We start from the raw sequence: 144179 nt of genomic DNA, 5'->3' as shown, positions 1-144179 counted from the left end.
TCAACAGTGTGGTGACACATGCCTTTAATCCCAGCACTTGGGAGGCAGAGGCAGGCAGATTTCTGAATTTGAGCTCAGACTGGTCTATAGAGTGAGTTCCAGAACAGCCAGGGCTACACAGAGAAACCCTGTCTCAAAAAACCAAAAACAAACAAACAAACAAGCAAACAAAGAATAAAATAAACAACAAGCAAGCAAACAAATGAATACAACCATATCCACACATGTAGCTGCCACCTCTCAACCCACAGATTTCTGTTCCTGGCTCAGGTTGCTCCAAAGAGGACCACTCCACTACCCTCTGGGTGTATTTGGGCTATTAGTCAGTAAGTCATTCATTCATTTGTTCATTCATTCATTCAGCCACTCTACAAATACTTGTTGTCCCAATAAGCAGGTATGTTTCAATGAAATTTATTAGTGGAAGTAATCTAGGTTTCATTTTAAAATAAAGACATTACAGACAGATCATTCAGCGCTGCTAAAGGTACCTACCTCCAAGTCTCAAGACTGACTCTCAGTCACTGAGACACAAACAGTGGAATGAGAGAACAAGTTCTTGACCTTTGGCACTGTCCTCCACGAGATCCATGGCGTGTAACCCCCAGACCCATCCCTTGGACACACAAAAATAAACACGCTGGTAAACAACAAAAAAAAGTCTTCAAAAATAAAGATATTAAAAGAAAGAAGGACTTGCAAGATGGTTCATAGAGCAAGGGTTCTCAAAGAGGAAGCTTGATGGCCTCAATTCAACTCCCAGAGCCCAGGTAAAGATGAGAAGAGAGAAGTTCACTTGATAAAGCTGCCCTCTGATCTCACCATCTTCAGCCCCACAACAATGATGAAAATAAACTTAAAAGAAGAAGTAGGTGCGGCAGGATATGCACCTGAAATCTTTGCACTGAGATGGGAGGACTCAAAAGTCTAAGGCTAACCTGAGCTACTCCATGAGATTCTGCCCCGCCTCTCCCCAAAAGAAGCCCAATAAATGAAAAGAAACAAGATTAGACTAGAGATATGCACCTGTAGTCACAGCACTCAGGATGAGGAGGTGATTTTTTTTTCTATATTTTTATTTTCTATATTCTTCGTTTACATTCCAAATGATTTCCCCTTTCCCGGATTCCCCCTCCCCATATGTCCCATAAACCTTCTTCTCTCCATCCCTTCTCCAATCACCTCCCTCCTTTTTCTTTGTCTTTATATTCCCTTCCAATGCTAGATCAATCCTTTCCAGGATCAGGACCCTCTCCATACTTCTTCATGGGTGTCATTTGTTATGCAATTTGTGCCTTGGGTATTCAGGGCTTCTGAATATAATTAATATCCACTTATCAGAGATTGCATTCCATGTGTATTCTTTTGTGATTGGGTTACCTCACTTAGGATGATATTTTCCAGATCAAACCATTTGCCTAAAAATTTTGTGAATTCATTGTTTCTAATTGCTGAGTAGTATTCCATTGTGTAAATAAACCACATTTTTTGTATCCATTCCTCCTTTGAGGGGCATCTGGGTTCTTTCCAGCTTCTGGCTATTATAAATAAGGCTGCTATGAACATAATGGAGCATGTGTCTTTATTGCATGCCGAGGAATCCTTTGGGTATATGCCCAGGAGAGGTATAGCAGGGTCCTCCGGAAGTGTCATGTCCAGTTTTCTGAGGAACCTCCAGACTGATTTCCAAAGTGGTTGTACCATCTTACAGCCCCACCAGCAGTGGAGGAGTGTTCCTCTTTCAATGAGGTGATTTTTAAGTATGCATGGGCTGCATAGTGAGTTCCAGCTGTTGGAAATAGAAAGTCAGAGCCTGTTACAAAAACAACAATCACACCGCCCCCAGGATACGTAGAGTAAATACTTAACACTGAGAGTAAATTACAAAAGTGAATATGTCTAAACTATGGGTGTAAAATCCTGTGTTCCTCTCAGCATGTAGAGGCTTTGGAGATATTCAGAAAACCCAAACAAAATAAAACCAAAGGATTCATGATTCATATATTTCCAACTGCTTTTATATCGAGCTATCTAATAAATATGAATACACTGGAAGGCCACAGATGGGGGTGAAGAGCAGCAAGGGGGAAAAAACCCCAAAGATAATATAGACCGGATTTCTATTGTTCCAAGAACTGCAGAATTATCTTTATTTTCTTCAAGCACTAAAATGCCTCTTGCACTCTTGAGTTTTTAAATTTCCCAAAATACTTCTTCCACTTCCCGTTTCCTCTCAGCCTTTGTAATGTCAGAATTCTTGGCAAGGATCTCCCCTCTCTCCCTTCTGTCAATAGGCTAGACTAAATTCTCTGTCACTCGTAGAGAAGCCAAGTAGACAGCAGAAGCCATGGTGGTTTTGAATGGAGTTCCCCACACTCCTGCTAATGGATTCAGCCACCAAGGCAGGTGTCCTTCATGATCACTTCCTGGCAAAGAACCTGGACTTTTCCAATCGCTGTTCATCAACAGTTATTTGGTTTGAGTTCTTTTATTATCACATTAGTTTTAGCAAGCAAAGTTGTCTTCAGCTTTTGTTTACCTTGGATGTAAAGACTTGAACTGCATTAAGATGATCAAAGTCACCTAGTTGGGTAATGGGGACCTCCTTTCCCTATTGAGGCCTCTTTTTGGCATTGCCTCTGTTTTCAGTTCATTTGTGTGGTTTGAAAATGGAATGACTCCCTCAGGCTAACATTTGACTGCCTTCTCCCCAGCTGGAGACATGATTTGTGAAGAAGATTGGGGAAACTTTGGGAGGTGGGGCTTCTCTGGGAAGTCTTTGAAGTTTCTGCATGGCCGCTGGCTGTGTCTCTCCTCTGCTTCACATCAGCCAGCAGTCTCTTTCTCTGCTTGTTCCTGACACCAGAATATTCTGCTCAAGAGCATAGGGTGAGGGACTATGGCTGTAACCCTCTGAAACTGACCCAAAACAAATATGCAAATCCATATAAATTATGCTCGTGGGTATTCCCATCACAGGTGTGGAAAATCAAGTAAAACATTTTTCAAAATGCTTTTGTTTTCATAACTCCTGCCCTGAGCCCTGGGATTTGTTAACGTAACTTTACATATTTTAAAAATAGTGTTAAGTACATAGGATTTGCCTGAGGATGTTGAGATGGGAGTTGATCCTCCACTGGCATGGGTACTAAATAAAACTTCATGTTTCCTTCCAAGAAGGACACAGGGATTTCGTACACAGATAGAGGCAGGGTGCATACAACAGAGAAGGGTTTGAAGGTGCATGTCATATAAATGGAAATGATACAATCATAGCATCACTATGACGCTAGGAGTCATAGAAGCTGGAAGGATCTGGGAATGATTCTCCTCTATGGCTTCCAAGGGAAGCATGATCCTGCTGGTTTACTGAGTTGGCACTACTGGTATCCATTTTGGACCTCTGCTCTTCCTCAAACATAGAATAAATTTATGTTTCTGGGTTGGTTTTTTTTTTAAGATTTATTTTTACCTTATGTGTACGAATGTATATACATGGGTGTATGGGTACTTACTAAGTTCACGACAGGGCCCATGCAAGCCAAAAGAGTGAGTTTGAATCTCTTGGAGCTGAAGATAAAACTGCTTTGTGAGCTGCCGTATGGGAGCTGGGAACTGAGCCTGGGACTTCTGAAGGTTGTCTCTTAACCACAGAGACAACTCTCTGGACCCAAAGTTTGGTTATTTTTAAGCCACTATATTATCAGGAATTTGTTCTATCAGATTTTTTAGTTATATTTTTATTGCTGTTATAAAATGCCATGATCAAGATGACTTATAAAAGACAGTCTCTACTTTAGCTTACAACTTGGAGGGCTAGAGTCCATGATGGTGGGACAAAGAGCTGAGAGCTCACATCTCATCCATAGCCACACACACACACACACACACACACATATATATAAAGAGACAGAGAGACAGTGAGACAGACAGAGACAGAGATAGAGAGACACAGAGACAGACAGAGACAGAGAGACAGAGACAGAGAGAGACAAGGACTGAAAGACACAGAGAAAGAGACAACACATACACACACACACACACAGAGAGACTATTGGGGCACATCCTGTGAAGTTGTGTCTCTGTTCATCTTCACCTACCTAAGGCATTCTTTGAGTGATAGGAAGTTAAAGGCAGGGTTTCCTGGGAGAGAGTGAAAGGAACTCTAGGAAGAAGAAAGAGGAAGGCCCGTTCTCCGGGTGACATGAGAGGAGATAGAAATGACTATGAGCCTGGAAGTTATAGCTAGCCATGTGGCTGGACTGGACTAGGTGACTGGATTAACTTTGATGAGCTAGTTGAGGGGCTGCCCAAGCCTAAGCTTTAAAATATTAAAAGATCTCTGTGTGGTTATCCGGGAATAACTAGCTGGTTAAGGAGTAACTGCCACCATGTTAATTCCCATTATTAATTAACACATACAGAATATTAATAATTATTTTGCAAGTATATGAGTGTATACCAGTAATAACACGAGTCCTTTGGAGCTTGGAAGCCTACTCTTAGGGACACAGATCTTCCAAAAAGGTGATACCTCCTAATTCTTCCAAAACAGTTCCATTGACTGGGGACTCTTAAGTTGAAAATACGGTCAGGATGGACCTTGTCTTATTGATGGAGAAGCATGCTTCTTGTTTTATTCCCTTCAGATTTTCTGAAGGCACACTTCAGAATCATGTCACAGGTTGTAAAGAACTCTCAGATACTACCTCCATAATTGCTTTCATCATGCTACTGATACCCATGTCTCTGTATAAACAGCAGGGTTTGTTCTGAATTAACCTGAATCCACCACTAAAATGGTGCATAGTGAAAGTTTTAATATTTACTTCTTGTTTTAAAAAGTTTAATCCTAAAGCCTTTTTTTAAAAAAAAAAAAAAAGTCAGTAATGTTGTACTTTCAGGGAGAAGATCACTGTGCCTTGGTGTCTTAGTTAGGCTTTATATTGCTGTGAAGAGGCACAATGACCAAGGCAACTCTTATAAAGGAAAACATTTAACTGAGGCTGACTTACCATCTCAGAGATTTAGTCCACTATCATGGTAGGAAGCATAGCAGCATGCAGGCGGGCGTGGGTGCTGGAGGAGGAGCTGAGTTCTATAATTTGATCTGAAGGCAGCAGAAGGAGACTGTGTATCACATTGGGCATAGCTTGAGCAGAAGAGACCTCAAAGCCCACTGCCAAAAGGACACATTTCCTCCAACAAGGCACACTTGGTAATAGTGCCACTCCCTATGGACCAAACATTCAAAGTCAAGAGTCTATGGGGGCCATTTCTATTCAAACTATCCCACTTGTACATAACATAACTTCTTCCTTCTGTCTTCTAAATGCTTGTCTTGTTTGCTTCTAAGTCTTGTCACTAATGGCTGAGCTATGAATTATTTGACTTCTGTATTTTAGAAATTATCCTTTAAGGCCATTTTTAACTCATTGCATTTAAGAGGGCTTTAGATGATTGTTTTGGGTTCATCTGTCTCTTTTGTATCTGTGACCAAGATATTTATGTGTATGTATGGCAGGGTCTTGGTTTGACTGCTGAATTCTTTTTGTTCAGCATGTAGATCCTTTTCTCTGTGTGACATCATCAGGTACAGCCAGTCATGCATTGGAATGAATGAAAATTTTTGCTGACTTTTGAAAAAAAATGTTTTCTGGAGTTCACAAGTTAGGAGTGCTTTTAATACACATAGGGAAAAAATATATAGTTATAGCTGAATCTATAAGGATACCCAGTCACCTCCTTTAGTCAGAATTATGGACATGGATGGAGATCTCAATGTACTTTTTGTAACCATGACATGTCATCAAATACACTATCTGCCCATTCCCCTACCCAACCTGTGTGTAGGGTCTCATCTCGTCTTAGTCACTGTTCTATTACTCTGAGGAGACACCATGACCAAAACAACTTTTATAAAGGAAAGCATTTAATTGGGGCTGACTACAGTTTTGGGCAGATAGTCCATTATCACCATGGCAGGAAGCATGGCAGCACACATGGTGCTGGAGAAGTGGCTGAGAGCTACATCTTGATCTGCAGCAAGAAAGCAGAGAGAGTGAGCCTGGGTGTAGTGTGGGCTTTTAAAACCTCAAGGCCCAGTCACAGTGACACCCTTACTCCAGCAAAACTATACCCACTCTAACAAAGTCCACACCTCTTAATCCTTCTAATCCTTTCAAATAGTTCCACTTCCCAGTGACATTCAAATTCATTCATTCAAAAGCATGAGCCTATGGGGGCCATTCCTATTCAAAACACCACAGGCCTCAAGCTGCTAGCACTAACTCCAGGTATCACAGTCACACTTCAAAGAAAAGAGACTGGGAAGAAGGGGAAAACATGATTTTCTTAAGCATGTCTTTGCTTTAATCAGTGAACAGAAATATTTCCAGAAGTTCCCAGCAGACATCTCCTGACAAGTCCTGGGCCAGGTCGACCTATCTGTCATAACCAATCCATGATTGCTGTGAATATCAAGGAGGCTGGGGCCCAGAGACACCAGCAACACCCCCTGCAAGACAGATCAGTCTTTGGTAACTGTCTCTGCTCCACACTGGACTCTCCTCATTGGAGGTCTTATTTTGTTGGCCTGATGCAATGGCAGGCCATAAAGAGAAGAATGTTGTTGCTGTAAAAATGTGTACAACAGTCAGAGATCACTCCTGTGCTGGTCTGGTTAAAAATGGCTGCCACAGTCTCATAGATTTGAATGCTGAGTCATCAGGAAGTGGCACTATTAGGAGGTGTGTCCTTATTGGGGTAGCTGTGGCCTTATTAGAGGAAATGTATCACTAGGAGTGGGCTTTGAGTTTCCAATGTCTAAGCCAAGCCCAGTGCCTCTCTTCATGTTGCCTGCTAATCAGAATGTAGAACTCTTGACTCCTTCTCTAGAACCATGTCTTCCAGCACACTACCATGCCTCTTGCCATGATGACAATTGAACTAAACCTTTCAACCTGTAAGCTAGTCCCAATTAAATGTTTTCCTTTTTAGCAATAGCAATCTTAACAAAGACAGTCCCCCAAAGCAAGGTTCTACACACCTTCAGAAGTACTGTTCTGAAACACGCTTATCATATGTGCCTATTTCCTATCAAGGATGTACAAACTGAATAGTGACTATAACACTCTGGAGCTGGCTTGAAGGGTATTTGCAAACAGCAACTTGCCCTGAGCCTTACCCGTCATTTAAGGATAACTCAGGTACAGCAACTGCTGCTGTTAATCTCCAAAAGGTCATTTTATCTACATGTCAGAAGTCTATAAAAACAAATGTGGGCAAAGATAATTGCATTCAGGTGGAAGGAGAGCAGACTGATGTTGAACACCATCAGGCGGCCTTCCCGGCAGACCCTGTGCCAGGTGTCTTTGTGTTGCTCTTTTCAGTGCATCAGAAACACTATTGATGGTTGCTATGGATCCCAGTTCCCACGGACCATACTATGCCACCTCCAGATCTAAAAGCAGGAATTTGGCACTCTTTAGTCCATTACAGACCTTTTAATGAATGATTCTGTGATTTTGCTATAGCATGACCCAAGTAAGCCCTTGTAGACAATCCAAGCCCCAAATCACATTAATAATACTATTTCTAAAGAAAAATGCATTGTAAGACCTAACATATAAGATGAATGCATCTGCAGACACCCATGGCTGAACAGTGGATGGAACTTGGGACTCTTATAGAAGAATAGGACGAGGATTGAAGCCCCTAAGGGGATAGGAACTCCAGAGAAAGACCAACAGAGTCAACTAACCTGGACCCCTGGGGCTCTCAGAGACTGAAGCACCAACCAAAGAACATACACAGGCTGGACCTAGGCCTCCCGGCACATATGTACCAGATGTGCAACTTGGTCTTCATGTGGGTCCAGAGCAGGGGCTATCCCAAAAGCTATTGCCAGTATCTGAGATAGGTTCTACTGGCCGGGCTGCCTTGTGTGACCTCAGTGAGAGAGGGTGCACCTAGCCCCACAGAGACTGGATATGCCAAGGTGTGTGTGTGTGTGGGGGGATGTCCAAGAGGGCCACCACCTAGTCACAGATGAGGAGGAGGGATGGGGGAAGGATTGTGGGAAAGGGTGATTAGAAGGGGCCAGTTAGCAGGATTTAAAGTGAATAAGTAAAATAAAATCGTAATAAATAAATCTACTGTGCTAAACAACAACAAGATGAATGCATCTTGTATCAAATCTTGCACCCTACTGGGGTACCCTCCCCCAGAACCTGCTAGTCTGGGCTATATGTTATATTTTTGTTGGCTCTGCAATGGAGGGGATCCTCTCTGCTTGGGGCAGTCAGAGAGGTAGCACTGTAATCAAGGTAGTACAGTGCTGTTGAGCATATTAGTGACATTAGCATGTGTGTGTGTGTGTGTGTGTGTGTGTGTGTGTGTGTGGCACATGTTCATGAGGGTGAGCCTACCCATGGGTACCTACGTGGGTTGAATGAGACTGTCCCCCGGTGGATTCTGGCATTTGAATACTTGATCTCCAGTTGATGGTATTGTTTCCAGAGATTTAGGAATCTAGATCTAGGGGAAGCATATCAGTCAGTTTGGGTTTTGAGGTTTCAAAATCTTGGTTCACTCCAAGTTTGCTCGCTCTGCTTGCTGCTTATAGTTTGAGATGTGAGCTCAGAGCTGTTCCTGCCTCTATGCAGTTCCAGGGAGCCAATTCAAGACTAGTTTGAATCGTAACACTTGACCATTTCTCTCTCTCTCTCTCTCTCTCTCTCTCTCTCTGCTAGCATTGCTGAATTCCTTAATTACTTCTAAGACACTATATAGAGTGTATAGAGTGTGTATCATCAATAATAAAATTATTTTGTGCTTTTCTTTAGCATCTGAAACTCTATAATGCAGATTCTGAGAGAGCAGTAGTACAATTGGATTCATTTGTTTATGGTTAATTTCAAGGAGACGTAGAGACAGCTCAACTTGAGAATCTATGGCTAAATTACCTTTGAAGCCCAATGTGGGTTTTTGATCTTTCCATAGCCTGCATAGTATGAAGTTTTCTTTCTCCCTTCTGCAGTGAAGCAGTTCTTATCTTCTTTGCTGTAAAACCTCTTGACTCCATTTTAGTCAGTGGAGTATGGTGAGTGGAGGTTTTTTTTCTCTTGCAGAGCTGGCTAATAAAAGGCAGCTGTGTCACCAACCAAAATGCTCCGTACAGACTGCTAGGTCACACTGCACATGCTTAAGGGCAGCGTAGCTTCTCTTGTTCTTGGCACTGTAAAGTTTGCTGTTTTTTATTTATGTTTTAAGAAAATAGACCATTATCAATAGTTGAAATAAGCCATGATCCATACATATAACTTTGAACCTTCTAGAAGTTACATTTTTTTAAAAAAAAATTGAAAACAGGTGAAAGTAAATTTAGTGATAGTTTATTTAAAACAGTACATCTAAATATGATCATTTTATAAAGCAGAATCACAAAATAAGAACTTGTGTTTACTATCCATAAACTAGAGTTTACGTTGTGTCGAAATCTAGTGTGATCCATGTCAGTTTAGAATACACACTTCAAGTGCTGAGCGCTCTGCTGCATGGGCTGACAACGTTACTCTGAGAAGCCACAGGGGATCAAACAAAAACGCCCAGCAGCAGGAGTGGGTGACCTCGAAGCAAGTCATTGACCAGGGAGCCCCCCTCTCAAAACAATGCAAGAAAAGTGACACTGCTGCTGACTGCCCAACAGGCCTAAATGGTAAGACCCTCTTGCTGAAGATACCATGCACCTTCATCACAGAATGGAGGAATAAAGTGGGCGGAAGCCCCTGGCTGGTGGCTAGTGCCCTGTGCCAGATGATACCATGAAGGCTGCCAGGGGTCAGCTGTCATTAACAATCTTACCCTGCCGTTTCCCTTGGGTACACACACCTACAGGTTGTATGAGACCCTCATACAATAATGGCAGACCTGTCCTGGGAATAACCAACTGCTATCAGATTGGATTTGATGCCTGCTTTACAGGAGAGAATTTATATATGGGACTATAAATCCAATCGAAAGCCTGTTGCTAGGAAGGTCCTAAGTCCTAGGAGGAACGTTATTGCTGTTCTTCTGATAGATGGACGCGATGTACTCTCCAACTGCCTTATGAAGAACTCTGCCTGTGCCCGCAGAAGTGTGCTGCTTTGAACTTTAGCTAGACAAGCTTTCTTTTACAGCGATCAGCTGGGACCTTGAAGGCTCGAAACTGGTCAATGTACAGAGAATCATTAAGTGTTGAATGCCCTGCTATAAATGGACTATCTCTGTCAGCTCCTCAAAGGTCCAGAGAAGGTTACAGGAGACAAAATGGAGTAAGAACTGGAGACAGACAAGAAGTGGTGGGAGCCACTGATCAAGGGTGTGGCATAGGGGAGGATCAGGCAAGGGTGCTGCAGGAGACGGTAACAATCACGTAAGAGCTGGGGAAGACGGGGCCCCTCCCCTGTTGGGTTTGGGGTGACAGAGATGAAATATAGATTTTAGTAAATAATAACTCGGGAGTATCAGAGGAGAGGCGTTAGCAACATAAAAGTTTGAGCTGCTTAGGACATAAAGGCATATTAAAAATAAAGACTGTGTGTGTGTGTGTGTGTGTGTGTGTGTGTGTGTGAGTGTGTGTCTTTCATTTGAGAACCCACAACATTGTAGCAGTAGTGAGAAGCGGCCCCCCACCCACCCCCACTCCCCCCACCCCATCCCCCTGCCGCTGGCAGCTGAGAACAGTTTAACAGGTTTAACATTACTACTGCAACAGGCCCCACCATCCCTGAGGGTCTATATGCAGTTAACTTTAAATGAGGTAGAGGCGGAGACAGACATTTTCTTCAGTGGTATAGCCATGGGTAAGGTGTCCATGCTCCAGTAAATAAACATAATGAAACTCACTGGGTCATCTCACGTGCTTGCACACACACACACACACACACACACACACATGCGCGCGCGCATGCACGCACGCACGCACGCACACATGCACGCACAACACACATGCACGCACACACGCACCTCAAGAAAGTAGAAAGGGGGCTGCCTGGGAAGGCGAAGGGGCTTAGCAGGTGCGGGAGGAGGTGCATATGATCAAAATAAAAGCTTCGCCTGGGGCTCGTGGCGAATCTAAGGAACAGCCCGGCCCCAGAGCTCTGGACTGCATCTCGAGCCAGCTGGTGTTTCTGTGCTTCCGCCAAGTAGCATCTGGATCACAGATGTGTTCAGCGGAGACACTAGCCTGTCCTTCACGGAGCTGGTTTCTCTTTGTTCGAGAGTGTTGCTGAACTTGTGCATAGTTTTACACTCATGTCTACTTTAATTTTTTTTTATTTTCTTGACCTATAACATACATCTTCCCACACAAGGTCTGAGATCAATCACCCACTGTGTTTTCTGGGATTTGAACTCTGGACCTCTGGAAGAGCAGTCAGTGCTCTTAACCACAGAGCCATCTCTCCAGCCCTACCCCCAGCCCCCATGTTTTCTAATTCTTTTATTATCTGTATCAATTCACAGAAGACTTTCGACAAGTGGGAGGGATAGATACAAGGACACCTAGGGGGGAAAATCTTAATTTGAAAAAAAATGTATTATAAATTTGAAAATCCAATTCTACCATACTCAAAACTTTAACTCTGCCTTATTTAGTCCATACAACAACATTTAATCAGCTTTTCCTTATATTGATCAATTTTGGTATGATAGTATATTTACATTTACCAAGTACAGAATTATTATAGGAAAAGGAGAAAATGTCAGTAACTTAATAGCAAATCTGTACAGTAATAAATTGCAAAAAATAAAATTACATGGTATATGAAATTGATCCTCCAAAATATACATCTCAAGGAGGGTGACAAGAAGGCTCATCAGGTAAAGACATTTGACAAGCCTGGTGACCTGAGTTTGGTCCCCAGAACATATATGAAGGTGGAAAGAAAGAACGGTTCACACAAAAGAACATGACTCTCATCTCAAAAGGAATAAGAGATAGTTTAGTCTGTATGTATTTAGGCCTCCCTAAATACAGTGTTCCAGTGTGGAAGCAGCTTCACAGAGGTTTTATAGTAACAGCACAAAGAAAGGGGTAAATCGAGGCAATTTTAAAATAATTGATGAAAACATTAAGTGGACAGCTATAGCGAGCAGATGAATCTCAACGTTAGGACCCGGATGCTATCTGATAGCACTCTCAGTCTCTCCGCTGGTAGAGAATAGAGTTTTGTTAATACTTTGCAAAGGTTTTTTATCTGTTTACCGGGATGCCAGGTCTGATGCAGAGGTGAACAAGGGATGGTTTCTTATGGGGATAATGAGGGCCCAAAAGAAACTGCAGCTACGCTATTGGAGCTATTGGACCAGTAACACTGCGAGCTCTTCATGGTGCTCTGAGCTATCAGTGCATCAGCCAGGGCAGGGGAGCGAGCAACTCCACGGAGCTGCCCTCGGCCCTCTGCAAGCATTCCCCCACACAGAGCAAGAATAAAAATACTATTTAAATGCAAATCCACATGCGCCAGGCATGACAGTGAGATCCTTTAAACCCAGCACTCAGGAGGCAGAGGCAGGTTGATCTCTCTGCCTCAGTATATGAAATTAATCCTCCAAAATATACATCTCATATTCATCAGAGACCAGTGAGACTCTGTCTCAAAAGACACACACACACACACACACACACACACACACACGCGCGCGCGCGCCTAACCCTAACCCTAACCCCTAACCCTAACCCTAACCCTAACCCTAACCCTAACCCTAACCGCGCGCGCGCGTGTGTGTGTGTGTGTGTGTGTGTGTGTGTATGTCGTTGCCTACCTAGAAAACAAAAAGACAGGAAAACATAATTAAAATGCTAATTGTATCTATTCCCATGATTATGAAAGCATCTTTTGAAGTTTTATGTTGTTTATGTTTTGGTTTGGTTTAGAATATTTTCATAAAACTATATCTTTTTTGTCTGTTTTAAGACAGGGTTTCAGGTAGCCCAGCCCGGTGCCAAACACTCTTAAGTAGCTGGTGGTCTAGAACTCCTGAGACTTTAGCCTCCACTGCCCAAGTGCTGGGATCACAGGCATGTGGCATCATATGTGGCTGAAGATATTTCTCAGTATTGCACAAGAAGGGTACACGCGTCATTTAAAATTCTTCTGGAAACATGTAAATCTGTGATAATTGATAAGTTATTTCTAGGCTGGTGAAAGGAGCCAATTCAAGCCAGATTTGTGTGTGTATGTGTGTGTGTGTGTGTGTGTGTGTGTGTGACACTCACACACACATGAGCACATGTATGTAAATGCATATTTATTGGGAAGCAGCTCTGGGTGGGGGGCAAGTTCACCGGCCCCAAGGAAGGCCAGGAGAGTCACCAAGGGAAGGGGGAAAGAAGAGAGGGGGAAGAGAGAAAAAGAAAGAACATGCATGAAGAAAGAGGGGGGATGGAGGAGAGAGTGAGAGACCAAAATGTCTGACTTTTATAGGGAAGAGCCTCTGGGGGAAGGGTAACCCAGCCCATGCCTGGGAAGTACAGAATGGGGGGGGGGCAGAGTATGCCAAGTAAGGACAAGGGATGCCGGGGGCACCTGGAGCCTCATGTGCTTTGGTATGTAAAGTATGTGCCCCAGTCCCTTGTCCCAGCATCTGAACCCAAGCACTAATAGCTGTTCCTTTCCTGTGATGTGATCATAACCCTCTTCCAAATCTTGGTCCATTAAATATGTTTATGTTATTTCCAAACGAAATGTAAATGTGTCTTTTTTTCCATTGCCCCTCCTTTCCAGGTTATTACAGGAAGTTTCGTTTTGTTTTGGTTTTTAACCTAAACTTCCTCATCTTTATTACTTTCCATAAACTTTTTTGATTGCTGATTTTCTGTTTATACTGAGTGTTGTGTTAGAATCTAGGCTCGCCGGGACAGATCACACCAGGCCAGCATAGTTCCACAGGAGAAAGGTTTATTGGGGAGAAGGAGAGGGAGGGCAAAAGGGGGCAAAGAAGAAGAAGGAAAGAGAGAGAGAAGGTGGGGGGGCGGGGCTCTGCTTTTTATTTGGAACGTGATCTAACCACATGCACTGTGCAGGTAAAGGTGGGCAGGTGGACCTGGTGGATGCTGGGAATGTATGGCGATTGCTATGGCAACAGATGCACGGTCCTTGCCACCTTGGTAACGTCATCACTCTATTCAGAAGCTCGCTTCCGGTGTCAACACTGAGCTTCCTACCCCACTTTCACCCCTGACTCACCTCTCAGATCCACCTGCCTGGCTTCACATGATCCCTTTCTTCAAAGCCTGTTTTTCTCTGTGAAAGACAGGACATCAGATAAGAGCAGACTTTATCGAGCTTTTTATTAAAGATATCTCATGCCCAGATCCACAGGTAGGTAAAGCCACTGTTCTACTTTTATTAATCTGGCTTTAGTTGTTATTAATATACACAGAAGCCTTGGTAACATTAAAATGTCAATCACATTGGAGGATGGATTCTTAATGGAAATGGTAGCACTTTCTGTAAATTCTCAGTGGCTTGGAGGATGGATTCTTAATGGAAATGGTAGCACTTTCTGTAAATTCTCAGTGGCTTGCGCCCCAGGACAGATGTTATAAGCTGAATCCCTTCTGTAGCCTTAAAGTCCTGCCCAGGTGTCTTCTCTTCCCCTTCCATGCTCCATTTTCTTCAGCTTCCTTTCTGTTTTCTAAGCACTCTAGAGCCCCATCTCTGTGCTCCTTAAGTTTGCTTAAAACACATTTTCAGCCCCTTTTTACAAGGTGTAGTCACGAACACTTTATTCTCATTCTCACGCTCTGTCTCTGACTTGCTTGCTTAGAGAAGACCTTGTGACACCCTTCACTTGATCACTGCCCTACCCTGCCCCTAGCACTTTCTTTCCACTGAAAGAACCTGCGTTTTCTGGAGCCTTCTCTTCCCCTCAAGCTATTTCACATTCTCCTTCAAGCCTGATGTCTTTCTGCAGAGCTTGAATGTCAGCTCAATCAAGCAAGGACTTTGCTTTTTATCCCTGTCATCTGGGACTATGCCAGGTATATAATACACGCATAAATGACGATTAACTCTGAGAGACGCACATCGCCTTCTTGGCTCTCACAACATCAGGAAGCTTGAGAAAGACCTTCCTTGTGGTGATAGAGAAATCTCAGTTCTCAGAGTGTGTCTTTGACTCTAATCTTCACTGCTTTGTCCTTCAGGTTACCCTGATCAGGGCTCCCCTTACAGTCTCCAACATTTGATAGATTACTGGAGTGATTTCCACCAGTTCCTGTCAAAGAAAATTAACTCAATCACTAATCTTTGTGACCTTTGATTCACAGATATAAAGGGATATAAGGGGTGTTATCAGCAGAGCCTATGATTCCTTCTGCTCATCTCTTATCTAGCCAAATTCCTATCACCGCCCTTCCCACACCCAAGCTGAACCTTGAATCAGCATTCATGGAAGAGGCTGTTCAGTAGGGCCAGGGGCCTGTCATGGGCAAGGCTATTTAGTAGAGCCAAGTTTCCATCAAGCCTAGAACTGAGGAAAAGATGAGACTTTCCTGCAGAACTTCCTTAGCAACATTTAATAGCTGATTTTGCTAATTCATCTTAGCAGCTTCTACCTGCATGAAATACCTACAGAAAAATATAGATTGGCCTTCCATAAGAACACAAGGATCGTAGTGTGCTCTACTGAAGTTTTGATATAATCTAAATACAAGACAACTAAAATCACACTCAGGTAAGGACCAATCTATAGTTCCTGCTCCAGACTGCCTGCTTGCTTGCCATGTTCTCTGCAGTGATGGTCATGGAGTCACTCCCTGAAAGTCTAAGCTTCTGATAAAGTCTTTGATGAATTGCTTTGGTCATGGCATCTCTTCACAGCAATGAAACCTGTTGACTGACTGAACCGGCTTGGTCAAATAAGACACCATTATAACATGTAGTTTTTACTACCGTGATTTAAACTCTGGGTGGACTGTGCTACCAGCCCCACCAGGTTCCCTCAGATCTGAGGATGAAACAACACACACACACAATTAGCTTATTTCCACATGCTTTAGCTCAATGGATGGGCTCATCTGAGCCTTCCTCAGCTATTGTGCCTTTCTTTGCACTCCCAGCTCAGCACCCTAACTCTGCCCTCAGCTTCCTTATGTTTCCAACCCCCCACCTGCTAACACAGGCCCAGTCGGTGGGGATGAGTCACTGGTGTAGGGAGTGCTGTTTGAGTGACAGTAGGACAGTCACTGGACACTCAGTCCTACTTTATTTCTGACATTCTCATCTGTGGTGATAACTTTCTGTTCTGCACCCTTGAAGCACCAGTCTGGTGTCTGCAGCAGCCAGTGCCATCTGTGGTAAAGGCAGTTTCCTCACACAGTGCAGGGCTCAGCTGCAAGAGCAGGCAGAGGCAGTCCTGTGTGGCCAGTTTCTTGGAGGGCGGTCATGGAATGGTGGAGCTCATCCCTCTCAGGGAAGGGCAAGTTCTGACTCCAGATGCAAAACCAAAGCAAACACAGATACTTTTCCATGACAAACATTTTGGAAGATTCTGGACAATTCTGGACGTATCAAAGGAAGGAGCTTAGCGGGGCCCTGTCTTCTGTTGAAATGAGCATGACAGTGAAACTTGACTGGTCCCAAGAGACAGTGATTGCTTGCCACAGGAGAGGGAGGCTACAGACAGGCTTCTTGTCTCTTTTTCTTCTCAAAGGTTCCTCGAGGCAAGTATGAAAATAAAATAAGAATAGTTCTGAAGCAGTTTCTTTGGAAACTATTGCCAACTCAAACTTCCACTTCAAATCCCATTGAAACTTCTTGATATTTTGCTTTGCAGTTTCAAATGAGTATGTAAATATTGCTCAACTTTACAGCCTTTTTCCCCCCCTGAGACTCCTTTTTTTTTTTCCTGAACAGAAAACAAGAGTCTCACCATGTAGCCCAGGCTAGCCTAAATGAAACTTCCTCTGTAGACCAGACTGGCCACAAACTCACAGATAACCACCTGCTCTCTGCCTCTGCTGAGATTAAAAGCAACTACTACTACTATGCCCAGCTTGCAATTGCATATTTTTTGACTGTCACTTATGTAGTCTGTCTGGTCAGAGTTTACACATGGATTTAGTGTGTGTTTAGTACTATTGTATACATTCATCTGACTCTTCTACACAGTTTACTTGGGAAGTTCTTTTAAAAAAAAAAAAACAAAATAAAAACAAGCAGAAAAAAAAAAAAACCAAAGAAGCAAAACCAAACAGGATATGAAATTGTGACAGGGATAAATACTATCTTCACAAGATCTAATTTAAGGGGGAATTAAAAGAACTTACTTTCAGATTTCAAGATGATATATTTGGATTATCCTTTGCTTACACTTGTATGCTATGATTAAGAATCTAATACATCGAGAATTGAGAATCTAATACACCAAGTTGCAACACCAAGTTGCAACTAAACATGAAGTCACGTGTGGTGTCATGAGGTTTAATGTAAGATTATTTTCCCCTAAAGTGCCCATGAAAGAAACAAGATGAAGAGGGTAGGAGGTGCTCTACTGCTTTGAACTGAAGCGATTACACATAAGACTCACAGGCAGAATTCCAACAGCTGTCATTCCCCAATAAATCTCCTTCTGACCTAAAGTCCTATCATCTCTTCTGCCTCATCACAGCACAAATGGTTTCTTGCTGTTTTATAAAGCAACAAAACATTTTCATACTCCCTAATGATGATTTACACGAGGTGATTTACGTTTCGTGAAGGAATAGTCTTCATGTCCCCAAGCGAATGAAAAAAATGGGCCAGCAAGATGGCTCCAGGGAAGTCCCACTTCCATCCCTGGGACACTGAGAACCTGAGCTCTCTCCCTGAGTGCCATGTTAGTGGGGAGAGAGTCAGCTCCCACAGGTTGTCCATTAACCACTATTTGTGTGCACACACAAAAAAAATGAACCCAATGTGGACAAATACACATTAAGCTGGGTGATCTTGGTGCATGCCATTGGTCCCAGCACTTGGGAGGCAGAGGCAGGCAGATCTCTGAGTTCGAGTCCAGCCTGGTCTATAGAGTGAGTTCCAAGACAACCAGGGCTACACAGAGAAACCCTGTCTCAAGAAAAAGTGTGTGTGTGTGTGTGTGTGTGTGTGTGTGTGTGTGTGTTCTTCCCCACACATTGAGTTCTATAATCCTAATACTTAGGAAGTTGAGGAAGGAAAATCCTGAGCTTAAAGCTGTTGTGGACTATGAGGTGAGAAACCCTGTCTGCAGAGCCAAGCAAACAATAAAACCTCTCTCTTAGTTTCCTTTGTGCTTAAAGACTGGAATCCTATTGGAATAACCCAAAAGCTTGAGAACCAATGACATGATAATCACAAAGATATCCCACTGTTTGGGAATTAGTGTGTTCTGATTCTTTATGAACTCTAATTTTTAACAAAATGCTTTTCTTGAATTACTTCACTTATAAACTGGGTTTCAAAATATGAAACACTTGAGAGATGGAAGTTTTTAAGTTTTTAAAAATAAAAATCCTTAAGAAATTACATATCTGCTGTTAGTCCTTCCACACATGCAGATCAGTTTTACAAAATCATCAATATAATATTTCAGATTTCATTGCTGACTTCTCTGTGGTTTGCACACAGTTCTCAAAACAGCCAAAAGCTACTTAGATGAATGATAGTCAATAAAAATTAACTTTAATGAAGTCATTGATCCTTGCAGGCCACTTATTAAAATTCAACCCTAATATCTGATGCAAGCAATGCATCAATCAGAAAAAAAAAAAGAACAAACACTAATGTGGATTGGGAAATACAACCAACAGGAGAAATCTTCCTATGGCATAGCTGCGCTCACCAACCCTCATTCTTTTACAGTGCTAACACGAGCTGAGAAAAGAGATTACATTTATCCATCAGGCAAACGAACATCGAGAATTACATGAAAGCAGAAAATGGACTCAACAAGTGGTTTCCCCAAAATAAATGATTCCAAATATCATTACCAAAAACTTATCCCCCCCCCCAGCCCCCCGGTGGCTGAGGCTGGCCTACAACTCACTAGGTAGATCAAGATGGCCTCTGCTCCCTGAGTTCTGGCATCAAAGGTGTGTGTCACCATGCCTGGCCAAAACCCATTTTCAATGTATCAAAATAACAGCCTTCACATTTTCCACAAAACTTTCTTTCTTCTGTGCATGAAAACACTCTGACAATTAATGGGAAAACATTTTTTAAAATATTTTTTCCTATTTTTGTGATGGGAAAAATAACATCAGGCATATAGGAATTGAATGGCAAGGTCTTGGCCATTATGCCTATTTGGTCTACACATAGCTGGACAGTGGCTGACACTGACAGCTCTGAATATTGTGCTGCTGTAAAGATAAATCTCTGCTTAGATGTCACAGAATTGAAAAGTGCCACCAGGAAGTATCCAGGTTCCTCTGGTCTCCACCTCAGCAGCGGCAGCAGCGGGTTTACTAACGAGAGCTCAGATGAGACTCAGGGGTAGAGCAAGCAGTCCAGAGTTTAACTAGAGTAAGCAAAGAGGCAAGAATACATGAAGGGACTGGGGAGAAGTTGCAGTGCATAACATGTCTGCTGCCTGAGCCCGAGGATTTGAGTGGAGATTCCCAGCATCTATGGAGAAAGTCAGGCATGGTAGGCACTTGTAACCCAGTGCTAGGTGGTAGAGACAAATGGATCCAGTTTTCTGAAGCTTGGCTAGTCCAGCTAGTTGGCCAGCACCAGTTTCAGGGAACAACTGAAAATAATTAAAAAATATTAAAAAATATGGTGGTACTTGATTGAGGAAGATATTAAGTTGAATACTGACATTTACATATGCATGCACACATAGACACACACAGACACACACACATAGATACAAACATATACATACACACAGACACACACAAATGCACAGACACAGATACACACATAGACACACACAGACATACACATAGATAGACACACACACAGACACACACAAACACACACAGACACAGATACACACACAGACACACACAGACATACACACAGATACACACATACAGACACACACAAACACATACAGACACAGATACACACACAGACACACACAGATACACACAGAGACACACACAGACACAGATACACACAGAGACACACACACAGACACAGATACACAGATACACACACACAGACACAGATACACACAGAGACACACACAGACACAGATACACACACAGACACACACACACAGACACAGATACACACAGAGACACACACACAGACACAGATACACACAGATACACACAGATACACACAGAGACACACACACAGACACAGATACACACAGATACACACAGACACACACACAGAGACACAGATACACACAGAGACACACACACAGACACAGACACACACAGAGACACACAGAGACACACACACATAGACACAGATACACACACACACAGACACACACAGATACACACAGACACACACACAGACACACACAAACACACACAGACACAGATACACACACAGACACACACAGATACACACACAGACACAGACATACATACATACACACACACACACACACCAGAGAAGCACAAGAGCTCCCAGAAGAGCAAATCTCAGCAGGCACAGGCTCTGTGCCTCCTCTCCATGCTGTCATGTTTCTTGAGCTCTCCTAGAGTCCACACTTCCAGGAATGAGGCATGCTGTTTTTAGAACGCCATTTTACCCAGGATTCAGTCTGCTATAAGTAGATGCATAAGATGAAAGCTGATGAAGGCGGGGAGGGTGTTGAAAAGTTTACTAGGGGAAAGGGCGACAGCCCTCTGCACGTGCTCCCTGGCCGGGAGGTCTTGAAGCCAATTTATGTTGGCCCAGCTAGCTGACCACTACCACCTGTTTGTTATTTTTCAAATGATGTTTGGGGGAATCTGGCTGGGCCCATCTGGACTCAAACATCACCACTGTCTTTGTATTCTGACCACCCAATCAACTGCCACCCTTATCTCTACATCCTGTTTCAAGGTCCTGAGCCGACTCAGCTGGAGAGACCACCATCAGATTTTTGTTCTTGATGTCCTGATTTTGGAGGCCCTGCCTATTAGTTCTTCCCAGAGCTAACCTCCTGCCCAACAACTGGACTTTTCAAGTTTGTCAGAGTTTACCCAGAAAAGAGGGAGTGCAGTCTCCAGGTATCTATCTGCTTACATCAAGATGAGATAGTCTTTTTTAAATTCGGTTTTTAGGCTTTTGTTTGTTTGTTTGTTTTGTTTGAGACTATGCCATCAGGGCAGCACTCAAAAAGTAGCTGAGGCTAGCCTTGAACTTAAGATTCTTATGCCTCTGCCTCCCAAGTTCCCTTTAGAACAACAAAGTCATCTAATGGTCCAGAGCCTGAACTTAACATCAGCAAGCCCAGGAAGTGTGAACCTGAGCAGGAAGTGTGAGCATTCCTCAGCCTGCCCGCCAGACTTTGGGCCAGTGAGCACTTGCTAGCAGGCAGTGGCGGGTATGGCCAGTGCGTGAAATGCTGGACCCACCGAGCGTCAGTGACTCGGTCTAACTGGGATACGGCCGGAGAGTTCTGGAGGTCCGTTGGTAGGCAGGCCCACAGTGGACCTAGAACCCAACAGCAGCTCAGGCCAAGAGGGGGGGGCAGCCTGCAGGGCCACAGGTCCATAATGCACCCACCACAGAGCAGATGTGGAGAATGCCAGCTACCAGTGAAGGAAGATAGATTGTACTTTGGATAGCAAGCTAATGTGAAATTTTTATAAGAAATTGAGCAGAGACTGAGGGAAAGACCATCCAGAGACTGCCCCTCCTAGGATCCATCCCACATTCAGTTACAAAACCCAGACACTATTGTGCATGCCAACAAGTGCTTGATGACAGGAGCCTGTTATAGCTGTCACCTGGGAGGCTCTGCTAGTGCCTGAAAATACAGAGGGGGACACTCTCAGCAACCATTGAACTAAGCACAGAGTCTCCAGTGGGGGAGCTAGAGAAAGGACCCAAGGAGCTGAAGAGGTTTGCAACACCATAGGAGGAACAACCACCCAGTACCCCCCAGAGCTCCCAGGGATTAAACATGAACCAAAGAGTAGACATGGAGGACCCATGGCTCCAGATGCATATGCAGCAGAGGATGGCCTTGTTGGACATCAGTGGGAGGAAAGGCCCTTGGCCCTGAAAAGGCTAGATGCCCCAGTGTGGGGAAATGCCAGGACAAGGAAGCGGGAGTGGGTAGATTGGTGGGCAGGGGGAGGGGGGATGGGATAGGGGATTTTCCTCAGGGGTAACCAGGAAAGGTGACAACATTTGAAATGTAAATAAAGAATATATCTAATAAAAAATAAAACTAAGAAAGAAATTGCACATTGTTTACTTAAATATAGTTTGCAACACTTCTGCATGGTAGGTTAGCTCCTTTTATTTATTCTGACTTTTTTTTTTAATGAAGAAAAGGTCTCAGTATATAGACCAGGCTCTTCCCAAAGTCAGAGATTCTCCTGCCTCTGCCTCCTGAGTGCTGGGGTTACATGCCACTCTATGTGGCAAACTTTTCCTGGAGAGCTAAAACACATCTGTATTTCATAAACTGAAACTTCTGGGAGGGGGGGGCTTCTGTTTTTAAGGTTTGTTGGCACATCAAGAACTCTTTCAAACAAGTGAACAAACAACAAACCTAAAGTTTCTCTCAGTGAATGCATGTGTGTGTTCAAGTGTAGGTGTCCATGTGTGTATTCATGTGTTTGTGTGCCTGTGTGTTCATGTATGTATTCCTGTGTGTGCATGTTTGTGAGTGTGTGTGTACACACATATGCATATGTGTTTGTGTATGTGCATATATGTGTGTTCATGTGTGTCTTTGCACTTGAGCACAAGCATGCCCAGTCACACACGCTTAAACTAAACTTGGCACGCTTACCACAGAGCTGGAGAAAAACATGTTCATTTTAGGATCACATGTAAACTCAAGGATAACTAATTAACATGATGGAGCACAGTTTGGCCCTTTATAACTAAAGACTCAGATTTTTCTAGTGTTGCATTAAAATAGTATAAAAATCCTCTAGAAATAAAAATTGTTTGTATGTGAGTTTGTGTAAGAATGAGTGATTTCTAAAAGTGTGTGTGTGAGTATGTATGTAATTGTGTATGTGAGTGTATATGTGTGTATGTGAATATGTGTATATGTGAGTATATATGTGTATATATGAGTGTGTGTGTGTGTGTGTGTGTGTGTGTGGTCTTCTCAGATGACACTTTATTTCTAACTTTCCATTCATGATGTTCATTGTTCAATTTAGCTTTAAGAAGTTGTGTGTACTGTGCTATGGGTTCAGACTGTGCCTGTTAGGATTCACCAGGTGAGCACATGTTTCTCTCTCCCTTCTCTGTAGAGCACAGAGGTCACCACTCCCTCCCCCCAGCTATGATCCCATCTCTTTAACTCCTGCCTTGGCAGTTCCGGGTTTTGATGACTGCCCCTTGGAATGCATTTCTGAGTGCTGGCACTCTTGGTTGTACTGTTGGTTATGCTCCCAACCACTGCCAGTTCTGATAACGAGAAGGTGCCTAAGAAGTCCCATAAAGAACATGTCACAGTATACTTTAACAGCATGGTGGTGAAAAACTGTTTTTCCCATTGCCGTGCATTTTTACTGTTGTTGTATAGGTGTGTAAACACGGGTATACATCGGAACAGATAAATTTAACTCATAGGCTTTTATTTTCTAGCAGCTTTAAGGTCATAAAAATGTTGATGATGCTAGATGTGGTAGTGAATGCCTAGAATCCCAGCTACTCATAAGATGGAGACTGGAGGATCATAAGTTCAAGGCCTTCCACTGTTGTATAGTGAGTTTGAGGCTAGCTTGGCTTATTAAAAGCTCTGTCTTCAAATAATAATAATTAAAAGGGCGAGGGATGTACCTAGATGGTAAATGCTTGCTTAGTACACATTAAATGGCCCTGGGTTCAATCGGCAGCACATTAGGAAAGTACAAGGAGTGTCTGCTTACTCCTTATCATCCCTCCCATCTCGCTCCCTACCATCACACAGAACTGTATGGCTTACTTGTTATAAATGATGAGCTGGGATTGGTACATTATTAACTGAAGTCCAAAGTTTACATCGAGGCTTGTTTTGGCAAGAGCTCTGTTTGAATGAATGTACTGTGACATGCATAAATCACTATAGTATTAACTATCTTTCTAAAAACCCTGTGTTCCACAATTCACCCCTCCTGCCCTTCTCTTGAATTCCTGGAAACCACCAATCTTTCTACTGTCCCCATAGTTTTTCCCCCCAGTATCTTGTAATTGAAAGTACATGGTAGCCAGGCGGTGGTGGTGCACGCCTTTAATCCCAGCACTTGGGAGGCAAAGGCAGGCAAATTTCTGAGTTCAAGGCCAGCCTGGTCTACAGAGTGAGTTCCAGGACAGCCAGGGCTACACAGAGAAACCCTGTCTCGAAAAGAAGAAATAAAAAAAAAAAAAAAAAGAGTCTTATGTTCTACTGACTCTTTCTTATAAAAAAAAAAAAGTACATGGTATTTAACCTTTCTGATTACCTTACTCCCTTTCACTACACCTTAGTTCCTTTCCTATTGCTAGCACAAAGCATCAGGACCAAAGCAAGTTACAAATCAAAGCATTTAGCTTGAGGCTCACAGATCCAGACAGAGTTCATGACCGTCACAGTGGGGATCGTGCAGCAAGCAGGCATGCATGGTACTGGAGCAGCTTTACCTCTAGATCCACAAGCACAAGGTAGACAGGGCTAACTGAGAAGGGCACCTGCTTTTGAAATATCAAAGCCTGCTCCCCATTGGCACACCTCCTCCAACAAGGCCACACCTCCTATTCATTCCCTTATAGTTCCACCACTTGTTAGCCAAGTGTTCAAAGTATATGAGCGTGGGGACCATTCATTCAAACCACTACAATAGATATTTAATTAATAGAATTGTAAATGATATTACGTAAATATAAAACTTATTGCAGAACAAATCAAATGCCACTAAAGGTAGCTTTCATTGTGAGGCACACAAACCCCACACAGCTGTGCACACTCATAATTTTGAGCTTCCCTGAAGGTCCCTGTGAATTGTCACCTCCTAGGTGGCTAATGCTATGCACCTTTTCCTGAGGAAGTTACAAGGCTCAGGTAAGTATCAGAAATGTTACGTAGATGGTGGTTAGCAGATCAAATGGGAATGTGTGAGGTCTGCTCTGAGCAACATGTATTTTGTGGATTGAAATCGGGAATAAAATGTGGTGATTTGTTTAGACACACTCAGAAACTTCCAGGTACATGTTTGGTGCTCAAACAGTATTGGTTGTTTTTCTTGACAAAAGGATTTCCTTCCTTTGCCAAAGGGAAGAGAGCATGCTAAGGTCAATGAAGGAGGAGCCATTAAAGGTAGCAAGGCAGCAGCCAAAGGCTCTGGCTGCAGTCAGGCAGCTGGGTGAAGAAGCCTGAGTTACCTGTGATGATTCATTACCTGGAAGGTTACTTGAATCTTTTTCTAGGATGGACATCTTCCCAGGATAATGAGGAGCCTCTCTGGCTATCCGCCTGGTTCTTCTTGGTCACACCCCCGTGCTTGGTCTGCACTAAAGCAATGATTAATGATCAGACTCCACTCAAGTCCTCACTTTGGACACCAGCCCTTTTGGTCTCTAGAAGTGAGATGGGCATGTTATTTTCCCTCTTTCTGTAACTGGATTTCCCCTTTGCAAAATCAAATCCATACACTATGGTTTTAGTCATTAAGAAAAAACATGGAGTGACTACACAAGAAAGTATGATTTCCTGAAAATGAGGCAGACATTTTAGGTCAGAAACAGGCATTTGAGACATTTTCATATTTATATGAGCCTTTGGCTGCTGGGCAAGAGCCACTGGCATTTCTTTGGTAGTAACTGAAGGGCTCTCTGCTGTCACCGGACATGAAACCAGGCTGTGGGAGCAAACCACCCACCCTCTCCGCGTTGTCTGTTTGAAGTTAATAAATGGTATGTGCTTTACTCACATCTCCAGGACTTTGCTAGCTGATGTGCATTATGTGTGTGAACCCCATAGTGACTCAGTACCCACAAAGCACCGTGCTAGGGGATGTGGTCATTGCTCTAGTTTGTTTCTCTGTTGCTGTGCTTAAAGGCTGTCTTAGTCAGGGTTTCTATTCCTGCACAAACATCATGACCAAGAAGCAAGTTGGGGAGGAAAGGGTTTACTCAGCTTATACTTCAACACTGTTGTTCATCACCAAAGGAACTCAGGACTGGAACTCAAGCAGGTCAGGAAGCAGGAGCTGATGCAGAGGCCATGGAGGGAATGTTCCTTACTGGCTTGCTTCCCCTGATTTGCTCAGCTTGCTTTCTTATAGAACCCAAGACTACCAGCCCAGGGATGACACCACCTACAAGGGGCCCTCTCCTCTTGATCACTAATTGAGAAAATGCCTTACAGTTGGATCTCATGAAAGCATGTATTTCCTCACCTGAAGGTCCTTTCTCTGTGATAACTCCAGCTTGTATCGAGTTGACACAAAACCAGCCAGTACAGTTAGCAAACTGTAATGGCTGTCATCAGAGCATCTGCCTTAATGTTCTATTGCTGTAAAGAGACGCCATGACCAAGGCAACACTTGTAAAAGAAAGCATTTAATTGGGGGCTTGCTTACAGTTTGAGAGGCTTATAGTTCATTAGTTTCGTGGAGGGGAGCATGACAGCATGCAGGGAGATGGCTCTAAAGAAGCGGCTGAGAGTTCCACATCCTGATCCTCAGACAGGAAGGGGTTGGCTCTGGCAAGGGATCTTAAAACCTCAAAGTCCACCCCTAGTGACATACTTCCTCCAAGAGACCACACCTCCTAATCCTTCTAATCCTTTCAAACAGTTCTATTCTCTGGTGACTAAGCATTCAAATACAGGACCCTATGGGGCCATTCTTATTCAAACCACCATAGCAACAATTATACATATGTGCCACTATAGTCTGTTCTCATTCATTCCCTCCCCATATCCTCCCTCATAACCCTGCCTACCTCTGCCTGATTCTTCCTGTCCCAGATAATCTCCCCTCTGCTTTCATATCACACATGTTCCATTATCTAATCTTTCCCCTATCTCCCTTAAGATCTCATCTCCCCTCCTTTTCTGTTTTTATAACCCACGGAGATGTATATAAATATACATATGTATACTTTTAAGTCTAAGTTCTGATCGAACTTCTAATATATGTTCAGCAAGCATTGTACCATCTGAATTATATCTCCACCTCCAAGCTGTAATATCTTACGCTAAATTGCAAATAGCCCACGAGGAAAGGGCAGAGACAAACAGGGGCGAGATCTATGAAGAATGACTAAGCAAAAAACACTTTATGAAGAAATCAGCTGTGGGCACTCAGCAGATACCACAGTTTCACTTATGTAGCTGCACATGGATCAGAGACATTTGAACATGAAACATGACCTCCACTGGCAGAAGAAACCACAAACCAAAGCCAGCACAGTATCGGTGAAACCCACTTTGACAGAAATGCATCTGTGCATTAAACTCATGTGGTAATGCAATGCTATGAAAATATCTCTTACGTTCTAAGAGACTGGAGCTCTTGTTTGACCTTACAGCCTCTGATGGAGGCATTTTCTCAACTGAAGTCCCCTCTTCTCAGGTGACTCTAGCTTAAGTCAAGTTGACATGGAAACCAGCCAGAACACAACAGATGTCTGAATAATTTGGGTTTTTTGTTTTGTTTTGTTTTGAGTTCATCAAATGTTCCTCGGAGTCTTTAATTCACATGTTCTCCCAAGCTATCCCAAGATGTATTACTTTGCATCCTGCATTTGTTAAGTATTAGCTGTGTGGGTTCAGGTGAGTTACTTAAACTCCCAGACCTTGGTTTGTTATTGAAAAATGGCTGTAAAGTTGTGCTTGCCTTATAGAGTTGCTGTGGATATTAATGTTCAGTAAAATGATCAAACGAGGGCCTGATGCATAATGCATATTAAATGTTCACTCTTTCTGAAATTTATTCATTCCAATTATAGGCAAGTCCAGGTTGACAGACAGGCACACAGGGATTCTGAATTACAGAAAAATGTTTAAAATAGAGGCACAATTTTATTCTTTACAAGAACTCTTAATGTACTGCTAACCAAAAGGCAGGAGCCATTTTAATGATGGTTTCAGGGACCAAGTTTAGGACATACGTAATGACTGCTCTGGGGAATTCGAACTAAGTTATATAAAACAAGACAAAAATTAGTCTGTTTCTGTCCTACAGAATTCTGTTTCAATTTCCTTCAACACCTTTGTATGAAGCCTCCATTTCCACCTACACTATAGCTATGAGCTGAGGTAGAAAAAGCTTCTGGAGCTGTGGTATAGTTTTGGTTCCAGCTGTGGTTCCACAACCCCTGCTTCCTGCCCTCAGGGTGTCCAGATGCCACTGTAAATCCAGCTAGAAGGATGAAGTGGAGTCTGGAGTGGGTGGTGTTCTGAAGGATCCATGCAGCTGAGAGTGACTGCCCAAGGAGGACTAGCTCCTCCTAAGATCTTAATGTTACAGCGCTAATGGAGGAAGGCCTTCTCTGATGATCTTCAATGAAACAGCTCTCTGAGATGATCTTAGCTTGGGCACACAGTTTTAAAAATTTGGGGTGGGTTTGAATACATTTCATTGAATACAATTTCATTTGGGGTGAACCAGGGGTATATATGGTACCTTGAAGAATGGCGAGTTTTCAGGATAAATGAAAACCATTGGCTAGAGTTTAAAGTTCTGTGACAATCTCATTTGTATGGAAAACTATCCAGTAATCCTAGGTGTTTGGTGGGCGGGTTCTTGGAGGGGGCAGAGTTTGTAGGTCTGCCAAGGGACCTACTCAACCTTCCTGAGGAGGAAGGTGTGGAGAGTCAGGATCCCCAGACAAGGTCAGAGAAGGGGAAGGCCTGCTGGTAAAGGGAGTCCTCCACTTTGCTCCAAGCTCTGAGGGTTCCCCCTCAGGATGGGCAGCTCCTTCCATCTCTATCCTTAAAGTTGGAGGAATGAACACAGTTATTGGAGGTAGGGCAATGGGTGAGTGACACCTTAACAGAGCAGTGGCCTGTGACAAGAGGAAGGGCAGACTTCTGGTGACTCTGTGGGAGAAAGATGGATGATAAACACCCCAAATTCACCTCTGTCCACCCTCCTTCCCAGTTCTGACTGGCCAGCTTCCTGGTGCACAGAACAAGTGGAGAGTGGTACAGAGTGTGTGGAGAGCTTTGGGGTACCACTTGGCAGGAATCTGACATTGGTCAGGACAAAGAAATGGGCTTTGCCAGGAGTCTGACATTAGGGCATGACAAAAAAGTGAGTTCAGCCAGAGAGAACACATGGTGTCACACATGGCTCCAGATGCATAGGCAGCAGAGGATGGCCTTGTTGGACATCAAAGGGAGGAGAGGCCCCTGGTCCTGAAAGGCTTTATGCAGCAGGGTAGGGGAATACCAGGACAGGGAAGTGGGAGGGGGTTGACTGGGGAACAGGGGGAGGGGAGATGGCTTATGGGACTTTTGGGGAGTGGCGGGGGAACCAGGAAAGGGGAAATAATTTGAAATGTAAATAAAGAACTTATCTAATAAAAAAAAGAAAGAAAGTGAGTTCAGGCAAGAATCTAAATTTAGCTATAGTAGGGAAGTAGGTTCGGGCAGGAATCTTAATCTGAGGGTAGAACAAAAGAAGCAGGCTTCAGGCAAGAATTCTGGACTTGGACAGGGAAGTGGGCTCAGGTATTTTGGTCATTCTGACAAGCCCTTGGAAACAACTGTCACGGGAGTACTCACGGGACTTTGCTTACTGCCTGGCTTGTTCCTTGACTCTTTGTGTTTATTGTCTTGCTTGTTCCTCATTACACTACTGTTGTCCGGTAATACTTGCATGTAATTAAAATGGTTTAAAAGTGGATTGGGAAAAAATAAACCCACCTCGGTCTCAGAATTGACTGGGGTCATGCTACAAGGTTGTCTGTCTTTTTTCTTTTTAATCCTCACTCCTGCACTGAAGAACCTGTTGACTGACTGTGCAGGCTTGGTCAAGACTGGGTCAGGAAGAGCCACATGATGCCACCAAGGCCAATTCACACTCAATGACTGTCTGAAACTTTAGGACAGTCACCCAAAGACAGGCAACATTATGCAATATTCAAAGATAAATTCAGCACTGAACCTTCCCTCCTGGCCTGTGTGGACCAGCAAATATGATGAACTATATATTCATAATTTAAAATGTAATAGATACTGTTATAGTCTGAATGCAAAATATACCCTAAGTGCTCATGTATTTCAACACATGAACTTCAGCTGGTGTCACTTTTTGACGGTTGGGCTTTAAGGACCAAGAGAAATGGCTGACAGAAAAGTCTTTGGAACTAGAACATTGGGGTAATAGTCTGATCCACTTCCAGCCCCAGCTTCCTTCTTCCTGTCTGCTACCAGGAAGAGATTGCCTGCCTTTTGTCTGGCGACCAAGGATAGAAGCTAGTCCCACCACTGTCTTCCTTCCTGCCCACAATGCTTCCTCTGAACCATGAGACAAAATAAATCTTCCCTCCCTGAAGTTGCTCCTTCAAGTACAGGGTGAGAGTAACGAAGACCGTGCTGAACTCCTTTAACCCCAGAGTTATGGAATTCTAAACTCTACCATGGGGCAAGGAATACTGAGGCGTCTCAGGGAAAACAGCTTACGTGTACCTGCAGAGGGTAGGATTGATTGACTGCCATTCATAAAGAAACAGATCAAGACTGCAGGAAAGCAGGCCTTTTTATATGACTTGCTTGTCTCCCACATGTGCTGACTTAGAATTTTATTTTATTCTAAAATAAAGGTTATTTTAAAACCTTGAGATGGGATTTGAAAGATGGCCTGGATATGGAGGAAGAAAGAGTAGTGACCAGGGATCTAGTAAAATCTCATGTGAGCATCTGGGCACAGTGATCGCACAGACTACTCAGTGATCTCTCTGTCCTTCCTCTGAAGGTCTCTGAGAAGGCTTACAATGAAAGTGGGAGAAGGGGAGCATTGCAGAGATGTGGGAAAGGGTTTGTATATTCAAGGACATTGCTCAGTCACTGTGGCTGTTCTTTCTTTTCCATGGCTTTTGGGGGGCCTCCAGCATCCCAACACTCACGAAGCAGAGGCAGGTGGTTCTCTGTGACTTCAAGGTTAGCTTTAGTCTACAAGGCTAGTTCCAGGCCTGTGAGGAACAAAACAGGCCTCAAAACAAAACAAAATGCAGCCAGTACAGAGACATCTAGGGTTGATTTGGATATAGCATCCTGGAGTAGTGAGAGGAGAGGGAACCGAGCAAGGGAAGGGCTGACAGTAGATGAATAAACTTCCCTAGGAAAGCAGTAATTATGTTGGTATTTAAATATGAATAGGTGGGATTTATATGGGTGGAATTGCAGTATTTGGAGATTAGCATTTTAGTCAGAAAAACTACCACAGAGGCCAGCTCAAGGGGAGGTCCCAAGGCTACGGAGTGCTCACAAAAAGGGACCTAGCATCACCGCACTCCAGAAGACCCAACAAGCAGCTGAAAGAGTCAGATGCAGATGTTGGACAGAAGCAGCTGACCCCTATTGTTGGATTAGGAAAGGCTGAAAGAAGCTGAGGAGAAGGGCAACCCTGTAGGAGGACCAGCAGTTTCAATCAATCTGAGCCCCCGAGATCTCTCAAACACTGGACCACCAAACAGGCAGCACACACCAGCTGATATGAGGCCCCCAACACACATACGGTAGAGGACTACCAGGTCTGTGTTCATTCAGAGATGATGCACCTAACCCTCAAGAGACTGGAGGCCCCAGGGGGTTAGAGGTCAGGTGGGGTTTGGAGTGGGGACAGACACATGGAGACAAGGGGTGGGGAAGAGGTATGGGATGTGGAACCGAAGTCAGAGGGTGGACCGGGGTGGGGGGAATAAAATATGGAGTGTACAAAAATTAATTAATTAATTAATTAATTAATTAATTGGAAAAAAGAAACCTGGGGATTCAGTCAAAGCCATCACAGGCTCTGTCTCGGAGAAACAGGGGAGCAGGATGGGCGTGGTTTGGGCCATAGTTGCAACACATCAACTTCATATGGTGGGTGGTTATTTCAGTTTAAACAAGGTGTTTGGATTGTAGCACATCCATATCTAAACTGTTGTTTTTTTTTTTAATTAGACCATCTACAAAGCAGAACCTCTTCCACACTGACAGGGTGCACAGTGAGACTATTTGTACTACAAGGATACTAGCTTGTTAGATTTGCTCAACCAGATTGAGAGCAATTTTCAAAGTCTTGGGTAAAACTGTTCCATGTCTATACTGGGCACACACATGCAGGGAAAGGTTGTAAGTTTGATATTCAGCTGCAGCAAATGTCACTACCCTCTGGTTGTCTCTCGGGATTTCAGAAGAAGAGATGTCTAGACTGAGTCCTACTGTGTAGCTCAAGCTAGCTCTGGAATTTACCCTGCAGCTGAGGTCTCCCTACCAACCAAAGGCTCAAAGGAAGACTGGTGCTGTTAATGGGAGCACGAACTGCTGAGGCTAGAGAAAGCAAAGTGTCAGGAAAACAGTCTTAGCTGTCAATCAACAGCCACAGCCTTGATGGACATGATGGCTAACATACCTGTGATCCAGCACTGAAGCAGAGGCAGGAGGATCACTGTGTGTTCAAAGCCAGTCTGAGCTACAGCGTGTGAGTCTGTCTTGGGGTAAGGGGTCGGGGTGGGAAAGCTTTAAATTTTTAATTAAATTTAAATTTAATGTGTGGTCTGGGGTAGTCCCAGGAGCTAGACAAAAATACCAGATTTTCTACCAACAACTAAGATATGTGGGAGGTTCTGAGGGGAGGGGCAGTAGGGGAGAATTTAACCTTCTTTTGAGCCTGGTCTCAAAGTTTCAACTGCCTCAAACAGAAAAAAGCTAGCCTGTCAATTTGCAGGCCCCTGTTAGCCCAGCGGCTGGGTTACATTCCCAGACCCCGTGGTAGGTGGTCCTCATGTTACAAATGTGTCACCCTTTTGTATAGTATGCCAAAATATGAAACACGGCAAAACAAAACTAATTTTCAGTGTGAACAAAAAAGCCTGAGGTAGGCAGTCTTGGGCAGCTGGACAGGCCCACACACTCTGTTCCTGTGGTGTCAGCGTTTTTGGGCCTGGGTGTGGACAGTGTCCTGTATTTTCTTAGTGACCAATCTAATTAGTCTGTTAATGCTCTTTCTCCTAAAGGCTTGGTTCAGAAGATTGGAAGGCTGTCGTCATGGGCTTACATCAGAGGAACAAAGCAAGCCTTGTTAGAGCTAACTAAAAGGGGGAAAAAATTGGGAATAAAGGCTATTCGTCCTGAGTAATGAGATGACCACACGCTTTTTAACATAAACACTTTTGTATGTTCATCGAGTTACCTACTTTCATCGAAAATAAATTTTGTTGTTGTTGTTTTTACCTCTAAAGCTTTATTTTCCCCAATATGCCAGGTTATAATTGAACTAGAGAATCTCCTGTCTCAGCCTCTCAAGTACTAAAATGTGTATACCATCACAACCAGTTATAACAGTTTGCTTCCAAATAACTAAATATTCAAAGACACTGCTTGGACTGGAAAGAGGGCTCAGTGGTCAATAGTGCTGTCTCCTCTGCTGGAGGAGCTGAGTTTAGTTCCCAACACCCAAGCTCACAACTGCCAGTAACTCCAGCCACAGGGCATCCGGTGCCCTCTTTTGGCCTCTTAATGTGAGTAACTGCACAGGTGTGCATGCACACACACTCAAATACACAATTAAAAGGTTTGGTTTTTGTTTTGTTTGTTTGTTTAAAAAAACAAAAATGTTTGCTTTTTAAAGGAGTAGCTAACTATTTTGGTTTAACACTTCAAAACTGAAGTCGGATAGATTACACGGGCCTCCCACAACCTCACCTGGGTCACCCCTGGAACACTGCTCCCTTCTCTGGCGATCGCATGCCTCTCCTTCCTTCCTTGTTGTCTGTTTAAGGGACCATCCAGTATTCCCTTTTCATTCCTGAGCTCCGGATTGCCTCTCTTCCTTGCTAACTTTCTCACTGATAGTCTGTAACCGACCCACCCCGCTAGAAAGCTAGCCCCGTGGAAGACCCCACAACACAAGGTAAGGGTGGCATTTTATACCATATAGTCTCAAACGGCACTCCCTGGTTTTCTGATAAAACTGACATTTTGTTTACAGAGTTTTCTTGACATTCTTTTCTCTCGTGATTTCCCTTTTTCTTTTTGTCAGCATGTTGTTTTATAAATGTTGGGCTTACTCGCTTCGGGTGCTCTAAGGTTTGCATGGTCCATACCAGAAGTTTCCTGAAAACTTCCTCAGTGCGAAGGCAAGCAAGTCTACCTCTCTCCTCTTTTTAACTCACCGTGTCCACAGATTGCTTGCTAGCCAGACAATTCTTTGCACAACAACATATCTTTATCAGTGTTAGCACTTGCTCTAATAACATTCACAGTTCTTATCACGTGACTGTCCTAATACTGATATTTTCTGTCTTTCCAAAACATTACCAGCTGAGGTAGAAGATGATTTCAAACACATGAGCCTCGGGGACATTCCAGAGTCAAACCAGAGAGTCCTCTATTGGCAATCAATTATGGCCGATTAGTCACTAAATTGATGAATAGGAAAACTAAACATTAAGATCTTAAGTTAGGTTGAAAACACCCCATCCTGCAGGCTAGTCAAGAAAAAGTTACTGAACAAATTTAGTTTTCTCTATGATTTGATTTAACATTCTTTTTACTGAGTCAGCTTGCCTGCAGCCAAGCGAATTTGCTATTTATACAATATATATTATACATATACAATCCAGGAAAGTAAATATTTTCCTTAATATACCCTTCATCTTAGGATGCCAAAAATCTTTGAACACAACTTAAAAGTCTTATGTTCACTACTGACCACACAAAGAAAAGGGGTTTTATTTTTAAAGTATACTCTCCTGAAGTTCTTGTGTCTGAAAGAATTTGAGAGTTCAGAGATGAGGGGATAAGGGCTCGAGCTGGCATACGCTGGCATTGGTCCCACTTAGTCTCCCAGCATGCCCTTGAGTTTCATATGCATTCTTATCTCTGACCCACCCAAGGGGAAGTAGGGGTTTATGAATGGTTAAGTGACCTTTATACGAGTTAAAACCCATTCAGTTGTCTGCTTGTCTCATTCCAAACCAATGTTCTCCCTTGTGAGATTACAGTTCCGGGCTATACCCAGACAGTCCCACAAGAAAGTGCATCTTGTAGCATTACCAACATTATTATTGCTAGCACATCCTTTCATTAGACCTTACGTTTTATGTGACTGGCACATCTTTTCCATAGACAGTATTCTTAGATTATACCTTGACTGTTTCTTCAGGGTTTGGACGCTTCAGGAGCTAATGGACTGTTCCTCCCTTGGGCATTCTGTAAATGCAGGGAGGAGGAAACCACTGCTGGGCAAAACCTCAGTGCTCTCTGGCAGCTGTAAGGAACCCTTGTGTGTTAATCCCAGCAGAGAGGCTACTCCCTGTGAGTGTGAAGGGGGTGGGTGGGGGAGAGATGCTTGAGAAGGGATACCGCCTGTGGGAGGCATCTTGGACCCCATGCAGAGGGCCTTCCCCCTCTTTCCTCACTTGGTTTACTGTTACTCCTGAGCTCAGATGACAGGCCCTTGAGCAGTGATAATGGCTTGCAGCTTTAGGAGCTCATTTTTCCTTCTCAGTTTGTATCTACAACTTCCCAGGTTTCGTTCCTGAGTTCCTATTATCACCTCATGGTCAAATGACATGGGATAAAGAGGCCCTCCCCTCCCAGTGCAGAGAAGCAGTTTTGAAGTCCAAAGCTCAGTAATAAAGTAGTACTGCTATCCTCAATTCATCTTCTTAAAATTATTGCTGCTATTTAATAATAATAATAATAATAATAATAATAATAATAATAATAATTGTAGAGAGCCTTTTGGGGTGCTGCTTGGTAGGAATCTGAAGTTGGCCAAGGAAAAGGAAATGGGCTTCGGGCAGGAATCTGACCTTAGGGCATGACAAGGAAGTAGGTTCAGGCAGGAATCTTAATCTGAGGGTAGAACAAAAGAAGAAGGCTTCAGGCAAGAATTCTGGACTTGGACAAGGAAGTAAGCTCAGGTATTTTGGTCCTTCTGACAAGCCCTTGGAAACAACTGTCACGGGAGTACTCACAGGACTTTGTTTACTGCCTGGCTTGTTCCTTGACTATTTTGTGTTTATTGTCTTGCTTGTTCCTTATTGTACTTCTGTTGTCCGTAATACTTGCATGTAATTAAAATGGTATAAAAGTGGATTGGGAAGAAATTAAACCCACCGCAGTCTCAGAATTGACTGTGGTCACGCTACAATGTTGTCTGATTTTCTTTTTTCTTTTAAATACTTACTCCTACACTGGAGAACCTGTTGACTGATGGAGTGGGCTTGGTCAATCATCATCATCATCATCATTATTTTGAGAGGGGTGTCTCTCTATGTGGCTCTGGCTATCCTGGAAACTTACTATGTAGACCAGGCTCACCTCAAACTCCCAGCAATCCACCTGACATCTTGAGTGCTGGGATTAAAGGGGTGTGCTAATGCACCCTCACTCACTCAACAGTTTGTATTTGAATGAGGGCTGTTAATGGCCATGTGGTATGATGGCTGGTCTAACCAAGGGGTAGAAGTTGGTGGTTGGGGGATAGTTTTATTGAAGTCTAGACTTTGGAAAATAGGATAGAGACTCCCCCAGAGAAAAGTGGCTGCCTCCTCCTCCTAGTTATTTGTTTGTTTGTTTGTTTTTGCTGGGGAAAGATCAAGGAGGTTTTATGGGTGAAGGGAGAAAGATGTGGGCATTGAGAGAGGTATTCATCCTCCAGTACAGTCCTATCTTTGGAAAACTTTCTTTGGTGAAGATTGTTTCTATCTTTTCCTTTGAAAATCAGTTTCAGGCCGGATCCTCCCAGTCCCTATTGGTACTCCGGCTTTGTAGGTTAAAAAAAAATGTTGATAGGCAGAGGAAGGAGGAAGTTTCATAAATGTTGTTTCCTACAGTTTAAAGTACTGTGTTGTAAAGGCAAATGGTTAGTGCAGACTAGACAAGAGAAGGAGAGAGCGAGTGGGTGATGTTTGTCTGCTTGATACAGCAAAGGCCAGCGAAGGATGTGCCTGCATCTCAGAAGCCCAGGAAAGGGCGTGCTGTGTCTCAGAGCTCCAGCAAAGGGTGTCCTGTGTCTCAGAGCCCCAGCAAAGGACGTGCCCTATCTCAGTGGCTCCCTTCTGCGATCTCATTTTAATTTTCCCTCTAATTTAAACCTTCTCTGTTACATCCTCAACTCCATCTGAAACCCCATGAAGTTCAGCTTATAGTTTCTACGAAGCTGCATCTTTACACCATCCTAAATGATCACCAGAAACTAGTCCCAAACACATACAACCCAGGGCATAAGCCATAGCAACGACCCCATGTCTCTAACTCCATTTCTCCATTGCTTGGATCAAAATACCCAAGAGCAATTTTATTCTGCAGGGCTCAGGGATTGCAATGCCCTGTGTATCTGTTCTCCACGTCCTGGTGGATAGGAAACAATGAAGAATAGACCAAGAAGCATATTACCTTCAAAAGCTCACCAAGAAGTCCCCACCTCCTAAAGTTTCTGGAATATCTCAAAATGGTCCCACCATCAGGCAGAGATGGTAGAGAGAATTTCCTATTCAAATCATCATATATTTCCCACATAATTCTCTTTAAAATAAGGGTATTAGCATAGGAACTTTATAAGGCAATTGCCTCCTTTGTTTGAGCTATAATGGTATTACAAGGTCAGGGTATAAATCCTGAAGTCTACAATCGTTTATATTTTTTTCTTATATGAAAAAGCCTGTTTGGGACACAAACTTTGCTCAAGTTCTTGAAAATATAGTTAATATTGTCAAAGGACAAAATTACAATATGGTTAAAAGACCTTTACACTGGCTTCACTTCTGATTCTATAATCAGGAGAAAGTTCATTCCATAAGAAAGAATATGTATTCTAATGGGCTGAGCAGAAAAGGAACATTTTTAAAAGGTTACATAAACAACAAGGGATTTTTTAAAAATCAGAAACAAAAACCAAAAGATGAATAGTAATTTCTAGGTCATTTCCTTTTAAGGGAGGGATGGTGAGACAGAACAATAGAAATGTGGATGACTGAACACCAGGTTACTTCAGGTTATTTTGTTTTCTACAAAGATTAAACTTAGAGACCTTCATTTCCGTGCCAGTTGAAACTGTTTTTCTTGGAAACTGTTTTCAATTTCTTAAAGTTCAAATAACAAATTAGATCTGGCTTGGCACTATGGGACTTTGTGACTCTATTTTAGTTTTCAGTCTGGTCTACTGAGACCTAGCTAAGGCACTCAGCTCAAATGATGTCCTATTATAATATATAATATTGATTTGATAGCATCCACATTAACTCAACTTCAACAATAAAAGACTTAAAATGATGACAATAATAGCTATGAATGCATAAATTCTCACTTACTCAATATTGGAAATATACATATTTTATGAGATAAAATGGCATCATAAATTCAAGTTATAATATTTTCAGATTAGTATTGACTGAAGAAAATGTGAAATAAATTAATAGTTTCAACATTTACCACCATTTTTTTTAATGGATGATTATTCCCTAGGTCTCCCTGACCCTTACATGATTAAAACTGTATAGTTCTTTAGGTTTCTTCCTTTTGAAGTGACCGTAGTCTGAAGCTCTTTATAGACAGATCCTATAAGAAAGGGTAGTGATCGCTGGGTAGTGGAGGCAGCAGTGATGGAGGTACATGCTTTTAATGGGAGGCAGAGGCAGGCAGATCTCTGAGTTCAAGACCAGCCTGGTTTACAGAGTGAGTTCCGGGACAGCTACACAGAGAAATCCTGTCTTGAAAAACCAGAGAGAGAGAGAGAGAGAGAGAGAGAGAGAGAGAGAGAGAGAGAGAATAAAAACCATAGGTGACCCTATACACCATATATACTTAGTTCCTGGACAGTATCCAGTGATTGTGTTCTTTGGAAACAAGAGAATCAGTGGATGTGGGCTGGAGAGAGAGCTCAATGGGTAAGAACACCGACTACTCTTCCAAAGGTCATGAGTTCAGATCCCAGCAACCACATGGTGGCTCAAACCATCCGTAAAGAGATCTTCTGATGTATGAAGACAGCTACAGTGTACTTACATATAATAGATAAATAAATCTTTAAAAGAGAGAGAGAGAGAGAGAGAGAGAGAGAATCAGTAGAGAAAATCAGTATCTAAGGTTATCATTATGGTTTACAAAGATACTGACACTCCAATTAATATGAGTGTAACCTCTGGATATGGTGCCACACAGCTATAATTTCAGAATGTGGGAGGCTAAGTCAGGTCCCCAAGTTCAAAGCCAGTCTTAGCTATATAGCAAGTTCAAGGTCAGCATGAAAATAATGCCAAGAGCCTGCTTTAGGATGCTCAGTTTTCCCACTGTTACTACATTTAAGGCTCAAAGTCTTCACTAGAGCAATAAGACAAGAAAAAGATATTAAAAGGATGCTACACTGTTTCGTCTTCATTGCCAATTTGATTAAAATAACCACGGAAAGCACATCTGGGTATCACTATGTGGGTATTTCCAGGTTTCCCTAAGCAGAGAAGAGCTACCCAGAATTTGGGAAGCACCATACTATGGGCTGGGGCCCTGGACTAAATGTTCCTTGTTCCTGACTGTGGGTACAATGTAACTAGACACTCCATAATCCTGCCACCAGTGATAGACTGTAACCCAAAATGTGGCTAAAATAGACTCTTCCTTTTACAAGTTCCTTTTGCAGGGTATTTGGTCAGGGCAATAATAGCAAGGATAAGTAATATAGACTGACTAGCCTACTGTCTTAGTTAGGAATACTGTAGTTGCGTTGAAACACCATGACCAAAAGCAAGCTGAGGAGGAGAGCGTTTATTTGGCTTCCACTTTCATCTCTTATGCCACATAGTGAAAGCCATCTCTAAACAAAACAAACAGAAAAACAAGCAACACATGCAAATGTTTTCTCTTATATGCAGAACCTTGATTTACAATCTTATGTATCTTTGTATGTATGTCTGTGTATATGTGTATTTACATATGTGTGTTTGTAGGTCACAGAACTAGAAATAAGAAGGACAGAGATCTTAAGAAAGGGGAGCTGAATGCATGAAGTTGGAAAGTAGAGGGGTACCATCTGCAGGAAGAGTAGAGACCAGCAAATATAGGAGACCGCTGGTCCTGTTGCAATGATTCTTCTAGAGACAGTGCTCCTTAGCTTACACTCAGTCTGTCTCCACCTTAGCCTAGGTTGTATCCCACAGGAGTCCACCAGCTTTAGGAAAGGCTGCTGGTTCCAGAGGAAGTAGGAATAACTTCTAGAAGTCCCTGGGCAACCCCACTGACCTAGGTGTGGTTTTTGCTTTTTAAAAAAGGGATTCGTATAAGTTATGTACATGAGTACACTCTCGCTGTCTTCAGACACACCAGAAAGGTCCATCAGATCCCATTAGAGATGGTTATGAGCCACCATGTGGTTGCTGGGACTTGAACTCAGGACCTCTAGAAGAGGAATCAGTGCTCTTAACTGCTAAGTCATCTCCCAGCCCCTGTTTTTTGCTTTTTGATTATTTGTTTGTTTGTTATTGTGCTATTATACCATATCACTATTGTGAAATACCATGATGAAAAGTATAGGGAGGAGCTGGGAAGTGGTGGCTTATGCCTGTAATCCCAGCACTTGGGAGGCAGAGGCAGGTGGATTTCTGAGTTTGAGGCCAGCCTGGTCTACAGGACAGCCAGGGCTACACAGAGAAACCCTGTCTCGAAAAAACAAAACAAACAAACAAAAAAGTATGGGGAGGAAAGGTTTATTTGGGTTATACTTCCATACTGTGGTCCACAGCTGAAAAAAGTCAGGACAAGAACTCAGGCAGGTCAAGAGCAAGCAAGAGCTGATGCAGAGGGCACTGGGGGTTGGGGGGGAAGTGCTGCTTACTGACTCGCTCAGCTTGCTGTCCTGTAGAACTATAGAAACCAGGACTATCAGCCCAGGGATGGCACCATACACAATGGGCTGGACCCTTAAAAAATGTTCTACAGCCAGATCTTACAGAGACATTTTCTCAATTGAAATCCCCTCCTTTTAGATAACTAGCTTGTGGCAAGTTGACATAAAACTAGCCAGTACACCAGCCAAAGTCATGGGTGCTATTTTATAAGATGGCAGTACAAAGGGGTACCTTGGTGGGCTCTGCCAAGGTGTTCCCCTAAATAGCCAACCCATACAACAGGCCTAATATAAAAGGAAGTTTATTTGAGACCTGTAGGAGGAGGTAGAGGCAGAGGAGAGAGGGGAATTCAGAAGGAGGGGGGGGGGAGGAAGAGGAGGGGGAAGGAAAGGGGAGGGAAGGGGTGGGGTAGGAGAGAAGGAAGAGAAGAGAGGAAGAAGAGTCTGGCCACAGACATTTGGGAGATGTAGGGGGAGAGACAGAGACAGACAGAGAACACAGAGAGAGGAGAAAGGAGAGAGAGAGAGAGAGAGAGAGAGAGAGAGAGAGAGAGAGAGAGAGAGAGAGAGAGAGAGACTCACCTGGATGTTGCTAGGTAACTGTGGGGCGGAGCCTACAGGAAATGCTACCAATGGGAACACAGCACCACAACATCAAAGACAAAGTCTGGCCAACAACCTCAATAAGCCTGGAAATAGATTCTTTCCCAAAACCTCCACATAAAAAAAGCCCAGCCCACTCGATTCTTGATTTTGATCTTAGATTCCTTGAGAAATCTAGCCAATCTAGCGTTCAGTGATGTAAGTGGTCAAGAGCTCATTTGTGGACCATCGTGGGATATGTGCAGGCTCTGCATAAACACTTCCCCACTTCTCAGACCGGACTTGAACAGCCACAGACGCTGTAATTTGTGAGCATCAAAGCGGATCTGTCATGGGTGCAGATGGATGGCTGTAAGTTACAGCCATTTGTTGAGGTAATTTGTTATGTGGCCATAGAAACGCAATCCACAGCTACCGAGCAGCTGCTCCTTCAGCAGCCCTTTCACTCGGTGTTTCCTATAGAAGAATAGTATTAGATGCTCTGACGCTGCCCCAAAGCAATAAAGATAAATTCACAGAGGGAAGTTATACGATGTCTGTGGACCAAGAGTCTTAAAACCAACAAACCACGTTCAGGGTACCCTGCCCAAGAGAAAGCATCAGAAAGGAGTAGAAGAACAGAGCAGAGGCCCGCATGGGATAAGTGGCGTTCTCAGGACAAGGGCTGTTGTTGGGAGCAGGATGTGGGGACAAGAGGCGATGGTGAACACTCAGCAATACTGAAGAGCATGCAGCTGTGGAAACTGAAATCTAGCACTGGGCCTAAGCATAGAGCCTGGGCAGATGTTCTGTCACCCCTGTGAGAATGGGTTTCCAGAAACATGGGCATGACTCTCAGAAACTCTGAAGGGCTGGGAAAGAGAGTCAAGAAATTCCTTCAGAGGAATACAAGTCGAGATTTCTCTAAGCTTGTCTTTCAAGGATAACAATTCTTGAGCTGAGAATATGGCTCAATGCCGGCTAAGCAAGCATGAGGACCTGAGTTCAGATCCCCAGAGCCTATGTAAAATCCAGCAATGATAGCTCATACCTAGAACAAAAAATAATAATAAGGTAGGGGGGAGAGACAGAAAGATAGAGAGACAGGGAGAGACAGAGAGAGAGAGAGAGAGGAAGATTCCTAATGTTGATCCAACCTCAACACAGATAAGCACCCATGTACGCACATATACTACACACACACACACACACACACACACACACACACACACACATACATACACACACACACACACACACACACACACACACACACACACTTGTACAGGATGCATATAAACAAAATAAGAGTTCTCAGATGGTGTAGCAGCCCAGGCACATAAACACAGAGCAGGTCAGCTGAGTTTAAGGTCAGCCTGGACTAATAGTGAGTTCAAACCCAGACCGGGCTATACAGCAAGAATCTGTTTCAAAATCAAAATATATCAGCTATTTAAAAAATTTCTTAAAAAGTCATTAGTATTGTATTTAACTAATTTTCCCTTTCTGGACATGCTACTGTGTCACATAAGCCTGTGAGGTATGACCAGAAATTACAGCAAACCTTTATCTTACTCTTTAACACAGTACCCGATGTAGACTTCAATTCCTGTGTGGATTTATAATTTAGGTTCCTCAGAAAAGCTCTCTTGGTGCTGGTGACATCAGAAGAGGTCAAATAAAGCAATCAACCAGGATAATCACCTGACCCAAGCAGGGCCTCTATTATCTCCATAGACCAGACCAAGTCTGAGGGTCCCGGGGAAGATCCAGCCTCCCTACGGCTACCCAGCTCTCCTTATCCATTCCTCCAGTGAAGGGGAAGAGGGTAGATGTCAGGTCCTGTGACAAAATGTTTTAGTCATCTATCTAACGCCACAAACAAATCAAAGTTAAAAGCCAGTCAGGTGAGGGAACTGAGACACCAAGTCCAGGGAGCCTTTCTGGACAGTAAAGTGCTAAAGGCTCCAGGATGTGGCTCTGTGTCGATATCCTTGGCATTTCTAGCTCCTGCTCTCAGTGGTATTTTCAAGTATCACTGAGAACTCTGCTTCTCTTTCTAGGGGCTCCTTCCTAACGGGCTGCAACATGCAAAATGTTCATATCAATTCTGCCGATGCTCAAAACCGAGGTCTCCAATCTGTTTTCACCTTTAACCATGCCATCTTAATTGCCGTGGCACTTGAACATTGTTCTTTGAAGTCACAATTTTAAAAGTTGCTAAACATTTACTATAAAGTAATAAAGGTTTGGCTGGGTAATGATAAATCATAGAGATAATGTTTAAATCAGAGGAGGAATTTTATGGGGGTATTTCAGGTACTTATAATAGAAGCTGGACTTTGACATCAGAGTGAATTAGAGTTTTATCTTGTCCAAACTACTGTTGTTTGGGTCCCTTCTGGTACTCATAGCTGAATCCAATTATAGTTAAAATGTCAGTTTCCATGGACTGTAAAATAATGACGATTAGCATTAAATGATTATTTTTTTTACAATGAATGTTCCAGAATGGCTGTTTCGTCGAATGTGCACTGGAAATAGAAGGATAATACCTTCAAATAAGGTCTTTCTGACATTGTGGGTTTCTAAAATGGTTTACTTTTTATGTATGCTAAGAACTCGGAAAATCAAAAAACCTGCATGTATGGCATTATGCAATTTTAGTTGATTAAAAGTGATACTTCATTGATAATTCAGGCTCACCACTGCCTTCAACAGGCCTTCACCCTCTTTGTGTGGAATGGTTTAAATTCCTTCCACAGTCAGAGCTCAAGGCTCAACTCCTCTCTAATGGGAGCAATTGGAGTTCAGAAGCTGCCAGCCATTGTGTGGAAAGACAAACCTGCAACAGGAAGGAATTGTAATGAGAAATAAAGAAGAAATCTTAAAGCTCACAAGCGGTGAAGATCTACCCACATGCCTCCCGTCACCTCTTTTTACAGGCGACAATGATATTTTTCCACAAATGCCTCAGTTTACCGTAAGTTGATCCTGACGTTGATTAGTCAACTATAAACCAGAGTTGTAATTCAAAACTATAAAAACTAAGACCACAGAAATTGGAGAACCCACCAACATTTATCCAAGAATTTGTGGCTGTGTGTCTGTAATGAGTAGTATTATAAATCATTGGTAAACCAACCAAAGAGTATATACATGGAGGAATCTATGAGTCCAGATACATGTAGCAGAAGATGGTCTTATCTGGAAGAAAGAATTAAAATAACACATTATATTAATCTAATGTCAAATGTACAAACCTACAATGTAATAACAAATCAAAACAACACAATTTAAAAATGGGTTTATTTTTGTTATTAAAATAAAGCATTTGAACCCAGAAAAAAATATAGACCATTGGTAAGCATTAGTCATTGCAAACCAATAAAACAAAGATGGATATGTTAATGTTTTAGAACACTTCTTACAGAACTCTCCTCTGGCCAGCTCTAGCAAGAAGGAGAAGGGGATTCTGTAGTCGGAGCTAAGTAACACAAGGTTAATAATTGTCTCAGCACTAATTAGCTATGCAGTCATCCATCTCTCACAGTCTTCAACTATGATTGTTTCTAAAGCAAACAAATAACCAAGAGACATGGTTATACAATTCATAACAGCACATAACCTGTTAATACATCATTGAAATTGTCTCAACCGCACTTATCATTAAAGACATGCTAACTAAAGTGAGATATAACTTCTATCTATTATATTGCCAATGACTTTTAATGCCAGGAACACATGACATCAAAAGTTACCATACATTGATCATACCAGATTTCCAGAGGCAACCTGAAAAGTAGCTACGTTGTATTTTCCTTCAGTCTAGAAATCCTACTATAAATGACTTATCCTAAAAACAAACAAGCAAACATCCAACGATCTTTGTGCAGTTCATCGTAGCACATGTGTGGTGATCAGAGGACAACTGGACAGTCAGGTCACTCCTTCTCCCCTATGTACTCCAGATATCAAACCTAGAGCCTCAGGGTTGGCAAGAAGCACTCTTAGCTCCTGAGTCAGGTTATTGAACTTCCTTTTTCTCTTTTTACAAGAATTTTAGGGTAATAGGACAGCTAACTTTGTTTTTTCTTTTAAAAAGTCCTATATTTCCATTTGTTTTACTTCCTTTTTTATGATTTTATATAATTATCTTATTATGAATATATTACATATATATTCACTTATATGATGAATTTTAGGCATTTTCCCTCCTCATCTCCCTCTTTCTCCCACTGGCACTCTTCTTCCTGAAGGAAGCAGTCCCTCTCGACTGCCATGTCTTCCTGTGCATGGCCCACTGCATTTAGTTAATTATTTGCCTGAGTGTGGGTGGGAAGTTACTCAGTGGTGCAAGAGCAGCTTATCATTGTCTACACCATAGGCGATAATGACACTCTTTCTTCAGTAAGTGTCCATTGTTCACTCTCCCCTTAGGAGGAGTGGGGTCCCCAGGAAATGTTGAGTTAATGTGTGTAGCCACATGTTGTGTTCAGAAGACATCTTTTTGCCGTGGATTCTTTCTGCCCTCCTTCTGCAGTGGTCCCTCAGTCTTGGAGGGGATGTTATAGCTGTCCTGGTTGGGGCACTACTTCACCATCACTAACACTTTGCCTGGTTATGTGTTTCTGCGTTCACCGTGCCTGCTGCTATGTGAAGCTTCCCTGGGCCAGTCTCTGGGAATCCTGGGTATGGAGCTGGAGAGTGCTCATCCTCCTGGATGATAATAAATAAAGCTTGCTTTAATGGGGGATGGGAGGAGGAAGAGGAGGAGGAGGAAGAGGAAGAGGAGACAGTGTCTCTGGTGAAGGCTGGAGGAATCACTAATATTATAAATGTGGGTATTTAGAAGGCAGTCTGTTTTTTCATATTTTATAAGATTTTTAATTTGATATAGTACTATCACTTTTTATTCTATAAGTTTGTTATAGATTCATAAAATGTTGCATTTTATGTTTTTATTTTATAACTTTTTATAATTTTTATTTTTATTATATTCAACACAATATATATTTTTATACCAATCATAAAAATGATGGATATGTTATTAAATGAACTTAAAAAGATAAAGTCTTTTTGTTTGTTTGTTTGTTTCATTTTTAGTAGAGCTTAAAAATCTTGGCTCTGACTGTGGTACAAACCTAAAATAAGAACAATTTTAGACATTGGAGTTCACTGTAATAAGGCTGTACTTCAATGTCCCTCACATCCACAAAGGATTTTACCTCCATAGTAGCTAAGCTAAGAGTTGACAGCTCTGCTGCACCAAGGAATGAATTGTAGGCACAATTATTTAGATACAGATTTCCTACTTTGGTCAAAGCTATTTGACTTGAGTGATTGTCATCATTCTCAGGTCACAGGGAACAGGTTACATCCATTTAAGAAATGGTGTGCATATTAAAATAGTCTATCCATGAAGTCATTCATCAACTGTTTCAATGAACAATGGTTCTGCTTGGAGGGTGGCACAGACATTAGGTGAGGGTAAGATAATTGTTCATTGGCTGTGATGATTTTGAAAAGCATTCATCTCAGAAAAAAAGAAACTTATAGGGTCATCTTCTTCAAAATTGATACAATAATTATAAATATAAAGCAAAAACATTCAGTCTCACTCTTTGTTGTTCCCTTACAAGCTACGCCCCCCCCCCAAATTACTTGGCTACATTGCTGTATAAATAATTTTAAAATATGTAAGCTGTTCTGAAAATCATAATATAGTGTAAAAACATCAAATAAACAATCCTACTTATAGAGAGGCTGAGATAGGAGAAGCATGATTTCAAGACCATTATGTGGTACACAGTAAGACACTGTCACATACAAACAAGCAGAAATTGTATATGGATTGTGTAATATTGGACATATTTCTCCACTGAGAGACCACTGGATGACAGCCAACAAATTTCCAATTCCTCATATTTTTTTAATTTCAATCGATCAGAATATATTGGTAATATTAATTTTCATAATAAGAGATATTAAGGAAAAATGATTGTTCTTTCCTGTTATTTTTGTTGTTAGAGGTGGAATTATGTTTGTATAGGTTTGCTGAACGATTACTTTCTTGTTTTTTCTAGGGTGTAGTTTCCCTCCTTGTGTTGGTGTTTTTCCATCTATTATCCTTTGTAGGGCTGGATTTGTGGAAAGATATTGTGTAAATTTGTTTTTGTCATGGAATTTCTTGTTTTCTCTGTCTATAGTAATTGATAGTTTTTCTCTGCCTATAGTAATTTGATAGTGTCCTGGGCTGGCATTTGTGTTCCCTTGGGGTCTGTATGACATCTGCCCAGGATCTTCTGGCTTTCATAGTCTCTGGTGAGAAGTCTGGTGTAATTCTGATAGGTCTACCTTTATATGTTACTTGACCTTTTTCCCTTTGTGCTTTAAATATTCTTTCTTTGTTTAGTGCATTTTGTGTTTTAATTATTATGTGCTGGGAGGACTTTCTGTTCTGATCCAGTCTATTTGGAATTCTGTAGGCTTCTTGTTTGTTCATGGGCATCTCTTTCTTTAGGTTAGAGAAGTTTTCTTCTATAATTTTGTTGAAGATATTTTCTGGCCCTTTAAATTGTAAATCTTCACTCTCTTCTATACCTATAATCCTTAGGTTTGGTCTTCTCATTGTGTCCTGGAGTTCCTGGATGTTTTGGTTTAGGAGCTTTTTGCTCTTTGGGTTTTCTTTGACTGTTGTGTCAATGTTTTCTATGATATCTTCAGCACCCAAGATTCTCTCTTCTATCTTTTGTATTCTGTTGTTGATGACTATTCTGTTTTGTATTCTGTTGTTGTTGATGTTCATCTATGACTCCTGATGCCTTTCCTGGGTTTTCTAGCTCCAGGGTTGTCTTACTTTGTGATTTCTTTATTGTTTCTATTTCCATTTTTAGATCCTCTAAAATGGAGGTTTTTGTTCATTTCCTTTGCCTGTTTGATTGTGTTTTCCTGTAATTCTTTTTTTTTAAAAAAGATTTACTTATTTATTATATGTAAGTACACTGTAGCTGTCTTCAGACACCCCAGAAGAGGGCATCAGATCTCATTATGGATGGCTGTGAGCCACCATGTAGTTGCTGGGATTTGAACTCAGGACCACCACTTTATTTCATTCAACTATTTTTATATTAACCTTAAATACCTTTTAACTTCATAATATACCCTACAACATTTTTTAAATGTCTGTTCAACTGGCTTTATACAATTTCCATATCTTGTTTTATTAAGTATATTTCCATTGTATTCTCTCCAAGTTCTGGTGCTGTTATAGCAGTTTGTTTCTGTCCCCCTGAGTGGAGCAGATTTCTCAAGAACATTCCCAAATAAAACCAGAGAAACATCCAAACCAATAGATGCCCAAACGGTAGCACAAAAAAAAAAAAAAAATTAAGAAACATGAAAGCAAGAGAACATGGTATCTCCAAAACATCATGGCTCATCAACTACCAAGTCCAAAGATACCTAAATGATTGATAGTAAGCAGAATTCGAAGATCTACCTGTGGGTGGGATGGTAAAACCATGCCAAGAAGCTTAATAGGTAGAGCAGGTTAAGGACTGGGAGACTCATTGGGCACACATTGGAGATTCAGACAACTCCCCCACTCCCTACCAGACTCCTGGTCTGGAACTTGTGCCATGTTCCCTATATAAAGAAACGTGACCTATGGTCATGTAGGCCCAGAACAGAGTTCTCCAGGCTAATGAGGTACCTAGAGGCCCTCAGGGCTTAGCCAATAAGCTTCCCTTCTCAGACATTCATTCCTCCCTGCAAGAGGTATTTAATCTTAGGTCCACCCTGATTGGTTGGGCATGTATGCATTTATTTTCTGCCATGAACAGCCAATAAACAATATGGTTAAACGTGGACTGTCGCTTTCATAAGATCCACCGTGAAGAACATGGGGAATGCCTTTCTCCACAGACAGCAGCATGACTCTCCTATGGAAAGCCCATCTGAGGTCCCAGACAGCCTCTGCCAAGGTAAGATCAACCATCACTGCTGAGCTAAGCAGGAGCTCCCCTCCCACCCCCACCCTGCCCTGGGCTGGATGCCAGTCCGGACCTCTGGGTCCGGACTCAGTTCCTCGACTGACAGTGGAGCCTGGATGTCCAAGAGTGAGAGAACATCAGGGCCTTGGCCTAGTCCCAGGCCCAGGAACCTCTAAACCAGCTCCAGCCTGTTCACACCTCAGGCTGTGGTGCATTCCTTCACCCCCACCCCCCACCCCCAGCAGTGACTCTACCCTTTCCTGAAGTCCAGCACCAGCCTAGCACCTAGTGCCAGCAGGATAAACACAGTCAAACCCCCCACTGCTTTTGACCCCACGAGTGGCTGTGCACTGTAGAGGGGCAAATGCAGACCCACATCTACCTAAGAAGAATCAGTGATGAGCAGAAAAAGGCAAAAAGATGAAGTAAGGAAATCAGTTCAGGACTCAAAGAGCCATCTGAGGCACAGGCAGGCAGGTGACACCCAGAGACCCATCCACACCCCACCCCCATGGCCTACCAACTGCAGGAGCCACTGGGATGTGCAAGTATGTGATGGACAGAGAGAAGTAGGAGGGTCTGAGCACTATGAAGAGAGGAGGAACTGGAGATGCGAGGGTGAGGAGGAAAAGCACATGAGCGGCCTGCCCATGGAGAAGTCCTGACCATGCTGTCTCGGGGGCCATGTCTGGTCTGTGGCTATACAGCAGTAGGGGGGGGGGGGTCTGTGTTGATGTCTGTGGCACATATTACCTTCCCTGTCTGGGATGCCTCCTGGGGCCATATTGATGTCCAAGGCGATGCAGGGCTGGCCCCGCCCCTCCCCATCTCCAGCTGCATCATTGGGTGAGCTAGCCAGGGCAGTGCTGGAGAGCTCACCCTGGTGGAGTGGGTGCAGGAGACCTGGGAAGCTGACCTACTCAGCTACCACCCAGGCCCAGATCTAGGTTTTGAGTTGACGCACCCCAACAGCGACCCCATCTATGAACTGCAGGAGCATGTGAAAGAAGCACCAGTCCTGCCGCTTCAAAGCTGCAGGATCTCCATGACACAGGGCAACAGCAGGATCTCCGAGGGAAGGCCCAGTGAAGACGCAGTATTGATAGCATAGCCGAAGCCAGAGGCCTCCAACCAGACCAATGACTCATTGCCATGAACGTTTGCAAATAAAGAGCATTCACTGGGACACACTGGGACACACTATAGCTTTCACAAGATGTTTTTGTTGTTTTGATTCTTGTTTTTTGTTTTTGTTTTCTTTTCTTTAGGGGGGCGTTGCAAGGGCAGAAGGCAGGGGGAACAGTGATGAGTGGGACTGGGGTGCATGATGTGAAATTCACACAGAATCAGTCACCATGTTTAAACTGTCATCTGGGGATCGGCCGGGAAGGTGTAGGTAACCGAACTGAAGCAGAAAGCCTGTGATCTGCAGGGGAATTGACAGCTAAGCTGACTTTCTCAATGACACATGAGCATAGGTTAATAGCATCTGCCCTCCACTCAGCTGATTGGGCCTCTCCGACTGATGGAGGAAAGACAGCAAATGGGACAAAGGTCAAGGCTGAAGCCCCAAGGTTGTTCTAAGTCAGGTTTGCGTCTACCCTCTGGAGCTGAGTGTAATTACCCAGAGAGGCTAGCAAAAGCGCGTGCTGTCAGTCTCTCAGCTCAGTTAATAACCTCAGCCTTCAGCACAGCTGATTAAGCTCATTATCTTACAAAGGAACCATTATAAGGCTGGTTTCCATATCCTTGTTACCTACTTTAGAGTTCAGGACACCGAAGCTCAGAAATGTTAGGAGTCTCGCTCATCTGAAGGTCAGAACTAAGTGAAATCAGATCCCCAAAGCATGTGTTTTATCCATACGGTAGGTAGCATATTACCATCCATAAAGAAAGAGGATTGAGGTGCACCAGCCATGAAGTAGATGAATTAGCCAGCAAGAGTGAAGGAAATCAATGAAAAAGGAAAGTTTGCCCCCTATCCCGACGTCCTTTATCTTTGATGGTACCACCCACATTTAGGATGGATCTTCCTATTTGGAATAACTTGATTTTTTAAAAAATTCCTTTACAAGTATGCTGTGGTGGTTTAAATAAGCTTGGCCCAGGAGAAATGGCACCATTAGGAGGTGTGGTCTTATTGGAGGAAGTGTGTCACTGTGTAGGTGGGCTTTGAGGTCCTGTGCTCAGGCTCCACTCAGCTCTGAAGAGACTCCTAGCTGCCTGAGAACCAGCCTTCACCTGGCTGCCTTACAATCAGATGCTGGACTCTCAGCCCCTCAGCACCATGCCTGCTGGACACGGCCATGCTTCCTGCTCTGATGATAATGGACTGAACCTCTGAACCTGCAAACCAGCCCCAATTAACTGTTGTCCTTTATAAGAGTTGCTTTGGTCATGGTGTCTGGTCACAGCATGGAAATCCTAAGACCTAGGCCAAGTAGCTTATCTTTTAGTTGATTACAGAGCCAATCAAATTGACAACCAAGATTAACTGTCTCAAGTTTCTTGACATTATGCTTAATTTCTAAATGAAAACAGGAGGGCTATATTTCATATTCAAATTATAATACAGGGTTCATTTCCTTATCAAATAAAGAATTTCTGTCGATCAGTGAGAGTAGGCCAACAAGCTGCTAGAAAATTCTATAAGAATTTGAGAAGACATACACAAAAGGACCTATAAATGACTTTTACATCAAAATTCTCAGTGTGCTTCATACTTAGAGACAGTAGAAAATGAAACTGTTACAAAATACCAATTCCACTATTGTACTGTATTACTGTTTTAAAAGTTTAAAAATGACTTAGAGAAAATAACATCAAACAAATTCAAGAAATTATAAGAATATGAACCAACAAAGCCACTGCAAAGTATTTAAGTGTAAAATCTAAATGCTTTAGGTACGGTTGGGGCATGGGCTGCTGTACAACTGCTGTATAATTTGTGGGGAAATATTACTTTGTTAGTTGACAATTCTACAGTAAGTTTAGAGTGGAAAACTAGTCCATTTTTGTATGATCCGGTTCTCATGAAAAATCTTTTTAATTAGTGTCACGAAATCCAGTTTTACAATCTGATACAGTTTCAGAAACAAAAGCAAACAAGGATTCTCACTACGGTTTAGGAAATGTGATCTAGCTTCTGGAAGATAAGCCTTCTTTACCCCATAAAGGGAGGAAAAGCCTTTGGAGTTCCATGTGGCTGCATTTTAATCCTTTCTGAGGAGACAGTAGAGTCAGATTCTTGAACAAAGCTCTGACCTTCCATTCTTCTATTGTAAAATGAGGCAATAACCCCTTCCCACCGTTTGGGGGCATGGAGCTGGCGTGTATCCCTGCAGAGCGTCTGTGCTTCATTTGGGTCGGTTCTCCTCTGCTGTCTCCTCCTCGCTCCTGATGACTAAGAGAAGAAATGATAGGATCCTTAGGAGGGCTAAAGGAATCAGGTCCAGGAAGGTTCACGGCACCTTGAATATCAGGAGACCCACTGAGGGACCTCACCAAGATCCAGAGCGAGAGCCATGGCCAAGAGTCTAGAATTGGATAGCAGAGCTTCATCCGGATCAAGTAGATCAGAGGAGCGGAGGTGTGCAGTGCTCAGGCACGAAGGACTGCGGGGCTCGGGTGGGGGCCATAGGACTGCGGGTCTGGGGTGGGGGCCGTAGGACTGCGGGGTTGGGGTAGGGGCCGTAGGACTGAAGGGCTGGGGTGGGGGCTGTAGGACTGCGGGGTTGGGGTGGGGGCCATAGGACTGAAGGGCTGGGGTGGGGGCCGTAGGACTGCGGGATGGGGGTGAGGTGCTTGCCAGCTTTGTTTCTTAGCCAGGGAAACTGCTCTGAGAGGCCCTGGAAAGCTCAATGGAGGGAAGCTCAGAGGCGAGTGAGGGGGAGTCATGTCCCCAGGCCCCTGCCTCCCCCCGCCCCCATCCCCCATGAGGCAACATCTGCAAAAGGGCAGAAGTCTCATCTCACAGCTGCTGAGAGACAGAAAGGAGGAGAATGACGACTGTTCCTCTCCCTTGAGCTGAGGCCAAGTTGTGAGGAGACCCCTGTGACCTATGCTTGAGCTAACTGGAAAGTTTTTTTTCTTAGGAAATTAGGAAAGGCGGGAGGTCTCTGAGAAGAAACCAGAAGTTCTATTCTGGCTTCAAAGAGCCCGTGGCTGGGCCACACTACAGTCAGAAATAGGCTCTCTGATTCTGCCCTCAGCCCCTTTCCCGCTTCTGTCTCTCGTCGTAGTATTCACTCCATTGCTGTGCCCTTGAAGCTGCTTCTTCCTTTAGGTTCAACGCAGTGATGCTACCTCTCACCCACCCACCTGGCATGCTCACCTTTTTTATGTTTTGTTTGTTTGTTTGTTTGTTTGTTTTTAATGTAAGGTTACTTTTTTGGTGAATATTCAATCTTTGCACAAAATTATAGAAATGCACATTTAAACAGAAAGCTGTTTTAACCTATCAGATTATCAAAGCTAAGTAAAGTTGTTAATACTGTGGTGTATGAAGACAGAGTAGTCCTTTAGAATGTTTCGTTAACGTCATTGAACTAAATTTTGGGGCAAACCCCTCTGAGAGAAATCCAGAAACACAAACCAGTGAGGCAGTGGCAGAGCTCCCTCCTCCGTTCGCCCAGATCCAATGCTCTGGTCCCCTCCCCTGCTCAGCAGCAGAACACCTACGGCAGTCTTCCTAGCCCCCAACCACCCCAGATCCCATTTCCTGGGGATTCTACAGATCTTGGTCTTGGAGCCTTCTAACCTCCCTTACCCAACTCATTGCTTTGTTCCAGCCCCTCACCCTAGCAGGATCCCCACACCCCTGATAGCCCAAGGACTGCTCCTCCCAGCACAACAAGCAGACTGAAGGCAGGTCAACACCTCAACTTTTGCTCCTCCAGTTCCAACCGAAGGTCTCATTCCCAGCTCTAGAGCAGAAAAGCTGCTGTGATTTCCCTTTCTTCTCTGACCCCATCCTCAACTGATCACAAAAACTTCCTTCCCCCAACTTACCCCAGGATCCCAGCCTCCAGCATTAGCGGGCACTACCTTTGAACACAATAGGTGAGCAGGTCAGGAAACGGGACAACACACAGCCCTCGCTCTCTGAAAAATCCAGAATGGAAACAGAAACTAAGGAACAAAACACCCACCCAACAAAGACAAGCCCAGCCAGGACACTAGGTTCCCACCAGAGCTATCCCACCACAGCAGGTCCGGAATATCCCACCAAAGCTGAAGCAAAAGCAAGAGACCTTAAAACCCCCCATATGAAGATGATAGAGGTCTGTAATGAGGAAATGAATAAAAGTCCCTCCTAGACATCACAGTTAGCGGAAGGAAGCAAATAAAGCTTTGGACCTGAAAATGGAAATAGAACCAAGAAAGGAAACACAAATTGAGGGAATTCTGGAAACGAAAACTTTAGGAATTCAAACACGTACCACAGAGGTAAACTTCACCAACAGAACACAAGTGATAGAAGAGAGAATCTCAGGCTTTGAAGGTCTAATAAAAGACGTGGATATATTGGGTAAAGAAACTGTTAAATCTGAAAAACTCCTGACATAAAACATCCAAGAAATATGGGACGCTGCGGAAAGATGAAACTTAAGCAACACTGAAATAGAGGAAGGAAAAGAATTCCAGCTCTAAGACCTCAGCATAAAACCAGAAACCCTGAACCTGATAAAGCAGAAAGCGGGGCTAGCCTGGAACACATTGGCACAGGAGACAACTTTCTCAACAGAACCCAATAGCGTGGATCAACAATTAATAAATGGGACCTTGAGAAACTGAAAAGCTTCTGTAAGGCAAAGGGCAGTGTCACTTGGGCAAGGCTGCAGCCTACAAAATGGGAAAAGATTTTTGCCGATTCCAAAACCAATAGAGAGCTAATATCCAAAATATAGAAGGAACTCAAGAAACTAGATATGGCAAAACCAAATAAACCAGTTTAAAATGGGGTACAAATCCAAACAGAATTCTCAATCAATACTCAAATGGTTGAGAAACACATAAAGAAATAATATCCTTAGCTCTCAGAGAAATGCAAATCAAAACTACTTTGAGATTTGACCTGTCACAATGGCTAAGGTCAAGAACACAAGTGACAGCTCTTGCTGAGGAGGATTTAACACAAGGGAGAGCAAACTTGACCAGTCACTATGGAAATCAGTGAGACCTTTCGTCAGAAGGTTGGGAATTGATCTACCTCAAGGCCCAGCTATACCACTCTTGGCCATGGACCCAGAGGACTCCATCCTACCACAGGGACATTTGCTCAACCATGTCCATTGCTTCTTTGCTCATAATAACCAGAGACTGGAAACAACCTTGTACTGGCTGGGTTTGTGTATCGATTTGACACAGGCTGGAGTTATCACAGAGAAAAGAGCTTCAATTGAGGAAATGCCTCCATGAGATCCAGCTGTAAGGCATTTTCTCAATTAATGATCAAGGGGGGAGGGTCCATTGTGGGTGGTGCCATCCCTAGGCTGGTTGTCTTGGGTTCTATAAGAGAACAGGCTGAGCAACCCAGGGGAAGAAAGCCAGTAAGTAACATCCCTCCATGGTCTCTGCATCAGCTCCTGCTTCCTGACCTGCTTGAGTTCCAGTCCTGACTTCCATTGGTGATGAACAACAGTGTGGAAGTGTAAGCTGAATAAACCCTTTCCTCCCCAACTTGCTTCTTGGTCATGATGTTTGTGCAGGAATAGAAACCCTGACAAGAGAAATCTAGATGCCCCTCGGTAGAAAAATAGATAAAGAAAATTTACACAATGGAGCATTACTCAGCTGTTATTAGAAAAAAAATTGACATCCTAAAATTTGCAGGCAAATGAATGGAACTATAAATAAAACATCCTGAGTGAGGTAACGTAGACCCAGAGAGACAAATATGCTATGTATTTGCTTATATGTGGATGTTAGCTATTAAGAATATGACAACCAGCCAGGCAGTGGTGGCACATGCCTTTAATCCCAGCCCTTGGGATGCAGAGGCAGGCAGATTTCTGAGTTCGAGGCCAGCCTGGTCTACAGTATGAGTTCCAGGACAGCCAGGGCTACACAGAGAAACACTGTCTCGGAAAAAAAAAAAACCCCAATATGACAACCAGGCTACAATCCATAGGTCCAGAGAGTTTAGGTATAGAGGAAGGGTCTAGGGTAGATACATGGATATTCCTGGGAGGGGAAACAGAATTTTACAGGTGGACTGGGAGTGGGTGGGAGGGTTTGGTGGGAGTGGGAAGGAAGATAGGTGGTTGAGGGAGAGAATTCTGAGACGGAAAGATGGAATTGAGGGGCATTTGAGGGGTGATATGAAAATATAGTGCAAATGGAAATCTCCTATGAAAGTCATCCTAATAAGGTCCCCTGATAAATGGGGATACAGAGTCCCAACTGGCCGTCTCTTTCTATCAAATGAGTATTCCAGTCCTGGAACTGGGCTGTATTCATTTGAGTTTTTGATCAAGTGAGTCTGATGGTAATACCCAAACAACCCAGGCTGTTGCTAAGACAAAGGATTGCTCTCTGCAGACAGTGGGGGACCATTGCCAAAGATAACACCTACACAATTCATTGAACATGAAGAGGATTATCTAGTGTTTATATGGAGCCATCATTCCTACACTCTGGTATTTTGTTGTGGGAAGGTACTCTGCAAACTACTAAAGAAGAAATGTAAACACCAACCCACCCACAAAATCTTTAACCCACAATCTGTCCTGCCTGAAAGATATGACAAGACAGTGGTTCTCAACTTATGGGTCACAAACCCTTTGGGGGGTCACCTAAGACCACAGGAAAACACAGATACTTACATTGTGACCCATAACAGTACTTTAACATTTGACACTGCTTGGGTGGCCAAGAACCACACTAGATCAGAGACCTAGGATAAATCCAAACACTACTAGTCTAAAATATGTGTGTGTGTGTGTGTGTGTGTCTGTCTGTCTGTCTGTCTGTCTGTCAATAAAATCACTCCTAAGGATCAGAGAAGCTTCCTTGGGCAGCAGGTGGCAGCAGATTCAGAGACCTATAACCAAACATTACACCAAGAGAGAGTCTACATTAGATGTCTTCCCTCATAGCTCTGGGAAAAATCTGCCAGCTAAGCAAGGCACATATGAGTTCACAGAGACAGAAGCAGCAAGGGCAGGATCTGCAGTGGGGGGGGGGGGTGTCTGCGTATTTATTACAGCTTTTCGCTTAGTATTCTTAGACTCCTGACTGTGAGTCTGAGCGGGTCTCTGACTCTTATGTCTGCTCTTGAGACCCTTTTCTTTCTGTTGATTTGCCTTGTCCAACTTTGATTTCGTCTTATTATATTTTATTTTGTCATGTTTGGGAAAGAGAGAAGGAGACGGAGAGAGAGAAGAAAACGGTAAGAGAAAGAAAAAAAGCAGATTGTTACCATACTTGTTTTACCGGGTGGTCAATTGTCTTAGAATTGTTAGTTAGGACAACTTCACATTTGTCTGTCACACTGATGACACACTGGCTTCTGACTCCCTTTATTCTCTAGGTGTTGGGATTTGAAGTCAGGACTTCATGCGTCCAGCTGGCCATCTTTCAGTAAGCATCATTTCAGCTTCCACCTGTGACTTATTTTATTAACTATGTATACGTACATGGATGTACATATGTAAGTGTAAAATGTGTATGGTTCATTGAGCAGCATTACAGAGCACTCAGATCAGACTCAGATCAGGACACAGCACCTCCAGCTCTCCCAAGGGCCCTAGAACTGTCCAGAGCAGTAGTTTCCAACCTTCCTGACACATTGACCCTTTAATACAGTTCTTCATGTCATGGTGACCACCAACCATAAAATTATTTTGGTTGCTACTTTGAAACGGTAATGTTGCCAGTTCTGAGTCGAAATGCAAAGAAATATCTGCCATGCAATATGTGACCCAAGAAAGGGTTATTCAACCCCCAAGGGGTCGAGACCCACAGGTTGAGAACCCTTGTCCTTGCCGTTCATTCCAGTTTCCTTTTAGCCTCCTCTGTTGTTGAGTGCTAATTTTAATCTACAAGTTTTGGTGAAGACAGTTTTCCCATGCTTACTTCTCAAACCAATTGCTATATTCCTTTGAGAATAATTTGGCTTTCTTTCTTTCCTTTTTTTTTTTCCTTCGTAACATATAAAGTCTTCTGTCAGGCAGGGGGCCAATGACTGTTCACCTATATTTTGGTCAGGAATGCTTGATTGCAACACGTCACCCTCCCTGGAATCCACTTTGGTGGAAGATGAGGATGATAGTTTCAATCACTGTTTTGCCAGTAGCCCATCTTAGGAGAGCTTTCGTTCCCAGGGGCCACAGCTATGCTAGCTGGACAGCTTCCTCCGGGCAAGAGCCTTGGTTTCGTTTGAGGAGAGAAGGGTTATTAGTCAGGACTGCCAAAGCTGAGAAATCCAGAAAACTTTATGAAAGATAGGGTGTTTCAGAGCTAGCTCTACAGATGACCTGAAGAGGGACAGGGAGCAGCTTGGCTAAACATCATCCCGACAATGTTAAATGAATGAGCTAATTGGGAAAAGGTCATTTCCTTAACCATGTACGTCAAAATGACAGTCTGACGTTTTCTGGGAAAGGGGCCACGGAACTATTCACAGGCAAGCGAGCTGACAGCTCAGAAGGGAGGCTCGGGAGGGCAGTTTCACACAAAGAACAAAATGTGAAATGTGTTAACAAGTGACAAGGTGGAGACTCTAATGCTCTTTCTGCTCCTTAAAATCCACGTGCCCTTTAAAAAAAGTTCCTGATCAAATTGTCGTTTTTCTAACAGGCACAAAAAAAATGCCCGGCACTCCATTTTGCTGAGGATTGGGAAATGCCACATAAATACAAGGATCTTGGCCCTGGGGTGGGCGGCTCACTTTCAGCACCGTTTTCACATAAGATGGAGTGCTAGGGTGGAGAGTGGAGACAGTGGAGAGTCGAGTCAGAGCTGGAGAGTGGGCACGGAGCAGGAGAGTGGGCACGGAGCTGGAGAGTGGGCACAGAGCTGGAGAGTGGGCACGGAGCAGGAGAGTGGGCACAGAGCAAGAGAGTGGGCACGGAGCAGGAGAGTGGGCACGGAGCTGGAGAGTGGGCACGGAGCTGGAGAGTGGGCACGGAGCAGGAGAGTGGGCACGGAGCAGGAGAGTGGGCACGGAGCTGGAGAGTGGGCACGGAGCAGGAGAGTGGGCACGGAGCTGGAGAGTGGGCACGGAGCTGGAGAGTGGGCACAGAGCTGGAGTGTGGGCACGGAGCTGGAGAGTGGGCACGGAGCTGGAGAGTGGGCACGGAGCTGGAGAGTGGAGCTGGAACTGGAGAGTGGGCACGGAGCTGGAGAGCGGAGTCAGAGCTGGAGTGTGGGCACGGAGCAGGAGAGTGGGCACAGAGCTGAAGAGTGGGCACGGAGCTGGAGAGTGGGCACGGAGCTGAAGAGTGGGCACGGAGCTGGAGAGTGGGCACAGAGCTGGAGAGTGGGCACGGGGCTGAAGAGTGGGCACGGAGCTGGAGAGTGGGCATGGACCAGGAAAGTGGGCACCTAGCTGGAGAGTGGGCACGGACCAGGAAAGTGGGCACGGTGCAGGGAAGTGGGCACGGAGCTGGAGAGGTCCACCAGCTGCAGACTGGAGACAGGTCAGGGAGTGGGTGTGCCTGCCCACTGCTGGATGACAGAACCGATCAAAAGGAAATGAGCAAAGGCCCTGCAGACACTGTTGAGAGAAGTTTACGTCTGTAGTTTCCTCCCCAACGAGAAGGGAACATTGTGGGGCTGCGGTGGGAAGAACATGGACTTTGGAATCAAGCCAAGATCTGGAACCCAACTCTGCTCTGTGAGACCTGAAGCACATTTATTAACTTCTCAGGGACTTCAATTACATCTCACACAATACCTTGGTCAGGGAGAGGAACTAGACCACACTTCATATAAAGGCACCAAAGGAAAACCTGGGACCAAGTGGGAGATAGGCTTCGCCATTTCTGTTAAGGGCTTCTGTTTGTTTTCCTTTCCCTGTTTATAAATAACTTGTTTACTTGGATGTCAATAAACAAATGGATTTGGTTACTATAAACAAAAGTCTTGAGAGGAATACAGACCCCCTCCTATCCTTTTTCCCTTGGCCATGCTTGAGGTTTGAACCTCCTATTACAGGAAGTTGTGAGAGCTGTTCTTAAGAATTCTGGAGCTTCCAGACTGGCCAGTGCCCTGAACGACCTTGGGCATGAACAGCCAGTCCCACATTACCCAGAAGAAACTCCACTCCGAGGGATTCTAAAAAAGCCCAGGATCCCAGGATCCCAGGAGCTTGATCACACCAGGTTCTCAGGGTCCCAGAGGCAGCTTGACTCCCAGGAGGTCGGCACACCCAGGATCTCAGGATCACAGGATCCCAGAATTACAGGATCCCAGAGACAGCTGGACTCTGAGGAGTTCCGACACAACCAGGATCACAGGAAGGACAGGCTCCAGTCAGATATAGCAAGGACAGGCAACACTAGAGAGAATCAGAGGCTGGGAGGCAGGCAAGCAGAAGAACATAAGCAACAGAAACCAGCGTTACTTGGCATCATCAGAACCCAATTCTTCCACCATAGCAAGTCCTAGATACACCATCACACCTGAAAGGCAAAATCTGGATCTAAAAATTACTTTTCATGATGATGATAGAGAACTTTAAGAAGGACATAAATAACTTCCTTAAAGAAATACAGGAGAACACAGGTAAACAGCTAGAAGCCCTTAAAACAGAAACACAAAAATCCCTTAAAGAACTACAAGGAAACACAATCAAACAGGCAAAGGAAATGAACAAAAACATACAGGATCTAAAAATGGAACTAGAAACAATAAATCACAAAGTGAGGCAACCCTGGAGTTAGAAAACCTAGGAGCGAGATCAGGAGTCATAGATGCAATCATCAACAACAGAATACAAGAGGTAGAAGAGAGAATCTCAGGTGCAGAAGATACCATAGAAAACACTGACACAACAGTCAAAGAAAATGCAAAAAGCAAAAAGCTCCTAAACCAAAACATCCAGGAAATCCAGGACACAATGAGAAGACTAAACCTAAGGTATAGAAGAGAGTGAAGATTCCCAACTTGAAGGGTCAGTAAATATTTTCAACTAAATTATAGAAGAAAACTTCCCTAACCTAAAGAAAGAGATGACCATGAACATACAAGAAGCCTACAGTACTCCAAATAGACTGGACCAGAAAAGAAATTCCTCCTGTCACATAATAATCAAATCACCACATGCACTAAACAAAGAAAGAATATTAAAAGCAGTAAGGGAAAAGGGTTAAGGAACATATAAAGACAGGCCTATCAGAATTACACCAGACTTCTCACCAGAGACGATGAAAGCTAGAAGATCCTGGGCAGATGTCATACAGACCCTAAGAGAACACAAATGCCAGCCTAGGTTACTATACCCAGCAAAAGTCTCAATTACCATAGACGGAGAAACCAAGATATTCCATGACAAAACCAAATTTACACAATATCTTTCTACAAATCCAGCCCTACAAAGGATAATAGATGGAAAACACCAACACAAAGAAGGAAACTACACCCTAGAAAAAGCAAGAAAGTAATCTTTCAACAAACCCAAAAGAAGATAGCTGCACAAACATAATTCCACGTCTTAACAACAAAAATAACAGGAAGTAACAATCACTTTTACTTAATATCTCTTAACATCAATTGACTCAATTTCCCAATAAAAAGACATAGACTAACAGGACCCAGCATTTTTCTACATACAGGAAATGTACCTCAGTGACAAAGACAGACACCACCTCAGAGTAAAAGGTTGGAAAACAATTTTCCAAGTAAATGGTCCCAAGAAACAGGCTGGAGTAGCCACTCTATTATCGAATAAAATCAACTTTCAACCAAAAGTTATCAAAAAAAGATAAGGAAGGACACTTCATACTAGTCAAAGGAAAAATCTACCAATATAAACTCTTAATTCTGAACATCTATGCTCCAAATATAAGGGCACCCACATTCATAAAAGAAACTTTACTAAAGCTCAAAGCATACATCTCACCCCACACAATAATTGTGGGAGACCTCAACATCCTACTTTCAGCAATAGACAGATCATGAAAACAGAAACGAAATAGAGACACAGTGAAACTAAAAGAAGTTATGAACAAAATGGGTCTAACAAATATTTATAGAACATTTCATCCTAAATCAGAAGAATATACCTTCTTCTCAGCACCTCATGGTACCTTCCCCAAAATTGACCATAAAATTGGTCACAAATCAGGCCTCAACAGAGTCAAGAAGATTGAAATAATCCCATGAATCCTATCAGATCAGCACAGACTAAGGCTGGTCTTTAATAACAACAAAAACAATGAAAAGCCCACATACATGTGGAAACTGAACAACACTCTACTCAATAATGACTTGGTCAAGGAAGATATAAAGAAAGAAATTAAAGACCTTTTAGAATTTAATGACAATGAAGACAAATAATACCAAAACTTATGAGACACCATGAAAGCAGTGCTAAGAGGAAAACTCATAGCTCTTAGTGCCTCGAAAAAGAAACTCAAGAGAGCTTATACTAGCAGCTTGACAGCACACCTGAAAACTCCAGAACAAAAAGAAGCAAATACATGCAAAAGGAGTAGAAGTCAGGAAATAACCAAACTCCAGCCTGAAATCAACCAAATAGAAACAAAAAGAACTATACAAAGAATCAACAAAACCAGGAGCTGATTCTTTGAAAGAATCAACAAGATAGATAAACCCTTAGCCAGACTAACCAGAGGAAACAGAGACAGTACCCAAATTAACAAAATTAGAAATGAAAAGGGATACATAACAATGGAAACTAAGGAAGTTCAAAAAAATCATCAGATCCTACTACAAAAGCCTATACTCAAGAAAATTGGAAAATCTGGATGAAATGGACAATTTTCTAGACAGATACCAAATACCTAAGGTACATCAGGATCAGATAAACCATCTAAACAGTCTCATAACCCCTAAAGAAATCGAAGCAGGCATTAAAAGTCTCCCAACCAAAATAATTCCAGGACCAGATGGATTTAGTGCAGAATTCTATCAGACCTTCAAAGAAGACCTAATACCAATACTCTTCAAACTATTCCACAAAATAGAAACAGAAGGAACACTACCCAACTCATTCCATGAAGCCACGGTTACATTGTTTATTCTCCCTTGGAGATGGAACAGTTTCTATCTAATTAGGAACTTGTCACAATTTCCTTTCATAGGGAACTTCCTAAGAGATTTTTTTTCTACTTCTATCATGGTTAATGTCCCAAATAGATTTTAAAAACTGGTTGAGCACATATTACTTTTAGCTTCAAAAGATATCATGCATATTTAAGATACATTTAACTTATAAATTATTTTGAAGACTTAAAAATGTTAAATAATACATATATTTTAAATGTTTTGCATGAAGGCTTGTTAGTGGATACATTAGTTAACAAAACACACAAACAAATAAAAAATAAAATGCAAAAAAAAAAAAAAAAAAAGCAAATTCTGGAGAGTCTCCCAGCTGTTGGTGAGTGTAGCTTGGAAGGCTAGGGACCCATGACCATCAAACCACCCTAAGGTTGTAGCTTTCAGCTTCACAGACCACATAGGGTAAGTTTTACAGAGCTTACATAGGTGGTAGCTAAGAGAAAACTAAGAGAAATGAGAGATCCGGTCGGTAGGAGAACGTCGGAGGAAGCAGGTCCTCGACCTTCCTAAAGCTGTGACCCTCTCATCCAGTTCCCCATACTGGGTGAATCTGACCATAAAATTATTTTTGTTCCTACTTCATAACTGAAATTTTGCTACTGTTATGAATTGAAATGTAAATATCTGTGCTCTCAACCTAACTCTACCCTTAGGTTGAGAACCACTAAAATTGGATAATATTGAGATGCAAGTCTGGAAAACTTTTAAAGAACTTTGGCAGAAACTGGGATGAGGTGTGGGGCAGAGCCAGTCAGTCTAATTGAACCAACTGGGAGGCACACAAAAGATTTCTCTAACTTTGTCACATCCTCCTCTACAACTTGTAGGCAAACGTAAGAGATATAACAAGGAATCAGGAAACAGATCTCTTCTGGCATTCCTGACCTCCAGCAAGGCCATCCTCAGAGCCATTGCCTTGAGGTTCCTGCTCCCACCTGATCAGTTTCCATCACCTGTCCTCACCATCAGAGCCACACACATTAGGAAAGAACTCTATCCGTGAACCAGACCCTCATACTCTGCACTCGGTTAGCATCATGGAAGGACCATTTCTATCGTGCCTTGTGAATCACAGTATGTTTACCACATCCCTGGCTTCTGCCTAGTGGACTCCTACAGTACCTACTGAAGGTATTCTGGCCAGCACAGGCCTGACAAGCATGGCTCTGGCAGGTCTTGCCTCCCCCCCCCGCCCCGCCCCCATTCCCTCTGCCTTGCTAAAAGACCATTAGATTACAAACATGCTAATGGCCACTTCCTCCTGAGGCTGACTCACCAAGGTCTAGCTATCCAAGTATTGAACTCCAGCGATCAAAAGCCCCCATTTGGCTCATCTGATAAACACACCCAATCAAAATACACCACCACACCCTAGTCCATTCTAACAGAGATTTTTTTCTTTCTTTTTTTTTTTTAAATTATACCTAAGGGCTGGAGAGATGGCTCAGCAGTTAAGAGCACTGACTACTCTTCCAGAAGTCGTGAGTTCAAATCCCAGAAAAACCCACATGGTGGCTGTTGGTATTCTGTCTAAGCTCCACCCCACACTTACCTGGCAACAGTCAGGTATGCCCCGCCCCACAGACCTCGCCCACTATACTTACTTGCCCCTCCTCTCTCTCTCTCTCTCTCATTGCTCTCTCTCATCCCACTCTCACCTCTCTGACCTTTGGGCTCTCCTCCCCTACCCCCTCTCTCCATGTGGTCATGGCCGGCCTCCACTAGTCTCTACTCTCTCTCTCTCTCTCTCTCTTCCCCCCCTCTCTCTTCCCCCCCCCCTCTCTGTCTTTCTCTACCTCCACTATACCATTAACTCCCATCCTCTGCCCTGAATAAACTCTATTCTATACCATGTCTGTGTGTGGGTGTGGTCCCTCAGGGGGAAGAGGTGCTTGAGCACGGGCCCGCTTGGGCACCCCCTCCCCCACACCGCCGTGCCACATTCTCTAAACCCCCATTCTCTCTTTTTAAGCCCCTTCAGTGGCTCACATCCATCCTTAGTGAGATCTGATGCCCTCTTCTGGGGTGTCTAAAGACAGTTATTATATCTACTTACATATAATAAATAAATAAATCTTTTTTTAAAAATTATACCTACAAGGTTTGCTGATGTTTTTCTACCTACATCAGAGGGCAGCCAGTTTAACTTTTCCTCTCTGCTTAATAAAAGATCTCTCTGAGAAAGCATGTGTCTGAGTGTGGTTGGAGGGGGGTGTGTCTTTCACTCACTCCAGCTCCCATGAATGGGGAAACGTAAACTCTTCCACACATTGCCAAATGTCCCTGATGGCAAGATAACAGGGAAGCTTTTCCAGTAACTGAAGAGAAGGTAGAAACATATCCATTAAGAACATGAAAATGAGGAGATTTCGCTTGGCTTCAAGTGTGGTGTTCAACAGGACTAACTGCTTTTTATTTTCTGGCAGTAAACCAATATTAAAGATACACAAGATTGATGTCTGGGTTAACACAGAGCTTAAACATTTAGATGACTCCTTTTTTAAAGGGCTTATCTAAACATGACCTGTCAACAAAAGTAGCTGAATTGTTGGAAGATAGCCTGAGCTCCCAGCAGGAGACCCGGGTAGTTTGTGTTGGCAGAGTCCGAACCAGGAAGTAATTCAACACAGATAAGCTGGTAAAAGGTGCTTTGGAGGCCCAACTAAGCCTGTGGGAGCTTCGGCGAGCAATGACTTCCATGTGGAAGGCATTAGGCAATGACTCTCAGCCTAAAGCAACTCAGTCACCTGACTCCAGGGACTTCCCTGGATAGTCCTGCCTTAAGGCATTTCGCTCAACAGGATTGAAACGTAGGCTTCTAGAGGGAAGAAACTCTCAGCTACTTAAATATCATGGGTGGACCACCTCAAAAATATTAACCCAGAATTGCTCCCATCTAAAGGAAATGCAGGGACAGAGTGGAGCAGAGGATGAAGGAAAGTCCATCCAGAAAATGCCCCACCTAAGGATCCATCCCATTTGCAGACAGCAAGCCTAGCCATTATTGGTGATGTCAAGAAGCACTTGCTGACAGGAGTCCCCTATGTCTGTCCCCTAAGAGGCTCTGCCAGAGCCTGACCAGTACAGATGCACATGCTCACAGTCAACCATTAGACTGAGCGCAGGGACCCCAAAGGAGGAGTTAGGGGAAGGACTGGAGGAGATGAAGGGGTTTGTAGCCTCATAGGAAGAACAACAATATCAACCAGCCAGACTCCTCTTCCCCCAGAGCTCCCAGGGACTAAACCACTAACCAAAGAGTACACATGGGGGACCTATGACTCCAGCTGCATGTGTAGCAGAGGATGGCCTTATCTGGAATCAATGGTAGGAAAAGCCCTTGGTCCTGTGAAGGCTCGATGTCCCAGCATAGGGGAATGCTAGGGTGGTGAGGAGGGAGTGGGTGGGTGGGCAAGGGAGAACCCTTGGAGAAGCAGGTGGGGGGGTGGGATGGGGAGTTTGTGGAGGGGAAATCAGGAAGGGAATATCATTTGAAATGTAAATAAGTAAAATAACCAAAAAAAACCCACCCAAAACAACAACAACAAAAAACCCATCATGGGCGGAATTTTATGGAGTCGAGAATAAAATAGAAGAAGAACATTCACAATTAAGGTCACTGGGTCACTCTGAGAGTGTTAAATACAGGGTTAGGTCCTGAGACACCATTTTTTCTTCTCAAAAACAACCTTGGGAAAGTCTTTCTTTAAAGTCCCATGGAAATACGGAGCCAAAAATAAAGGCCGTGCAATAGGAGGCTTGCACTTCTGAATCGGAGTCGCGTGTTCTTTACATAAGCATCTGCCTTAGCATCACCAGATGTTCTCGAGGTGATTAGGCAGTTTAACCTCCTCCTTTTTCATCTGGGGAAACAGGATCAACCTTAGGCAAAAGTAGCAAGAGGAATTTGTGTCTCTTTTAAATGTTCCCCATCCCGAGGCTTCAATGACAAGTATCTTTGGTACTTAGCATCACCATTAAAATAAGCAGACAAGAGCCTGAACTCTGAATTCAAATATTGATTTTAGTACCTGATAGTTATGATACATACAAAAGTACCTAAATGTATTGATGATTGGAATGGATGGATAAGAAGAACTCATTGACTTTATACTCTTGGTAGTAGGCAACAAAGATGGGGGCCAACTCTTTATGTTTTCTCCCCATTAAGTAAAAAAGCAGATTTTATAATTAATGCAAGTGTACTCAACAGATAAATTAAAATAAAATGAGTGCTGTGTGATGGAACTTTTCCTGGGGTGATGCAACATACACATCTGCTCCTCCCATACAGGGTGACTATGACAGACAAAAGTGCAGATAGCACAGACTCAGTTAGGGTTTCCATTGCTGTAGAAGAGACACCATGGCCAAGCCAACTCTTAAACAGGGAAACATTTCATTGCGGCTGGGGCTGGCTCACAGGTTCAGAAGTTCAGTTCATTATCATCAAGGCAGGAACATGGGCCTGGAGAAGGAGCGGAGAGTTCTAAATCTTGATCTGACTGCAGCCAGGAGAAACTGACCCTTCCATACTGGGGCAGAGCTTTGAAGCCCACCCCCACAGTGATGCACTTCCTCCAACAAGGCCACACCTCCCATGGACCAAGCACATTCAAGCTACCACCACCACCAAAGTCCAACTTGGTGAAGCGTGAGTTTGGGGGGAGCGGGGTTAACCACTTTGACTCCTCCCCGTATCCCCCTCATAAGGTCTCTCCCCCTACCCCTTTTCTCTGAGGGTGGACCCCATCCCCTGCCCCTATGTATTCCTCCACTGTGGCACATCAAGTCTGCTAGGAGAATCCTCTCCCACTGAGGCCAGACAAGGCAGCCCAGCCAGGGGAGCAGATTTCACAGACAGGAAACAAAAGCATGCCTTTTATTGGAGTGGCTTACAGGAATATGGGTGAAGGATTAATTACAGGAGCAGAAATGACTCAAAGACAGCTGCATCTCTAAAGCCTAGCCCAGCATGGATGACAGCTCACCAGAAGCACCTGAGAGAGAACCTGAAGCAAACTGCACAGCCTGCAGGTAGCTCAACAGACTGTCGAGTGTCCTTTCCAGGTGCTTCTTTTGCTTTAAACATTTTCCAGGCCTCGGGTTTCGTCTAAGCCTTTTTTGCAGCGAGGCTTGTCTGAAGAGGAACTCTCTGCTTTTGTTGCTTTCTTTGGGAGAGAGGGGCATATGGAACCCTGTCTGTTTCAGGGACTTCCTGAATGAATTTTGAGCTTCCCAAAGCATGGAATAAATGTTTCCACCTTGTGGAACCTAATACAACAATCACCTTGACACACACAAAATATTATTTTCCATCCATCGTTGTTCAATGTAAAGAAAACAACCAATATGTTCTAGAAACTGTACCAGATACTAGAGGAAGGAGAACTAGAAGTGGGTTTTGCCTTCACATAGCCTGGATGGAGAGCTAGAACGTAAATGGTTATTGGACTAGACATCAACGTGCACACTGTATTAAGTGTTCTAAGGAAAAGCACGGCGAGCCACCTGCACAGAACAAGGAGGCACGACAATTCCTTAGGACTAGTTCCGAAGGTAATGCTAAATGGCTCTTCCTAGGACCTTGTTGCCGTTTCCTTGTGGAAAATAGAAATATGTTCATCCCTTCTGCAGTAATGTGTATTTAACAAGGACTATGTAAAAGCAATGACCACTTCCTTAGTGTTTAATTCCAAAGACAAAGCCAAGGAAGGAAGTTTTTTAGGTCTAAGGTAGGGGAGGGGGCGTTGCAAAATGACAGTCCTGATAACCGTATCTTATTTAGGATTCTGGGCAGGTAAACAGAAACCTAGAGGGAAGTTTCTATTTAGAAAAAAAAAAAAAAAAAACCCGCCCTTAATCCGGCCCCCCAAAGGTAAACTGCTTCAAGCATGGTTTTCTGGTCAATCTGAACAGCTCGTATCAGCTCAAAGACACCTACCCCGCTGACAGTCGTACAAACCCACTTGTTTTTCCTGCCATTTTGCTTCTCTCTGCACACAGCCCTCACCAAGAGATGGGCTTGGCAATTTGATCCCCAATAAACCTTTCTTTCTACCCATGGAGAGGTCAGTTGTGGCTCCATTGCACCCTCACTTAGAGAATTAAAGATGGGAAAGGGACAGCTCAGTCATTGACAGTAGAAAGGCACGACCCGATGAGCAACAAGTCCCTCCCGCATAGCCCTAGCTGAGCAGAGGGCTATCCCCGACTCTGGCAGTTCCTCCCCGACTCTGGCAGTTCCTTCTCTGCGCTCTGTTATCCATGGGCAAATCCAGTTAGAACTTGAAAGTGCCCCAGTGGTTGCCTGCTTTTGTTGGTTTTGTTTGTTTGTTTGTTTGTTTGTTTTAAAAATGTGTAGCCCAGGCTGGCCTCGAACTCGTGATCCTCCTGCCTCTGCCTCCTTCAGCAAATCCTACCGGCGTGCGCCACCACAACCGGCTTGTTTGGGGTTTTTATATGCTTTGGTTTGGTTTTAGATTTGTTCATTTCTAGGTCAGGTGTGGAGGTACACACCCCTTTAATCATAGCACTTGGGAGGCAGGGAAAGGGGATCTATGTGAGTTTGAGGCCAGCCTGGTCTACATAGTGAGTTCCAGGACAGCCAAGGCTAAATAGAGAGATTCTGTCTCAAAAAGCAAACAAGCAAACAAATAAAACAAAACAAACAACCCTCCCAAAAAACAAAACAAGAAAGATTTGCTTACTTTTATGGGTATCATTGTTTTGCCTGAGTCCATGTATGTATATAGCACATGTGTGCCTGGTGCCCTCCTAGGTCAGAGGTATTGGAGGTATTGGAGTCCTGGGAACTGGAGTTATAGATGTTTGAGAGCTGTCGTGTCATGAAGGGAACCAAACTCAGTTGCTCTACAAGATCAGTAAATGCTCCTACCTGCTGAGCCATCTCTCCAGCCGCACAGTCTTCTTCACTGGGAATCTGGTGAATCCTTAAAAACAAATCTTGGACTTGGCATTGCCTCCTCAATTCTGGTTACCGAGGTCAACTTTCTCTTAGCTTTGTGGCATGAAACACGTGTGTGTATGACTGCAGATTTTTAGTGCTTCCGTAGTATAGTGGGCAGTGCGTTAGTTGACAAGACTGTTCATAAGCTTACCCCAAAGCACACAGACCGAGGCACGTGTCTAAACATCTGCTCAAAGTGTGAAAGAAAGCCATCGGATGCTTTAGAGGGAAGCGTGTTGTTCTGGTCTAATTTAGATTTTAAAAAGATAAAGTCAGTGAAGGGAAGGTTAAAGTGCTCACTGTGGAAGCAAGAGCATTCTAATCCCCAGCACTCACATAGAGGCATGGCTCCTTACGCCTGTAACCCTAGCCAGGCATGACTGAGGTACAGGTGCCTTCCTCTCCCTTCCCCCCACCCCAGCTCACTCTAAGCTCCCAGTTCAGTGACAGACTGTAGCAGCCACGGAGAACTGGGAAAGGGAGGCTGGAAATGAAAAAGGACAGGCAAGCAAGAGAAGATGAAGCCAAGACAGTTTCTGATCAAGGCTCAAAGTTTAATTTCCAGCTCTGGGTTTATATAGGGAAAAACCCACAGACTCATCCTTTGTCTCAGCTGGACAATGTTGCAAAACAAGCTCAGCAGGCAGTCTGCTCCTGCAGGAAATTGCAGGTGAGGTAAGGCAGAAGACTTTTTCCACCTAGATGTGAAGACTCCACCCTAGGTGGGCTAGACAGGCAGAAGACCAATGTGGCAAACAATTAAGGTCTATTGAGCCTGCTGGAGGCCGGGGGGAAGGGCACAGCAGACCCTACTTCAAGGCAATAAGGCTGGAAATAATGAAAGACGTTTACCATTCTGCCATCTTCTGACCTCTACCTGTTCAGGAGCATAGGCACATCCACCAGCACTGCCATGTATGTGCAGCACACATGTAAACAGGACAGACTCGCCACACACAGAGGGAGAATAAAGTGAGTGCTAGAGAGATGGCTCAGCTGGCAAGAATGCCCTCATTAAAAAGCTTGGCATGGCCCTGCACACCTGAACTGCAAGTGCTGGGGGTTGTACAGAGACAGTAACATTGCTAGACCTTGCTGGTCCCCCGCCTGGTTCCAGAATCAGTGGGGAATGATGTCTCAAAGGACACATGATGTTCACCTCTAACCGATATACATGCACATATCTAGGTATGCACCCCCCTACACACATACCACATACTGCATATATCATACTCACATGCATGCACACACATACAGAAAAGTCAGGATGAAAGTAAATTATTAGCATATTTAAGGTGAGTGAAACAGTGTCTGTCATATTTATCAATGCGACACAGTGTTTTCTGTCACAGATTTATATAGAAAATGTGCCTGTTTATGTGTTTCTATGCCCAGATGCTTCATCCAACATTATTCTGGATGCTCCTAAAAGAGATTTTTTTTTTCAGATGCAATTAGCATTTAAGTTGATAGATGCTGAGTAAAGCGAATGGGCAGGCTTATTCCAATGTACAGAAAGTTCTTACAGAACAGACGGAGCCTCCCCAGGACAAAAAGAACTGTCAGCAGACAATCTGCAGGTAGGAATCTCCCTGGGGCTTCAACCTGTCAGGCTCACAGAACTTAGATTTGACATCTGCATAATTGCCAGAAGCTAATTCTTTATAGATTTCTTTTTCTTACACACACATGTGTGTGTAACCTTACTCTGTTTATGTCATTTCCCTGTGTTTTTTGCTTTCAGGCTTCTAAGGTATAATGTACAAGGCTAAGCTGTTTCCCTATGTTGAATCCCCCTCCGCTGTACCTGTGCAGACATGAGAGTAGATATATGTACGACACAGAGAGACATTGTCTTGGTTTTGATTTTCAAGAGAGTCCTGACGGTGCTTGAGCCAATGCCAGCCACAGTCAGCTGGGCACACGCTGGGATCCAGGTTTACCTCAGATTGTCTCCATCTCAAATGAGCTTCATGCCAGTCTTCCGTTAGCTCTGTGGTGAAAACAGGTGCTCTTAAAGCAATCAATTTTAGCTGTTACAGATCACAAGTAACCATTACAACTAGATGATAACTCCCACACAATCAGCAGGCTGAGTATGTTAAGGTCACACAGACATGCACAGACACAACACAACCCACAATATGTTGACTAACACTAATGAAACTTCATCCCTGGAGGCTTCCAGTGAGATATAACAGCAGGCTAGCCTAACCACAATGGGAAAAACGACCCCCAGACCACTGCACCTGGAAATGTAACAGCACAGCATTTTCCCTTCCCTAGAAGCAACTTTTCTTCAGAAAACTCCATGTTTCTGAATTCGATGCTGTATAAAAAGGTTTATTTGGAGCATTTTTTTTTCCTGGTATTTCTAATTACAGTCGATATCACACGATAGATTTTCTCCTGTAAACCGATAAACACCAGTGTGAGAATACGGAACTGCTGAGCCAGCACGGTTGACTGACAGATTGTGTTCTCTGGCGTGAAGCGTCAAGGCCTTTCTCTCTAACGGGGATAGAGTACATCGGGCAGCAATCAATTGCAGAGTTACAAACAACGCTGGCTCTTAAATTATAAGACAGGAGTTGCTAAAGCAAGTCCGGCCTGGCTGCGCATGCCCGGTAACCACAGCACCGAGCAGGCTGAAGCACGAGGTTTGTCCTTTCAAGAAAAGGATCGTGGGGAAGAGGAGAAAAGAACTCATGGGAAAGTTCTCTTATGGATTGATGGGTAGAGGCATGGCTCGGTGGCTAAAACGCTTGCCGTGTAAATGTGGGGTCCAGTGTTTGATTCTCTAACAGCCACATTAAAAACTAGGTCGATGCTGCAGCTGCCTGGAATCCCGGCACTCAGAGGCAGAGACAGGGCTTCTCTGACACAAGCTGGTCTAAGGGGAAGAGGCAAGCCTCGCGTTTAGCAGGAGAGCGCCTCATCCAGTAAGTGGAGAGAAATAGAAGACATCAAATGTTAGCATCAACAACCTCACCTGTGCACACATTTCATACACCTGCACACACATGTGTGCCCACACATACATAAGCAGAAAAGAAAAATAAATATGAAGGTTTTTAAAAGTTATCTCAAAGGGTGATACTAGAAGCCTCTTAAGAGACAGGCACAGTGGCCCCAGGACACCGAGAGGCAAGAAGGTGAATTTCCCATTCTGACTGCTATTTTTGCCTTTCAATCCTGCCACCAAAAGCCTTTCTAACTTGGATTCCTGATATTTCTTCACAACTGGTTTCTCTTTTACTATAACTCCTAAAAAAAAAAAATCCATCTTTGAATTTCTTGTATCTGATTTTTTTCCCAAAATTCAAATATGATTGCAATTCTTTCCATTACAATTATTTGGTGGCTTTCTCTGTCTCTGGGGAAAACTGGAAACGTTAGTGCAGAGCATAAAGTCTTAGTGGCCAGATTTCTATTCACTGTGACAGTCACCTACTCACCCGGCCCTGCATCTCCATTCAGGATGCCTGATGCTGTCTGCCTAGGAGGAATTTGCGAGTCTTTACCCAGTCCATGGTATAAACTGGAGTCTTTGCAGCCTGTCAGGGCCCAGCACTTGATTCAAGGCCCTGATATCAACATCTTTTTGTTTCTTTAAAGATTTGTATTTATTTTATGCATATGAGTACACTGTCACTGTCTTCTGACACACCAGAAGAGGACATCAGATCACATTACAGAAGGCTGGGAGCCACCATGTGGTTGCTGGGATTTGAACTCAGGACCCTTTGGAAGAGCAGTCAGTGCTCTTTACTGCTGAGCCATCTCTCCAGCCCTGATATCAACATCTTGGAATCTTTAACATTTCTCTCAATAATGGGACACCTACCCAGGGATTTGCACATGCGTATCAATCACTGTATCACTGAGACATATACCCAGTGTGATGGTTTGTATATGCTTGGCCCAGGGAGTGGCTCTATTAGGAGGTGTGGCCTTGTTGAAATAGGTGTGTCACTGTGAGCGTGGACTTTAAGACCCTCATCCTATCTGCCTGGAAGCCAGTATTCTGCTAGCAGCCTTCAGATGAAGATGTAGAACTCGCAGCTCCTCCTGTACCATGTCTGCCCATACGCTGCCATGTTCCCACCTTAATGATAATGGACTGGACGTCTGGACCTGTGAGCCAGCACCAATTAAATGTTGTCCTTACAAGAGTTGCCTTGGTCATGGTGTCTGTTCATAGCAGACAAACCCTAAGACACCCAGCTCAAAGTTCTTAACCATTTTTAAATATAGTGTCCCAAGATTCAGTTTTTTGCTCAGTAATTGCATAGGCGGTCTCTCCTAGACACACCCCCAGACATGCTGTTCTCTGTGAGGGAAACTGTGGCACAATTCACTTGCACATCATCTCACTTAGTGGGCGGCTCGGGGATGTAAGGTGGGGGAGGGGAGTAGGCATAAAGACAACAGGGCAAGGACACTTAAGTGCCCGGGGCTCCTGGACCTGATTTTAGCTTTGCCAGATTTTAGTCCTTTCTCGTTGCTTGTGGAGAGGATTGTGTCCACCTACATCTGTGAAGTGGTAGAGATAGTATAAAAATCTGCATCCGGGGGAAGACAATCACATCAGTACCATCTTAAGTGGTCTTTCTTTCAGGGGACACCAGCTAATCCTCCTTTCCAAGAGGAAAGGTTATGTTTGTCAGAGCAACTCATGATGATTCAGACCCCTGCAAAGGCAGAGAGTGCTTCCGTCATGGGCTTGCTCAGGAACAGCCAGTGTTCTCCACGAAGGCTTCTGATCTGCAGCCCATACCACGTATGAGAACGTCTCAGCTTTTGTCTAGGAAGGTGGAAATTATAGGCCTTCTGAAGCCAAAGTCATGAAAACATTTCAAAATCATCAATCCATTTCTTGAAAAGTGTAATGGTTAATTTTGCCAACTTGATGCGATTCAGAGTCACCATGGAAACAAGCCTTTGGGTATGTTTGAGAAGGGTTATTTAGATTAGGTTAGCTGGGGTGGAAAACCACACCCTCAACGTAGGTGGCACCATTCCATAAACTGGGGTCTCAGACTAGATAGAAAGAAGAAAATATGGTGGTGCATACTTTTAATCCTAGCGCTCCACAGTCAGGGGCAGACTGTTCTCTGTGAGTTTGAGGCCAGCCTAGTCTATAGAGTGAGTTCCAGGATAGCCAGAGCTACACAGAGAGACCCTGTCTCAAAAAAATAAAATAAAAAGAAGAGAAGGAGGAGGAGGAGACAGTGTGGTGAATGCCATCTCTCTCTCTGCATCCTGACTGTGGACACACTGTGACCAGTCAGATCTTGCTCTTGTCACTATAACTTCCCTGACATGGTGGATTATATCCCCTGCAGCTAAATGAGAGGCAAATAGTTAACACAAAGAGAATTACAGTTCCTGTGAAGTGAGTGTAGAAACAGGAACAAACGCAGGTCCTCACGGTAGACTACAATTCAGCAATGACTAGTATGGAGCAGCTGATACACACGACGGGTAGGAAACAGGACACAAGAGCACCGTGTTTGAGAACCATTTGTAGAAAGCTATAGAAAAGTCAGTGTGTGCCGGGGGAGGGGGTGGGGACTGTCCTGTGGTTGAGGATGAGGAGGAAGGTGGCGTAAGGCAGCTTCCTGAAGTGACCGGAAGGACCTAGAGCCATAAGTGATACAGGTGTCCAGCTCTCAGACTTACCAAAGAAACATCACCTAACCGTCCACGCCGTAGGGGATCTTTTGGGATATTAATTTTACCTCAATGAAACAGGGAGAGAAAGAAAGCATGTATGGGGAGGGGGAAGGGGAAGGGGAGACCCCGCTCACCACTCGGCCGCCCGCCGGTTTACCTCCAGCTCCATCCTCTGCAGGCCGCTCTGACAGCTGACAGCTCTGAAGGCTCAGCCAATTGTACAATAAATGAAGACTTGGGATTTCTTCTAGAACCCGCCACCAAGGGAAATTAAACAGGATTTAAGCCACTAATCGCTGCAGAGCTGACCTCCCCGCTTCTTCAGAAAACCTTTACTATTTATTTCCACTTACAAACGGGGTTTCTGACAAGCCCCTCAGTTTGTCATCGAAAATGGCCTGTGCGTCTCTTCTCGCCTGATCTATCATTTGGATTCCTGTTCTTACCTCCCCTCCCCCACCCGAGTCAGGGTCCGATCTTACAACTTGTCTTGTGTCATCATATGACGCTTCCCTTTCTGAAAGACCTCCTTACTCTAAAATACACTTAAGATTTCTCACTTCATTTTTTTTACTGTCATTTGTTTAGAGTTTTTAGTTTTTAGTTTCATTTCTGGTTTCGTTTGTTTGTTTCCTTTTGAGACAAGGCCTCACTTTGTAGCCTCAGCTGGCCTCCAACTCAGAGGGCTGTCTGCCTTTTCTCTAGAGTGTTGAGACTAAAGGCATGCACCGTCACACCCAGCCATCCCCACTGTCCTTAGTCCCAGCCGTGCAACCTCCTTCTACTCGCCATTCCCATGAGGTCACTGGGAACAGATCTTAGAAGCACAGTCATTGAGAATCATCAACCACATTCATTGTTTCCAGTCCCTTCTAGAGCTTGTGTTTCTACACAACAATGCTCGCTGAACCCTTTTATATTCCACCAATCACTGTGAGTCTCTTCTGCTCGTTTTCCGTCCTCACGTCTGCTAGCTCTCCTTCCATGGAACCGTTTCTTTAGCTTCTGGTACTGATTGATGTCTCTTCTCTTCTGCACCTCACCGCTACCTTATCAGCCACACCGTCAACCCCAGCTCCATTGCCATCTCTAATTATAGGGCAGCTCCTTTTTCGGACAACTTTCCTTGTATGCACAATTTCCAGCCCAGTACATCTGACCCAAACTCAAATGTTCCAACTCATCTGACTCCCAGTAAGAACTCTTGAAAATAAAGGACAATCTTATTTTCTGTGCATTTGGGCTACAGTGGGATATCGTGACTTTAAAAAAAAAAAAACACTCAGTATAAGTGTGGCTATCAGTGACTTCCACAGATAAGAGAAGAGCCAAGCATCCTGTAACATTCCAGAGAAAATGAGATTCTCTTGCAAAAAAATAAAAAAATAAAAAAATAAAAAAAAATAAAAAGACTTGAGATCAAATAATTTTTGACAAGTTCTCCTGACTTGCCCAGCCGTTACCCAATAAGAAGCTCGTTTTCATGATTAACTCTACCTCTTTTTTTAAAAGTTAAATTTATTTTATTTTATCTTATTTTAAATGTCTATATGGTTCTTTTTCTGCATGTGTGTCTGCATCACATGCTTGCAGTGCCTACAAAGAGCTGAAGAGGGCTTCATTCCACCCTGAAACTAGAGTTAAAGACTGGCACGAGGTGCCACACAGGTGCTGGGAGCTGAGGATCAGTCCTCTGCCAGCGCAGCAGGTGCTCTTCACCTGCCAAGCCGTCTCTCTCATCTCTGTCTTCAATTCTTTAAGGAAAACCAGACTTATTATCCAGGCATTTGATGGCCCGCAGAACACTGCCTTCCTTGACTTTGAGACTTGTAACAGAAGATAAATCTTGGAAATAGGCACGTTAGTACCGCTCCAAACTTACGTACGATGTTAGTTCTGAAAGAAGATGAGGGACGGGGAGCGTATGAGCGAGACTCCCAACAGTGCAACGACCCCAGCTGTCCAGAAACCACAGATTCTGAGTGCAAAATATCATGTGGATTAATTATGATAGTCTTCAACCGGCTTTCAAATTTCACTCTGAAATTCCATGAGCCAGGTCTCCACTGTCTGCCACACACACAGTGCTGTCTCCCAAATTCCCTCAACAGCTCCACAAGCTCTGAGTGCCCATAGCTCTACATTTTCCACAAAACAAAGGGATAAAAGCTACTAGGTCGCGTTCATCCCAGCAGCATCCCCACTCTCGGAACCAAGGTTTATATTAATCAGGGTTTCCCCAGAGGAACACAATAGTGACCAGGGCACCTCAAACCTGAGGGGCTAAGAACCCAGGGAGCTCAGTCCTTGAAGCTGAACACCTCAGTAGTACCAATCTGACTCCGAAAACCTCCAAGGTCCCTGAAAGGCTGTTGGTCAACGCTAGAAGTCCAGAACCCCAGGTTCTATTTCTTATCAGTGCAGAAATCAGCGGAGACAGCGCAAATCACCTCATCAACAAGCAAAGCAAATGATCTCTCCAAGGTGGGCAGTGGACTTTGTAAGGACAAAATAGAACAGTAGAAAACACTGGGTTAACAGTAGAAAATTTGGGTTAATTTTTAAAAAAAGATATTTGACCAGGATGTGAAGTGAATAAGTAAAAATAAAAAATTAATTTCAATTTTTTTTATTTTATAGTATGAATGTTGGCTTGCATATAATATGCTATGTGCGCACCACCTGTGTGTGGTACCTAAGGAGGCCAGAAGAGGGCATGGGATCCTCTGCAACTGGAGTTACAAGTGTTTGGGAGCCACCATGTGGGTGCTGGGAATCCAGAGGGAGTCCTCTGGAAGGACAGTCAGAGCTCTTCCCACTGGGTCATGGCTTCAGGCCCTCGGGTTGCATTTTTACTGAGGCAGAAGTGTGTCCTTGTGTACTTTCTGGTCTGTTGAGAACTGGAGGGGAAGCTCAGTCTGAAGCTAGAGCAATGGCTTCCAATTATTTGGCTTTCTTACCTGATGTGGGACTGTCAACACGGTCAGCAAAAATGAGTCAATTTCTGATGGTGGCTGTAAATTGGAAGAGAAAAGAAAAGATGTGTGATGCCCACGAGCCACCTGAAAAATAAAGTCTCATTTATTTACTGTTCAAAATGGGTTTAGGCTTCATAAGAAGGGACTATGTGAAAGCTTTATGACAAGGAAGCTGGTCTGATGACAACTTAATGATTCTGAGTAAACGGTAGATTGTAGAGGGCAAAGCATGGGCGTGAGATCGCTCGGGAAGACACCATAAAAATCTGTTGACTTATTCATCCATCCCCTGTCTATCGAGTGTCTAGGATTTATGCCATCTCAGACCTCATGAGAGAACCATCAACCTCACAAGCCCTTGACTGAGGTAGCTAACATGGTATCTAGGTGAGACCACTAACAACACAATAGAGACCCTCAGCATTGGGCAACCAGGTAGACAGACAGACAGACAGACAGGTAGATAGATAGGTAGGTAGGTAGGTAGGTAGGTAGGTAGGTAGGTAAGTGGGTGGGTGAGTGGATGGGTGGGTGGATGGATGGATGAATGGATGGATGGATGGATGGATAGATAGATCAATGATAGATCGATCAATAAAAATAAATAAATATAAATAAGTAAAGCAAGCCAGTGATAACAGAAACTGGGGTGAAGTGAGAGGGGCTTTGTACAGAGGTTTATCTGATGAAGTAAACAGGAATGAAAACCCATTCCCAGTGATACAGCACGTTGTCCGGAGCTGGGGCTGAGAGCTGTGTTAAAGCAAACCGGATGGAGACACTCCTCAGAATGGTGTTTAAACAAATCTGGGCAAATAGAATAAGCAAAGCAATTAAGTTCAGCCCCATGTAGGAAGATGGAGATGAGTGAGAACGCCCCCCCCCCAGCCCTCCCCTCCCCTCCCCCTCTCACACCCCTTCCCTCCACCTCTTCCCTCCCCCACTCCCCTTCCACTCTAACCTCCTTCCCCCTTCTCTCCTCCCCTCCCCCTTTCATCCTCCCTCTCCCACCTTCCCACCCTCACCCTTCCACCCCCATCCCCCACGCCCCCTACTTCAGTTACTCGGACAGTACCAGGTTGTTGTTGTTGGGTGTTTTAGTTTTTTTTTGCTTGTTGATTTAGGCTTCCTTTGTTTGTTAGTGAACTTCTGCCTCACAAACTTAAAATTAAGAATGTTGTTTTCATAGTAATTAATCAATTTAGGAAGGAAAAAAAAAACAACATGTGTTAGGAATAAGTCCAATTGGACTGAGGGGGGGAAAAACAGGAAAAGGGCTGATTTGGCAGCCAAATGCCTGAGGGGAGAAGAGTCAGTAAGTTGTTCCAATAGAGAGGCATTACAGCCCCTCTCAACTTAAAAGGAAATCTTCAGTAGAGTCAACCCTTTTAAAAATGATGGTTTCTCATTAACTGGTACAGCTACTCTCAAAAATCACTGTGTGGTTTCTTAGAAATCTAAATGCACCCTTACTGCACAGCTTGGCAAACTCACTCCTCCACAGTTATCCAGAGAAACAAAAATGTGTGCCCACAGAAAAACCCGCACATAGCTGTCCACAACAGCTTTACCCGTGCCACCACCACACAGACAGCACGGCTCTCACCAAAGCAATGTGTGCAGATCCCTGCGTGGAATACGGTTCAACCATGACCAGGGAGGCTCGAATGGCGCTCGAACACGCAGTGGGGAAACCGACCTTTAAAGGCGCTGTGCTGTATTTATACAGTACTTTCTAATGTCAAAACTGTAAAGACAGGAGGTGGATCTGGTACAGACCTAGGTACAAGAGCTACTGTGGGAACGTACAGGAAGGACGGACCTGCTCCATGTCTCAGGTGATTGCCCAAGTCCACACTAGATAAAGCAGAAAGTGACCGACTAACAGCAATGCCAATGTCAAATTCTGGGTTTAAAAGGAAAAAAAAAGCTTTCATTTTATTTTATATTTTATGTGCCTGAGTATTTTCCTGCATACATGTATGTGTACTGTGTGTGTACAGTGCCCCCAGGGGCCAGAAAAGGGTGTCAGATCTCCTGGAGTTGAATATCCTGTGCAAAAGCAGCAGGTGCTCTTAGCCACTGAGCCATCTCTCCAGCCCCAAATTCCTGATTTTTGATATGGTACTATGATTTCATACAATTAGATTCTCTCCTTCAAGGGATACTGGGTCAAAGGTGTAGGAGACGACTGTGATGGTTTGTATATGCTTGGCCCAGGGAGTGGCACTATTAGGAGGTGTGACAGTGTTGGAGTGTGTGTGTCACTGTGTGTGGGGGCTTTAATTCCATCATTCTAGCTGTCTGAAAGCCAGTCTTCTCCTAGAAGCCTTCAGATGAAGATGTAGACGTCTCAGCTCCTCATGAACCATGCCTGCCTGGATGCTGCCATGCTCCTGCCTTGAACCTCTGGACCTATAAGCCAGCCCCAACTAAATGTTATCTTATAAGAGTTGTCTAGGCAACCAACAAATTGGGAAGATATCTTTACCAACGCTACATCTGACAGAGGGCTAATATCCAAGATATGCAAAGAACTCAAGAAGTTAGACTCCAGAGAGCCAAATAGCCCTATTAAAAAGTGGGGAACAGAGCTAAACAAAGAATTTTCACCTGAGGAATACCGAATGGCTGAGAGACACCTAAAGAAATGTTCAACATCGTTAGCCATCAAGGAAATGCAAATCAAAACAACCCTGAGATTTCACTTCACACAGGTCAGAATGGCTAAGATAAAAAACTCAGGAGACAGCAGGTGCTGGAAAGGTTGTGGAGAAAGAGGAACACTCCTCCACTGCTGGTGAGATTGCGAGCTGGTACAACCACTCTGGAAATCAGTTTGATGGTTCCTTAGGAAACTGGGCATAATACTACCAGAGGACCCTGCTATACCACTCCCAGGCATATACCCAGAGGATTATCCAGCATGTAATAAGGACACATGCTCCACTATGTTCATAGCAGCCCTATTTATAATAGCCAGAAGTTGGAAAGAACCCAGATGTCCCTCAACGGAGGAACGGATACAGAAACTGTGGTATACATACACAATGGAGTACTATTCAGCCACTAAAAACAATGAATTTATGAAATTCTTAGACAAATGGATGGAACTGGAAAATATCCTGAGTGAAGTAACCCAATCACAAAAAAGCGCACATGGTATGCACTCACCAATAAGTGGATATTAGCCCAGAAGCTTGGAAAACCCAAGGCACATTTCACATATCAAATGATGCCCAAGAAGGAGGAAGAACAAAGTATGGATATTCAGGTCCTCCTTAGAAGGGGGAACAAAATACCCACAGGAGGAGATACAGAGACAAAGAATGGAACAGAGTCTGAGGGAAAGACCATCCAGAAACTGCCCCACCCAGGGATCCATCCCATATACAGTTACAAAACCCAGACACTAGTATCGATACCCACAAGTGCTTGCTGTGGAGCCGGATATAGCTGTCACCTGGGAGGCTCTGCTAGTGCATGAGAAATACAGAGGGGGACACTCTCGGCCAACTATTGAACTGAGCACAGGGTCCCCAATGCGGGAGCTAGAGAAAGGACCCAAGGAGCTAAAGGGGTTTGCAGTGCCACAGGAGGAACAACAATATGAGTCACCAAGTACTCCCAGAGTTCCCAGGGACAAAACCATCAACCAAAGAGTACACATGGAGTTACCCATGGCAGCAGAGGATGGTCTTGTTAGACACCAAAAGGGGGTGGGGAAGGGTTGATTGGGGAAAGGGAGATGGCTTATGGGATTTTCAGAGGAGGGGGGAACCAGGAAAAGGGACAATATTTGAAATGTAAATAAAAATATATCTAATAAAAAATAAAATAAAAAGAGTTGCCTTGGTCGTGGTATCTGTTCACAGCAGTAAAACCCCTAAGACACCAACTATACCATATTTCCGATTTTCTGTCAATCAGTCATCTTAATTTTTAAGTTTTGAGATTAAAAAGAAAGAAAAAACTCTACTAAAGGCCTATACACCTGATGAAAAAAATGTTCATTTATTTCTTATCAAGAGAACATACACAAGCTAGAGTGGGTTTTAACGCAGCACTGACATCTCACAGAATATTACAGGATCCTCGATGTAATGTTCAATAGCACAGACTTAATCAGAACCAATGTCTCTCCTAAAATGTTGGCGTCTGACCATTTGATAGGCACAGACCAAGGATAAGGTGGGAGTCAGCTGGCTCTTGTTGGGTCACCTGAGCAATCGCCTCTCCTTATTGTCCAGGTGCAAATGTTTAGGGACAGATGTGCTCAGGAACCTAGAAGAGCATGCTGGTCTACGAAGTCTGGCAAGGACGGTGTGCTGTGTGCATGCACCTCAGTGGCAATTTCCCAGGTCAAGAACGGCCTCCCTCTGGGTGTCTATAATCCTAGCACTCTGGAGGCTGGAACAGGAAGACAGCATTCAAGGCTTCCTGGGCTCCTTAGAGAGATGCTCTGTGTGTGTGTGTGTGTGTGTGTGTGTGTGTGTGTGTGTATAGGGGAGAGAAGGGAGGGAGAAGGGAGAGAGAGGGGAAGAGCAGCAGAGGACAGAGAGGGGGGAGTGAAGAATAAAGGATAACAAGCAAAGGAGAACGAGAAGGGGAGGGGTGGAGCGTGGAGGAGGGGAATGGGGAAGAAAGGAGAGAAGAGGGAAAAGGAAGGGGAGGGAAGGGAGAGAGAGAGAGAGAGGACTTCCCATCGTTGTGTATGTGAAACCTTGTTCTGTTTGGTTGTATTTATTCTCCTCTAATGGAAGTCTTGTTATGGGAGTTGGAGGTGGGGACTTGGGGCAGGGGGAGGGGAAGGGGTACCTGTACTACTATCTTCCTGGACCTTTCTCCTCCACCCCATGCCCACTGGATTACAGATGACCCTGCATTTGCAGGGAAATCCTTCCAATAAACATGCCAAAAAGTAAAACATTTGAAATGCCACCAAATGAACATGTTAGCTTAGCCTGGCCTGCCTCAATATGCTCAGAACATTCTCACATCAGCCTACAAGTCGGGTAAAGGCACAATACCCACATTACAATACAGTACTAAATATCTCATGTAACATATTAACTACCTAAATTTAAAAATCCACAAAACAATGTGTATTAGAGTTCTGGAGAGTCACAAAATCTATGGAATGTCTCTCTGTATTAAGAGACTGGAATGACTTACAGTCTACAGTCCAACTCACCCAACAATGGGGAGCTGTGGATGGGAAGACCAAGAGTCTAGTAGTTGCGCAGTCCCAGGAGGCTAGGTGATTCCGGTGGTCTTCTGTATAAGCCGGAATCCTGAAGAGGTAGATTCCAGCAGATGTGCTGGCAAGTACGTGCAAGCAGACAAAGAAAAATGAACCCTTCCTTTTTCCATTGTCCTATATAGACTTCCAACAGAAAGTATGGCCCAGATTAAAGGTATGTACCACCATGCCTAGACCTAAGCTGTTCTTGAACTCAGAGATTGCCTCTGTCTAATAGGATTAAAGGTGTTCGCCACCTTGCCTGGGCCTAATCTCTTCATTGCCACTATGCCTCAAGATCCGGATCAAAAGCGTGTGTCATCCCATGTCACAGATGTGCCCAGATGTCTGGATTGTAGTTCATTCCAGATGTAGGCAATTGACAACCAGGAATACCCATCACATAACGGCAACCCAATCCACAGTAGAGTACCGGTTGTTTGAACTTGTGATCATGTGGCTTACTAAGAGCCTGCTGGCTACTGTTACTCAACACCCAGAGTAGCTATTTCATATTGACAGCCATTGAAGAAAATCAAAATACAAAATTTGAAGAACAGTTTCTAGGCAATGTGTACCACGTTCAAACCGTAGACTAAAATCGCAAGTTGAAACCTCGCTTAGGGACCATCTGTAAGAGACCATTCTGTGACTTACTCAGCCTGAAGCTCATTTCGCCTGCATTGTGGCTTCACTGGCTTTTAATTTTAGATGGCAACCACTGACTCTTAATGTAACTGACACAGTGTTTATAATGTAAATAGGAAAGACATATGTATAGAAGTTAGTTCATACGACTCATCAATAAAGTCCCCCTGCTAAAAATCCACTTCTTATGATAAAGCTGCTTCTAAGCATTTAGAGCTAGTGAGAAAAATTATTTAGATTGGTGAGCTACTGGCTGGAGGATTAGGCTTAACCAGGAAATTTAGTCACAAGGCTATAATACCATCTCCTAGATTTAAAGCAAAAACGTGTGACTTGGACTCACGGTTTAGCCTACAAGAACCAGAGTATCCCCTACAATCCATGGTATCTGAAGACCCCTGTCAGCAAACCCAACACTGACAGAATCATTCGAAAGCTCCATTGATGCTAACTCATCAGGGAAGCAGGACTGATCATGTGTTTCGGGGTCAGTGAAATAGGATTGTTATTGTGATTGTGTGATTATGCTCAGTAACACCCTGAACTAGCACCTGTCACAACGTAGCTGTTAGTGTGTGTTGAGTAACAATGAGCATGGCAACCTTTGGTCAAAACCTCAAATCTAAAATATCTTATAAATTGGAAGTGTGGCTACAAACACCAGCTCTCTTCCTTTCGTGAAGTCTGCGAATGTCAGGCAAAAGCCACCATTGTTGTCTTCTATCTAGACACTGCTGTGACCAAGGATTGCAGGAACATTGTACGTTACAAAGGCAGATGGCCTTTTGCAAATGTATGCACAAAGGGGCCCAGGGAGGTCAGAAGAGGGCATCATATCCTGTGGAACTAGAGTTAGAGATGGTTATGAACCGCCATGTGGATGCTGGGAATCAAACCCAGGAAGTATTTCCAAGCCAGTAGGGACCAGGCTTCTCACATTTCTCCTGAACACAGTTGACCTGAGGTACTTCCTTCTTTCTTGATAGAAAATACATTCTTTGGAATATTCATTTCCAAAAGAAGTATATTGCTTAATTAAAAAACAAACCAAAAACAAAAAAACAAAAACAACAACAACAACAACAAAAAAAAAACAGTGTGGCCAGGCGGTGGTGGTGTCACACGCCTTTAATCCCAGCACTTGGGAGGCAGAGGCAGGCAGATTTCTGAGTTCGAGGCCAGCCTGGTCCACAGAGTGAGTTCCAGGACAGCCAGGGCTACACAGAGAAACCCTGTCTCAAACAAACAAACAAAAAGAAAAGTGTAAATTTCTTGGTTATGGTAATACAAACATCCATGACTCAAATGAGATTTTTTTTTTCAAAAAGTCACAATGCAATACAGCCATTGAGGAGGCCCCTCAATGAGGAGAGAACGGCTTGTGTATTGCATGGATGGGTTACCTGACAATTAAAACACCTATGGAAATAGGTGACTTAAGCAGGAAATAGAAGGTAGAACATTTGGGAGGCAGAGAGGATTCTGGAAAAGAGCCAGGCATGGGAAATCTGCCCAGGAAGATGTGAGGAGATGAACTCACGGTACCTGAGCACAGGTCACCAGCCATATGATAGAATGTAGATTAAAATAAATGGGATATTTTAAGTTATATCTAGTCAGAGAAGAGTCAAGGTATATGTAAATATATTCTGAGTCTAAGTCCTATTTCTGGGAACATGGGGCTAAGAGGTAGAATCAAACTTAACCTCAAAAAACTCAAACACGATCCAACCTTCAAACTAATAATCCAAGAAAGGAGGTCAGGACACTGAAAAGAAGCCTTCTCTCCTGTTTGGGTGTTTTTGACATTTCCATTAGATTTATTGATTGTATGTTTTGCCTGCATGTATGCATGTGCAGCATGTGAGCGCTTGGTGCCCAAGGAGGTCAGAAGAGAGCATCAGATCCTATGAAACTAGAGTTAGGGATGGTTCTGAGCCACCATGCGGGTGCTGGGAATCGAACCCAGGTCCTCTGTTAAGAGCCACAAGTGCTCTTATCCGCTGAGCCATCTCCTCAGCCCCTGATACCAGGCATTTTTTTTTTTTTCTCTTTCACTCACCCACAGATCTAACCACACGCCAAGCCCTGGTCGTTCTGCTCTGTGACTCACCATCCTTTCCCTGACTCCCACTTCTTACAGTTCAAGCCCAGCCTCCTTTTCCCTGGCCCAGGCTGTGCCAGGCTCCTAGAACATTTCCTGCATGCTAATCTCTCCTGTCCTGATGGAGACCTACTCCATTTCCAACTCAAAAGTCTTTGGAAGCGCTTTCTTGCCAACTTGATGGCTCCCACACACCTCAGAACCAGTAAGTCCAGTACAAGGAATTGAACCTGCCCTTTCTGACCCTTATTTCCCCAGATCTGTCCGTCTCGGTTGGATGGGAGATGCTTTAAAAGTCAACATGGCCAACCTGCAGCTATCAATTTAAACTTCAAAACTCACCCCTCCCCAGTGCTTCACTCACCCCAGCTAGTTTAGGGGGGATTTCTGAAGTCTGGGTGGTTTTGTTTGTTTGTTTGCTTGTTTGTTTGTTATTCTCACATTTAACATCCAATATATCACAGCAAAGAATATGCCAGCTCCAATATAAAGATAATTGTCTAGAAACCATCACTTGCACAGTGCTTCTTTTGTTACTCCCATTGTCCACCGGCTTAGAGCCGCTGGCAGCTTTTGACTGGCTGGCTGTTAAGAACTCTAACTAGTCGCCCTTCTTCTGCCTCTGGTCCTGGCTCAGTGTGCCACAGTGGCCCGGAAGCCTTCCCATCTTCCCACCTCACTCTTCTGAGTTCATCTACCACTGTCCTGGCTCCTCTCCTCAGCCACACCAGCGCTCCCGCTGAACCCGGAGGCAGGCATGCTCCCACGCAAAGGTCAACGAGCGAGCAGTTCCCTCCCATGTGGATAGTCTCACTCCAGTGAGTTACCTTCCGAATTCACTCGTACCCTTTCTTTATTTTGCTAAAATGCCATCGTCTCAAGAAATGAAGAAATAAAATCAAACTTTCCCTACTACCTAGTACACTTGAGACCTGTTATTTCAGTCTATGTTATAGTTTTCATGGTGGCACTATTGCATTATTTTTTCTCTTTTTAAGGATTTTAACTTTTATTATAAGGGGGAGGGGGGGTATTTGTGCACACTGTGTGCTGTGCCTGTCGAGGCCGGAAAAGCACATTGGATTCCTCGATCTTGAGTTGCAGCAGTTGTCAGCTGCCCTGTGTGGGTGCTGGGTACCACACTCAAGTCCTCTGAAAAAAGCCACATACTCTCTTAACCTGCTGAGCCATCTCTCCAACCTCTAGTGCACAGTTTTCTAAGTTTACGCTTTCGCCGTTTTTCTTCCCCTGTTACAATAGGAATCTCTGTAGTTTTTGTTCACGGAAATCCGTCCACTGAGCGTGTAGAACTGCGCTGGATATATGGTAAGCACCAGCCCTGGGGAGTGGGGGGATGTGAAGTAAGCGCCAACAGGTTAAGAAGACACTCTCTCTTACAATAAGCCGCAACATCTTTCTGCCTTTATCTCTCCCGTTCTCTACTTTTCCTAAATCTCCATCATGACAGAGAATGGCTGCACCTAGCTAACTGTGACAAATACAGCTACAAAAAAAAAAAAATGAATGCACGACAAAAGAATCCTGAAGTCTATATCGTTTGCCCCAATTTCAATGCTAAGGACACAGATTACATCTCTCCTTAATTTCCGTGGTAGAGGGCCACTCCAAGATGGAAGAGCGCCACCTGCTGACTGCTGAGCCCATTGGCATGCCTCACTAAAGCATTTTAATAGTTTTGAACTCTGATCTATTTCCCACATTATCATATGAAACTTTTTTACCTGGCAATCTATATTTCCCCCCCCCTTCTCCTTCTCCCCATCAGTGTCTCTTCTGAGAATTTCCTTGTGTGTTAACTGGAGGCTTTGTATTCTAGCATACAGTATCTTTCACACGAACAAAGCTATTCTGCCTGTGTTTATTTTATATACAAAATAAATTTTGTAACATTGGCTGGTTGATATGTAACTGATGTAAATGTGCCACAGAGCAAGGGAATGGTTCATGTGTGGAAATGTAGAAGATCGTATCTCTGGAAGCTTGAGGGAAGAGTTATGGTAGCAATTCTAGTTTTTCTGGTATGGTACACTCTTAAGATCATAACTAGCCGCTGCAAGCAAATGTGCTCTGACCTTACATCTTGACTTTTATAAATAAAAAATTTTGCTCTGTCTGTATAACTGGTTATAGGAAACACTGCTCATCACAGAGTGCGGCCCATCTGACTCCAAATGTCAACGGCCCGTCTGACAGACGCATACTAAGTTCCTGCTAGGTGTGAGGCTGTGTTCTAAATGATGATGATTCAGAAGGATCCCCAGCAGGCATATCGATTTCCTCTAGGAGGTTATGTTCCTGTCACTAGCTGTTCCGCCATTGTGCAACTAGGTGAAGACGAGAGACCACTCCTGCTTTCATGGCTACTGGAGAGAAATATATAATCAACTTGACAAACTGTGTGGTACACTGTACTGGCTGGTTCTGTGTGTCAACTTAACACAGGCTGGAGTTATCACAGAGGAAGGAGCCTCCCTTGAGGAAATATCTCCATGAGATCCAGCTGTGAGGCATTTTCTCAATTAGTGATCAAGTGGGGAGGGCCCCTTGTAGGTGGTACCACCTCTGGGCTGGTAGTCTTGGGTTCTATAAGAAAGTAAGCTGAGCAAGCCAGGGCAAGCAAGCCAGTAAGTAACATCCCTCCATGGCCTCTGCATCAGCTCCTGCCTCCTGACCTGTTTAAATTTCAGTACTGACTTCCTTTGGTGATGAACAGCAATGCGGAAGTGTAGTCTGAATAAACCCTTTCCTCCCCAATGTTTGCACAGGAATAGAAACCCTGAGACATACACCAAACTATATTAACTATGCCCTTCCCACAAATCCATTTTCTAGAATCTGAACCCCCAGTTCCCAAGAAATGGTCAGATCACAACGGAGTGTGGCTGCCCTATAATCCAGTATAACTTAGCCTCTATGGATCGAGATAGCAGGTGTTGTGGATAGCCCTGGGCTTGTATTTTGATGCTAATTATTCCACTCCTCAGAGGGGCTGCAGATGCCTTGTGAACCTTCTCCCCACCTTAACTTTTCAAATAAAGGCTTGAGCCAATGATAGGGCAGGAGGAAGGGGGAGGAGCTGAGAGTTTGGGGGCGGAGAAAACAATCGCTGGGGAGGGGGAGGAGCTACAGGGGATTTTTTAGACAGAGAGGCTGAAGAAAGAGAAACTCGTGGCTTGGAGAAACCACAAGTTATATGTGATAATATAGATGGGAATAGAGTAGTGTAGTGGGAGATCTGCCCAATCTAGGCTTATAGCTTGTATTGTTACTGATTGAGTTGAGATTTCTTTTACCGGGTAATTGGGTTGGAACCATATAGCAACAAGCACGTACCTAGGAGGGCGGCATGTGAAGAGGCGGTCTAAGGTCAGAGCAATACACTGTTAAGGAGCACCGCAGATCATTGACAGAGCTGTGGCTGTGGCTCAGGGGAGCACTGCCTAGCAGGTATGAGGCTCCGTCTCCAGCCAAGTGTCAGGAATTAGGGCAGAAGTATAAGCAGATTGTCCCTCCCAGCCTGCACAAAGAACCAACCAATTATCTTGATCTCACGGATCCAGCCTCTAGAACTCTAAGTCACTTAGCTTTTGGTACCAGGCTGTAAGAAATAATGAAAAAGAAATGAGTCTATAGACAAAGAAAATACATAGCAGGAAAGGGCTATATGGAACTGGGAACGTGGAGTCTCTGATCTGCGGTGAGTGTCACTGAAGGAGTGACCTCTTAAGAAAGTGGTGGTTCTTTCTTTGGGGTGGCAAAATGTTTCGGGGCATGCTAGGGGTAATGTATCCATGACACTGAATACTCTACACATATACTTTAACCATGGGATGTGTGACGTTCATCTCGATTAGAAATAACAGAGATTGAGGAGAACAGAGATGGAGAGACTGGGAGCATTAGCGAAGACTTAAAGACAGAAAACGTACAAGGACAGGCCACAGGGCTGTTCTGTTGGTTTCTTTACAGCAGATGCAGGAAACACATTGAATGGAGAGAGGAAAAAGAACTCTGAACAGTGTGAGCAGAAGACTGGCTTACTTTTTTTTTTTAAATCTTTTCATCTTGGACATTTTTTTCATTGAAAATGGACTTTTTCCCTATGATATATTGTAGTTATTGTCTCCCTCCCCCAACTGCACCCAGATCCTCCTGACTCATCCAAATCCACATCTCCCTCTTCCTCTCCCAACCCCTCTGCCTCTCCTAATCCCTCTCCCTCTCCCAATCCCTCTCCCTTTCTCTCTTTCCCTCATTAAAACACAAACATTGTGGACATTTTAAACACAAAATATTAATAATGAAATATTACTAATGAAGCACATGCGTATCTGGCTTTGATGGTTACTGTATTTTCTCACCTTTTTTAGGAGTTTTTTTTTTAACCCAATGAGTTTCTCTGTTTTTCTTTTTTTTCAGATTTATTCATTTTTTTTATATGCATTGATATTTTGCCTGCACAGACGGATGTATGTCTGTGGGAAGGTGGCAGATCCTCAGGAACTGGAATTACAGATAGTTGTGAGCCGCCATGTGGGTGCTGGGAATTGCACCAGGGTCCTCTGGAAGAGCAACCAGTGCTCTTAACCTCTGACCCTTCTGTCTCCAGCCTAACTTTCTTTAAAAAACAAAAAACAAAAACATTGTTCAAAAATTTTAGCCAGGTAGTGATGGCATATGACTTTAATGCCAGCACTCAAGTGGCAGAGGCAGGCAGATATCTGTGAGTTCGAGGCTAGCCTGGTCTACAGAGAGTGTTTTAGGATAAGCCAAGAATGTACACAGAGAAACCCTGTCTCAAAAACAAACAAAAGAAGTGATAATTTTATATGTACATATAATGTGTGTTGATCAAATAAACCCCTCGCTTTCTCTCCCACAGCTCCTCCCATACACTACCCACCACCCTTTCCTCCCAACTTCTTGTACTTTTTTTTTTACCCACTGACAGCTTGTTTTTTGTCAGTCTAATTGTCTAATTGCCCCAGACCCTCACATACCTTTATTCTTGACTGAGGGAAAAACTATCAATTGCCAATAGCTCCTCTGATGGGGGTGGGGCTTTGCCAAGCTCCTCCCCATCCATGCTGGGGTTTTGGCTGGCTCAGATCTTGTGCAAGTCTTGCACATGCAGTTACGGCTGCTTATGAACTCATGTCTACCACAGACATGAACAATGATCTTCTTCATGACATTTTCACAAACTTATGTCATTATGGCTCACTGAAGACTAAGATAAAAGGATCATTGTGAGTTTGAGACCAGCCTGGAATAGTGTAAGATCCCATCTCAAAGAGAGATTGGGAACAGGAGGGAAGGAGAAAATAAAGGGAGATAGACAGACAGAGGAAAGGTGGGAGCACGGAAGGAGGCAGAGCAGGAAGGGGATATTTTTAAACCCAAACCAACATCCAACAATCAAGAAGTTCAGATGTCCTGAGCTAGAGAAAGGGACAACTGGTCGACTTCTCACTCACCCTTCAATATGCTAAATCCTAGCTGGAAACGTGATTGACCTTCCTAAAAAGAAAGGGAAGAAGAAATATAAAATAACAACAGAACATAAAAAGAAGAAAAGGTTAAAAGAGAAAAAAATTAAAAGAAAAAGGAGAGAACCAAGAGGTGAGGAGAAAAATGGAAAAGAGTATAGGAAAAGAGGCATGAAAATGGACAGGAGATGGTCTTAGTTCATCCCTTCACCCCAATACCGGTGATTCTTGCCTTGGTCTATAAAAATAATTCCCAACTGCCCTACCATTTTACTCAGAAGTGCTTTGTCATGTGTCTTAAAGGAGTAACCCTTTGAGTCGTTTTTCCAGAATTGCTCTGGCAACGCAATTGATAGAGGAGGGGGAGAACCAAAGGCAGGGGGAGGACCTGGTCTAATTCAGTAATCTCCCACGGGACAGACAGCGGTGGAGATGAGAGTGCCTGGGCTGCCATCACTTGGATTTGAGAGGACAGAGAAAGACACAAGGGTGAAGCGGACACTGTGTGCATGTCTTTAATCTCAGTACTGCAGAAGCAGAGGCAGTGACTCTCTGTGAGTTTCAGGCCTGCCTGGTCTACATAGTAAGTTCCAAGACAGACAGAGCTAAGTAGAGAGACTCTGTCTCAAACAAACCAAGATAGGATGATGACTGAGACTTTGAGGCTGAGAATCTGGGAGAATGGAATTGCCTTTAGCAGAGAGAAGAAAGAATGGGGGCCATCGGGTTTGGCAGCAGGAAAGGAGGGACAGAAGCTACATTTAGAACCTTCTTTCCTTGGTACTGGACACTGAGCCTCAGCCTTCAGACCTTAGCCAAATGCTCTACCATTGAGCTACATCACAAGCCTCTTTTTAGTTTCTGTTTTGAGACAGGGTCTCACTAAAGTGTCCAGGCTGGTCTTAAGTCACTCTGCAGTCCAGTCAGGCTTTAAATTTCCCTGCCTTGGCCTTCCCAGTAGCTGGGATTTCAGGACCATTGAAGAAAACTAGCCCTGGAGCAAGTTGAGGTTGACAAAAGGAGAAGAGGAGGAGGAGGGGAAGGAGGTGGAGGACGGGAAGGAGGAGGAGAAAGAAGAAGAAGGAGGAAGGGGAGGGGAGGAGAGGGAGGGGGAGGAGGAGGCGAAGGAGAAGGAGAAGAAGAAGAAGAAGAGGAGGAGGAGGAGGAGGAGGAGGAGGAGGAGGAGGAGGAGGAAGGCCGGCTGGCTGGTGAACCACGAGGAATCGCCTCTAACTGCTTTTACAGCATGGTGATTTCAAGCACCTCCCACCTCAACCAGCTCCTTTATGTGGGCTCAAGGGCTTGAACTCTGGTCCTTGTGCTTTGCAAGGCAAGCATGCTATAGACTGAGATAACATCCAAGTCCCTCTTGGGCTATGCGATTACTTTTACATTTTCAGAATGCCGGTCTGCTGGATGGAATCTCAGAACTAAATAGAAAAGGCTCTGAAATCGGGGGATAGTGCCTTGTCACTCAGTGACAACACCAATGAACCTTTGCACATTCCCTGTTGCTTATTCTAAAGCATGACTCTGAAAGAACTCTGTTTTATTCTCTCTCGTGTCTTTCCCCGTGCCATTTGGGAGCTTGGCAGATGGGGAGCCGTAGACTAACTCCTCTAGCTTGAAAGGAAACAGAAATGCTTCTCTCATGAGCACACTTCCTTCACTCGAATATCTTTGGTCTCCTTTGAAAGATCTTGAGACTTGATAGCTACTGGCAATTGTTTGTGTTTTTATTTGAAAATCATCTTCATGTCATCGAGTGGATGATCCCACAGCCACCCATCATGATAGAGAAAGAACATGAGCTGCACGTTTGTCTAAAACCAAAGTGAAAAGAATGAGTCGAGATGCGTTTGTGTGCATAATTACACAGCATTTAACTCAATATATCTAAACTGCTACCAAATTCATCAAGTAATCATTAAAAAAAATAATTCAGAAGCATTTCAAATTAGCCATGTTTCGGTGCCTACTAATTACATGTGGCATGGCTAATGGCTACCACACTGGTCAGTGCACGTTGAAAATGTACTCTTCTCCGTCAGACTTAGGAGAATCTGCATTTAAAAAATACTGACTTGGAGCTGGCTGCAGTGGTACACTTCCTAATCACAGCTCTTGGGAAGTTGAGGAGGAGGGCCAAGAGTTCAAGGCCACTCTCAGATACCCAGCAGATGAGATGTTAGCCTACAGAAAACAGAGCCAGAAAGAGTAATAACAAACTACTAATGAATGCTTTAACTCTCTGAAGTGATTCCGAAAGCAGTGATCACTACTGACAAAGTCCTTAGGGCACACACTTGCATACATTAAACTGGCAGAATTTAGTGTGTCCCTACAACAAAGAGCTGTGAGTCATTACAGTGCGCTTCTCTGGAATATCAGAACCTACTTAACAGAAGGCTAGGATCAGATGGGTTTTCTGTTTTTAAGATTGTGAACTAAGGCTGAGGAGACTCAATTGGTAAAGCACTTGCCTGGTAGGCGTAAAGAGCCAAGTTTCATCCCCAGAATCCACTTTCAAGAAAGGTGGCCATGGGTGTGCATACTTGTAACCCCACTCTTGGGGAGGCAGAAATGGGCAGATCACTGGAACTCGCTGGCCAATCAGCCTACCTCCTGGCAACTTCCAGACCAGTGAGAGATGCCCTCTCAAAAAATGAAGTTGAACATTTATCTCAAACCTCCGCATGCATTGGGCACATGTGCTCACATGTGTGAACATACACAAAAAGGGAGAGAGGGGGGGCGGGAGGGAGGGAGGGACAGAGGGAGGGAGAGACAGAGGAAGGGAGGGAGGGAGAAAGGAAGGCAGGGAGGGAGGGAGAAAGGGAGGGAGAGAGGGAGGGAGACAGAGAGGAAGGGAAGGTAGGAGGGATAGAGGGAGGGAGAGAGAGGAAGGGAGGATGGGATAGAGGAAGGGAGGGTGGGAGGGATAGAGGGAGGGAGAGATAGAGGAAGGGAGGGAGGGAGAGAGGAAGGGAGGGTGGGAGGGATAGAGGGAGAATGAATCTAAGGCCTCCCAGAGAGGTATGGACAGCACATGTCACTGGCACACACTAAAGAGAATATGTCACCACCAAACAAGGAAGAGCTCTGAGATGGCGACTGTCAATCATCTCCTACAGCCAAGCTCGCCTAACTGAAGCACACATAATGAAAATGTATGAACAGGTATTTCTCCTGTCGGGCTCAATAATTCTTCATGCAATTACTTCTACATTTTCAGAGTGCTGGTCTGCTAGTTACTCTCCTAGGAATGGGATCTCAGAACTAAATAGATTCTGACGCCACCAGCTTTCTCATGAACACGGTGAACCCTCCCCCGAAATGACTCCATCAACCCAGAGGGAGTAAAGGACACGGGCTCTTGCACCATGCTCTGGGTGACCTCTCCTTTCGGCCAGGGGCAGTCTATGTCCATGCCTCCCTCGCATGCAGACACGGAGCCGAGGATGGGGTGATAGCAGGAGAATAAGGGAGAGGTGATTACACAGCATTGCCAAGGCTCTGATTGAACTGGTTTCAGTACTGATGCTGGGCCCTGCTTATTTTTGCACGTCTGCCTTGCTTCAACAAAAGCAATCAGCTAGAGAAAATAAGGCTCGGGGACAATTCAGTCCAGTGTTGACATGGCCTATTTCCAACTGTCGGCGCTACTGCTTAAAACGTGCCCCGTGCAGACCCGAGAGCCTGTCTAAACGGCTGAAATTGAAATTGTGCCTCAAATGTCAGCAACTTGATGAGAAATACATAAAGGATTTTGCTCCTCTGTTTCAGGAGTTCTGCTTTCCCTGAGGAGAAATAAAAAAACAACTTCTTCTAAAAAAAGAAAAACTTGTCTTGTATAAGACAGTTTAACTATACATTAAAATTCTTAAAATCATTTATTTCTATTGTTTATCTTAATTTCTTTCTTTATGGGTTGCTTTGTTTTGCTTTGTTTTGTTTTGTTTTGTTTTGTTTTGTTTTGTTTTGTTGAGACAGGGTTTCTCTGTATAGCCCTGGCTGTCCTGGAACCCACTCTGTAGACCAGGCTGGCCTTGATCTCAGAGATCCACCTGTCTCTGCCTCCTGAATGCCAAGATTAAAACTGTGTGCCACCACCCGGCTGATTTCTTTCAGAATGTTTATAAATGAGTTCTTTATTAGAAAGAAAAGGCAAAATGGTTACATAGAATCCACAAATTACACAATAAGCAAGATTTAATTAAAATTGATTTACTTCCTTTAATTAAACATAGATTCTCTTCTCATATAGTATAATCTGAATACAGTTTCCCCTCTCCCCTCCCTACCTCCCTTCCATCCTTAGAATGATTTTTTTAAAAGAAGTGAATACGATTTATTATTCAGTAATTAAGTTTATTATTCATAATTAGCATAAATACAGAGTCAAACATAATGGGTCGGGAGCGGGGCATGGTGACTCACACTTGAAATCTTAGCAATTGGGATGTAGGGCCAGGAAGATCAGAAGTTCACAGCTGATTCCAAGTATAGAGTTCAAGGCCAACCTGGACTATATGAAACCTTGTATACACACACACACACACACACACACACACACACACACACACACACGCACACACACACACACACACACATGCATGCACACACACAGTTTATTACTTTACAAATCTTTGACCTGTGTTTTCCATGTAACATGGCACACATCAATCCTACAGTTAATTAACAGTTAATTAACCCCAGACCTATGTAATCAATCCATCATTTAATCCTACAGTAAATTAACCTCAGACCTGTGTAATCAATCCATCATTTGGAGGATGACTACACCAAGAGTTCATTTCCTGGTGAGAATAAGGGAGAAGTGATTACACAGTTTAGGTTTTTTACCACGTGGTTGATGGTTTCTATTGTCTCTCTCACTGGTTGCTTCAGGGGAGTTTTGTATGCACCTTCCTAGCGCTATCACAGTCTACTGTACATTTCACACTGACAGATACAACCCTCTTGAACCATATTCACTTGCTGCACACTGCTGCTTCGTAGCAACCGAATCGAACCGTGAAAGCATCTCTAAAAGGAACCACCTGTCTCAACATAAGAGGTAAAACTGATACAGGAGGGAATAGCAATCTAAACACGATTAAAAATATGGAAACAAACCTCCGGAGAACTCTAAGTAGGGACAGCTAAAGGAGACCGTCTCTCCTGCTTCCCCAGGAATACAGAATCGAGTGTGGAAAGCGAAGCGCACAGGCAGAGATTCCAGAAAATGTATAGAAAGTGCTCAGGTGGGTTGGTACCCAGGGGACACCTCTCCCTTCTCAGAAGTGAAGGGGAGGGGCTAGGGGGAGGGACCGTGTGAGTGTGGGACTGGGAAGAGGGGGGGGCTGTGATCAGGATGCAAAGTGAACAAATAAATTAATTAATGAAAAAAATAAGAAGATGTTCCACAAAGTTGAACATTGCCACCCACAATGCCACTGTTTTCAGTGATGCTATCATTATGACCCTGTACACGTATTAATATATAGGGCATTATGTTGGCTTAATTTCCTTCATTTTAAGCAAATCAAGATGTAAAGATATTGACTAGATTGGAAGCATTAGGATTTAGGCATCTGAAAAGATTTGTATTCCTGACTCAACATCTGTACTCCCTGTCTGCTCATGTTTTCTGTTTCTTCCTCTGTTTCTTCCTGCTTCAGTGTTAGTAAGATGTATTGGTCTCAAATTTCCCTCATTTCCATTAGGTTATTGTGGTGGTTTGAATATGCTTGGCCCAGGGAGTGGCACTGTAAGGAGGTGTGTCCTTGTTGGAGTGGGTGCAGCCTCATTGGAGGAAATGTGTCACTGTGGGGGTGGGCTTTGAGATCCTCCTAGCTGCCTGGAAGACAGTAGTCTTCCCCTGTTTTCCTCTCAGCTCCTTCAGGGCCATGCCTGTGTGGACACTGCCATGCTCCCGCCTTGATGATACTGGACTGAACTTCTGAACCTGTAAGCCAGCCCCAATTAAACATTGTTTTCTATAAGAGTTGCCTTGGTCACGGTGTTTCTTCACGGCAATGGAAACCCAAACTAAGACAGTTATCAATGTTTTGTGGCTGGCTGAAAATTTCTGAAGATAATCTGTGTTTGTAAGTCTCATTTTTCATCTCTGATTTCTAATCCTCCCTCTTTTGGGTGCGCACCCACACACACACAGACACAGATCTTCCTTTCACTGCTTCTCCTTGCTTAACTCTCATCTATTTATATAGTTTCCAAAGCTTTCCCTCAGTATTCATTTCTATTTTCATTGAAATTGTGACTGGAAAAGATATAGTTTAACTTAAAAAAATGTTGATACATTTTTATGGCTTCCCATCTGATGGCAAATAGTCCATGTGCTATTCAGGAGAACATCTATTTTGAAGCTGCCAGATGAATTGGTCTATAGGCATCTATTAGGTCTGTGTGGTCTAGGGTGAAGTTTAATTCTGCTTTGTATTTTTTATTTTTCATTCTAAATGACCTGTCAATTGCTGAAAATGAAATTTTAAAGCCATTTACTATTTCTGTACCAGAATAAATTTCTTCCATTAGGTTTGTTAATATTTATTTTATATATGGAGGTACCTTGGTATGGAGCATACATTTAAAACTACTATTTCTTTTTGTTATTATACAGTAAAATTTCTTATTTCTTTTTATTTGGTTTGATTTTAAAATCTATTTTATCTGAAGTAAACATGGATGTTCCTACTATCGTTGAGATTAAACTGACATGGGTCTTTGAAGATCTGGCTGGCCTGGAACTGGTTATATAGAGGAAGCTGGACTTGAACTCACAGAGATTCTCCTGCCTCTATCTCCTGAGTTATAAGATTTAAAGGCATGTGCTACCACACCCAACCAAAACGAATAAGCAATGTATAGTAGAGGTTTCAGTTTTATCCATTTAGCCACTCTATGCCTTTTCATTGAATAATTTAATTCATTTATATTTAAAGTAAATGACAGCAAACCTTTTCTACTGTTACTTTGTTACTTATTCACTAATTTTGTTGTGATTGCTTTCTTTTTCCCTGTAGTTATATTATCTTTCAAGTGTAGTTGGATTGCTTATAATATTTGGTTATATCGGGGATTTTTGCTTTATAATTCCAAGATTATTATAAAAAGATATTTTGATAAGTTCTTTTAAACCACTTCTGTCTTTTCAACATTTCTTTCCCCTTTTACATGTTTCCTGGGTTTTTGTAAGTGAGATTTGTGTCACTTAACATAATGATTATCAGTCCATTCATATTTTTTACAAATATTAAAATTTCATTTTTCTTTACAGCTAAATAAAGACCCATTGTGTATATGCACCACATTTTATTTATTCATTCCTGTATTGAAGAATCCCTCTAGTCATCACAATTGTGATGTGTGTGTGTGTGTGTGTGTGTGTGTGTGTGTGTACATATCTCTGCAGTGTGCTAACTTAGAAACCTCCCAGTACCTACCTTGGAGTGCTACAGATGAATCATGTAATACCCCTATTCTTAGTTTTTTGAGGAATTCTCACTCTGGTTTCCATCAGCTGGGTTGGTGCTTCTCTTTCTCCACATCCTGTCAGTCTTCAAGGATGCTAACATCCTTGTCTTTGTTTTCCCCTTTTGGATAATAGCTATTCTGCCTGAGGTGAGATAGAACCCCAGAGCAACTTGAATTTTCATTTTTCTGAGAGACCTTAAACATGTTTCTACACATTAATCGACCGTTTGCATTTCTTCTTTTGAAAACTGTCCATTTGGCTCATTACTCCATTTACTGGTTGAATGGTTATTTTTGGCATTTTTTTCTATCAATTCTTTAGAGATTCTATATATTAATCTCCTGGAAGACGTAGAGTTTGCAAAGACTTTGTCCCATTCTACAGTCTGCCTCTTCACACTGATGATTTTTTTACCTTTGTGGTAAAAAAGTATTTTGCTTTTATGAGAGATACCATTTATTAAATTGTGGAGTTGTTTCCTGTCCTATTAGAGTCCTTTTCAGAAATACCCTGCCAAAGCCTGTTTCTAGAGTTGTCTTGCCTACCTTTTCCTCCAGTAGGTTTAGAGTTGTGGGTTTTTACATTAAGAATTTGGTCTGTTTTGAATTGGTTTTTTGAGTAGGTTAAGAAGTAAAGATTCAGTTTCATTCTTTTACATATTCAAATCTAATTTTCCAAGCACTGATTGTTGAACAGGATTGTTTCTGTTTCCTCGAATGTATATATTGACACCTTTGTCAAAGATTAGGTGAATAAAGCTGTGTGGATTTATCTCCATTCTATTTTTGGTTTAAGGATAATACCATGCTGTTTTGCTACTATGGCTCTGTAGCATACTTTGAGGTCATGTGTTATGGTATTTGAACTATCTTAAACTTCTATCTGAATTTAAAAGTTTTTCCTTTAAGAATTACACTGAGTCCTCATCAGCATAGCAGTCCCGGCTGTTCTTCTGGAGTGATGAAGCTGTGGGTATCACGTGACCTGCTGGAGCCTCGGAATTCTCAGTCCCTGTGGTAAGCGGCTGGTCCACTTGCTGACCCAGGACTCAGCGATCTCATACTCCAAATTATTTTCAATTGACAAGGACTAGTCATCACCAAAGAGGATCAAGCCTTGGTCTGAGGGTAGAAATGTTTCTCTTTCTACAAGGACTTCCCAGCTGGCCTATCATTTGGATGGGACTCCCGCTTCTCTTGCCGCTAGTGGGAAGCCATGCTGGGCTCGGCTTGGCTCGCTTCTTTACCCTGTCTTTTTTCCCTCTATATATGCTCTTCAGCTATCTAATTACCACTTGTATGAATTCCTCTGCTTCTTCCTCTCTGTTCACAATGGTCTCATTTTGTTTGTATCTTGAGCCTTCTTCACTGGGTCACACCAAGGCAGCTCCTCGTTCTCCCTCTTGCTGGTAAGTGGGTGGAGTTTTCCTTTATTATCTCTTTGAAAAAATCTTTCTCCTGCTTTGGCAGTGCTATGTCCTTCTTGGGCACTAATAGACTGGATGTTTGTTCTTCTGGTATCATCCCAAAGTTCCCAGTAGCATCCTTCTCTCCATTTCATTCTTAGTTTTACTGATTCAGCAACTCCTCCTCCTCCTCCTCCTCCTCCTCCTCCTCCTCCTCCTCCTCTCTTCCTCCTCCTCTTTCTCCTCTTCTTCTTCTTACTTCCTCCTCCCCTTCCTTCTTCTCCTCCTTTTTGTTCATTTTGTGTGTGAGTTTTGTTTTGTTTTGTTTTGTTTTTGAACACATGGATTCTCTGTTTATCCCTGGCTGTTCTGGATCTCACTCTGTGGACCAAGTTGGCCTCAAACTCAGAGATCCTCCTGCCTCTACTTTTCCCAAGGCTGGGAATAAAGGCTGACACCACCACAACCTAATGGATTTAAGTTATTTTGGTTAACAGCAATTAGATAATAATTTATTCGTTCAGCAATAATAGCTGATAGTCTACAATTCTAGTTCTTGAGACAAAAACAATTCTGACATTAAGAGACTGAAATTGTTTGGGGAATACTGTAGTGAGCACTTAGAACACAAACCAAAGAAAACAAAGATGGAGGCACTCCAGCTCAACACAATGATGTCAGAAGCATACCTGTGTATGACCAGTAAAACCCTAGGAGCTGATGGCTCATATCAATCAAAGCAGAGACCAGGACATCTGAAAGAATGAGACAAGCCTCTGTAGGCTCCAGAGGGCTAGAAAAATAAACGAAATTTATTTTTCCTGCCAGTTCAGTGGATGTTGGTCTCCACCAAACCTCAGCACAAATGAGCCACGTATGCTAGCAACGGGGGACCCAGTGATCATTCCTCCCACCAGGCTCTCCTGCCTCTGGCCTGGCTCCAACCATGAGTTGTTTTCCTCTCTCTGTTGCATGAGCAATAAACTGTACATTTGAAAATGACACCTTTCTGATGGGTAAGTCTTGTTCAAGGCAAACATCACAATAAGCACATGGACACCAACCAAAAAGTATAAAGTCATATGAGCAATGCTGAATCAACGTAGGGAACCAGAAAGTGCCAGGGCTAAAGGTCGGGTTGCAACATGAAGTTCAGAGAGTATTCCTGATGCTGCATGGCAGAACTTAAACTATTACCAATCAGGGTTTATGCTGACCAGGGTGAGGAAGTGTCTCTTGGGCTTGGGGCTGTAGGTTATCTTTAGGGGCAGGACAGAGTCGGGCCACTTATTTGGATTTGGAGTTAGTATGCAACAAGACATTGGAGAAATTTAACTTTGAGCAAAAGTTCAGGCCCGTGGTTGGAGGCCTCAGCCCGTGGCCTCTCGGCTTGTGTTTTTGGTGCTTTGGTGAAGTAAATATCAGAGCACAAAGAAGAGTTCCATTGCTCCCCTAGAGACATGTAGGAATCCAACAGAAAATCAAGGGAAGGGGCTGGGTCCTCATATCCTCTTCAAGACTATAGTAGTTACATCTCTAATTACTGGGGCCAAATAATCTGACAAAAAAAAAAAACTTAATTGCCAAGGGGAAGAATTGGGGGTGGATTTGATCAAATCACTTTATATGTGAGAATGAGTAGTCCTGGAGTGAAGCTGTCTCCTTAGGCTGATCTGCTAATTAGCACTCCAAGGACTGTGGAGTTTGGACTGTTACTGATCTAATAACCTAGTTCCAATCTCTCTGGGGCTCTCCTCATTCCAGTAAAGCACCCCTGCTCACCTCTGTATCAGACCTAACATCCTGATAAAAGACAACAGCCTTTGCAATGTAATAAGTTCACAAAACCTATTCTCCACCGACGGAAGGGCCAAGAAGCCATCATATAACACAGGAGACCTATAGCTAAGACCTATAGCTCTGCTGTAACCGCCTACCTAATGGTTCCACAAATGTGTTTTAAAATGCCTTGGTTTATAACTTTCTTTGGTATGCTTCTATAAAACCTCCGTGAAAATGCTTCTACATTGGAACATTTCATCCGGGGAGACCTGCATATATGTTCCCAGGCCACATCATTTATATTTGGCTCCACAATAAACTATGTCTTTTACTCCTTTGATGTGAGCTGTTTCTTTCAACAACAAATGCATATATAAAATTCTCAAACAATAAAGAAGAAGCAACTTAAGGGAGAAAGGATTTATGTTGGCTCTCAGTTTAAGAGAGCACAGTCCCTTTCAGGGGGAAGGAGTTTACGGCAGAGAGAACATGCAAATGGTTAGGACGCCTCATAGCTTCAAGGACCAGGAAGCAGATCCATCTACATGCTCCAAGTCCCACCTCCTATACAGCCCTACATTTCTCAGTCAGTCCCCAGCCCTGGATGGTCCACCTCCAGTGACCATCAGCTTGAGACCAAGTGTTTAAAACACGGTGACCTATGGGTGGTATTTTACTTTTAAACTATAACAGAAAGACAAGTCCCTGACATTCCGATTTTTTTTTTCATTTAAATTCCACATCCTAAAACTTCTTCAATTTCCCAACAGTGCCATCACCAGGAACCACATCTCTAATACATCAATATTCCAACTATAACCATCGTGCTATGAGAAGAAAAGATTGTTTGAGACAAGCCTTCAGGTGTCACCAAGTCCAGACACGTTGAAAAAGTCTGTCATGGGCACAGATTTGAAGGAAAATACATGGTAGAGGTTATGGAAAAGCAAAAGAGAAAAAGGGGAAGAGAAAATAAGGAAACAGGCAGATAAGAGGAGTTTCATATGTGCCGTGGAAAAGAAACTAGTAAGAGATACTCCGTCGTATCAAACACATCCCATCTTAGCTCACTGTGCAAATGGTGCAACTGGTACAATTGAGGCTGAATACACTAATTGATACACTAATGACTGCTTGCAAATGCCAGAGGGTAACCCATTCTCTCTCCCTCCTTAGAAGGAAGCACCCCTGCTGAGGAGTGGGTTTTAGCCTTCCAGCCTCCAGAAAATAAGGCTCTGCAGCATAAGCCATCCCGTGGTACACCTTGCTCCAAAGCACATTAGCATGTCTCCCCTCTGGAGTCTAGAAGAACAATCCTAGCTTCTGACACTGTTGTGAAAGAAACGGAACTATAGTGGACCTTTTGTGTCTGCCTATCTCGCATGCTGCCAGGTTGTACTGTCTTTGTATCATAGGGCAGAGGGGCATTAGGGTAGGATTTTGCAGGGGAGTGTGTGTGTGTGTGTGTGTGTGTTCCATAATTTCCCTCCCTCGTTGGCACTCTGCTTTGGGCTTCTTCTGAGCCACAGTATCTCTCAGGGACAAGTGTTCCTTGGATGTAGTTTATGTGAGTGCAAGCCAGCAGGCAGGACCAGGCTGGCACCATTGCCCTCCCATCTGACTGAGAAGCTGCAGTGTCTCAAGCCACTGCTCTCCTCTCTGTCTCCCTACTGGGCTGCTCCAGTCACTCCTCACAATAGGCAAGCATGAGGGATTCCTGCGTATGACATTGCAAATGTCACACGATTATTCTGCCTGCGTGTTAGCCAGTGACACCCTTTCAAACCTGTTCTCTTTATGATGTGGCAGATGCCTATGCACAAGAGTTTCCAGACCTTCTGTGCAGTCATCAGGTATGATGGCTAGTCAAGTATGATCTTATCTGGGCCATGAGCACCTGTCCTGACCTGCAGGACAGTCAACAGGGTCCCCGGAACTACCTAGGGAAAGGCGAGAGACAAGAGACACGAGAGGCAGACAGCAAGACAGATTCTGATCAAGCTGTCAAATTTTATTTTTTATACAAGTCAATATAAAGGGAAGCTCACAAGGTTTGGGAGAGGTAAAGGAGGAACAATCTCAGAGGGTTGGCATCATTTCTAAGAAACAGTTTATCAGAGTTTCTGGGGAAAGCTAGTTATTGCTGCTGGAATCTTGGCATGATAAAGGGGGTCATGAGAAGGTGAAGTGGAAAGGAATTGCTATAGTAACCTATCCACAGATGAGCTTCAAAAGGAGGGTGCTTTGAGATCTACATAAGAATGGCTCCTGGCATGGAGATCTAAGTGAGAATGACTCCTGGTATCAAGATGTCCTGGCATCGAGATCTAGGTGGGGGATGACTCCTGGTATTGAGAGCTCTTGGCATTGAGATCTAAGTGAGGATGGCTCCTGGCCCAGACATCTGGTGACACATTCTTAGAGTACCTGAGAGAGGTTTTCTCAATGAGATTGGCATCTGGGCCAACTTACCAAGTCCAGCACATCTTCCCAAACATCAGTGGGCCTCACTCAACCATTTGAAGACGAGTACAAAGCAGATAGTCTGCCATAGTGAACGTTTTCCATTTCTAATTTAGACAGGAACTCTGCCTTCTCTTGATTCACCAGCCTGTAGCTTTTATTCTAGAACTACATCACTGGCTTTTTTGTGAGTCTTCAGTGTACTGACTGCAGATACTGGAACTTAGGAGGCTCCATAATCACTAAAACCATTTCGTTACAACTGTTGTGTGGCATGTTTTCCTCTGGGAATAATACTATGCAGTCTTGGAGTAGAGATTTTCTTATTCCAGTAGCCATGACTACTAATGAACAGAAGAACCCAAGTGGTAGCCAGTTCTATGGTAGAATGATGGAATTAATGATGTTCCCTAGGAGAAGGGAGCAGGAGAGGGTCACATGACCCAGACCTAAAACTCTTTCCTGCACTACCTTAAGTAGTCTTGGGTAGTGCTAGTCTGTCCAGGAACTTGAAGGTTAGCCAAAATGAGGACTATGATGCACCTTCCACAAGTTTTTCACCATGATGGCTGGGACTTTGCAGTGATACAGCTGTCTTGAGGTCACCTCCCACTCCCTCTAAGTATTCCCTCACCTGTGCTCTGTATGCAAGCTCATTTCCCAAGTGAAACTTTAATGAAATTGTACTTTCCTTTCTTACCTATCTGGGCAGAATAGAGATTTTTTTTATTGGTCCCAGAAAAGTTGAAGCAACAATAAAATATCTTTTTGTATGTACATACCACACAAAATCACACACACACACACCCTACACACACCACACATAAACATATACACACCATATACCACACATACACACACACACACCCTACACACACCACACATAAACATACACACATCACACACCACACATACACCCACACCACACCACACCACACAAACACATGCACACACACACACACACACACCAGGGAGCAGGAGGAGGACATCTGTCTCCAAGACAGACCTCCAACTAGTCTCTCTCTCTAGTGAATCCCACTAATGCACTACGTATTTAATCTAACAAATTAAGTCATTGGGATCAGCCTATGTCCTGCTCTAATTCAGTCAACACTGGGAGCACAGCAGTTTATAAACAGATCTTGGCCACTGTGAAAAATGGAAGACCACCATGTACCTAGGTGGAATATGAACACCAGGCAGCACTGAGGGCAAGGTGTTACTTCATAAATTTACCAGAGGGAAAGAAGACCGTAGAGACACTCCGTGGTAGGGTAGCCAGGACCAGGAACATTCTGGACCCGCTAGGCCAAGGAAAGTATGAAACTCCCTTACCTGGACCCCATAATGATACTGACACCCAGAGAAGGGATGCTGACAGTCCCACCAGCCTGTCACGTGACACCAGCCCTGTATACCAAAAACCAACAGGCAAAGAAGAGAACTTCAAACTGTCTCTGGGGATCAGATCAGTTCACCTCCTGCTATCCATACAGCCTACTTAACGGTCATTTATCCATCTTCCCAGTCAGCTGTCTAAACCCCCATCCGTCTCCTGTTCCTCCATCTGGACTCTGTCCTGCCCTTTGGCATCTTCAGCTGGACTCACTCCTAACTAACCTGTGACCCACACCAGCTCGACTCTACAGCAGGGTTCTGCTCCCTGCGGCTGCTCTTAAGTTATTGTCCGTACAGACACCATCTCCACTTCTGAGATCTCTTGAAACTGCAGCAGCCTCTGTGATGGTTTGAAGGAGGCTCACATATTTGAATGTGTGGTCACCAGTTTGTGTAAACTGTTTGGAGAGGATTAAGAAGCACATCTTGTTGGAAGAGGTATGTCACTAGAGGTGAATTTTGAGGTTTCAAAAGCCCATGCCACTTCAGGTTAGCTTTCTCTGCCTCATGGTTGTGTCTTAGAATATAAGGTCTCAGCTACCTTATATTCCACGGCTCCAGCACCATGCCCACCCACCTGCTGGCATGTTCCCCACAATGATGATCATAGATTCTAACTCTCTGAAACTGTTATCCCTAGTTCTGTAAGTTGTCTAGGTCATGGTATCTCTTCACAGTAATAGAGAAGTAACAAAGACAGCCCCTTTAGCTCTTTGCATTTATTATTTAACCAATATATCCTAGTATATATGAGTTCTATAATAATATATATACTATATATATACTATATGTATATATACTAAATATATAGTACATATATAGTATACATGTGTATACATGTGCATACACATACACACAGATATACACACACACACATTCACACATACACATACACACACATTCACACACATTCACACCATACACATACACACACATTCACACACATTCACACATACACATACATACATTCACATATACACATACACACACATTCACATATACACACATACACATATACATACATACATACATACATACATACACATACACATACATATACATACTGATATATTCATTGTGTAATATGAGTGCTATTAAGGTTATAGAAAACTTGTCCATCACCCCTAGATTCCCTAGGGAAGTGGGACTATCTGAGAACGCGCCTCCTACTAAAAGCATCACACCTGGAGTTGTACTGACATTCAGTAACTTCTGGTGAGAAGAATGTAAGAAATGAATAAGCAAAGAGAAATGAATGAGTGAGAAATCAGATCAACCTCTATGGTGAAGGCAGGTTTGGACTGGTCTGAGAGGCAGTGCCCCTGAAACTGTGAGGCACTGAGTATCTGAGGATTCAGAACTATGCGCTGTGCTGAGTCTTCAAGCTGTTTATGTATTGGAGAGTGTGGAGGGGAGAGTGTGGCTTTGCCAGACCCAGATAAACTGTTTTTCAAGACTGCAGGGTGGCAGCAGAGAAGTCAGATTGCCTATTTTGCAACCTCCAGGTTCAGGGCACGTGGTGGGTGTTAGAAGCTTTCTAGGAATTCCATGGGCAGCAGATTTCCTGGAACCTCGGGCTTGTTTTGGAGTCCTGGTTCGGGAGAATTTCCCTATATTCTGACATTGTGGAAAGACACCCTCGTGCCATGGTTCTGACAGAGCATGCTCACAACATAGGTGCAGAACACAGAGGTGGGTAACTGCATGGATACTGGGCTACAGGAAACCAGAGGTTGAACACAGAAGACATGCAGTGTCCAAAGAAAACAGCCATGTGGTTGCAGAATACCCCCGGCAGCTTCTTCCAGAGACTTCTGCAGTGACCAGCCAAGCACTGCAGGCTCTGGTCACACAGCTACTACCCCAGAGTAAGGTCATTCCAGAAGCAGCCTGAACCCCACGGGTCCTTCTTGAGTGATAGTCCCCTCTGTGCTACTTATGAACAAGATCCATCAGCATGCTGACCAAAAATGACAGTAAAAGCCCAATGTGGGTGTCATTTCTTCTAGTCCAAGTGGAATGGCATCAAGGAAAACAGAAACGCTAAGGTCATATCGATACTTGTCTATCGGATAGGTACATGCACAGTGACTTGACTGCTATTTTTCTAATCCCTCAACATTGATCTACATTAGGTCTCACTGTTAGCATTGTGCATTCTATGAGCTTTGAGAAATGTCAAATAGCGTGTATCTATCATACTGATGTGTCAGAGAAGAGTTATTTGTGCTGAAAAACTCATGTGTCCTATCTGTTCTGTTCTCCCTGGCACTTGGATATCAGTCATCTTTTTTGTGTTAACTGTCTCCACAGTTTTGACTTTTTCAGACTGTCATATAGTAGGAATCATATATAGTATACTATGTATATAGCACATATATAGTATGTAGATTTGTCTATAGTGGTTTCTTCACTGAGTTGTAGGTATTTGAAGTTTTCCCTATCTTTTTGTGGCTTGAAAAAAAAATATTCCTTACTCCTTGTCTTAGTCAGGGTTTCTATTCCTGCACAAACATCATGACCAAGAAGCAAGTTGGGGAGGAAAGGGTTTATTCAGCTTATACTGTGGAAACATTGCTGTTGATCACCAAAGGAAGTCAGGACTGGAACTCAAGCAGGTCAGGAAGCAGGAGCTGATGCAGAGGCCATGGAGGGATGTTTCTTACTGACTTGCTTCTACTGGCTTGCTCAGCCTTCTCTCTTATAGAACCCAAGACTACCAGCGCAGGAATGGGCCCTCCCCCTTGATCACTAATTGAGAAAATGCCCCACAGCTGGTTCTCATGGAGGCTCTTCCCCAACTGAAGCTCCTTTCTCTGTGATAACTTCGGCCTATGTCAAGTTGACACACAAAACCAGCCCGTATACTGCTTTTCAGTGGTAAGTAATAGACCATTGTTGGATATACCACAGTTTGTTTACTTTCCTACTGCAGAACATTTTAGTAACTGTGACTAATGCTGCTAGAAACATCCTATTTATCTAAATCTTCAAAAATAGCTCTCCAAAGTGCATTTCCATTGGCGATGTATGAGACTTCCTGTCACTTTGGGTCCTCACAGCATTAGATCTTGTCAGTTCTTTGGACCTTTGCTATGTGGGTATATCACACTTGTGCTTTAAAATAACAGTTTTGATTTCCTGCCTATTTAAAGTCTTAGGATAGGGACAAGCAAAAATCAGTAACAGCAACAATAAAAACCAGATTATTCCTTGTACCCTTTGCCCTGTTGTCTGACTGCTTTTCATATTTGGTATATTATCTATGTGTATAAATTCATTTCCCTTTTTTGCTTCTTCTAAAGCAGTACGAAGGTCAACTAAAAGAAAATTCACAGTGTTCATTTGTGGCAGAGCTAGCATTCAATTAATAGTTTGACCTTTGATCTGACTTGGCGATATCAAACCAAATGCCATCTGATCGTTCTCAAAACACACATGTGTTGATAAATTACCCCAGAGTATTTATTTTGATATTCAATGTATTCTAGACTGAATAATGTTTTTTAAATCATTTTTAGCTGCTTCTCACTCTTTAATTGTGGAAGTCACATGTCACACCATATGATATACCAACCCCATGAAATCCCCAACTGGAAACCTTGCTGACCTGAAAACTGGCCTTTGACCTGCTATTCCCAGCATGCCATACCTGGACACCTGCTTTCAAACAGCGCCTTTGTCAGTGGTTGCTGCGGATAATGATTCTCCTTCGTAAAGATGCCTTGTGCTCACATACAGGTAGTAAGTGTGATGGAAGAGGAATAAAGCAGCCCCGGCTTACAGCAGTGAAACTGCATGTGCACTCCCGGTGTCCTGGAGCACACTGGGGAATCTGCACTCCCTGCAAATGCTCACCCCAGTGAAACTGTACATTCCTGGCATCCTGTCTCAAAACCCTGAAACACACCGGTGAATCCCCCGCACCCCTGCAAATGCTGACCATGACTATTTCAGATCTACTCTGTGTCTATTGCTTCTTCTTTCTCATTCTCAGCTAACATTTCCCCTTTAAGGGAACGGGAGTTCTCTATAGAACATCTCTTCAGCCTTCAGGCACTGTGTGATCTTTCTTACTCTGACTCAGACCTATAACTCGAACCCTGACCTCTTCAGTGTCCTGGAGTCTTATTCTAAGTTATTCTGAGTGTTCCTTCACTCTTTCTATGCCTTCATTCCACTTTCCCTAGTTCCTATCCTTCATGATTTCATCAGATTCTACTTTCAGTGCAATCCATCCACCTCTAGTCCTTCAAACCATCAAATTACAGTTTTATTTTTTTACTTCAGAGACAAAACTTAGCACTAACTCACCTATTCAGCAAATATGCATTGGGTGCCAATTACAGAGAAAGCTTCTTTGGGGGCACTGGATATTTGAATATTGTCAGAGATGGGGAAAGTGCTGTGTGAGCATGCACACTTGAACCTCTTCATTCCTAACTGATAGCCTCAGACTATGCCAGGACACCTTCCTGTTAGACTCCGTTTATTCAGATAATGGAGAAAGCAGTACAATCAAGACTGAGTTCCTGCAGGCTTTTGCAACCATCAGCCACTCTGAGGAGCACTGGTTCCCAGAAGTCACTCAGCTTTGCTCTGAGGGTGTCTGAAGACCCCAGAGATGTAGCTAATGCTGCCTAAGACAGGAACGGAAGGATAACAAGGTAACAGTACAAAGGTTGAACTATTGAAAACAAAATCCCTTTTGTGGCGAAGTCCTCATGCCATGAGCAGCCAGACATGGAGGTGGTTGTGTAGAAGGACTTCCTTCAGATTCATGCATTCAAAGAAGTGCATTGTGGGGTCCCTAGAAACCTGACTGGGGCCAGGGAAAGAATGAAGAAAGGCAGACACACGTGGGGTGTGATGTGATGGAGGAACACCCATTACTATCTTCAGTCAGAACCTCAACATGTTTATTATGTGCAGCACATGGGTGAGGCCAGGGGTCGGCTAGTCTGTAGGTCTCTATAAGCAAGGAGATTCACACTGCAAACAGCGAGGACAGGCAGGTTACAGCTGCTAGTTTTTTTTACACATTGGTCATCTCATACTTGGACGAGAAGAAGAAGGCTCTGCCGGCTCTGAATCTGACTCATAGGGGAAAGGCTTGGCCGAGTTTCCACGGCTCTGAGGTTTCATTCCTGTCATGGCTTGCCTGTGTCAACAGTACACGTACACCCAAGACTTCGGTCACTCATGGCTTCCTCCGCTTCCTACAAAGAAGGTGTAGCTAGAGGGATCAGGAAAGATAGATATCACTGTCGGCAGGGGAAACCACACTCCGTCCCAGTGTTTCTCAAAGTTGAATAAAAGGAAATACCAGTCTGCAAGAGAAAAGATGCATGGGAAATTGTCAAGCCACCTTGTGGTCAATGAGGCTAAGTTTCTGAGAATCAAAGTCTATTCGAAACACTTATGTAGGGTACCAGGGAACTCCGGGAATCTGTGTTCAAGAATAGCGCAAACAAAGCACTTATTACTTTCTTATTAAAGCAAACAAAATATGAGGTGATGGTCATGGTGGGCTTTACCAAATACAAGTGCAATGGGATAACACACCTGGTGTTACATCTTACCATGTTTGGCCATGTGAAAAAGAGTCAAGAATATCCCTCTAGGCCTTTGTCTCTCCTACAGAGATAATGTGAACACGCCATGGCGTTTCCTTCACATCCTCAGTTTATAGTGCATTCCCTCCTCCTCTGTATACAACAACTCTTTCTAGAAGGTTCCCTTGTGGGAGAACTTTCTGCCCTCTGCCCGATCCATCGCTCACAGTAAACTCACGGCTTCCTTACACAGGGTCCTAAGGGGAATAGCTTCATTTATAGGAGCAGTACAGAAACTTCGAGAATTACTTCAGGCCTTAAAAGTTTGCTCTCTAGGTTAGATTTCCACTGCAGTGAAAGATCCCAATGAGAAAACAACTTAAAGTCAGGAAAGATTCATTTCACTCCCTGACCCTGAGATTATACACGTTTCACCCGTGGCTAACTGGCTCCATTGCTATGGGCCTGAGGCAAGACGGAACTCCATAAGGTGCCAAGTGTATGTCAGGGGAGCGGAGCGTATCTCATGGTACACAGGAGGCAGGAACAAAGGAAAAGGTCAGAAATATGGTACATCTTTCCTGAGTGTGCCCGCAGTGACCCATGTTCCTCCAACTAGATCCCACCTCTCGGCAATACCACGCTATGAATCCACCAAGAGTTTAATTCGTTGATTGGGTCAGAGACCTCAGGAGCCTCTCGCCTCTCAACAGAGGCACTAGGTGGAGAGCAAAAGTTCAACACATGAGCCTTCAGGACAAACACATCTTAACCAAAGAGCAGCACTGCATTTTGTAAGATGGAGAGCTGTTTAAATGCACTGGCCTCTTGGAACCTTGGCCCATATAAACACGTCAGTTCTCTACAGACCGAAGCGATCAGATGAGGCTCGAAATACCAACAATGTCAAGCCACATGTGGGAGCAATCCCCGCACTTGGGAAGCACAGGCAGAGGCAAGCTCATCTCTGAGTCTGAGGCCAGCTTGCTCAACAAAGTGAGTTCCAGGATAGCCAGGGCTACAGAGAGAAACCCTGTCTCCAAAAGACAAAAGAAAGACAAAAAGGAAGACAGACAGAAAGAAAGAAAGAAAGAAAGAAAGAAAGAAAGAAAGAAAGAAAGAAAGAAAGAAGGAAAGAAGGAAAGAAGGAAAGAAGGAAAGAAGGAAAGAAGGAAAGAAGGAAGGAAGGAAGGAAGGAAGGAAGGAAGGAAGGAAGGAAGGAAGGAAGGAAGGAAAGAAAGAAAGAAAGAAAGAAAGAAAGAAAGAAAGAAAGAAAGAAAGAAAGAAAGAAAGAAAGAAAGAAAGAAAGCAAGCAAGCAAGCTAGGAAGGAAGGAAGGAAGGAGAAATACTAGCAATGTCACCCTACATTGCTCCCTATGAAAAACTGAATCTGTGTGTCCCTTACCCAGGAAGCAGAGTCAAAGAATACAATGTGTAAAGTCAGACTGCATGAATGAGACTCTGGGGGTGGGGGGAGGAGCTAAATTTGCATTGGCTCTTAGTCTTTCTTTTTTCTTTCTTTCTTTCCCCCCCCCCCCATCCCCAAGACAGGGTTTCTCTGTGTAGCCCTGGCCATCCTGGATCTCACTCTATAGACCAGGCTGGCCTCGAACTCAGAAATCCCCCTGCCTTTGCCTCCCAAGTGCTGGGATTAAAGGCGTGCACCACCGCAGCCGCCACCACCACCACCACCACCACCACCCACCCGGCCCTCTTAGTCTCTTTTAAACTGACAAAAAACTAAAAACTGCTCAGGTACCATGATGATTTAGTGATGGCGAAACAAAGCTGGCAATAAAAGGAAGTGAGATTTACATTTTTCAATAGCTAAAATTTACCTGGTCAGACGCTCTCCACTGAGAAAGAAGCTGATCCATTTCAAGAATGTTGACTTTTGTTTCGAGCTGCGATCCTTGTGTGATTGATATATATGAATACAGAGATGTTTGTCACGTACTTTGGACAGTTGAGGTATCATAGCACCAATGTCCTGCCCACTTACAGATTCAGTGGAGACCTGAACTCTGATACAGTGTGAAGTTTGGGGTTCATGCTATAATCGTAATGTTTAGTGAGAATGTTTTGGATTGGAGGTTTGGCTGAATATTGTTGACTTGAAAGCCTATGGGTGCTTTGGTTTAGTTTGGTTTGGTTTGGTTTGGTTTGGTTTCTTGTAAACTGAAATCTGTGAGCTTGGTACAAAATCTTGTAATGTACGTTTGAATTAATAAAATCGTAATAGAATTGCATTACAGTAAGTTCAGCCCACTTTCTCCATGGGTCTTGTCCCATAAAAGTAGTAGCGTTTTGGGGCTGGAGAGATGGCTCAGTGGTTAAGAGCACTGACTACTCTACCAAAGGTCCTGAGTTCAAATCCCAGTAACCACATGGTGGCTCACAACCACCCATATCAAGATCTGACGCCCTCTTCTGGAATGTCTGAAGACAGCTACTTACATGTAATAAATAAATACATCTTTAAAAAAAAAAAGTAGTAGCGTTTTAAAGTACTCAGAAACTGGTACCCCCAAAGTAACTCAAAGCAAGTTGTCTATAAAAGGTTATTTTAAGAAGGGGGAGGGGAGCAAAAACCATTTTGCCTTTGGTATGCAATTAGATTAAATCATAATGCCATAATTCAGAAACACAATAGATACTAGTTCCAGGCCGTGGAAGACCGACTGCTCTTGTCCAGCAAGCTGTGATGGTGACTGGTTTCCTGTTTCCAGCTCAAGCCACTTCCTGAGACTCCCTGACCGTTCACTCCTCTGCAAACTACCTCAGCAAGGGCAGCACGGGTATAAGCCATGCAGGAAGGTTTTAGCTACATCCTGCTCAATGTGCACGGCGTCCCCGCCACGGTTACCCTCAGACCATGACCACCCATTTCTTGAAAACCTTTAGCAGTCGCACATTACTAGTAGGACAGGCTTTTAGACCACTAACAGAGCAACGGAAGGAAGGTAAGTTCTTCCTGACCGGCCTCCTGCTCTTCCCTGGCTCCTGCCCTCGCCCCTTTAGCGGTAGCCCTTGGTCTGCCTCTTCTTGGCTCCCCACACCCTGACCAGGGTGAGCCGCTGAACCTGCCCAGCGCGCCTTCCCCTCCTTTCCTGCCTCATGATTGCTCTGCCGGCAGCCTCACCTTTGGCAACCTTTCCTCTGGAAGTCTTGAGTTCCATCTATGAGTTTGGCGCTCTTGCCGTGTGCCGATGAGAGGCCAAAGCTTTTAAGTCCAAACTCCATTTTAGAGAACCTGACCTAAGTTTGAACTCAGGTAAAGTAGCAGTAGTTTCCAAGTTGCCCCCTCCCCCAACAAAACCAGAGCCTAGCTCCAGTCTCTAGGCTAATCCTCCAAAAGACCAAAATCTCCAGGTTATACCCTCAACAAGACCAGTGAGTGTCTCCAGGTTATTCCCCCCAACAAACCTGCACCCCAGGTGCAACCCAACCATTGCCTAATGACCACCAATGCAGAGGGGAGCAGAAATCAAGTTTATGATATGACCCCCAGCACCAGACAACTATATTAAAGGTGACAGTAGCTTTCCAATTAGTTGCTTGCTACTTACTATAAAGCCTTGCCCCCGATAGACATCCTGAGCTCCCCCAGCACCAAAACCATCCTGTGTGACAGTGATGCATTGGGGAGTGGGGGTGAGCTGGCTCTAATAGAATAAAGACCCTACTGTGAGTTGCATCAGATTGGCTCGTGGCTGATTTTGTGGGGAATCACTAACATTTCCATGGGAGACTCTAAATTATTCCTTCTCACGGTGTTACCGGGATTGTGAATCTTGTCTGTCTTGGCTGGAATAAGAAGCCCAAGGTTAGGAAACCATATTCATCCAATTCATGTATGAGGACATTTGGAGGAGATCTGCCCTGGATGTGGGCCTCACCAGCATATAAACTGGGGCTCAGATAGAGTAGAGGAAAACCAGAGAAAGCACTTGGGCACACACACCACGTTCCTCTGCTTCTCCACTGATGTGATGTGACTCATTCTGTTTTGCCACACCTATCCCAGTACCATAGACCCACAGCTCTGAAACGGGAGGCCAAATTAAGCCTTCCTCCATCCTTAAGTCTGAGTTAAGCAGTTATCCTTATCAGATGACCTGCCCGGTTCCCCACTTACAGACCCAGGAGACTTGAGACAAACTTTGACCAAGAGATATTTTTAATGCAGTTTCTGACACGGCATGATTTCTTCATAACTATCAAAGCTGGACACAGCTCAGTTGGTACAATGTTTGCCTGGCGTGCATAAAACCTGGGCTCAAGCCCTGCATCGAATAAACTGGATGTGGTAGCACACACCTACAATCCTAGGAGGCAGAGGCAAGAGAATCAGGAGTTCAAGATCTTAGTCAGCTACAAATAAGTTCTAGAACATGGAGATGAGATTACGCTTCCAAAAAAAAGCCAGATATACTAATTATTACTTGAGATTGTTTATTGTTGGGCAGTGGTGGCATACACTTTTAATCTCCACATTTGAGAGGCAGAAGCAGGTGGATCTCTGAGTTGGAGGCCAGCCTATTCTACAGATTGAGTTCCAGGACATTCAAGTCTACACAAAGAAACCCTATCTCAAGCAAGCAAAAGGATTATGTTTATTGAAGACTTGGGCACATGCTTTACAAAGCAGTCTGTGCTTGGAGTCTCATTAAAGAAGAAACCTATACATGATCAAAATACTGTCCCTGATCAGAAAAGTGCACTACTAGCAAAATTATCCGATCCCCGATGACAAGTCCTGTGGTTTTCCACCATCCCTTTAAGGAGCAACCTCAACCGCAGGCACACTGACTGAAAGTCAGGATGCCTAAACAAAGAAGGCCTGACCTAGAAGCTGTCCAAAAGACAGGCCTGGCTCAGCCCCACACTGAGCATGCCTTGTTCAGTCAAGCATCTGCATCACCTAACGGTGAAGGGCAGTTCTGAGAAGTGAGCTGGAAGGCTTTCATCACAGTCCAGACATCATCGAATGTCCTGACATAAACCTGGAGGGCAGAGGCCAGTCACTCCAAAAGGCCTCTTGTATAACCAAGAACCGTACTCAAGTGGAGATGCATGCGGCTGCTGCCAGGGTAACACAGCATACTGCTTTGCACTGAGTTGCTTTTTAAATAAGTAGAAAGTGTGTTCTGAAATTAATTATAAAAATATAGTATGGTGAGTGTCCTACCACATAGTGGGTCCATAACTGCACAGTAGGTTTACAATCATCACAAGTATGTGAGTGACACATCACACTCTGCTGTTAGGATGGCAAGAGTATATATCACTGTACAACAGGAATCTCTCCGTTCTGCGAGGGGATTGTCATTGTCCGTGTGGTCTGTCATTGGATGAACTGTCGTTATAGTTCAACTATAAATATCAACTGTGATACAGCGTGATATCGGGACATTTTTTAAAAACAGTTTTCTGGTCAGGGAGAGCAGTCAAAGCCGCACAGTTCAGAGGTATTGGCAAATATGCATACTAATCAATCCAGAACGGCAATTCTTCCATCTGGTCATTGTAAGTCAGGAAGCGGGGAGGTGGGGGGAGGCCTCTGCCCTAACCCTCCCAGGACAACCAAAGTCATACCTAAACTTAGCACCCACTGAAATGATTGAAACAAGCCCACGGTACTTGCCTGTTCTGCCTTGTCTTCTGGCTGAAGGTAAAGGTTCTGACCCAACCCTCCATTACTTCCTGCCTCCTGTGTCCTGACATCGGGTTTTTTCCTCGTAGCCCCAGGGTACCATGCAATGACTCCTTTCTCTAACACCTCTATGACACACTCTATTTTTCTGAATTTCTCCCGTGTCTAATCTCACAACTCTACCAGACTAGCCCACTCATAAAAAATATAAAGCTAACCTTGAAGTCCAAGGGAAGTTTCTACCAAATGCCAGAAGCAGGAGACAGCAGCCCTCAACTTAAAAGAAAATAAGCAGTAACTGTCCCCATGTTAGAGACAGGAGGGCTCAAGTTTTCTCATTGCAGTGTTCAATCTCAAGTGTTCCCCCAAGCCAGTAAGTGTTTAAATGGTGGCCACAAGGGATGGGTTAGTACTCAGTTTTGACTACCAATTTTGAGAGGATCAAGAATCGTTAAGGAGGGGCAAAAGAGATGGCTCTGTGGCTCAAAAAAACACTGTTGTTCCGGGGATTAGAACTGTTCTTAGCATATACATCAGGTGACTTACAACCACCTGTCACTCCAGCTCCAGATGACCCGATGCCTTTTTTCCTGACTTCTCTGGGCACCCAAGAGCATGCATGTGTACATACATACACAGACACAAGTACTTGCACACTAATTATATATATATATATATATTTCACCTGGGAAACAAACCCACTGGGCATATCTCCTCAGTATCGCTAGACAGGTAGAAAGATGCATCTCGAATGTGTGCAGGTCTGGTCTCGGGCTGGGGTTGTTGGCAGAGCACACTGGAGAAGGTTGAGCACTAGCCTTCTTCTCTATCTCGTTGTGGACACAATGTAACAGCTTCCTAACATTCCTGCAACCACGTCTTCCCCACTGTGGTGAACTATCCTATGCCGAGGCCGGGAGCCAAAACCTTTCTGTAGCAGTCTGAATGAGAATGATACTCATAAGCTCATATATTTCAAAATTTGACCCCCAGGTGAGTTGTTTGGGAAGGTTTAGGAGATACCACCTTGCTGAAGTCACACAGTGTGTGTGTGTGGGGGGGGGGGTGCCTACTTCCTGTTTGCTCTCTGTTTTGAGCAAGAGTTCTCAGCTTTCTGTTCCTGATGCCCCGCCTGCTCCCAGCTGCCGCCATACCTGCCGCCCACACCCGGCAACCACGCTTGCCCTGCTCCCAGTGTGGCCACAATGGACTCTCATCCTTCTTAACTGATACAGCCCAACAGCAAATCAGCACTTCCCGTCTGAAACTTCACAGTGAATTAAGAGAATGATGTCAGTGCAGAACATAGTTGCTGGATACCTCAGTGAAAACATCTCAAACTCTGCTGGGAACGGTGTTCAACTCTCCTTGTGTGCCCTGGTACCAGGTCTCTCCTGACGTTGTATGGAGAAGTCTGAGTCCCAGTGAGATGACTGAGGATGGGAAGAAAGGTGGGTGGCTCTGCCACTGTGCCTGTGAAATGCTGCGCTCCACCCCCCAGGCCCATCCTCTATCTGGTCATACAGGTAGTTAGTTAACCGACTCCTGGGAGAACTCTTATCGGTCTCTAAAATCTAAACCTCAGAGCAAGTATGTCTCTCGATAACATAAGTTTGTGGTCAGTATTTGAGATAGCAAAATGAATACCCGTATGTTCTCAGAATTCACTATTGCACCTGTGAAAAAGATCTCAATTATTTTTAAATAATTGATAGGATACAAGATTCTCTCTCTCTCTCTCTCTCTCTCTCTCTCTCTCTCTCTCTCTCTCCCTCTCCTCTCTCTCTCTCTCTCTCTCTCTCTCTCTCTTTGAGACAGGGTCTCTTTGTGTAGCCCTGGCTTTCCTAGTAGCCCTTTCTGTCCTAGCATTTGCTTGGTAGACCAGGCTGGCCTTGAACTCAGAGATCTGCCTGCCTCTGCCTCCTGACTGCTGGGATACAAAAGTTTTATGAAAAGGGCTGTGGCCCCAGCAGAGCTACATGCGTTCTGGATGTTGCTGACACTGAGAAACCATATTAACCACATTCAAAGCAAAGATCTGGTATTCATAGCAATTTTTGATGACCAAGAAATGATCACTGAGCCAGACTGGCTCTTACAATGTAAAAACTCAGAAAAGTGCTATAGCTACTCAAGTGCTGTGCGAGACTGTAGCATACTGTGAGAGGCTGCAGAGACAACAAACATGGAGTGTGTCCGTGCTCTCAGCACTCAGGAGTCAGACGCTGATAGAGTTCTGAGTTTGAGGCCAGCCTGGTCTTACACAGCGGAGGCTGCATAGTGAAACCCTGTCTGGAAGAAAAAGAAAAAGAAAGGACAAGGTAGAAAGATAGACAGGAAGGAAGGAAGGAAGGAAGGAAGGAAGGAAGGAAGGAAGGAAGGAAGGAAGGAAGGAAGGAGGGAGGGATAGATGGATGAAAGGGAGGGAGGGAGGAAGGAAGGAAGAAAGGAAGGGAGGGAGGGAGGAAGGAAGAAAGGAAGGAAGGATGAACGGACAACAGGGTTTAGCAGTGAAAGTTCAGTATGATAGAACCCCAGAGATGTTCCAGCAACCACATGCAAACATTGACTGTGGTCTGTATTGAGGGAGTCCAGAGCCAGCATGCACGTGTGTTTCTGTTATGGGAAAGCTGGCCAAGTTAGTATATCACAATCCTGACATCTCCTTATATCCCCGCCTGTACTCACAGAACCCCTAGCATTTTACCTGCAGAGATCAATATACTCCAGGGTTTACCTTAAGACTTGGTTTTCAACAGTTTGGAATCAATACCTGCCAAAATTACATTGTCATAATTTTGTGCCTGCTAAGCAAGTTTGCTTTAACCCAGTGTCTCCATTTTTTATAAAAAGCCAGAAAAACACCGCAAGAGGATCTCGCTTCTCTCAAAGGCTCCGTCCGTTTTCTGTTGCTATAGCTGAAGAGCGAAGACTGAGTGTTTGTAAAGGTTTATTAGATCATGGTTTTGCAGAACCTGGTGCCCCAGCATGCTCTGCATGGTGAGGGCTTCTGCCTGGGTCCTGGCCTGGTAAACACTAAGCCTGACAAAGCTGGCTCTGTAAGAAAGCCACTACTCAGGCCACAATCAAAACAACCTTAATGGCTTGATCACCCTGAAAGGATGCTGCCCCTTAACATCACTGTCCAAGTGGCCAACTTTCCCACACGTCAATTTGGGAAGGACATGTTCAAACTTCTGCACCTGTTCAGTTTAGAAAAACCTTAAACTTGAACAGGAAGCAAGTTCTTCTTATCTTTAAGTCCCAATATCCACATAGCTCCAACAGTGTTCTTCAGGCCACCGTGTTTATTACAACCTGAACCCACATACTTCTTACTAGCCACAGGCTATAGCACTGATGTTAGTACTGATCAAAAGTATCAGTAACAGCCTCTCTTTTATTCATAAATGAAGGGCTCACTGGAGAAACCATTTGCTTCAAGCCAAAATCAGTTAAAGACATAGAACCCAAACAGATCAAATCATCCTTTGACTCTTTTTCTTGTAAGCATTTAAGTCTTTTCTGTTGGAGGTCTTCTTCCCTGGTCTCCCCAGCCTTAGAAATAACTTCCGCAGAAAAGCAGCAGTGGTAATAGGCTCATGCAAGAAAACTCTCCTGGTAGTGTTTAGTGGCACATTCTAACAGTCCCAGAACCTGGGAGGCCAAGAGGATGACAAGTTCTGGGTTGTGTTAATCTATACAATGAGACCAAGACTAAAAAAGAAAAAAGAATGAGCAATTTTTTTAAACAATGCCCAGAGACTGCCACCTTCTTCCTCTGGTCAAGGCAGCAGTGAGACAGACCAGATGTCAGAAGAGAAAGAGTCTACCAAACACCAGCCAGTCCACCCAGAAATGCTAGATGTCAAAGTAGTAGTGACCTGAAGGAGCACGGGGCTGAGGGGGACACAGGACAACCCTTTAGGGTTGCGAAATAGTGCCCGCTTTGATCAAAGCCGTAGTTACATGTATGGGTACACATACACAAAATAATCACCTAACTGTTTAAGATTTGAACACACCTGCACATCTAAACCAGACCCCAAGAACAGAGCTAAAGATAGAAGACACACACACACACACACACACACACACACACACACGAACCCATTTTCTAAATCAGAATTACTTTCAGCCTTTCCCTAATTCTCCAGATTTCTGAAAGTGATATATTCAGAAGACAGAACATAGGACAAACCCAAAACAGGCAGACGGTGGTATTGAGGCTGACTCATCCCCTCTTCCCTGATACACCAGACAAGGAAATCAGCTCGAAAAGACAGAGTGAAAAGGCCCGGATGTAGTCAAAAGAAACAGTCCTGATCCTCACTCTCAATTCCATGCATGACAGCATCCATCTCCTGAAAGAAACTACATCTGAGAAGACATTGCCTCGTGGCTTTAAATCCACTGGCTGACAGCTGGACACCTGAGCATGCACCTGACAAGCTCAGAGAGCTAGCGGCCCTGGAGTAATCATCTCGGACACAATTTCACCATAGTGGCCACTGCGCCCATGGATGCATGGATTTATCACCGGAAATGTGCCAAATTACATTCATTCTAGTAGTGATCCTATATTCTTTCAAACTGAAGAAATAATTCCTTTGAGGGGATCAGTTAAGACAACGAGAACAAAAAGACAGAGTTTGTCAAATACCGAGACGTTGCCCTCTCTCCTGGCTTTTTCTCCTGATGAGAGTACACCTCAGACACTACTCAGACAGCCGGATTAATTGTTCTCTGCTCTCTGACAAGGAAGAAAGATGTGTCAGGAGATGGGAAAATTCTTTCATTCCTGGATTTAATATTTGGAAATGTAGGACAGTTGGAAATCCAGCAGAGCCGTGACAGGTAAAATGTACTGGAGACGCTGCTGAGGAAAACTGGAATGTCTTAATTCGTAACAGCACACTTGCAAACCTAGGAAAGAGTCCTGAGAAGGATCCAGGGCAATGGAGCCTGAGACGAATCTAGCAGATCCTATAAGGGAGCCCGTGGCCCCTGACCCGGAAGGCCTTGCAACCCCTCAGGCAGCCCCGTCCTGACTTCATTTGGTGATGAACAGCAATGTGGAAATGTAAGCTGAATAAACACTTTCCTCCCCGACTTGCTTCTTGGTCACTATGTTTTGTGCAGAAATAAAAACCCTGACTGAGACACACAGTGTTGTCAATGATGAAAATAAAGGAAGCCTGTGCAGATAAGAATGAACTCCGGACAGTTGCATGCATGTGTGCCCCCGTGGATCAGGTGGGATGACAGTCACTCCTAGACTCCAATGACGACACACGACTTAAGAACCGCACTGATCTGTCTTCACCTCAAAAGCTCAGCAGTGGGAACTGCCAGCCAAAGGAGCGAGTACATTTCTAGGCAAACTGAGCCCAGCTATCTGAGAAGGATGGACTGCTAAGGGAGTAGAGGCCAGATGGCTCCGAGGGTCCTAGTACTCAAGAGGCTCAGTCAGTCAAGAGTCCAAAGCTCCAAAGTAAGACCCAGTCTCAAAACTGAGGATTAGAGATGCAACCAGAAAGCAGGCCACTAGCTAAGCATGAGGAAGGCCGTGGGTCTCCTCATCCATACCAAAGCTATGGCTTTAAAAAAAAAAATGTGCTTTGGTATTTTACCTGTATGTATCAGGAGACCTTGGGCACAAACTCTGCCGCCAGTCCCACAACACCCAGAGGAAACTCCACTGCCAGGTGCTCTAACATGCCCAAGATCATAGGATCAGAGGTGAGGAGGACACAACATCTGCCCCAATACCAGGAGTTACTGGGACCAGCAGGACCCAGGCACGCAGGACCTCTGTTCCACCAGTGGCACAGGTTCCTTTCAGTCTGTCTGGGCCAGTGCCCTGAGCAGACCTTGGGCGCAAACTCCACAGTCAGTCCCCCAATACCCAGAGGAAGCTTCACTCACAGCTGCTTTTACACGCCCAGGATCCCAGGACCCCAAGAGCTTGATCACACCAGGATCTCAGGGTTCCAGAGGCAGCTTGACTCCCAGGAGCTCAGACACACCCAGGATCTCAGGATCACAGGATCACAGAATCACAGGATCACATAGACAGCTGGACTCTGAGGAGTTCTGACACAACCAGGATCACAGGAACATCAGATATAGCAAGGGCAGGTAGCACTAGAGATAACCAGATGGTGGGAGGCAAGTGTAAGAACATAAGCAACAGAAACCAAGGTTACTTGGCATCATCAGAATCCAATTCTTCCACCATAGCAAGTCGTGGATACATCATCACACCAGAAAAGCAAGATCTGGTTCTAAAAATCACTTCTCATGATGATGATGGAGGACTGTAAGAAGGATATAAATAACTTGATTAAATAAATACAGGAGAACACAGATAAACAGCTAGAAGCTCTCAAAGAGGACACACAAAAGTCCTTAAAGGAAAACACAAACAGGCAAAGAAAATGAACAAAACCATGCGGGATCTAAAAATGGAACTAGAAACAATAAATCACAAAGGGAGACAACCCTGGAGCTAGAAAACTTAGGAGAGAGATCAGGAGTCACAGATGTAAGCATCATCAACAGAATAGAAGAGGTAGAAGAGAGAATCTCAGGTTCAGAAGATACCATAAAAAACATTGACACAACAGTCAAAGAAAACACAAAAAGCAAAAAGCTCCTAACCCAAAACATCCAGGAAATTCAGGAGACAATGAGAAGACCAAACCTAAGGATAATAGGTATAGAAGAGAGTGAAGATTCCCAACCTAAAAGGCCAGTAAATATCTTCAACAAAATTGTAGAAGAAAACTTCCCTAACCTAGAGAAAGAGATGCCCATGAACATACAAGAAGCCTTCAGAACTCCAAATAGACTGGACCAGAAAAGAAATTCCTCCCGTCACATAATAATCAAATCACCAAATGCACTAAACAAAAAAAGAATATTAAAAGCAGTAAGAGAAAAGTGTCAAGTAACATATAAAGGCAGGCCTATCAGAATTACACCAGACTTCTCACCAGAGACTATGAAAGCTATAAGATCCTGGGAAGATGTTATACAACCCCAAGAGAATACAAATGCTAGCCCAGGCTACTAAACTCAGCAAAACTCTCAATTACCATAGACAGAGAAAAAAAGATATTCCATGACAAAACCAAATTTACACAATATCTTTCCACAAATCCAGCCCTACAAAGGATAATAAATGGAAAACATTAACATAAGGAGGAAAACTACACCCTAGGAAAAGCAAGAAAGTAATCTTTCAACAAACCCACACAAACATAATTCCACCTTTAACAACAACAATAACAGGAAGTAACAATCACTTCTTAATATCTCTTAATATGAAAATTAATATTACAAACATATCCTAATGGATTAAATTTCAAAAGTATGAGGAATTAGAAACTTGTTGGCTATCACCCAGTGATCTCTCTAATTTGGTAATTGGAGAAATATGTCCAATATTGTACAATCCATATACACTGTCTGCTTGTTTGTATGTGACAGTGTCTTGCTGTGTACCACATAATGGTCTTGAAATCATGCTTCTCCTATCTCAGCCTCTCTCTATTAGTGGAATTGTTATTTGATGTTTTTACACTATGGTTTTCAGAACAGCTTACATATTTCAAAATTATGTATACAGCCAAAAGAAATGTAGACAATTAATTTGGCTCATAAGAGAACAACAAAGTGATATTGAATGTTGTGCTTGATATTTATAGTTATTGTATCAATTTTGAAGAAGATAACCTTACAAGTTACTCTTTTTCTGAGATGAATGCTTTTCAAAATCATCACAGCCAATGAACCAGAATCTTACCCTCACCTAATGTCTATGCCACTCTCCAAGCAGAACCATTGTCCATTGAAACAGTTGATGAATGACTTCATGGATAGACCATCTTAACACACACACCATTTCTTAAATGAATGTAACCTGTTCCCTGTAGGCTTAGAATGATGACAATCACTCAAGTCAAATAGCTTTGACCATAGCAGGAAATCTGTATCCAAATAATTGTGCCTACAATTCATTCCTGTCAACTCTTAGCTTAACTACTATGGAGGTAAAATGCTTTGGGGATGTGAGGAACATTGAAGTACAGCCTTATTACAGTGAACTCTAATGTCTAAAAACTGTTCTTATTTTGGATTTGTACCACAGTAAAAGCCAAAATTTTAAGCTCTACTAAAAGCAGATACAAACAAACAAACAAAAAGACCTTATCTTTTTATGTTCATTTAATAACATGTCCATCATTTTTATGATTGGTATAAAAATATATATTGTGTTGAGTAAAATAAAAAATTAAAATAAAAAAAAAAAGAAATCACATACCAAAAAAAAGTTTGTATCAGGTGGTTTACTAATTAAAGGTCAAAGTTTTATAAAACTTTGTTTTATTATTTTAACGAAAAAAGAAAGAGAAGAACGAAAGGAAGGAAGGAGAGAAAAGCCAAGGAAGAGGGAAGAGAAAAATATAAATCGGCTAAACCACACTTCAAGGACTGAATGACAGACAAAACCTGGGAACTCCAAGACAGCCTGGCTCTTACCACGTTTCGCATTCCATGACATCAGTTGGCCTTCTGACACCAAGTCTTTGTCTATAGCACAGGCCTTGGCTTCTTTAATGAGAAACCGGGCGCTACCCAGTCACCTACTCAAAATCATCACAGACAGTCAGTCACCAGAACAGAGAAAGAACACAGAAGGCTTGAACTGACACCTGAGAAACCTTTCTGAGGACCGTGCCTTCAACCCTGCTGAGTGAACAGGAGAGATACTCTGTGTTGATTTGCTTTTAAACTTCAGAGCACACTTAAATCACAACAGTAGCACATCTTGAACCACAATGACAGCATGTCTTGATCCACAAGGTGCCTTCAGCGCTGGAAAAAGCAGTCCCTCTAAGTGTACAGCATGAATCTAGGATGGGAACTCTCACAGCTAACTATCTGAAGGACATTGTGTGGGCATACTCACCTGCTATTTCACAACACCTAATAAAACCAAGCCCTCTGTATTTACCCATGATACCCAAAGGAACATCAACTCTTCCTTCTTCAGGTAACATACATGGAACAAATGATCTTTAAACATGGAAAAATAAGCCAGCATAGAGACTGAATTTTCATGACATGCAATTCTAGATCTCTTTCATCGTTTGTAAAATAGTGACATCTTTTAATCTTCACAAGGTGACCTCCAGCTCTTCCCATGACAAAGGCCACTTGTTTAAACTCAAGTATTATGCTAAGAGGAGCTGTTCAGTCACAGCAGAAATCTGTGGGATAACTTCAATTGTGGCCTTAGATGCACACTTTAGAACCCAAGACTTTAAAATAGCACAGTGGAGCCAGGCATGATAGCACACGTCTATACATCCCAGTGCTTGGGAGACTGAGGCAAGAGAATTGCACATGAGGTCAAAGATAACTTGGACTATTTAGTGAAGTACTGGACTAGCCAGTACTGAAAGAGACTGTCTCAATAAATAAATTTTAATAATATCTTCTAAATAGCATAGTGAACATTTCTGGTCCCCGTGCTGATATTGCTATCCTACTCCCAACTGCATCTTTTTTGTTGTTTTGTTTTGCATCCTTTCACTTAAGTATTGTCATTTAAAACATAAAATATCATCACGGCCTAGAACATTGGGATTTTTTAAAGACTTATTTATTATAAATGAGTACACTGCTGTCTTCAGACATCCCAGGAGAAGGCGTCAGATTTCATTACGAATGGTTGTGAGCCACCAGGTGGTTGCTGGGATTTGAACTCGGGACCTTTGGAAGAACAGTCAGTGCTCTTAATTACTGAGCCGTCTCTCCAGCCCTAACATTGGTAATCTCAATTGGGGGTGGGTGGGCATGGCAGCAAGTCACAGCAATTTCACACCAATTTTAATATCTGCATACAATATTGTTTACAAATCACTGGGAACGTTTTTGTGTGAAATATTTATTTTATATGTGTCTGTTGTGTGCACATATATGTGCAGGTATAGATTCAGGATCCTACCTGCCAAGGCCAGAGGCTGACACCAGGCATCTCCCACCACAGAGACACTTCTCGTTGAACCTTAGACTCAGCAGCAAGCACCTAGAACCTGTCTCTGCTCCACAGAGTTAGGGTTCAGTAACTGCTGAAAGAATGATGCCCCAGCTCAAATAGTATGCAAAAGCAAAGAGCATTTATTCAGCTGAATTTCCTGCATGCAGGGGTCTCCCTATTTAGGAATGGAGACCCCTAGTGGCCTTGCAGGTCCAGCTTTTATTGACAGGAGAATTCCAGGGACAGGTTTGTGCCCTTCTACTTTGATTGATTAGTTCAATCTCTAGGGGTCTACAATTGGTTATGGCTCTGGAGACCTCCCTGGGTGTGGGGGTGTCACTTATTTATTCTAGGTACCTATTCTTACTTCAGACCAGAAGACAAGGTGTCCTCAGTTTGGCTGCACACGGCCGTGACTGACCACAGCTTCCTAGATCCAGGTTCTTATTTCTTTGAAACAGAAACTCAGGGCTGGTCTCCCAAACTGCCGTTGCATCCTGTCATGGCGTCAGCCTGGTTCTGGGTAACTCAGTCCTCTCAACAGTCCCACCTTCACAGGCATGTGCAGCCACACCCAGACTTCTATACAGATGCTAGGGACTCGAACTTAGGTTGTCTAGCTTTCACACCACACACTTTTATCCAGTGAGACATCTCTCCAGCTCCACATACAAAATCTTTAGAAGAAACAGAGCTTCTTAGAAAGGGCTCATTATGCGAAACTTGCTCCTTCTCCTAATTTGCTTATCTCACGTAGATATGGAAAGCATTTTTTAAGAGTGTAAAGAGATCAATGTTTTTTAAATGAGATTTGGGGTAATACAAAGACACCACACACACCCAACTTCAAGTGAATTATAATCTTTTTCTGTTAGCAGGTAGCAGGAAAGGGGCGTAATGCAAACTCCTAAATCTAAAAATGGTGGAAGAAACATTGCCTGTTCAAGAAAACCAGTCTCCCAAATTCCCAGGAGAAGGGAAAGGGTAGATGAGTATTCATGTCTGTGAAGGATGCCAGTGAAATTCACTGTCCAGGTACATCCTCTCTCTCTCTCTCTCTCTCTCTCTCTCTCTCTCACACACACACACACACACACACACACACACACTAACAATAGACATAATCCCATTTTTCAATTTACATATAAGAAAAATTAGGAAGAAAGAATATTGTTGAGATAAAACTAGCACACTTGGACAAAAGCCAGAGCAGCTACCTCTCTTTCCTTCCCTAACCCCTGCCTCACCTCTCCGTCTCTTCCCTCTCTCTTACTTTCTCTGTCTTCCACCTCCTGCATCTCCTATCCCTCTCTTCTCTCTCCCCCTCCCCCTCTCTCTCTGTTATTTTTTTTAAAGTTATACCACATCTTCCTGCCCCCTCAGGTATGAACCACGAGTACAATGTTGACCTGCAAGAGCTTGCTCAACTCCCATTCAATGAGGTGAAGGGTAACTTCAGTACATCACCTTCCCTGGGTTTCTGGACTTGTAAACTTGCCTCCACCCATATCACAAATCCCTATGCCTGGTTTAGTCCATACCTAAACAGATTTTATGTGTTTTTATAGTTGCTGAAAGGTTTTTTTTTTTAGAAAGATTTAGAAAGAAAAGAATTTTTTTAACATTTATTTTATGTCATCATAGAATAAGAGTCGATTTCAGGAGTCGATTCTCTCTTTCCCTCACGTGGATTCCAGAAATCAAATTCATGTCACCAAGCTGGGTGGCAGGTGCCTTTACCCACTGAGCAATCTCACCGACAGAGTTTAGTGTTTAAAACGAGGACTTTCAAACATGAAATGCCAATGTTGCTGATTAAAAAACAAAAGTTCTAGAACAGTCAAATGCAACTCAAAAATGGGCACCTGCCTTTGGTCCCTTGTACATGTGAGTAGCTCACAGTGCCTCCCACTCCTCAGACACTGGGCCTCTCACAGTGATGAGCCCACGGTCCTCATGCCATTTTAATTTCTATTTCATTGGGATTAGCCTGTCTTTGGAGGTTGCGTATCTCTTGTGGTTTTCATCCTCATCTAAGCAATGAAGAAAAGTTGTTTTGCAATCTGACTTCCAGCAGCCTAAGTTGAAAGGATGACCGTGCACAATTTTATCAGCAGAGGGTCAGCAAGTCAGACTTTGCACTACTCTCTGGCCGGAAGAGCTCTCAAACCATTCCCAACTTCCAAACAGCATTCTTGCCCTCCCTACCTCCCATGCGATACATGGTACTAACGATGCCTACTGTTCTCGTACTGTACATTAACACCAGGGTCTTAGATCTGCCAGTGGAACATTAGTGGTTAGGCATATCCAAAGATATGAAAGTCAGTTAATGATTGGACTTACCTCTGGACACCCAGGTAAGATCATTTAGGAGTGTCTGCTGAATAAAAAATGATGAAACTGAAGATGATACTAGCTCACTACAAAAAGATCCCACTTCTTGGAAGGCAGCCCAGACCAGCTGAACCCCTAAAGACTCACTCACAAGAACTATAATCTGTTGTGTGATGCCGAGATGTCACAGTTTGATTATATATATAATCAAATTATATATATGGTTGAATACCATATAAATATAACCATAACCATAAACTATAGCTACCTGGAACGGTCTCCTTGTGCCACTGTGTTCCTGTTGCTGTTCAACAAACACTTCCCAGGAAAAGGGGTGTAAAATGACAAATATTTATTATCTTATAAGGTGTCTTAGTTAGGGTTTTACTGCTGTAAAACAGACACCATGATCAAGGCAACTCTCATAAGGACAAAATCTCATTAGGACTGAATTACAGGTTCAGAGGTTCAGTCCATTATCATCAAGGCAGGAGCATGGCAGCATCCAGGCAGGCATGCGGCATGCAAAGCTGAAAGTTCTTTATCTTCATCTGAAGGCTGCTAGCAGAATACTGACTTCAAGGCAGCAGGGATAGGGGTCTTAAGCCCACGCCCACAGTGACACACCTACTTCTACAAGGCCACACCTCCTAATAGTGCCACTGTCTGAGCCAAGCATATACAAACCATCACACAAGGTCTGTGGATGGGATTATTTTTGTTTTCTGTTTTATGAGGCAGGATCTTACTATGAAACCCAGGTTAGTCTCAGACTTAGCATGCAGCACAGGATGTCTTGGAACTTGTAGATCTTCTAACTTAGCCTTCAGAGTGGGTGGCAGGCAGGTGTCACTGTGCCCCGCTGAGAATGTAGAAGAGCCCTAGGTAGGTGTTCCTGGCTCAGAACAGGTCCTGTAATTATAGTAGGATCTTTTGCAGTCTCCCAAAGTGTGATTAGGGGACTAAGGCAGAAGGCTTGCTTCTAGAATGGCTTACAGCAGGGTGCCCCATGTGCCCTATGAGCAGAACACCTAGAGATCTCACCATGGGAAGTGCTTCAAGGCCACTCCAATGTCCCCAAGCAGGGTGACTTACTTTCCTCTGAGAAGAGGAATGCCCATGGACTTGAAGGTCTAGTCTCCCACACCACACACCCTTCCTCACTCAGCCTTACCATACTCATTAGAAAAGGCCAAGGCCTTACAGACACTTTGTAATTTTATGAGGTCCCATTTGTCAGTTCTTGATCTTAGAGCATAAGCTATTGGTGTTCTGTTCAGGAACTTTTCCCCTGTGCCCATGTCCTCAAGGGTCTTCCCCAGTTTCTTTTCTATTAGTTTCAGTGTGTCAGGTTTTATGTGGAGGTCCTTGATCCACTTGGAGTTGAGCTTAGTACAAGGAGACAAGGATGGATCAATTCACATTCTTCTGCATGCTGACCTCCAATTGAACCAGCACCATTTGTTGAAAAGGCTATCTATTTTCCACTGGATGTTTTCAGCTCCTTTGTCGAAGATCAAGTGACCATAGGTGTGTGGGTTCATTTCTGGGTCTTCAGTCCCATTCCATTGATCCACTTGCCTGTCATTGTACCAATTCCATGCAGTTTTTATCACTATTGCTCTGTACTAATGTTTGAGATCTGGGATACTGATTCCCCCAGAAGTTCTTTTACTGTTGAGAATAGTTTTAGCTATCCTGGGTTTTTTGTTATTCCAGATGAATTTGAGAATTGCACTTTCTAACTCTATGAAGAACTGAGTTGGGATTTTGATGGGGGATTGCGTTGAATCTGTAGATTGCTTTTGGCAAGATGGCCATTTTAACTATATTAATCCTGCCAATCCACTAGCATGGAAGATTTTTCCATTTTCTGAGGTCTTCTTCGATTTCCTTAAAATTTCCAAGTTTCTGTAAGGCAAAGGACACTGTCAAAAGGACAAAACGGCAACCAACACATTGGGAAAGGATCTTCACCAACCCTAAATCCGACAGAGGGCTAATATCCAATATATACAAAGAACTCAAGAAGTTAGACCCCAGAGAACCAAATAACCCTATTAAAAATGGGGTACAGAGCTAAATAAAAAATTTTCACCTGAAGAACTTCGGATGGCTGAGAAGCACCTCAAGAAATGTTCAACATCATTAATCATTAGGAAAATGTAAATCAAAACAACCCTGAGATTTCACCTCACACCAGTCAGAATGGCTAAGATTAAAAACTCAGGAGACAGCAGGTGTTAGCAAGGATGTGGAGAAAGAGGAACACTCCTCCACTGCTGGTGGGATTGCAAGATGGTACAACCACTTTGTAAATCAGTCTGGCAGTTCCTCAGAAAACTGAACATGACACTTCCGGAGGACCCTGCTATATCTCTCCTGGGCATATACCCAGAGGATTCCCCGGCATGCAATAAGGACACATGCTCCACTATGTTCACAGCATCCTTATTTATAATAGCCAGAAGCTGGAAAGAACCCAGATGTCCTTCAATGGAGGAATGGATACAGAAAATGTGGTATTTTTACACAATGAAATACTACTCAGCAATTAAAAACAATGAATTCATGAAATTCTTAGGCAAATGGTTGGAACTGGAAAAATATCATCCTAAGTGAGGTATTGAATCACAAAAGAATACACATGGAATGCAATCACTGATATGTGGTTATTAATTAGCCCAGAAGCTCTGAATTCTCAAGACACAATTAGCATATCAAATGATACCCAAGAAAAGAGAAAGAGAGGGCCCTGGTTCTGAAAAGAGTTGATCCAGCATTGTAGGGGAATACCAGGACAGGGAAATGGGAGGGGGGTGATTGGGAAATGGGCAGAGGGAAGGGGGCTTATGAGACCAATGAGGAGGGGGGAACCGGGAAAGGGGAAAACATTCGGAATGTAAACAAATAATATAGAAAAAAGAAAAAAAAAGAAAAGGCCAAAGACCCCAACACATATTCCAAGGCCGGAAGATGAGGCAACTTTCTAAGAGAGGGTGAGATGAGAAGACATAGGCCCCCACCTCCCTGATCACCCCCCAATCCCCCCCCAAGTCATCCAGGCTGATCCCAGAAGGTACTGCGTATAATCTCACATCAGTCAAGGCAATCTGGTAATCTAAGGTGAGGCTTCCTATTCAGGCGATTCTAATTTGTGGTAAGGTGACATTAAACACCAACCATAATAGAGCCAAACACCAACAGTCCCAGAATTTGGAAAGCTGAGGCTGAAAGTTTGTAAGTTTAAACTCACAGTCTGGGTTACACACAGGCCCTATCTCAAGCAAGACTGATCGACAGCAGCGATTATTTTTTTTAAGATTTACTTATTTATTTATTTACTTGTTATTTGTATATGGGTACACTGTAGCTGTACAGATAATTGTGAGCCATCATATGGTTGCTAGAAATTGAACTCAGAACCTCTGCTCACACCAGCCCTGATCGTTCTGGCCCAAGGATTTATTTACTGTTATATGTAAGTACACTGTAGCTGTCTTCAGACAGCCCAGAAGAGGGCGTCAGATCTCATTGCAGATGGTTGTGAGCCACCATGAGGTTGCTGGGATTTGCTGGAAGAACAGTCAGTGCTCTTAACCACTGAGCCATCTCTCCAGCCCCAACAGCAACAACTATAATAATAGTTGATGAGTTCTGCCCCTCCTTAGCATAGCCATCGCCATTTTGGTCCACACCTGCCAGCTATTTCATATTATTGCTGTAATATGCCTGCCAGTCACTGGCACAGGAAAGTAACTTGACTCAGAGCAGGGTCATGCTGACCACATCCCCTATTAGGATCTGTATGTTCTGAGGTTTGTTAATCTTAAGAAATTTGACACCGTAAGTTCCACGTAGGATAAATGAGACTAAAAATCAGTTAGCACTGTTCTGGTCTAGTTGCTTGAGTCAGAGCTGTCCACTGAGCAGCACTTCCTGTACCTGCATATGAGCTCATTGTGGGTTTTGCAGTTTTGACCTTTATACACTGACAATGAAAGATGTTCACCATCATGTCTCGGCCCCCGAATTCTGAGCTAAAACCCTGATGGCCTGGTGGTTTACTGAATGCACAGTCTTATGGTATGTATTCAATAAACCATCCCTGTCTGATTGAATCAGTGTTCATGTGGTTTGTGGGGTGACTCCTAAACCCCAACAATGGTGATGGTGGTGATGATGGTGGTGGTGGTGATGGTAATGATGGGGATAATGATAATTTAACCCAGAATGTTTAAATTATGAAAAGCTTAGTTACATAATGGTACCACTATTATAAAAGACAATCTATACTCCCATAATATGTCTTACCAAACCAAACATATTTATACCAAAAATATCATCTACATAAACCCTAACCATGAAGTAGTTTAATTTTTCAATGGCTTTCAATTTTTCTGTTCTTCTCTATGAATAGCACTTGGGATTTTGTTTTGTTCTGTTTTGAGACGGAACTTAGCCCTATCTAGTTCAGAACTCTGTGTACACCAGCTGGGCCTTGAACATGCAGCAATCCTCACATCTCTGCTTTCCAAGTGGAGGGATTACAGATATGTGCCACCACGTCTGACTTGGATACCAGCTTTTAAGTTTGCTTTTGAGATAACCAATGAAATCTAAAAATCAGCCTAATGAAACTTAAGATAACAATGGCAAGGAAGGATGCAGGCAGCACATGGTGAGAAAGAGTGTGTGTTCCTTCTCATTCATCTGTCCATCATCCATCTCTCCAACCAATAGTCTTCATCAGAGCCATGTCTCCCTTTGAGAAGCCAGACTTCAGTATAGTTTTGCTTTTTAATTCACTCTGATACTTCCTGCTTGCTTTCTGTCTGCATTAGGGTTTCATTGTCATGAAGAGACACCATGACCATAGCAACTCTTATAAAGGAAACCGTTTCATTGGGGCTGGCTTACCATTCAGAGATTTAGTCTGTTATCACCATGGCAGGAAACATGGTGGCGTGAAGGCAGACATGATGCTGGAGAAGAAGCTGAGAGTTCTAAATCTTGATCTGCTGGCAGCAGAAGGAGACTGTATGTGTCACACGTGGCACAGTTTCAGCACATATGAGACCTCCAGGCCTGTCCCCACAGTGATACACTTCCTCCAACAAGGTCACACCTACTCCTACAAGACCACACCTCCTAATACTGCCTATGGGCCAAGCATTCAAACAGGAGTCTCTGGGGCCATTCTTATTCAAACCACCACACTTTCTTTTCTCCTTTAAGTTCTGAGCCAGGATCTTACTCTATAGCTGTTTGGCCTTAAAAAACAGTCTGGGCACCAAGGAAAGCTGGAATTTAAGGGAATCTTCCTGCCTCTGTCTCTTTAACGCTGCAATTACAGATGTATAGAACTGTGCTGTAGTGCATTGCCCTCATCATCTCTCTCTAATTTTTTGCACTGTACCTGGAGCAAGAATTGCATCACCTAACTTAAAATGTAGAAGCCTCACTACCACATAGAAGCATTTACCTCCCTCATCCTTCACTCCATCTCTGTCAAATGTAGGATTCCTCGTACTCCAAACCAAGAACACAACAATGTTGTATTCTTTGGTTTAAACAGCAACCTACAGTCCAAGAACCTAAGATGTTTGCTTCAGTCCTTATGATTTCCTTGTTTCCTCAGGGAACAAGAGAAAAAAAAAAAAAAAAACAGCTGAAGAAAGTAGATCCAGTTTGTTCCACCACTCAAAAAAAAAAAAAATCATTGGAGCCTACGGTTTTGTTGCTCCGGAATCTCCATCAAAATGGTTCCTGTCACAGATTTGTTCCTTCTCAGCCTTGTCATGACTCTCACATTTCAAGAAGATTCCCCTGTAGATGAGCAAAGTCCAGGTAGTTCCTTCAATGCTTCCCAAGAGCCATCTGGGCAGGACACATAACCTAGTCTTCCCAGGAATCCACCTGGCTTTGTATTTTTTATCCACTGTCACAGAATACACATAGTAAAGACAAAGGACAAGAAACAGCCATCATGCAGGAATTCAACAGCCATTACCATACCCTTTTACTTCTGTCTATCCATAGACGCTGCTAAGTGTGTTGGATTTAAATGAATGAACACTGTAAAGTGTCAAGCTTGCTTGTGTACGGGAAAGAATGTTGGGAACGTTTTCATCAGTTGGCTCAAACCATCTGACATAATTCTAGAATAACTGCCTTCCATATTACATCTGCCAAGTGCTTAAAAAAAAAAGCCCAGCAGTCTGGATTTAAACTTCAGTTTTAGGTCATGCTAATGCTTATGATCATCTCCTATCTTCTTTTCATTGGTAGTTAGCAGGATGGTTCTGCATTTGGTTCGATCAGATACAATTCCATGTTAGGTACAAGGTCCAGCAAAGTCCCGACTTACCTAAACTGATCAGTTGCTGGCATCTGAAAGCTGGTTAAGGTTTATCCACACATTCCATTTGGTTCCATATTCCAGTGTAACACAAGAAGGGCAGTTTCTCATAAGGAAATTAATTACTTATAATGATACTTCGGGTAACTTTCATCATGACATATGTGATAGATGAGGGTTCCTATACATTCTAAAGTTTCTTGGCTCAAAGCCAAGGCCAGCTGAGGCTAAATTTGAACCTTTTGTGTGGATAAGATCTCACCGTGTAGCCCTAAGTGACCCGGAGCTCAAGTAAAACAGGTTGGTCTCAAGCTCACAGAGATGCACCTACCTCTGCCTCCCAAGGACTGGGGATTAAAGGTACATGCCACCCTAACTAGTTTGCTATGGAATCTAGTTTTAATGCATAGCAAATCAGTCTGCTGGATCCTGGAACAATCAGGAAATTGTAAGATTATTACCAGTGAATTCATATAATTAAGACAGCAACTGCTATTTCAAATACTATTTCTCTTAGTGCTTAAACTTAAATTAAGAGATTAAGTGTGTTGGACCGTATTGCTTGAACTAACTACATTCCAAGTGCCCACATGATGACTCACAACTATCTGTAACTTCAGTGGTAGGGAATCTGAAACTCTCTTCTAGCTTCCGAGGGCACCAAGAATGTACCTACATGGTACACAAACATGCAGCAGGCAAAACACCCATACATGTAAAATTTAATTTAAAAAGACACACACACACACACACACACACACACAATGTGTAACACTCTTATAAACCTAGTATCTCTTGAAGATGAGGCAGAAGGAAAACAAATTTGAGGTTAGCAAACAAAACCCTGTCTCCAAAAAAGAAGCAGGAGGAGAAGGAGGATCAGGAGGAAGAGGAGGGGAAGGGGGAGAAGGAGAAAGAGAAGGAATCAGAGGAAGAGAAGGAGAAGGAGAAGGAGGAGGAGGGGAAGGAGGAGGGAGAGGAGGAGGAGGAGGGAGGAGGAGGAAGAGAAGGAAGAGGAGGGAGGAGAAGGAGAAGGAGAAGAAGGAGAAGGAGAAGGAGGAGGAGGAGGAGGAGGAGGAGGAGGAGGAGGAGGAGGAGGAGGAGGAGGAGGAGGAGGAGAAGGAGAAGGAGAAGGAGAAGGAGAAGGAGAAGGAGAAGGAGAAGGAGAAGGAGAAGGAGAAGGAGAAGGAGAAGGAGAAGGAGAAGGAGAAGGAGAAGGAGAAGGAGAAGGAGAAGGAGAAGGAGAAGGAGAAGGAGAAGGAGAAGGAAGAAGAAGAAGAAGAAGAAGAAGAAGAAGAAGAAGAAGAAGAAGAAGAAGAAGAAGAAGAAGAAGAAGAAGAAGAGGAGAAGGAGAAGAAGAAGAGAAGAAGGAGGAGGAGGAGGAGAAGAAGAAGAAGAAGAAGAAGAAGAAGAAGAAGAAGAAGAAGAAGAAGAAGAAGAAGAAGAAGAAGAAAGGAACTCAAGCTCAATCTATTGGAATTACCTAACAAACTTATACAACCAGATTTTCAATGCTACAACCCAGCCCCATCTATCTATTCTACCAAAGCCTCCTCTTGGCACTCACTTCTGGAGTTTCCTGATTCTTTAATTATTATTTGTTCAAAGCAAGTACCTAAAGTTGCACTGTGCCTCGGTTTACCTTTTGAACTTGAATCACATTCTTATATTTTACATTTAAATTTACGCTTTTTATCTGATAAAAATGAGAAAGATGGTATAAAATGAATTTCCTATAAAAGTTAGGAACTAAGATGAGCAGCCTACTGAGTGGGAGTCTTGAGTTCCGCCCACCGCCGCAGCACCTCACACCTTGTCAGTATCCAGCTTAATTCTCATCAGAATCACTTGGGTGTTGCATGCGGAAGAGAAACTGAATACAGGAAATCAGGAGTTTACACAAGTTTTGGTATGATTGATACAGAGGTCTCTAGACCACATATTTAGGAGTGTTGGTTCCTGGAACATTATTGCTGTGAGAGCTATCTCGGAGGTCACTACTGAAAAGATTGGATCAGATCTTACCACTATGGCTGGCATCCAGGATACAGATGGTAGAAGCTCATCACTGCCTCTGCCACATCTGTATTTCAGCACCCAGAAAGGCAAGCAGAGTATTGAAAACAGATGCAGAAAAATGTGTAAGAAGAGAGCCAAAGGGATACCCACTTCCTCCTTTCAAACACATCAGGACTACATCTAATAGATGGGGCCTATTTCGTAACCAAGCCCTGTTCCCCACCTACCCTCACCTTTATTTAAAGGCACTGGGTCAACAAGAAGTGTACAAGAAGCAGCACAGGCCTTTCTTCCCAAGATGCTGCATCCTGGTGTACCTTTTACGAATATAGTAGACCATTTGAACGTCCGAAAATTACCCAGTGCCAGAAAACACATGATGAAAGGTGGTGTCCTTCGGGAAATTTATTTTTAGCAAATCTCTTCCATTGAAAACAAGAGAGATGCAGCTCGTGTTACCTGGCAACTGTGAATATCAATGAAATGATTAAGCACAGTTTCCATTCATTCCTGAACTATGACTAAGCATTGCCAAATTTCCAACTGCGTGGTAGTCAAGGGAAAGAAAGAAAGGAATCTGTCAGGTTAAAAAGCTCATCTGAACCTCACTATAAAGATTTCGATATCTGGGTGTTCTACTCTGCTTTCCGTTGCTTACATAAACAGTGTGATTGGGAAAGAAGGGATTATGTGCTTCCGGGTTACAGTCCATCAGCAGAAGTCCGGGCAAAAACTCAAGGTAGGAACCTGGAAGCAAGATCTAAAGGAGAGACCATGGAGGAGTGCTGCTCACTGGCTTGCTCTCCATGGTTCATTCACCTTAATTTTCCAAACAACCTAGGCCCACCTCCCCAGGGGTGGCACCTCCTACAGGGAACTAGACCCTCCCCCCACTCAATCATTAACATTTAGAAAATGCCATAAAGAGTTGCCTGCAGGCCAGTCTTATGGAAGCGTTTTCTCAGTTGAGGTTTCTTCTGCCCAGAGACACCTAGCTTGTGCCAAGTTGACCAAAGTTAACCAACTCAGCAGCAGCACCCCATGCCTCTCCTAAACGTATTCACACTCTTTGATGAAAAAGAAAAAAATATCCAAGAAGTACCCACCCTGTGACTCGAATCGTACAGAATCTGAAGTGTCTACAAACATTAAGTGCTGAAATAGAGCAAAGACGCCGGGTCCTAGTTCCTCAAGCCTGTACATATTAATTTGTTATTAATATTATTTGATTAATTATTTTAATAATAAAATTACTAAAGGCAAAAGAAAAGTCCTCACAGGCATAGCTGGGTACAGAACCTTGAAGTGGAAAGATGATCCTGGGTCACCTGAGTGTTGTCTAATCACAATATCACATATTATTTCTTGTAGAAAAGACTAGGGGATTTAACCCAGAAATGGAAGATGGGAAAGGGGAAGAGCAGAGGCGGTCGACGGGGCTGGTGAAGGAGGCACTGTGCTCAGCAACACGGGGAATCATTCCACAGTGGTTTGTAGGCATTTTTCAGGTCAAGGACCACAGTGCAGAATTTAAAAGTCATGTTACAGCCTAGTAAAGGCGATGAAACATCTGTCTTTGATAAAATGGTCTCTCTGTAGCCCAGGGTGGCCTTGAGCTCTCAGTCCTCCTGCCTCAGTCTCCCGGTTACCACGATGACAGGAGTTACCAGGGTGTACCACCAGGCCTGGTATATTTCAGAATGTGATAACGCTGCTCTACACAGTCAAGAGAAAAATGATCCCGAAAATCAAGCAAAGTATAAGCCATGAGATAAAGGTTAAAGGTTCCTCAGGAATCCACTTTATGGGAGCTCACAGTCTCCCTGAAATTTCCCTAAGTACTGCAGAGGGCCCTGGAGTTTCTGTTAAACTCCGACAACCACCCCTCTACCCAGCAAGGAAAAGAACAATGATTTCTTGCCTAAAATCCAGGTAGTTTGCTTCTTTTCTACCATATCCAACATACTATTCAATTCATCTAGAAGTTCGGTTTTGTTCTATTATCTTGCCCTTGGTATTCTATGGGATCAGTCTTTCCTACTTTCCTTTACACTTTGTGTTTCTAATGTCCCCTCTTATTCCTAAGATATTATTTATTACTTGTTTTAATTTCACAGATTGTTTGACCAGTTAATTATAGCACACACATAAGTCAGTCTATTTTCTTTCTCGCATGGCACTTGTGTTCTTCCAAATTCTCTTTCTTCTATTCCCTCGAGGTGCATTGTGTACCTGGACTTACCTGTGTCTCTTTAAATAAACCTGCAGTGTGTGCAAGAAGGTGTGTGTGTGTGTAGGTGTGTGTGTGTATAGGTGTAGGTGTGTGTGTGTATGTGTGTGTATGTGTGTGTGTAGGTGTGTGTGTGTAGGCGTGTGTATGTATGTGTGTGGGGGTGTGTGTGTATGTATGTGTGTGTGTAGGTGTGTGTGTGTGTGTGTGTAGGTGTGTGTGTGTGCTTGCTCTGAAACCACACACTCCCTTAGTGAGTTGGCATCTCCTCCCTTCTGCTGATGTTTTAACCCACTTTTGGTTGCCTCCAGGAGAGTGCTTGGTTGGGACTGTTGCTTTCTGTTTAAAATATATAAGCATGGTAGTAACAACCTGGCAATTTCCAGACATTATTCAGTCATCAGAGACTCTGTGTTTGTGCCTGTGTCTTGTATGTGTGTGTCCATGTGTATGCTTGTCTTTGTGTGTCTGTGTGTGCTTGTCTGTGTGTTTGTGTATCTTTGTCTATGTGTGTTTGTGTGTGTCTCTGTGTGTCTGTGTCTATGTGTGTGTGTGTGTATATCTGCATGTGTATGTCTGTGTGTCTCTGTGTGACTCTGTGTGTGTCTGTGTCTCTGTATGTGTCTATCTCTGTGTGTATGTGTATGTGTCTATCTGTATGTGTGTGTGTCTATAGGTGTATATGTATGTCTCTTTGTGTGTCTGTGTCTCTGTATGTGTTTGTCTCTGTGTTGTCTGTGTCTATCTGTATATGTCTGTGTGTCTCTGTGTGTCTGCATCTCTGTGTGTTTGTGTGTATCTGTGTGGTATCTGTGTGTCTCTGGGTGTTTATCTCTGTGTGTCTGTGTCTATCTGCATGTGTGTCTGTGTCTCTCTATGTGTGTCTCTATGTGTGTGTCTGTGTCTATCTGTATGTGTGTGTCTCTGTGTGTCTATCTGTCTGTGTCTATCTGTGTGTGTGTGTGTGTGTGTGTGTGTGTGTGTGTGTGTAGATACATGTGCACAGGTGTGCTACTGCCTATGGAATCCAGAGGCCAACCCCAGGTATCATTTCTCAGGCACGACCCCCCTTTTCTTTTTAAAGTCTCATCGAGTAGGCCAATGAGCCTGGAAATCCAGCTCAAGTCCCTGAGGTGAAAACAAGCACCCGATCAACTGAGCCACCTCTTGGCCCTGTGCACTTATTTTCCTGTCACTCTGAACCCACATGGGCAGCATTTGGTAGAAAGTAGACAGACAGCAATGAAAAGCTCCAATCCTCTTCTTAACCCTTCAAAGGCGGTGTGGGTCCAGTTCCATAGATGAGAAAAATGAGAGAGAAAGCATGTGGCTTATGGACCCAGGGATCAGCGACACAAGGGCCCATCTCTGTCACTCTGCTTTCTACTGCTCCACCGTGCTCTCTCCCAGAATGCCTTGCGTCGGCCACTGGCGTCTCTCCGAACTCTACCTAGGAGATGGAAGTTCTAATTTCCCCCCAGTCTCTCGCTCTCCTGCAGGCCCACACCTTTTCACACAGAGGTCCTTTCTATCTGACCTTTGCACCAGTTCTCAAGGCCACACCCTCCTCCCAGGCTTATTATCTGTCCTTCAGATCCTGGCAGTAGCGTCTCGGCTCTCAACTCCCACTCTCATCAACACCCTATCACCTAAAGCATAACGTCTAAGACTTTGCCACAAACCAGCCATATTTCCACCTTCACTGTGTTCTTGTCACACAGTAAATATTTTATTGTTCTCCCACACACAACTTTGTAACACCGTGATTTTCTGACTACTATTGTTTCTACATAAAATGAACTCCTTTCCCACATGATATCAATCCAACTCATTATTCAAGACTTAGTATAAATGTCATCTATATCATAAATTCTGCCTGATACCCCCAGGCAGCCCGAGAGACTCTTTATGAATTTAAATATTCCAAACATAAAGTATACAGCAGCTAGAGTAAAAGTTCCTCAGAACTTGAGAAGAAGCATTATGCACTTCATATTTTGCCTCAATAATCACCAAAGTGGAATGTTCACTGCCCATTTGTTGTGCATAAAAACATTCAAAATGTTACTTTAAAAACTGGATTTTTAGCCGGGCAGTGGTAGCGCACACCTGTAATCCCAGTACTCTGGGAGGCAGAGGCAGGCGGATTTCTGAGTTCAAGGCCAGCCTGGTATACAGAGTGAGTTCCAGGTCAGCCAGGGCTACACAGAGAAACCCTGTGTCGAAAAAAACCAAATCCAAAAAACCAAAAATAAATAAACAAATAACCTAATTAAAAATGGAGTACAGAGCATAGAGTTCTCAAAAGATAAAACCCAAATGGCTGAGAAACACTTAAAGAATACTTAGC

The sequence above is a fragment of the Apodemus sylvaticus genome, chromosome 4, assembly GCF_947179515.1.
Source record: "Apodemus sylvaticus chromosome 4, mApoSyl1.1, whole genome shotgun sequence".
NCBI lineage: Eukaryota > Metazoa > Chordata > Mammalia > Rodentia > Muridae > Apodemus > Apodemus sylvaticus.
Note: the sequence above shows the minus strand (reverse complement) of the source record.